Here is a 144,179-nt window from a genome sequence, read left to right on the forward strand (position 1 = left end):
TTTTCAGTTTTGCAAAGAATTCTGGGTTATAAAACCTGGTGAGAGCCCCACAAGTCACCCAATTCTGCATTCCCCTAGGTGTCTACTTTACATAAATCTATTGGTTTGCTAGGTTTTCCTAGGTGCCATCTGAGCTAGAGGCCAAAATAAACAGCTATACACTTTGGAAAAAACAGCTCAGTTTTCTTTGGAAAAATGTGATGTGACCATGTTTTGTTTTGGGGCATTTTCTATTGCGGGCACTAGGTTCCTCTCAGATTGCAGCACTTTCTATCACCCATATGTGAGGAAAAATTTTTTTTGCCACATTTTGAGGTTTGCAAAGGATTCTGGGTAACAGAACCCGGTGAGAGCCCTACAAGTTACCCCATCCTCTATTCCCCTAGGTATCTAATTTTGAAAAATTCACAGGTTTGGTAGGTTTTCTTAGATGCTGGCTGAGCTAGCGGCCAAAATTCACAGCTAGGCACTTTCCAAAAAACACAGCAGATTTCAAAGTAAAAATGTGATGTGTCCATGTTGCATTTCTTGTTGCAGGCATTAAGCCTGCGCACCCAAGTGAGGTACCATTTTTATCTGGAGACTTGGGGGAACACAGAATAGCAGAACAAGTGTTATTGCCCCTTGTCTTTCTCTACATTTTTTCCTTCCAAATGTAAGACAGTGTGTAAAAAAGACATCTATTTGAGAAATGCCATGTAATTCAGATGCTAGTATGGGGACCCCGGAATTCAGAGATGTGCAAATAACCACTGCTTCTCAACACCTTATCTTCAGCCAATTTTGGAAATATGAAGGTTTCCTTGATACCTATTTTTCACTTTTTATATTTCACCAAATGAATTGCTGTATACCCGGTATACAATGAAAACCCATTGCAAGGTGCATCTGCTTTATTAGCTTTGCGTACCTAGGGTTCATGATGAAACTACAAGCCCTATATATCCTCACAACCAGAACAGTCCAGTTGACATAACGGTATCTTGCTTTAAAAAATCTGCCATAGCTGGACACAATTATAGAAGAAAACGTGGAGAGAAATGGCTCTTTTCTACCTCAATTTCAGTATTATCTTTATTTTAGCTGTTACTTTCTGTAGGAAAACCTTGACGGATCTACACATACAACCTCTTGCTGAATTCATAATTTTGTCTACTTTTTAGAAATGTTTAGCTATCTGGGATCCAGCATTGGTTTCACACCCATTTCTGTCACTAACTGGGAGGAAGGTAAAAACACACAAAATAGTAAAAATGGGGCATGTCCCAGTAAAGTGCCAAAATTGTGTTGAAAATGTGGTTTTCTGATTCAAGTCTGCCTGTTCCTGAAAGCTGGGATGCTGGTGATTTTAGCACCACAAACCATTTCTTGATGCCATTTTCAGGGACAAAAGACACAGGCTTTCTTCTGCAGTCCTTTTTCCCATTTAAAAAAAAAACAAATTAATTCTTAACTATATTTTTGCTAATTTCTTGTTCTTCTCCAGAGGAACCCATGAAGTCAGGGTGCTTCTAGAATCCGTAGGATGTTGGAAAGGAAGGATGCAAATTTGGCGTAGGTAGCTTATGTGGACAAAATGTTCTGAGGGCTTAAGCTTGAACTGCTCCAAATAGCCAAAACAAGGCCTGCCACCTGAGGGGGGAAAGGCCTGGCAGTAAAAGGGTTAATATATTGCCATACTCCACATCTGCTGCCTGTCTCATATTTTGTATCAACTCAGTGTACTGAAAATGTAACCATATGTTAACATTTCCAATAGTTCCTTATTACGTTTTAGTTTGTTCATGCAGATGTTTCTTAAAAACTGGTTGACGTTTGACAGGAGTCAACTGCAGAAGGTCCCAAAAATTATGAAGTGCTTAGGACCAAACAGAACATCATAGTCAGTTCTGAAGAACTCTTGCATCCTCAGATGAATATTAGCTAGCACTAGATTAGATACTGTTGGACCTGGCTTTTTGACAGGGACATCCCCAAACTTTTTGCCTCCTTCCTCCTATTTTTTCTGACCTGTTGTTGTTGGCTTTTGACCTCTGGGCACTTTACCACTGCTAACCAGTGCTAAAGTGCATATGCTCTCTGGGTAAATTGTACTACTGATTGGTTTATCCATGATTGACTATTTAATTTACTTGTAAGTCCCTGGTAGAGTGCACTACATGTGCCTAGGGCAGGTAGATTAAATGCTACTAGTGGGCCTGCAGCACTGGTTGTGCCACCCACCTCAGTAGCCCCTTAACCCTGTCTCAGGCCTGCCATTGCAAGGCCTGTGTGTGCAGTTTCACTGCCACTTCGACTTGGCATTTAAAAGTACTTGCCAAGCCTAGAACTCCCCTTTTACTACATATAAGTCATCCCTAATGTGTGCCCTAGGTAACCCCTAGAGCAGGGTGCTGTGTAGGTAAAAGGCAGGACATGTACCTGTGTAGTTATATGTCCTGGTATTGTGAAACTCCTAAATTCGTTCTTACACTACTGTGAGGCCTGCTCCTTTCATAGGCTAACATTGGGGCTGCCCTCATACACTGTTGAAGTGGCAGCTGCTGATCTGAAAGGAGCAGGAAGGTCATATTTAGTATGGCCAGAATGGTAATACAAAATCCTGCTGACTGGTGAAGTCGGATCTAATATTACTATTCTAGAAATGCCACTTTTAGAAAGTGAGCATTTCTTTGCACTAAAAACTTGTTGTGCCCTTCAATCCACGTCTGGCTAGGTTTAGTTGACAGCTCCTTGTGCATTCACTCAGACACACCCCAAACACAGGGTACTCAGCCTCACTTGCATACATCTGCATTTTGAATAGGTCTTCCTGGGCTGGGAGGGTGGAGGGCCTGCCCTCACACAAAGGACTGCCACACCCCCTACTGGGACTCTGGCAGACAGGATTGAGCTGAAAGGGAACTTGGTGCATTTCTTAGAGACTCTTTGAAGTCACCCCCACTTCAAAGGCACAACTTAGTATAAAACAGGGCCTCTGCCCTACCTCATCAGACACTTGCTGGAGAAGAAACCTGAACCAGAAACTACATCCTGCCAAGAAGAACTGCCTGGCTGCTCAAAGGACTCACCTGTCTGCTTTTCTACAAAGGACTGCTGCCTTGCTGTTGGCCTGCTGTCTTGCTGAACTCTTGTCTGGCTGTAAAAGTGCTCTCCAAGGGCTTGGATAGAGCTTGCCTCCTGTTCCCTGAAGTCTCAGGACCAAAAAGACTTCACTCTTCCTCTTGGACGCTCCGTGCGCCAAACTTTTCGACGCACAGCTTATTCCGCGGCAAGAAAAACGCCGCACACCGACGCTGATCAACGCGACGCCTTCGGGACGACCGAAACTTTGACGCACGGCCTCGCAAGGACAACGCCGCCCGACTCCGCAGGAGAAATCGACGCGACGCCTGCCGTGAGATCAAAACTTTGACGCGCGGCCTCGCAAGGACAACGCCGCCCGACTCCGCAGGAGAAATCGACGCGACGCCTGCCGTGAGATCAAAACTTTGACGCACGGCCTCGCAAGGACAACGCCGCCCGACTCCGCAGGAGAAATCGACGCGACGCCTGCCGTGAGATCGAAACTTCGACGCGCAGCCCCGCAGAACGACGCGCAGCCGGAAAACAAGCAGGAAAATCCACGCACAGACCCGGGACATCTGGTAATCCCCGCGACCCACAGAAAGAGACTGTCCGCGCGCCGGAAAACGACGCCCAACTTCCCAGCGTGGAAAATAACGACGCAAGTCCGTGTGTGCTGGGGAGAAATCGACGCACACACCCTTTTTCCACGCACCTCTTCCTTTGTGGCCCTCTGAGGAGATTTTCCACCAGAAACCAGGTACTTTGTGTTTGAAAGAGACTCTGTTTACTTTCTAAAGACTTAAGACACTTTATATCACTTTTCAGTGATATCTTTAGAAATTCATATTGCAACTTTGATCGTTTTGACCTGAAGATACCCAGATAAATATTATATATTTTTCTAAATACTGTGTGGTGTATTTTTGTGGTGTTATGCTATGGTGTTGTATGATTTATTGCACAAATGCTTTACACATTGCCTTCTAAGTTAAGCCCGACTGCTCGTGCCAAGCTACCGGAGGGTGAGCACAGGCTGATTTTGGATTGTGTGTGACTTACCCTGACTAGAGTGAGGGTTCTTGCTTGGACAGAGGGCAACCTAACTGCCAACCAAAAACCCCATTTCTAACATTGGTGATCAGCGGTGAGGATAGGACTTGTGTTTGTGCAGTGACATACAGTAGCTAAGTATTTCACTACCTACCCACAGTTGAAGGTCAACTTGATTTTTCATCTTTTTTGGCTCTTGGTTCTCTGATGTCCTCCTGGATATACTATTGATATTTTGGACTTTGGATTTTGGTTTTTGCTGACAAGATCTTATCAAAATGGGATTGTGTACCTACTCATTCTTTGTTCGTACTGACCACCTCACTAAGGCTGACCTAAGGAAGCTTTGCAGACAATGGGGCTTTCCTGTAGCAAGGAGATCTACTAAAGCGGAGATGCTCCATCACTACATAGTCTGGGGGGAGGAAAGATGGGCAGAGAGAGAGGCAGCAAGAAACCAAATGACTAAGTACCTCTCAGATGAGGAGGAGGACTACTCAGATGAGGAGGAAGACTACTCAGAGTTGGACAGTGACCCAGAAATAGATGAATGGCTCCGAAGTCAAAGGCGACAGGAGCAACAATTAGGGGAGTATCTTGCAGAGGTTGAGGCAAAAAGACTCTTAGCCCTGGAAGAAGAAAAGATTGCAGCTCAAGAGCTGAGCTGTAAAGAGTTGAAACTGGAGGCCGGAAGGGCTGAGTCCAGTTCAGATGGTGGCAGCAAAAATCTTGCATCTAGTACTGCTGAAGAAGGGCACAAGCCCAGAGATGTGGTGCCCAACTTGAAGAAGGGAGTTGACACACCCCAGGCAGTTCAAGGGTATGAGGTAGTTCCCGTTATGCACAGGGTCCCTGAGAAGGATTGGGGAACTGGCACAGGGAGTCATATTCCTACTGGGGGGAGGGACACTTTACTGACTCTAGCAGAGAGTGACAGAGAAAAGGGTTCCCCCCTGGTGGACGTCCTGGATATAGAGTGTAGAGACATCCCAGAAGAGTTTGGGTTGAGTGTCAGGGACAGACAGATACTGTCTCACCAGTCTCAGGAGGGTGAAGTAGAGTGCTTTTCCAAGGTTGAGTTACTGGGTGGTTGGGTGAAGGGTACTGTGGTTAATACATGTGAAGGGCAGAGTGATGTAATTGCTGGAGAGCATATGTCTGGTCCTTATTTTCCAGAGCTACGCCAACACCAGGTGGAGTGTGAGTTCTCTGACCCCAGGGAACTTACAATGGAGGCAGACTTCTGAGTGAGTACCAGAGAGTCTGAAGAGGCATTTGGGGGTGCTCCTGAAGGGAGTGGTCTAGGTGGTTCCCAACCGAGTGTGGTGGGAGAGGATTGTAGTGTCCCAGGTAGGTCCCAGGTCCTAGAGGGTTCCCTGAGGGAACACCAGGAGGGAAGCCTAGCCTGTACCGTAGGGCCACCTTTTGAGGGAAGCCCCGCAGTGTCAGAAGAACTTGGGGGGGTGACTGTAGCCAGCATCCCAACAGTTCTGGTGTCTGGCAGTACCCCTCCTAGTGAGGGGGTGCAGAAGTCCAGACATAGGGTTGAGAGGGGGTTGCAGACCCCAGTGGAGGACCTTGAGAGTCAGGGGACAGCTCTGAGAGCAGAGCCCCCCAGGAATGACCCAGGTGAAACCGTTTCTGGTTTGGGGGAAACCCAGACTCTGCGGGATGGGCAGAGGTCGGGAGACCTGCGCCAACCAGACTCTTGTGTGGCCCTTGGGGACGGTGTGTCCCTTGTGGGGGGTGAGAGTGCCCCCCAGGAAGTCCTGGCATGCCAGGCAAAGATTCAACCTCAGGGTGGTGACTCTGGGTTGGATACCCAGGTTCAGAGGTTAAACTCTGACCTGGTGGGAGGTAGATGTGCCTCCCAAGAAGTCCTGCTGTGCCAGGCAATTGTCCAACCTCAGGGTGTTGACTCTGGGTTGGATGACCAGGTTCAGAGGTTAAACTCTGACCTGGTGGGGGGTAGGTGTGCCCCCCAGAAAGTCCTGGTGTACCAGGCAGTGGTCCAACCTCAGAGTGCTGACTCTGGGTTGGATAACCGGGTTCAGAGGTTAAACTCTGACCTGGTGGGGGGTAGGTGTGCCCCCCAGAAAGTCCTGGCGTGCCAGGCAATTGTTCAACCTCAGAGTGCTGACTCTGGGTTGGATAACCGGGTTCAGAGGTTAAACTCTGACCTGGTGGGGGGTAGGTGTGCCCCCCAGAAAGTCCTGGCGTGCAAGGCAATTGCCCAACCTCAGGGTGGTGACCCTGGGTTGGGGAACCAGGCTCAGAGGTTAAACTCTGACCTGGTGGGAGGTAGGTGTGCCTCCCAGAAAGTCCTGGTGCGCCAGGCAATTGTTCAACTTCAGGGTGGTGACTCTGAGTTGAATGGCCCAGTTCAGAGGTTAAACTCTGACCTGGTGGAGGGTCAGTGTGCCCTCCAGGAAGTCCTGGCGTGCCAGGCAATTGTTCAACTTCAGGGTGGTGACTCTGAGTTGAATGGCCAAGTTCAGAGGTTAAACTCTGACCTGGTGGAGGGTCAGTGTGCCCTCCAGGAAGTCCTGGCGTGCCAGGCAATTGTTCAACTTCAGGGTGGTGACTCTGAGTTGAATGGTCAGGTGCAGAGGTTAAACTCTGACCTGGTGGAGGGTCAGTGTGCCCTCCAGGAAGTCCTGGCGTGCCAGGCAATTGTTCAACTTCAGGGTGGTGACTCTGAGTTGAATGGTCAGGTGCAGAGGTTAAACTCTGACCTGGTGGGGGGTAGGTGTGCCTCCCAGGAAGTCCTGGTTTGCCAGGCAGTGATCCAGTCTGAGGGTACAGACCCTGGGCTGGAAGACCAGGTTCAGGGTGTCCCCCCGGACCTGGAGGGAGGGGCTACTGATAACAGTGCCCCTACCATGTTGTCTTCTGAGGAGGCCACTCCTAGTTGGAGGGTGCTGGACCCCAGAAGGGAGGGCAGGGGGAGGGAAGCCTCACCCCGGGCCCTAGTCCAACCTGAAGGTACAGGCCCCAGGTTGGAGGGCCAGTTGCAGGTTAACAGCCCTGCACTGGTGGAGGAATGGTACAGGGTGACTTCTGTAAGCACCCTGACCATGTTGGACTCTGGGGGTACCGCTCCAGGAGGGTGGGTACAAAGCCCCAGAGGGGAGGACCAGGTTCAGGCTTTCATCCCTGACCTGGTGGAAGGGAGAGTGGTTAAAGGGTGCCCAGCACCTGGGGCTACCGCCCCCCACTCTCCACAGCCACAGTGGTTGGAGAGCTTTGAGAGGCCTGGGGCCTGGCTCTCATCCCTGGCAGCTGTTAGTAATCACTGTGGCTTGCTGTCCGGGTGGACAGAGTTATCCCTGGGGAGGGGACAAGTGTCACACCCCAGGGGTAGAGTGGGCAACACCACTGTGTTGGTCATGGTGGTACTATCCTGCTCCTGGGATACATCTGTGAGCAAAGTAAGGTTAGGTGCTGCACAGATGGGATCCGCAGGTAAGGAGAAATGTTCCCCATGGGTTGGCTTAGTGGGCCCTGAGAGTATGGACAGAGTGATCCAATTGGAGTCAGGAAGGCGAAGAACTGGAGCATGCCCCTGCTGTTGTGGGCCTGGGTCCTTGTTCTGTCGCCTCAAACAGGGAAGTACATCAGGATAGTGATTGTTCTCCCCTGGCTTTAGGGTGGTAGGGGGTCATGTTGGACCTGGCTTTTTGACAGGGACATCCCCAAACTTTTTGCCTCCTTCCTCCTATTTTTTCTGACCTGTTGTTGTTGGCTTTTGACCTCTGGGCACTTTACCACTGCTAACCAGTGCTAAAGTGCATATGCTCTCTGGGTAAATTGTACTACTGATTGGTTTATCCATGATTGACTATTTAATTTACTTGTAAGTCCCTGGTAGAGTGCACTACATGTGCCTAGGGCAGATAGATTAAATGCTACTAGTGGGCCTGCAGCACTGGTTGTGCCACCCACCTCAGTAGCCCCTTAACCCTGTCTCAGGCCTGCCATTGCAAGGCCTGTGTGTGCAGTTTCACTGCCACTTCGACTTGGCATTTAAAAGTACTTGCCAAGCCTAGAACTCCCCTTTTACTACATATAAGTCATCCCTAATGTGTGCCCTAGGTAACCCCTAGAGCAGGGTGCTGTGTAGGTAAAAGGCAGGACATGTACCTGTGTAGTTATATGTCCTGGTAGTGTGAAACTCCTAAATTCGTTGTTACACTACTGTGAGGCCTGCTCCTTTCATAGGCTAACATTGGGGCTGCCCTCATACACTGTTGAAGTGGCAGCTGCTGATCTGAAAGGAGCAGGAAGGTCATATTTAGTATGGCCAGAATGGTAATACAAAATCCTGCTGACTGGTGAAGTCGGATCTAATATTACTATTCTAGAAATGCCACTTTTAGAAAGTGAGCATTTCTTTGCACTAAAAACTTGTTGTGCCCTTCAATCCACGTCTGGCTAGGTTTAGTTGACAGCTCCTTGTGCATTCACTCAGACACACCCCAAACACAGGGTACTCAGCCTCACTTGCATACATCTGCATTTTGAATGGGTCTTCCTGGGCTGGGAGGGTGGAGGGCCTGCCCTCACACAAAGGACTGCCACACCCCCTACTGGGACTCTGGCAGACAGGATTGAGCTGAAAGGGAACTTGGTGCATTTCTTAGAGACTCTTTGAATTCACCCCCACTTCAAAGGCACAACTTAGTATAAAACAGGGCCTCTGCCCTACCTCATCAGACACTTGCTGGAGAAGAAACCTGAACCAGAAACTACATCCTGCCAAGAAGAACTGCCTGGCTGCTCAAAGGACTCACCTGTCTGCTTTTCTACAAAGGACTGCTGCCTTGCTGTTGGCCTGCTGCCTTGCTGAACTCTTGTCTGGCTGTAAAAGTGCTCTCCAAGGGCTTGGATAGAGCTTGCCTCCTGTTCCCTGAAGTCTCAGGACCAAAAAGACTTCACTCTTCCTCTTGGACGCTCCGTGCGCCGAACTTTTCGACGCACAGCTTGTTCCGCGGCAAGAAAAACGCCGCACACCGACGCTGATCAACGCGACGCCTTCGGGACGACCGAAACTTTGACGCACGGCCTCGCAAGGACAACGCCGCCCGACTCCGCAGGAGAAATCGACGCGACGCCTGCCGTGAGATCAAAACTTTGACGCACGGCCTCGCAAGGACAACGCCGCCCGACTCCGGAGGAGAAATCGACGCGACGCCTGCCGTGAGATCAAAACTTTGACGCACGGCCTCGCAAGGACAACGCCGCCCGACTCCGCAGGAGAAATCGACGCAACGCCTGCCGTGAGATCGAAACTTCGACGCGCAGCCCCGCAGAACGACGCGCAGCCGGAAAACAAGCAGGAAAATCCACGCACAGACCCGGGACATCTGGTAATCCCCGCGACCCACAGAAAGAGACTGTCCGCGCGCCGGAAAACGACGCCCAACTTCCCCGCGTGGAAAATAACGACGCAAGTCCGTGTGTGCTGGGGAGAAATCGACGCACACACCCTTTTTCCACGCACCTCTTCCTTTGTGGCCCTCTGAGGAGATTTTCCACCAGAAACCAGGTACTTTGTGTTTGAAAGAGACTCTGTTTACTTTCTAAAGACTTAAGACACTTTATATCACTTTTCAGTGATATCTTTAGAAATTCATATTGCAACTTTGATCGTTTTGACCTGAAGATACCCAGATAAATATTATATATTTTTCTAAATACTGTGTGGTGTATTTTTGTGGTGTTATGCTATGGTGTTGTATGATTTATTGCACAAATGCTTTACACATTGCCTTCTAAGTTAAGCCCGACTGCTCGTGCCAAGCTACCGGAGGGTGAGCACAGGCTGATTTTGGATTGTGTGTGACTTACCCTGACTAGAGTGAGGGTTCTTGCTTGGACAGAGGGCAACCTAACTGCCAACCAAAAACCCCATTTCTAACAGATACCAACCTAACTTTTTCAGAACTCTGAATAGTTCCTGACAGCATTACCAGATAACTTCAGGTACTGTAGTTTGTTGTCATGTTCCATAGGCAACATAAGTAGTTTGTGCAACGTGATTCCTTTAATGCTGTGCGTAGCTAGACCAGTAAGAGCAGTTACAATGCATGATAGATCACAACTAGTTTTCCTGTAAACAAACGTAGTCAGCAATTTTTTCACCTGTACCTGTCTGACGACGAACATATCGAAATGTAGGGTTTAATGTTATAAAAATACATTCAAATTTATCATGTAGGAGTCCATGCTCTGCAGTTGTTTTTCAGCTGTTTTTCATTTAGTTGAGAGAGCCAACTTTCTACATCAATGTTCTGACTCCTCGTTTGACCCATAGCATTTTCCACTTCATTTATAGCTATGGATGCCTCATTTTCAATTCTCGGCTGGCCAAGGGGACCTTAACTATTAGGCCCTGGGCCCTGGCTATCTTGTGAAATGCTGTTTGCAACTTCTATATCAATTGTTTCTTCTGGTTGGATTTCATCTTTCCAAATGTTTAAAAGGCATTCGCTGTGCAATTTTAAGGAATTGCAAAAATAGCAATTCCTTCAACTTGGGACCCCATTTAGAGAATCACAAATTGCGATTCTCTAAATAGGAAATCGCAAATAGGGAATCCCTATTTGCAATTTCCAAAGTACATGTATCAAGCATTTCCTAAATGCGAATTGGGCATTTGGGAAATGCAATTACCACCAAATCCAATTTGGTGGTAAGCATGTGCAATTTTTAAAAAATGCATCATAAATCCATTTAAAAAAATGACATGTAGCGCACAAATGTCCCTAGGGCATGTGTGTGCCTCACATGTCCCCAAATATTTTTTTGGGTTGCATCAGAGGGGGCCCTTAGGCCCCCAGCACCCTGGGGTTTGCATTACCTAATTAGCAAATTCCTAACTGGATTTCCCAAATTGGGAAAATGCAATAACATTCACACATATGAGCCTGTAGGCCCATAGGGATGAATGGAGTCCACTTCTCTAATTGTGATTCAGTAATAGCGATTGCGAGTTTAAGAAATCGCTATTACCGAATTGCAAATTTCATACATCCCATTTTGCTTTCTTAAATAGCAATTTTTTTTAATTCGCTATTTAAGAAATGCAAACCGGGAGCTTGATCCATCTCGCCCTTGGTTTTGAATGTCTCACTAAACAACCATTACAGCCAGTCACCCCCAACTTTCCGTGATCAATAGTTTCATCTATTTTATATTGCTGCAGTACTTCATGCAAACAAAGGTTTTCCAGATAGGATCTCTGAATAGGGTAATAAGTGTCCATTGTATTCATTTTAAGGAGCTCAGTGCTTTCTGGATCAAACTGAGAAATATATTGAATTTCAGGAAATGGTTTCAACACACATTTTCATGTTGATGACAGGCCTAAACTAGCCCAAAATATTGATTTGGATTTAAGAACTGAGTGTGCCATGAGCTTCATGAGATCCAATTTCCTTGTGTGAGGGCAACTTTAAACTGAATCTGTAAAGTGTTTTACTTAAAGACTTCTCTGCAGCTATCTTTTTCCATATACCCTTCATTTCTGTCTTTTCTGCCTTTTTTATATATGAAGTGACATAATGAGCTATAGCAATAGAATTGTCAGCAACAAACAGAATATCCATGTTGGCATTCCACATGGACATGTAATCACTCATTTTGAAGACTCAATTAATTTACGGTTCTATGCATTTTTAGGTGATTTCCATGTAACAGTGTGCCTTACCACAGACATACAACTGTTTACTGATCCTTTGGAGGTTACAGGCCTAGGGAATCCAAAATGACCCTTAGTGTAGTATTTACTTTTTGCTTTGTATCTCTATTGATAATGTTTGCCATATTTATGGAACTGGAATCACAAGACCTGTTGCTTAAGAGTTCTGCACAGGGACACTTCTCGACTGTCACAAGTTAGATAGTCCTCAATGAATGACAACACTGAGGTGGTCATTATGTGTTTGGTGGTCCCCGGACTACCAAGCCGGCTGTGGTGGTCACACCGCCACAAGGCCGGCAGAATAGACTGCCATATCATGACCATGGTGGTGATCCGAACAGAACACAGCCAATACACCGCCAGTACCGCCAGTGTGGACGGACCACACGGCCAGCGGTAGGCATATCCAGGCTGGCGGAGTCCATGTTTCTGCCAAGCATATTACAAGGTAGCACACTGCCAGGATTTCTGGGGTGGTCTCACCGCCAGGAAAAGCCTTGCGGAAATGAACAATATAAAAGGAGACACTCACCTTCAGGAACACAGACATGTCTGCAGACACCATAGAACCCGAACTTGAAGTCTTCCCACTGCTCCTGATGGCCACACAACTCCAGAACCAGCAGGAAGACAGCACCCATAAGTACTCCCGCCTGGCACACATTGGAGGGAAAGGCATTAGTACACATTTACCCAGCACGGCTAGCGACTGCTGCACACACATGCAAAAAGACACCTGTACCAACACAAAAAGACGCCTACATACACACACACACACCATGGCTAACATGCACGTGCCATACACACACCACATCGCACACATGCTGCTGTCAAACACATTCATACACAACACTACTGAGTTGCACAACAACAACACCATCGCAATCACACAAACACATTGGCAGAGAGGCACAAAACACATCTCCACAGGACAACAGATACTGGCATCAAGGAATAACAACAGCACACAGCCAATCCAAACCAAAACACTGTCAAACAACGTGTCAGAGCACACGCCACGTCCACCCAACATACAAAACAGATCACAGATGCATCACTACACACACGGATGCACACACCACTACCACACAATGCCACACAACACCACGCAACACATCACAACAAGACCATAGCACTAGTCACCTACACAACTCATGCAGCTACAGAAACACATTACTTTCACAGAACACACACATCAGATAACACAAATACAACACATACATGTGAAGGAAAGGCAGGACAAGTATGTAACCTTCAACACCAATGGTACCATTGTTCAGATGTATTGTAATAAATCATTTTTAAAAAGTCCAGCTATATACAACATAGGCCTACTGGCCAGCCTAAAAATCTAGTGTGCCCCAGGCACACAGGGCAAAGTATCTGGCCCCAGCTTGACTCCCGACTGCAAAGTGGCCTCCAGATGGCAGGGGCATCAATGGAACAGGCAGGAACCTCAGGGGTGAGGGGTCAGAGGTGCGGGCTTTGGTTTTGGGGGGGCTTTGGCTTGGGTTCAGGCTTGGGGAGAGTTTGGGTTTAGCCTTAGCATTTGGGGGAGGGCCCTTCACCTTGGATTTCAGAGGGATGGCCTTCTGTCAGGTGGGGGTTGAAGTTTTAGCAGGGGAAGGGCTATGGATGGTATCGGGGGCATGAGAGGACTGGGAAGTGGAAGTAGTGGGTTTGGGGAGGGTAGCAGGGTGCTTGGGGGAACCGCGGGCTGGGGCAGTGGGAGGGAACAGGGAAACCTCATAAAGTCATGTGTGTGCTGGATGTCTGTTGGGTGGGTGAGTGCAGGCGTTTAGGTGTCTTGGGAGGAAGAGGGAAGGAGATGCAGGGATATGCCAGGGTGGATGTGTGAGTGTCTGTTTTGGTGGTTCCTGAAGGTAAGGTGGATGTGCTGCATGTAGGGTTGTTCGTAGTCATGGTGAGTGCGCATGTGGTGTACGGAGTGGATGTATGCGAGTCTGCTATTGTGGTGACAGTGGGTATGAGGGGACTTGTGGCTGGATCTGGGAATATTTTTGTTGTAATAGCAGGTTTGAGTGGTGTAGTGTCTGGTAGGAAGGAGGTGGTAGGGGAGTCTGTGTAGGGAGTAGTTGTTGTTGTGTCTGCATGTGTGTCGTCTGTGTGCATGGCAGTGGTGGGTCCTGTGGTGCTTGTGTTTGTCCTAGCGAACCGTGTCTGTTAAGGTGGATGAATGGTGGTCTGACTGTGTGCTCTGGATGGGTGTTGGAGAGGTGTGTGGAATTGGGCACAACTAGATGGAGGGGGGACGGAAGATGAAGGGGCACCGGCTGCCGTCAACAATGAGGCTAGAGTCTGAAAGGATCTCTGCAGGGCAGTCAGGGCACTGTGAATGTCTTCCGGGTAGGCATTGCTCTGCTGTATCTGTGATGCCAGTCTCTGGATGGCATTCACAATGGTAGACTGTCCCATAGAGATGGACCTCAGGAAGTCAATAGCCTCCTCATTGAGGGCAGCAGGGCTGACTGGGGCAGGAGCAGAGGTGGCTACAGCAAAGGAGATGCCCACCCTCCTGGGTGAGTGGGCATGGGCAAGTGGGAGGGGAGCTACAGGGAGGGTGGTGCTGGGATAGGCGTGGTGGACAAGGATGGTGCTGGGCTCATCCCAAATGGGTCTGCCACTAACAGGGAGCATCTATCGGAGGAGGAATCTGAAAAGGATGTTGTAGTTCCGGTCTACTCATGGCACTCCCCTCACCCTCTGTCCCACTGGTACCCTCAGATCTGCTGGTATCAGCCTCCTGGGTCCTGTGGGCGGCAGCTTCCCCACTGTCCGGTGCCCTTTTTCCCCTGCCTGATGATGTTGATGCACACAAAGACAGAGGAGGAGAGGGAGGGTGGGAAAGAAAGAAAGTATAGAATGGGTCAGAACTTACCCATCCTTACCACAGAGCAACAACTTATCATTCTGCTGGTATGCCATGGCAGGGCATGCCTTTACATTGACGTGCATAACTGTGGGACATCTTTTGGAAACCAAAGCTATGCAGAAAAAACCTACTAATGTGGGAACATTGGCACACATTGACTTCATGACAGGTATAACAATGCACATTTGCATTGCAATTACCATATTTCCATGGTCTATTAACTTGACATATCCTGTACTATCTAAACCAACATTATCATGCATGGGAAGGTAGCATGCCCACAAATCCATATACAATGTGGTCAGTAACTACTTGGTGTTCTGCAGCCATCTACACATTCAGGTAAAGGCAACTGATTGAGAACTCAGAAATTACCTCTGTGATTGTGGCAGAGTACTACTGATGGCAATGGCTTAACCCCTCAGGTATACTGATGCTGATGGAAAGGGCAGGTCCCTCAAAATATGTGAAGGGTGTCTAGACAAACCCACACACAGAATCAGTCCCCTCATAAGTCACTGTCTGCATGGTATTGGCACCCATACCCTATGCAATTCCTGCCAGGGTGGCTGATATCCATAGTACATGTGCATCTATAAAGAGAGCCACACTATATCTCACCACTAGTAGGCTACTCAAACCCATACAAGCCAAACATTAGTGAGGTGTGAGTGTGTACTTACTCCCCTTATGGCTGCTGTACTGCCCTCAAGCACCCATCCACATCAGGGTAGGTCACTGCCAAAAAGCGGGCCATTAGGGTGGTCAGAGTCTGACGGGTACCCCTCCCTCATTGGGAGGACATCCCCAGCTAGCCCTGGGGTCTTACGGACTCAGCGTCTCAGGTCCTCCCACCGCTTTCTGCAGGGGTGATCCGTCGTCTATGGACCCCTGTGGTCCACACTTGCTTAGCGATGGCACGCCAAATCCCCTTCTTCTGATGGGTGCTGACCTGCATGGATGTCACAGACAGAAGGAGAAAATCATGTAGAGTGGCATCGCAGCAACAGCAGTGAACTTCACACATCAGACACATCTCATGCCTACACACAAAAGCACAAACTCCATTGCCACCTGCATGCTTCCACTCCGTGTGCATTGTCATAATGCCTTTCAGCCTCACACACACAACTATCAGACAGGACCGTATAATTGGACTCACCTGCTGCTCTGGTGCCCCATACAATGGTCCATACAGGGGTAGGACCCTGTCCACTAGCTTCTCCAACTCCTCCTGGCTGAAGGCAAGGGGCCTACCTACTACAGGACATGGCATTTTGGCTCCCAGAGACAGTACACAGCAGCTTACGGAGTGGAGAACTTCCTTGCACAAGTATCAGGATTCACGTGACTTATGCAACAGAAAATGGCAGTCACGGCCACCTATTACATGACCGTCTCCGCCGGTAGTGATCTTCATAGGTCCCAGTCTCCCATAGGCAACAATGTTATTCAATGAGGAGTTGCACGGCGGTTGCCACCGTCTACCGTCATGATGACTAACACCGGTGGAATGAGGTCACTTCCATCTGTCCTGTGTATGCAGGACAGGCGGCTTCCATTTTAGATGTCATCTGTGTATTGTAGGTGAATTATAGGTCCATCCTGGATGATATGTAGTGACAATTGCATAGATTGACTATGTCCACACATCAAAGCTTAGTTCACACATGTGATATTAATGAGCAGTGTAGTTAGATGGACTGATGACAATAAAAGGACATATGCAGTCACTTGCTGCATCATAGATGGAGTAACCATAGTTGTATGGATTTCACAGTCAATGTTCAGTATTGTGTTGAAGGATGTACTGTGTGCTTTGCTCCAACACCTGGACAGCTACATCAGGTTCCCCCAGTGTGGGAATTTACCCACTGTTAAAGCTGACTTCTATGATATGGGACATGCCCCTCATGTGATAGGGACCATAGATGGCTCCCACTTTGCTTTTATCCCTCCTAGAGTTAATGAACAATTGTACAGGAACAGGAAAAACATTTACTCCATACATGTCCAAGTGGTGTGTCTCCCTGACCAGTATATCTCCCAAGTGACAGCCAGGTTTCCTGGATATGTGCATTACTCCTACATTCTATTCTGAGGAACAGCCATGTCACACACATTATGGCTCAGTTGGTATGTGGCTAGTGGAAGGGGCCTGCTGGTGGGTGGATGACGGACGCAGTATGGTTGTTAGTTCTTTGAGCATGCCTGCAGGGCCTCCTGATGGTATTCCCCCTGCAGTCTCTGGTTCTCATACAAGTTGGAGAGTATCTGGCCAATCTTGTCCTGGGATTGCTGGTATGCTCCTAGGACTTGGGAGATGGCCTCCTGGACAGTTGTTCCCCTTGGGTGCCCCATCCATTAGCCCACAGGTGCCCTCCCACTGCCCCTGGCCCCCTGTGTCTGTGCCCGTGGCATGGTGTGCCCACTCCCACTTACACCAGGACCTTCATCATCTTGGGGGTGAGGGGTAGACTCTGGTCCCTGCACTATGGGGCACAATGCTGATTGAGCAGTCCTTAGGACACAGGATTGGGGATGAGGGGTTGGCTGTGCTGTTGTTGAACAGGGATGGGAAGCTCAGATGTCGGCACTGTGAGGCTGGTGGTGGTGGACTGACCAGTTGTCCCATATGGGGCAGGTAAGTCCTCAATGTTCAGACATCCAGAGTAGTAGTCCTCATTCGGTCCTTCATCCTGGAGTGGGCTGTCTGTCTCTTGCATCCTCTGCAGGGTGGCAGTGGCAGGGTTTCCTGTGGAGGGAGTGAGTTACATTGTGGAAGTATACTTGTTCATATCATTGTCTGATGCATACGGTGGCTTGACTTGCTTCCCATTGATGGCAGTGACAGATGCAGCACTGCAGACATTGTTTGAGGGTGAAGGATTGTGACATTGGTTCCATGTTCCATTGAGGGTTCTGGATAGTGGATAACACTGCTGTCATTGCCTTGTTGTGGTACGCAGTCGAAGCATCCAGTTGGTGTAGCTGGTGCGATGGTTTTACATGCAGGTGTTCCACTGTGAAGTGGGAATAACAGCTTTTCATGTGAAGTGAGTAATGCATTGTGGGAGTTGTAGTGCTTGCCGTTGTAAGTGCTATCCATGCGTTAGGGACGGACTGTGTGGGGATAGTGGCAGTGGGTTGGTGTGGCATGGGGGAGGAGCATTAGGTTATTGTGGGAGTAAGTGTAAGATGGGGAGAATTGGGATGTGTTAGGGTGGTGAGGACACATGCTGTACAGGAGTCGTTGGTGCCAGGGGAGTGTTTGTGACTCACCAGAATCCAGTCCTCTGGTTATTCCAGTCAGGCACTCCGGATGCAGGATGGCCAAGTCCTTCTCCCCTCATGATGTTATCTCTTGGGGAGGAGGTGGGGGCCCATCACCGGTTTTGTTCATGTCATGGTGGTAGTGATGTGTTTGAGGGGGTGTTGTGTGCAATGGTGGAATGTTTGGTGCATGATGTGGTGTGTGGGATGCTTAGTATTGTGTGCTGGTGTGTTGTGGTGTTTGGGTGCAGTTGTGAATTGTGTATAGTGTTTATGGTGCAGTTGTATGGTGTGTGCTGAGTGTGAAGTGCATATATGCTTATGTTGTAACAGTGCTAATTTGTCAGTTTGTGGGTCCTTGCTGTGTCTATCTGTGGTTGTAGTTGCAAAGGGTTGTGGGTTGTGTGGGGGTGTGTTTTGTAGTGGTGTATGTGGGTGTGTCTAATGTGTGTATGTGTCTCAGGTGTGGGGTATTCATACAGTCCAATGTGGTGTGGTGTTCAGGCTGAGCTGTGTTTTTGACCACAGCAGTTCACACTGCCATTGGTTTACCGCCGTACAATGACTGCTGTGCTCATTTGTGGTGTGTGATATGGAGGGTGGAATGTTGTTGATGTGGCAGTGCTGGTGGTGGGGCAGCTCTCGGTCACCCTGGCAGTCTCAGTTTTGTGACTGTTTTGGGGCGATCTTCAGTATGTGGCTGGTAATATCAGGATACTGCCAACAGTGGTGGTATTTTGGCAGCCGCCACCACGGTGGTCTTCCAAAAAGATTGCCAAACTCGTAATGAGGGCCTGAGTTATCAGTATCTACACCACACTTTGGTGCATCTTTCACCCACAATAACATCAGTATATGTGGGCACTTTTAGCTTGCTATTTATTTTTCCAGGAAAAGTTCACAATCTCACCCAGCTGAGGATTAATTTTGTTACAGATAAAATGGAACACGGCTCAAAATCTGTGCTTTTAGTATCTACAAACATTCACAGGATCAATGGAACACAATCTAGCTGGAGACTTAAAATCTGTCTCTGCAATGTATGCATTACCTTACCTGAGAAAGTTGGCAAAATCATCCCAAACATACTCTGTACAGCTCAAAGTAACAAACATGGTAGGTGCACAACATACACTTTAAATCACCATGGCAACAAAACGATATTCATTGATACCACTGTGGCAAGCCCTGATGTTCATCAAATTACTTTCTAGTACCTCACCTTTACCATGTATTTTTTCTACAATATCGCGTGCAGTGATGTCATTAAACCAGGTCACTGTTCTCATAACAAGGCCAATAGCATAAAACAGCATTTAAAAAGATCATTGTCAAACAAGAGGTGGAAAATGTGTGGTATGTTTTGCCTCAAGCACGAGCTTCAGAGTATAATCTATCTACTGATGTGGGAATCTGTATTGGACATTTACCTTTATGACCACCTTCTCCTGTAGGAAACAAAATGGAAAACACTGTGGTTCTAAACACTTTTCCCACACACTTACCGGCTCTTCTTTTGCTTGCTTCAGTTGATACAATCTTTAAAATATCAGTCATTCATGTTCATATATTTCTTCTTCTGCTTTAATTAAATTTCTCAAGCTGAGCAGAAAGAACTGAGGTGGGATTGCCTCTTCTAAGACAGGTGACCTATTCTTCTACATCTTTGTAAGGTTAAGGTATTGCAAATCTCTCAGTCTCCTGTTTTTTCACAAATGTCATGTTTTTACCTGTGGTTTGTGGTGAGTTTATAAGCAACAAACACACACTTTGGAATTTCTGCAGTTGCCTTTTCATTTGTACAATTTTCTAAAATTTTAGACCCATATTTATACTTTTTTTAGCTCCGTATTTGCGTCATTTTTTGACGCAAAAGCGGTGCCAACTTACAAAATACAATTGTATTTTGTAAGTTTGCGCTGCTTTTATGTCAGAAAGTGGCGCAAATGCGGCGCTAAAAAAGTATAACTATGGGCCTTCGTCTCCACAACTATCTCATTGTCCTTATATTCCTTTCAAGTCCAAAATATGTAATCTGCATATTTTCTATATCAGAATTGACTTCAGAATGACTACCTCTTAGTAACACATCATTAAGTTTTCGAAACTGGAGAGCTGGCCATTTTACAGATATTAACCTTCTAACTGGTTTATACATTTTAGTGTGATCCACAGACAGCATCCGTATGTGATGGAAAATACTGACATAAATCTGTTGAGATAAGCAAGGCAATGAATTTCCATGAGGGTTTATCAGCCTTCTATCTCAACAAGGATCAGTGATTTGTAGGAGTTACATTTTTGTTCCACAGTTCCTCTTCTTATTCTCCATTTGTGCTGAATTTGTGTCCTTTTTTCATGCAAATTCGCTGCAAAACTAACTCCATATTTACATTTTGATGTTAGACCCATCTAACGTCAAAATATTGGAGTTTGCACCAGTTTTTAGATGTGTGAACCTACCTTGCATCAAAGAGATGCAAGGTATGGGTTCCAATCTAAAAGTTGGTGGTATCCCCATATTTATACCCGTGTGCTAAAATGACACATGGGTGGGAGGGGGCTAAATAATGGTGCAAAGCCTTCTTTGCATCATTATTTAACGTCTGGGTCAGACCAGGCATTAGGGGAAACCCGGGGAGCTATTTCCATGGTTGAACACCATGGAATGGGTCCACAGGTGCCCTCCTCAAGGCCCAAGAACACCCTCACTCACACCAGAGGGACACCGGAGGCTGGGGGATCCCATCCCAGGTACGTAGAGTAAGTATTAATAAGTATTTTTTCTTTAAATCAAAGGGTCATGGAGACCCAACTTGGTGCCCCCTGAATGGCACAGGGTGCAATGGCCATGCCCAGTGACACTGTTCCCCTTTGCTGGTTATTGGGGTGGTGGGTATGACTCCTGTTTTTTCTAAGACAGTAGTCATGTGGTATGGATGGCTTTGCATCAGCAAATTATGCTAGGCTGGTGAGAGGCATTTTTGTTGCCTCTAACCAGCCTAACCTCGTTTTGGTGCAAAACCCACTTCTCCCATACCGCCACCCCCACCCGACTAACGTCATTTTTTTTAGACTTGCGGAATTCCATAAATTTGGCGCTCAGCTGGCACTCTGAAATGAGGCTATACTTTTTGACGCAAAACGGAGTATGCACAGTTTTGCATCAAAAAGTATAAATATGGGCCTAAGTTCATGAATACATTCTTGTCTTATGTTGCATACATTTCTACACTTCCACTCAAAAATTTGTTTTTGAGGACGTTGACCTAATTCTGCATTAGTTAGCACTTTCTCTAAGTTCGTAGACACTATTTTTTTCAAACAGGGTATCTTCATTGGTTTCATATGCACAACTATCTCTGCTCTGTCAATTGCAAACACTAATTTATGTTCCTGTAAATAACTCTAAAAAAATGCCTCATTCCTGGAACTGTATTTTTGCTGTCCCTGAAAAATACTGCAACAAGTTTGTTTTATTAACTTTAACCTTTTGCAGGCATTTTTTAAGTGACCTAACCAGTTAAATGTTCTCATTCTCTTCAAAATAGGAATTCTATTCACATGGCTTGTAAAGCACATGGCTGCCTGCAACGAGCTTCCCAGCACTATCAGTCCCAGCTGGAGTGAAGATATTTAGGAATATTTAGGGAAAGAGGAAGGTTTTCAATTGCTTCCTGAAGCCCATTAGGTTGTCATCTAGCATCAGGCTAGTAGGTAATAAGTTTTTGAGTTTTAGTGCAAGATATATGGAAGAACAACCTCTAACTTTAGCTCTCTTGATTCTGGAGACAATGAGAAGACCAAGATTGTTTTATCTGAGAAATCTGTTTGTCTGATAGTGGGGTAACCAACTGATAAAGGATATGTGGGCCCACTTTACATTTTGCCCGATGCATGATACATAGGCCCATATTTATGAGCCCCTTGTGCCACCTAGCTTAAATTTTTTTACACTAATGTGGCATTAGGTTAGCAAAACCGCTGCGTCATATTTACAAAGTGGTAAAATGCACGCCACATTATGCCTCCAGTTGCATGCAAATGGGGCATTCGGGCGGTAGGAGGCCCTGAAAAAGGGTGCAGTGAAAACTGTAAGATTCCACTGCACCATTTTTTGCGTTATGTCTGACTCCTGCCTAAGGCAGGTGTTAAAATGACGCTTTCCTCGTTTTCAATATGCATCCCTTTCACTTCGCAGGATTAGCATTACATTTTTTTTGCGCTAATCCTGCAAAGCGCCCAACTACTGTCAAAATGTCTGATGCTAGTTTCCTAGCATGCGCCATGGTGTGCCTTATCATATATACGGCGCACACATGGTGGTATTAGGGGGTGCATTGGGGCACATGAAAAGTGCTGCTTTTCATAAATATGGTCCAAAGTGCCTTGAATTGTATTCTACAATGGATTGCCAGCAGTGAAGAGTTTTGAGTGCTGCACGTGCATATTTCATTTTCAGAATACCCAGCAGTATTCAGGCCATAGCATTCTGGATCATCTGGAGTTCTTTAATGACAAGCATTGAACAGCCAAGGTAAAGTGAGTTGCCATAGTCAAGGCGGGATAAAATTAATCCTTGAATCACTTTCCTTTGGGTCTCCATACGGAGCCATTTCAGTATCCTCCTTAAACTTTTAAGGAGGCTGAAGCAGCTAGCAGCCACCTTCTTTACATGGGATGTCCTTGAAACATGTTTAGCTAGGGTAACCCTCAAACTCTTATATTATAATGGCTTTCTCTTAATAAATAGCTTTTTCTTTATTACAAACACCTTGTCTACTAGTGACACAACAAACCTTTTTTAGGTTTTACAATGCTTTACTGCTTTTCACTGTCTTAATGCTTTTCATAATATTAGACACTATTTATCTAAGGAAGGAAGTCTGAAAAGCTTTTTGAACTTCTTCTTTTTAAATCTGGTTGTTCTCTTTCTTTTCTGGAATTATATTTGTTCAAAAAGCAATAGAATTTTTACTTACATGTTGACAAATCTTCATTAATACTACACCTGCCGAAGAATGGTTACATGATGCTGTTTATTTAATTTTATAAAAGTCTATGGGCCTTATTTATGAAAAGTTTGGGCCGCCTTTGCATCATTTTTTGACTCAAAAGCAGTACAAATGTACGAAATATATCATGAAAAGTTAGCTCCGCCTTTGCGTAATTTTTTGACACAAAATCAGTGCAAACAACAAATATATATACGTTTTGTAAGTTTGCACTGCTTTTGCATCAAAAAATTGTGCAACGGGGGAACAAACTTTTCATAAATCAGGCCCTAAGTTCTCTTACTTAATTACAATATTTTTTACCACATTTTTCTTCCTGTGGCTGTGCTTCACGTTTGGAGACTTAATTGTAGTAGCGTTGTTTCTTCTTCTTTCTCCCCTCCTTTATTGGCATCTCAAATTGACTGCAAGCCCTACAAAGAAAATAAAAGACATAGGCCCTCATTACAACATCGGTGGTAAAAGCCGCTTACTGCCATGCAGAAGACCGCTAACACACCGCCGCGGCAGCGGAATTTCGCCACGGTCATTATGACCCACTGCTCGGAATCTGCCAAAATTCAGACACCCACACAAGTCCGCCACATCAAAGGTCAGTGATAAACTGGCGAAAACAAAACCTCCACCATCACGCCAACAGAAATACGCCCACACTATCATGACACACGAATCCACGCGGCGGTCTTTCAACCGCAGTATTCCATTGGCGGTACACACCGATGCGCTCAAAATACACACACATTTACAAAGCACTACCACATTGGACAATTCAAAATACACACACCTGATACACATACACACACCACTCCCACACACCCATTACAATATAAAACACACACCCACATCACCCACAAACCCCTACGACAAAATTACTGAGAGAAGGCCAGAGAGAGACAGTACAAACAACTACCAAGCATCCACAGGCACACAAAACCATGACCCACATAACTTCTAAGCACCTCACACAACACACCACTAAATATCACCCCACTTATCACTACACACACCACCCCACACATAACCCACACCACCCCATGGCACGGCAAAGACACCCCAGGTTCTCTGAGGAGGAGCTCAGGGTCATGGTGGAGGAAATCACCCGGGTAGAGCCACAGCTATTCGGATCACAGGTGCAGCACACCTCCATAGCTAGGAAGATGGAGCTATGGCAAAGAATAGTGGACAGGGCCAACGCAGTGGGACAGCACCCAAGAAATAGGGATGACATCAGGAAGAGGTGGAACGACCTATGGGGGAAGGTGCATTCCGTGGTCTCAAGACACCACCTTGCGGTTCAGCGGACTGGCCGTGGACCCCCACCTCCTCCCCCACAACTAACAACATGGGAGGAGCAGGTCTTGGCGATTCTGCATCCTGAGGGCCTCGCAGGAGTAGATGGAGGAATGGACTCTGGTAAGTCAAATCTTAACTATTACATCCCCCACCCTACTTGCATGCTATCACATACCCCCACCCTCACCCCCATCACTCCAACTCCTCACGAATGTCCCAACATCCCAAACCACACATCCTAACACCAAGCCCTGCATGCAACAACAAAGCATGGACACCCATCACCAAAGCATGGCCACTGCACATACACATACACCCCCCTAAACCACCATCACACAAGGACCCACACAGGAATGCAAGCACTGGGGTACATGGCCACCCACCCATTGCACACCATGCCACACACAGATGTAATAAACATCCTTTTATACCCCTGCAAGACCCCTACTCAACGTCACCGGACAGGAGGGTCCACACATGTCCACACCACCAACAGAAGAGGCCCACAGTGATGACAGCAGCTCTGTCCAACTGGATCTAGATGACCAGCCCGGCCCATCGGGGACCTCTGGACAGTCGGTTCCCCTCACACAGTCACAGGCCACCACAGAGCTTCCCCCCTCTGGAAACACCAGCCCAGCGGGCCCATACCTCTGTCCCCAGGACACGTCAATCAGCAGTGTGCCCACCACTACAAGGAACCCAGGCTAACCCACCACCACAACAACAACAGGGACCTGGGGGCAGAGGGCACACGGTCCAGGGGACGGAGGCCCAGGAACACAGGGGAACTGGGAGGGCTGCTGTGCGACAGGGGGAGGACAGGCCAAGGGAACCCACTCTCCACAAGGCCCTCTCCAACATCATGGGAGCCTACCACCATTCCCAGAAGACCATGGCAGCAGTACTGCCCAAGTTTCAGGAGACACAGCGCCTGCAGGAGGAACAGTATTTGGGCTTCAGGGAGGAACTCAGATTCATCAATTCCACCCTGGGCATGATCGTAGGGGTGCTGATGGAAGTCCTCAACACCAGGAGGGACACTGTGGCACAACAAGGGGCCCCTGACACTGGCCTGGATGATGAACTGCCCACCACCTCTGCCGGCGCTAGTGGACAGAAGGCACCGCCACAGGACCACCACTCCAGCACCCCACCCCCTGCAGAGGGTGAACCACCCCACAAATGGACCCTGAGATCCAGGACTAAGACAGAGAACAATGCCAACACCCCCGCCAAGAAATGAGACCACCCGGAATGTCATCCTTCTGTCCCACTTTATAACCCTGTCCATCCTCAAACTGCCCCAGCTCCACTTCCTATGCCTATTTGGGCAATGCACCTGTGAGACTAATAGACTGGACTCCGCCATTGACATTTCTCCACCATCACCTCTCACCATTTTACAACCCCCTCCACTATTGAGCACTTAAATCCCTTGAAGCACAAAACAATCTGGAGTCAGTCTGTGATTTCGAAATAGTGTATTAGCAATTACAGTGTCAAAATGCTCTTTCAAATGTAATATCAACATACCTATGTCACACAACTCTAGTCCATGAGGAAACAAAGCAGATGTCACACAGTGGGACCCACATCTGTGAAATCGTAAGGGAAAGTGACAACTCAGTGACCATACACTGGGTGAAAACGACAGACAGTTGAGAGGTAGTAGTGTTAAAGTACATGTAGTAAGCAGGTTTGTATTCTTACCTGTGTCTCACTGGAAATATTGCAGGATCACCGAATTCCTGTTGTCGATGTCCTCTTCTTCTGCTTCCTCGTCTCCACTGTCCACAGGTTCCACAGTTGCAACAACACCGCCATCTGGACCATCCTCCTGCAGAAAAGGCACCTGTCGTCGCAAAGCTAAGTTGTGAAGCACACAGCAGGCCACGATGATCTGGCACACCTTCTTTGGTGAGTAGAATAGGGATACACTTGTCATATGGAGGCACCTGAACCTGGCCTTCAGGAGGCCGAAGGTCCGCTCTATAATCCGCCGAGTTCGCCCATGGTCCTCATTCTAGCGTTCCTCTGCCCTTGTCCTGGGATTCCTAACTGGGGTCAGTAGCCATGACAGGTTGGGGTAACCAGAGTCACCTGCAAATGGCGAGGGACAGCTGTTAGACACACACTAACCTGTAGGGATCTCCCCAGACCCAGACAACCATTCCCACTGACTATGGGTCCCAGCAGCCAATGACGATGTACGCCGGCGGTAACGGTACGCACCGCCGTGGACCTGACCACCATTTTCTATCTGTTCAATCACTCGATACCTGATCTTCGACAGGAGAGGACCTACACTGAAAGTGCTGCTGTGACCTCGGTCTGGAAGAGACAATGGCTCGTGCGTCTGGGGAAAGGGCCCCTGTCTTCACATCGGAGGAGTTGGAGAAACTTGTGGATGGGGTCCTCCCCCAGTACACGCTACTCTACTGTCCTCCAGACAAACAGGTAAGTACACTGGGAGCATGCTGTATTGGCTATGCCTGTGTGAAGTGGGGTGGATGAAAGATGGGGGGGGAGATTGAGATGTGCATGAAACAATGGTGAGTACATGTGCCACATGGCAAGGGTAGGGATGGGGGCCAATGACTGTGATGGTGCTGTTGGTAATAACTTTTATTTTCCCCCTGTACAATTCATGTAGGTTAGCGCCCACCAGAAAAAGGATATTTGGCATGCCATCACCAAGGACGTCCGCACCCCGGGGGTCTACCACAGACGGAGCACCCACTGCCGTAAGAGATGGGAGGACATTCGCTGCTGGAGCAAGAAGACGGTGGAGGCCCAGCTGGGGATGGCCTCCCAATGTGGGAGGGGTACCCGTCACACCATGACCCTCCTGAAGTTCAGGATCCTGGCGGTGGCGTACCCGGAGTTGGATGGGTGCTTGAGGGCATCACAGCAGCCACAAGGGGGTGAATACACTCTCATTCTGCTGATTTTGCGCACAGTGGAGGTGTCTGGGTGGGGGAGGTGGGCTGTGGGTTTCCCTAGGCCAGGGCGAGTGTGCTAGTTAGGTCCCCTTGTTCTGGCAGACTCTATGGCACCCCACTCCACCTGTGTACAGTGCCAAGTACACCTAGTCAGGCTCCGTTATCATCCATGTGTGCAGATGTCTGCCATAGCCTTGTAGGCCATGTCCCAGGGATTGAACAGTGGAGCCCAAGTGCACGGCGTAGTGCAGGGGGCTTCTGTGACTGTCGTGTTCGCCAACAGTAGCAGTAATGCATGCACTCAACATATCTTTCTTCTGTTGTCCCCCCCTTTTTGTGGTCTCCCTGTTCTTGTGTGCATTAGCATCATCGGGCAGAGGAGCAGTGGCACCGGAGCAGGAGGGAGCTGCATCCCACATGGCCCTGGAGGGCGAGACAACAGACTCGGAGTTCACCAGTGGGACGGAGGGCAAGGGGAGCTCCACGGTGGGGACAGGAGCTGAGACCAGTGATACGGACTTATCCTCTGATGGGAGCTCCCTCCTCTGTGCCCCCGCATCTACAGGTACAGCCGCCACCCCTCCTACCAGCACTGCCCTCCCAGCAGCCCCTCAGCCTTTGCCCCATGCCTGCTCACCCGGGAGGGTGGGCATCACCTTCGCCCCAGGCACCTCAGTCCCTGCCCCAGTCACCCCTGCTGCCCTCAGTGAGGAGGCCATTGACCTCCTCAGGTCCCTCACTGTTGGGCAGTCTACCGTTTTGAATGCCATCCAGGGTGTAGAAAGGCAGTTGCAACAAACAAATGGATTCCTGGAGGGCATTCATTCTGGTCAGGCGGCCCTTCAGCGAGCTTTTCAGACTCTGGCCTCAGCACTGATGGCAGCTATTGTCCATGTCTCTAGCCTCCGCCCTCCAACTTCCTCCACCCAGACCCAATCACCTCTACCTCAGCCTATCCCAAGCACACCTTCAGCCCAGCATGCACACACATCAACACACAAGGGTAGCTCTGGCAAACATAAGCACCACACATCCCACAGGCACTCATGCAAGCATCACACACATGCAGACACACCATCATCCACTGCCTCCACTGTGTCCCCCTCCTCCTCGTCTCCCTCCTCCCTCCCCGTCTCGTCTCCACTCACACCTGCATGCACTACATCTACAGCCACTACGTCCATCACCAGCACACACACCACCACACCCCGCTCAGGTGCAGTCACCACCCCCACTACCATTCACACGTCCCCTGTGTCCTCTCCCAGTGTGTCTGTGACGCCACCTCCCAAGATACACAAACGCAGGCACACATCCAGCCAACAGCCATCCACCTCACGACAGCCTCCAGCGTATGCACCTTCACCCAAAGTCACCAAACGAACACCTCCTACAACCACAACCTCTTCCTCCACTCCCAAACCACCTCCAGCTACCCGTCCCAGTGCTCCCAAGAAACTTTTCTTGTCCAACCTTGACCTTTTTCCCTCACCTCCCTCACCCTGTCAGTCTCCTAGGGCCCAACTCTCCAGGTCCCAACCTAGCACCTCAGCCACAACATCTCCGGGACCAGTGGTGCCTGTAGTCACCGGAATCTGGAGTGCACCTTGCAGCAGGGCAGCCAGTGTGGCACGGAGACCCAGCACGGACAGTCCCCCACCTGTGAAGCATCAAAAGTTGGCCAGTGCCCGGCAGGAGAGGGGGAAGACTCCAGCCACCAAAGCAGCTCCCAGGGGTACAGGTGGGAGTGTGGAGTCAGCAGCGACACCTTCCAAGGTGGGGAAGGGCCACAAGAAAGTCAGCAAGTCTGGGAAGACCAGCACGGCGGAGAAGACTGCCATCATCCCCGCTGCCCAGGAGACCACCGCCATCATCCCCGCTGCCCAAGAGGCCACCGCCACCAACAGCCCTGCTGCCCAGGAGGCCACCGCCAGCAACAGCCCTGCTGCCCAGAAAGCCACCGCCAGCACCAGCCCAGCTGCCAGGAGGCGACCGCCAGCACCAGCCCTGCTGCCCAGGAGGCCACCGCCAGCAACAGCCCTGCTGCCCAGGAGGCCACACCAGCAACAGCCCTGCTGCCCAGGAGGCCACCGCCAGCACCAGCCCATCTGCCCAGGAGGCCACCGCCAGCACCAGCCCTGCTGCCCAGGAGGCCACCGCCAGCACCAGCCCTGCTGCCCAGGAGGCCACCGCCAGCACCAGCCCAGCTGCCCAGGAGGCCAGCACCAGCCCTGCTGCCCAGGAGGCCACCGCCAGCAACAGCCCAGCTGCCCAGGAGGCCACCGCCAGCACCAGCCCTGCTGCCCAGGAGGCCACCGCCAGCATCAGCCCAGCTGCCCAGGAGGCCACCGCCAGCACCAGCTCTGCTGCCCAGGAGGCCATGGCCAGCACCAGCCCTGCTGCCCAGGAGGCCACCGCCAGCACCAGACCAGCTGCCCAGGAGGCCACCGCCAGCACCAGCCCTGCTGCCCAGGAGGCCACCGCCAGCACCAGCCCAGCTGCCCAGGACAGGACCGCCAGCACCAGCCCCGCTGGGCCAGACAAGACTGCCAGCACCAGCCCCGCTGGGCCAGATAGGACCGCCAGCACCAGCCCCACTGGGCCAGACAGGACCGCCAGTAGCTGAGTCACTGCCAAGGACCCCACTGCACAAGCACCGGTGAACAGGACACCGCCGGCACAAGCACCGCTGAACAGGACACCACTGCCACAAGCACCGATGAAAAGGACACTGCTGCGACAAGCACCGCTGAACAGGACACCGCCACCACAAGCACCACTGAACAGGACACTGCTGCCACAAGCACCGCTGCCAAGGACACCGCCGCAACAAGCACCGCTGCCAAGGACACCACCGCCACAAGCACCGCTGAACAGGACACCGCCGGCACAAGCACCGCTGAACAGGACACCACTGCCACAAGCACCGATGAAAAGGACACCGCCACCACAAGCAGCGCTGAACAGGACACTGCCGCCACAAGCACCACTGAACAGGACACCGCCGCTACAAGCACCGCTGCCAAGGACACCACCGCAACAAGCACCGCTGAACAGGACACCGCCGCAACAAGCACTACTGCCAAGGACACCGCCACCACAAGCACCGCTGCCAAGGACACCGCCGCCACAAGCACCGCTGAACAGGACACTGCCGCCACAAGCACCGCTGAACAGGACACTGCCGCCACAAGCACCACTGCCAAGGACACTGTGGCCACAAGCACCACTGCCAAGGACACTGCTGCAACAAGCACCGCTGGCCCATGAGCGCCAAGGGCACTGATGCTACTGAGTCCGTCACGAGCAGGATGAAGCACTCTGGACACAAGACCCCCTCCAGAACCAGTGGAGAGATACATCCACTACCTCTGTCCTTGGCAGGATGAAGCACTCTGGGCACAAGGCCCCCTCCAGAACCAGTGGAGAGATGCATTCACTACCTCTGTCCTTGGCAGGATGAAGCACTCTGGGCACAAGCCCCCTCCAGAACCAGTGGAGAGATGCATCCACTTCCTCTGTCCTTGGCAGGATGAAGCACTCTGGGCACAAGGCCCCCTCCAGAACGAGTGGAGAAAGGAATCCACCTGAGAGACCGTGGCTTTGCACTCCCCAGGATGAAGCACTGGGCAACCCACCCACTGTAGAGACTTGAGAGACTGTGGCATTGCACTCCCCAGGATAAAGCAGTGGGCAACCCACCCACTGTAGAGACTTGAGAGACTGTGGCTTTGCACTCCCCAGGATAATGCAGTGGGCAACCCACCCACTATAGAGACTTGAGAGACTATGGCTTTGCACTCCCCAGGATAAAGCAGTGGGCAACCCACCCACTGGAGAGACTTGAGAGACTGTGGCTTTGCACTCCCCAGCATAAAGCAGTGGGCGGCAACCCACCCACTGGAGAGACTTGAGAGACTGTGGCTTTGCACTCCCCAGGATAATGCAGTGGGCAACCCACCCACTGGAGAGACTTGAGAGACTGTGGCTTTGCACTCCCTAAGATGGAACAGTGGGCAACCCACACATTGTAGAGACTTGAGAGACTGTGGCTTTGCATTCCCCAGGATAAAGCAGTGGGCAACCCACCCACTGTAGAGACTTGAGAGACTGAGGCTTTGCACTCCCTAGGATTGAACAGTGGGAATGTGGCCCCCTCATGGATTTGGCATCGTGCACTCAACCGGCTGAGGTGCCACCCCTTTCCCTTCCCCCTGAGGTGCCTGTTTTATTGCTATCTGATGCCCCTGCAGTGTTCTCTCTGTCATGTTCGGGGCTTGAGTGTGGGCCTCGCCCATGCCGTGTGGGCCCAGTGTTCCACGGACTTCAATGGAGCACTACCTGGACTACTATTCTTGGTGTATATATTTGTTTATAGTGTATATATATTTTTGCGTCGTGGATTTTAATAGATTACAATGGTTACACTCATTTGCTTTTGTCTTTGCATTTTTTCCGTGGGGCTTGGGGGGTGTAACTGTAATGTATCATGCTGTATTAGTGTGTGTGTTGTAGTGGATGAGGGTGGGGGTGGGGGTGTTGCGTGTGTGTGTCCCTGTTTTTTCCCTCCTCCCTTCCCTGTGTCGTAGGTGCAGTACTCACCGTTGTCTTCGCCACCGGCGTTTGTGCTCCTGGTAGAGGAGCAAGAAGATGAGGGCTGGCAGGATCTGGAGCTCGGGTTCCATGGTGTCCGGATTCCTCGTGGGGTGTGTAAAGGTGAGTGTTTTCCCTTCTAAGTCCTGTTTCTGCTGTGTTTTTGTTCGCAGTGAATCCGCCCCGGAAAAGGTGGCGGATTGGTAGGTTGTGATACTGTGGGCGGTACATTGTCCTCCGCCTGCCTGTTGGCGGTGACCGCCAAGCTGTTTGTTTGTACCCCCGTGGCGGTCGGAGTGTTAAAGTGTCTGGCTTTGTAGGCGGTTTCCGCCACTGTCGTAATTGCAATTTTTTTACCGCCGGCCTGTTAGTGATCTTACCGCTTTAACACCGACCGCCAGGGTTGTAATGACCCCCATGTTGTTTTTAATTTATAAATAATCACAACAATGAATGGTCTACTTTCAAGAGAACACCCCTTTCATTGACATCCTTAAACAGCCTCAAACATTTCTGCAAAATAACCTAAATAACCACTGCACTTGTATTAACACATTTTGAAGCAGTTCAGATTCTGTATGTTCAAGTTTGAGGAGCTTCTTTTCTTATAAGGATATACAGGTTAAATATATTTTTTAAAGATAGCGAAACCTCTCAATTGACCCATCTCTTCACTGTGAAGACTTGGTGAAAAGGGGTTGACTGAGAAAGTCATCTCTCTCTAAAGATGGTTTGTCTGAAAGAATAGTTTGTTTAGTTCAGAAGAGTAATGCCATCCTCTGTAATAATTCCTCTGAGTTGAATAGATAGTCTCTGTAGAAACATTGACAGAATAAGTAGGCCATGTTCTAGTGTATTTCAGCATGCTACACATCCTGCAGTGATCTCATCACATACTACCCTACAGCAGCAGCCTCTGTAAGCGACAACTCAACAGAGAGATAATGCTTTGTGTAGAAGACCTAATAACTCCTATGTAACATGGCTTTATAAAGAAGAGATTCTCTACTAATTTCTCTGACCATAGTAAAGGATGCATTTAAAAGGCCACAGACAAACATTAGCCACTGTGCTACTACATTTTATCAGAGGGGAGAAAGGGGATAGTACAATTTATGTAAATATTGAGTTTTGTAATACAATTCTATCCAGAGGGATTGGCTAACTTCAATCAGAAAATTGTCTCTCTACTGATAGGTCTGTAGAGATTGAACATTGGGTATAAAAAGGTTTCATGAATAATCCAGCCCTGTACAAAATCATCTCCAATGAGCAAACAATATGTATGAAAGCGTTCACAGGCAGCAAGATCTATATTAATACCTCTGAACCGAGTAAAGGCTTAGTGTACAAGTTTTTAGACACACACTAGGCCCTCTCCTATCAGATTTAAACAGGGTACAGTTTGGTTGTGGGTATGTTTCCTGAAAGAGCTACTCCGTCTTATACAAGTTCATACAAACTGAAAGGTTCAATTTTATAACAGCAGAGCATCTCTCCTGATACCCTGCTGCAGGTTAAGTGGTGGGTGTGAAGGGCGTCAGTAATGAAGCCATCTATCTCAACAGATTTTTTTTCAGGGTGTTTGGTTCAGTTCACAAACATCTTTCTGTCTACTGATAGTTATGAAGAGGATAACGGATGTACATTGAAGGATATATGCAAATACGTTGTATTATCACAGTTTAACAGGGCACAGATTATGTATGGTTCAGTTTGAGGAAAGAGATGCTCCTTATCTTATAAGTGTAAATAGGCTAAATGCTTCTTTTTTATGACAACATAGCCTCTCTGTTGAGATATCTCTTTGTGGCGAAGGATGGGTGTGAAAGACTTTAATGAGAAACTCATCCTTCTCTAAAGATGCTTTGTCTGAGTGAATACGGTGTTTACTTCAATACAGTAAGACCACCATTTGTAATGATTCTTCTGCACACAATAGACAGTCTCTGCTGAAACAAAGGCAGCATAAGTAGGCCCTGTGCTAGTATATTTCAGCATGCTATATATTCTGCATGTTAAGGTTTGATCAAACAGTGATCCTTTCTAGCACTAGCCTATAACAGAAGTCTTCCTAAGTGGCAGCTCAACAGAGAGGTAATGCTCCGTGTAGAGGACCATAGAAAACTAGTACCTCCTGTGTTACATGCTTTTATAACAAACAAGCTCTCTAGAAATAGCTCTGAACACAGTAAAGGGTATGTTTAAAAGGCCTCAGACAAACACTAGCCCCTATGCTACTGCATTTTATCAGAGGGGAGAGGGAGGATAGTAAAGATATATGTAAAGGTTGAGGTTTTCAAAATAATTCTATGCAGAATGAGTGTCTCACTTATAGCAGAAGATTTCCTCTATCCAAATAGGTCTGTAGAGATTAACGGTTGGATATAGAAACCTTTAATTAGTAATGCAGCTCTTTAAAAGAGATCTGATCTGAGAAAACAGTATGTATGAAAGGGTTTGCAGACAGCAAGCTCTCTACTGATAAATCTGAACAGAGCTAAGGGTTATTGTAAAAGGTTTTAGACAAACACTAGGCCGTCTCCTACCAGATTTAAACAGGGCACAGTTTTCCACAGACACCTCTCCAAAGGGGAAAAAGAATGAATAGTAGTGTTTGGGGAGGGATTGGCTTCACAGCTGAGACCTCTCTGTTCCATGACGGGTGTGACAAGGTACTGGTCTTTCTAACAAAGGGCATCAGAAACGCTCGCCTCTCTACTCACAGCTCTCCCCAGAGTGACAGCTCTATAAGTAGGATGTGGGGGTGAAATGGCCTCTATGCTGAGATCTCTGTCCTGGATGATAGATGTGCATATTTGAATATGGCAAGAGACTGACCTATAACTGAAACATTTCCTCATGGAGACAGGTAAGCATATTACAATATAGTGAGGGAGTTCTTTCTCCTCTGAGATCGCTCCTCAAAGTGACAACCGTGCATAGGAGATTGTGAGGGGGTATAAATATTAGGCATGGTAAATGAGAGATGTCTCTAATGCTACCTTTCCCAGGAGAAAAGGTGTGCACAGTAGGATGTAAAAAAACAGTGCCTTTAACTCCTCTCATAAGTCCCTCTAATAGGTTTATCTAGAAAAATTGGCCTCACCACTGAGAACTTTCCACGGTATGACAGGAGTGCATTGTAGGGCGTGAAGAAAAACTCGGGGCCATATTTATACTCTGTTTGCACCGGATTTGCATCATTTGTTTTACACAAATCCAGCGCAAATTTAACTCCATTTCTATAGTTTGATGCTAGACATGTCTAGCGTCAAAAATATGAGTTAACGTCAGTTCAAGGATGTGTGAAACCACCTTGCATTTATGAGATACAAGGTAGGCGTTCCCGTCCAAAAAATGACTCAAACACCCTAGTGCCATATTTATCCAACAGGGCAAAAATGATGCACGGGTGGGAGGCGGACCCAAAAAATGATACTAACCCCGATTTCCGTCAAATTTTAATGCATGGGTCAGGGAAGGCATTACAATGAGGCAAACACACCACTCCTTAAGGAAAACAGATGCAAGCAACATTAAGGACCAACAGGACAACATGGAGGTGCTACTGATGCAGCTTGCAAGACAAAGCTGAGCACAGGACCAACGGTGGCAGCCACCATCATCTCAACGTGGCCCACAAAGGCAATGCAGAAGGCAGGAGAGACTTTTCAGAAACTGGACAACCCTCCATGGCCTCAGGGAACAGGACATCATTTGGAGGTATTTACTCAAATGGCAAGCCATACAGCAGCTGCTTCGCCATATTGAGCCACAACTAACAGCTAGCCTGCAGACACCCCACAACATACCACCAGTGACCAAGCTGCTAGCTGTCCTGGATATTTTAGCAAGTGTCTCCTTCCAGACAAAGGTGCCCTGGTTGCTGGGGTTTCACAGCCCTCATTCTCAGCTTTCCTGCTGAAGGTGTTAGATGCCATAATCTCCCTCACACCCCGCCACATAAGCTTCCTTAAGACCCAGCAGAAGCAGTAGGTGGTAAAAATGGGGTTTTATCAAATCCATGGCTTCCCGCATATGCTTGGTGCAATTGACTGCACCCATGTCTGGATCGGCCCACCTGCAGCAACAAACCACCTATTCAGGAACAGAAAGCACACTTATTCTATCAATGTGCAGGCCATAGTTGACCATCAGGGATTGTTCACAAACATCTTGGCCAAGTATCCTTGTAGTGTTCATGACTCATTCATATTCTGGCACAGCAGGATCAATCAGCACTTTCAGGATGGACAATATGTCAATGGCCTTCTTGTCGGTAAGTCAAAAAACTTAGCAATATACACACAGCTCAACAACCCTGTAGGATACACAAGACATACACCACTACATTGACACGTGGACAGGGTGACACCGAGATGTGTCACTGGTAGTTATGATGTACACCCTGACACAATTGGATACACACCTCTGGACAAAAGACGGCTGCCACAAACATTATCTGCCACTCTGGAGCACCAAGGGACCAATGTTAAAGCCCACAGTGGCAATGACATGTCATGCACTGTAAGTACAACTTGGAAGATGAACTATTTACAATTACATTGGCCCACATAATCAATTGGCCACCCTCCAAAGCAGTATGTAGTGTGGGAGGGATGTACAATGTGTGTTGCAGCAGGTCCAAAATCATGAGACACATAGCATGATGATGCTGACTCACATGTAGGTGACAGGGAAATACTGAGGAAGTCCCAACATTATACACCACTTCTGGGACACTGTTTGCAGTTTGCAATAAGGAAGTGCACCATGCTATGAACACATATTGATGTGCCACTAATGCAAGCTGCACACTGCTGCACACACTGAAATGTCCGTCAAAGTAGTATATGTACCGGGAGATGGCCCTTCCAGCACAAATACATCCACCTCCACAAGGCAGTTAGCCAGGTTCTCTGGAGCAAGTTTGGTAGTGTAGGTACATGGTTACACATGAGCTACTGGCAGAGGGAACAACAAAGGTTTGCCTAGAAACAAGTCACACACGGGACACTTGTGCATTGTCAGTACTGAATAGCTCAGTGCTGGCAACTTAAGGAGATGTGTTGTGCACTGTCACCTACCCAATTCAAAGGGGCTCAGTGTTACATTTAATCTGCAATGACACATGTCTAAATCGATGGGATGTCCAGGCCATGTAGTGAAACCATGTACCCACCACATCTGAACCCATTTTATGTGTGGATGTATCATGTCAACCTCCAGTGAAAGCACACTGATACATATGGGACAGTACACAACACATAGTACATACATACTGACAAACAGTTAGGAAACTAAATCATAGATCCTAGGTCCATGAGCCAAACACAAGTTGTCATGTAAAACAACCCAGTGCTGAGAAGACCTCACAGAAGCACCGGAAATCACACCATACCACAAACATAAATGAGTCACAGACAATACAAGATATCAACTGCCATGCTACATGACATTCCTGTTGCAAGCACTAACAAAATACTCACTCCTATTATCTTTTGCAGCAGATCAGGGTTATGGGATTCAGCCATGGATCATGACCCCATTCCCCAGCCCAAGCACAGCAGCAGAGCGTGCCTATAATGAGGCACATTATAGGACACACACCATTGTGTAAAGGAATTTTGGCATCCTGAAGTGCAGATTCAGGTGCCTGGACATCACAGAAAGCAGCTTCCTATATGCCCCACACATTGTGTGTAAAAGTATACTGACCTGTGCTATCCTGCACAACATTTGTGAGAGGATGATCACCCCATTGTATGAGCCAGAGCAAGAACTTCCTGAGGAGGAGGAGGAGAAGTAAAATGGTGGCAGGGAAAATGAGGGAGAAGACAGCTGCAGGAATGTGCCACAGACAGCAAAGCATTCTCCATCACATGTACCTTAGGAATGTGAGTATTACCTCAGGCAGCATGTTACAAATACAAATCTGACTAATTCTGATGTAATAACACATGTGATGTGTGTGATTGTACAGCAACCACCACACACATAGCCAACATACTCATCTCTTGAATGTCACAAATGAAGGACACAATCAATGGACCACAACATATGAGTCACATCCACGTTGCCAACATGGTCAACTGTAGCACATGACACACAACTATGACATCTCCAATCATAAGGTAAATAAGGGCTGCCTAAATGAGGCAGTGGCTGTGAAATATCAGAAGTACAGGAATGTATGAACAGACCCCTGACATTACTAAGTGCAACACTTGCAATGTCTGCAAGGAGCTTGTATGACAAGGTGGGCATCATTTGTGACAATGGACAGCATGGTTTTTCCCAGGTATGACAAGTAATGTTCTCAACACTTGCCCTGCGCAGTCCATCCCTGGAAATCAGTCCTGCCACAGAGCACAATCCTGACACAGGGTACACATGTCCACAAACTTGGACTGGACATTTCTGTGGAATGCACATCTGAAAATATGTGAACACATGCAGCTAGGGCAGCAGGTCCACCACAGCAACACAAGTAGCATAGCTAATTGTAATGAGTCAAACGGACGTGTACAAAACATTTTATGGGTGGAATTTAGGCACAGTATGTACCAAACATGTACACATGTCAGACATTTGTGCAGTACACACACAAGTCACCATGAACTCATAACTAACAATTAGTGACATATGAGTGATAACATATCCTGCATGGCACTCATTAACCACCCTCAATGATACCTGAGTTGTGTTTGTTGTCTGAAATGTAATGTCCACTAAGTCAAACGACTACACACATCACATGAGTCAACACATTTCACAAACACATACCATGACTGTTGTAGATCACTGACTGCCATCAAATGTAGATACACATTTGGCACACATTCATACATATGCATGCCGTTCCATCAGAAACACACACATCATTGTTACAGACTATTCACACCCAAATCACAAAGTTGCATGCTCTACCACATGTGGCCATACACTATATTACACACTGCAGCCCATACCATCCTATTTTCATGTTGATACAGGGTGCATTTATGTTAAAAATATTAAAATCACGCAATCACAGATAGAGTCAAAAATCTTTACGCTAATGCATCGAAAACACCCGCAAATGCAACCCACAGATCCATGGGCCCTTAGTGTGAATTCCACCCGCGCACCACACTCATGCGGATATCCAGTGAAATACAAGTCTACATGTAATGCGTCGTATGTTGCTGCACATGTAGGTAATGCATCAAAAATAGTCACGCAAACATCTTATGCGTCAAAGAAATACAGGCATGACGTAAAACATGTCGCAAGGGGACAGGAAGTGATGTAATAGGAAATCATGGTACAGTGGGTGTACTTTCACTTTCACTTTACAGTCTGTGCATTTGTTGACTGTGTGGCTGTGTCTCAGTGTTGCTGGTGTGTTGTATGCGAATATTGTATCTTGTGGTTTCTCTCTTGTTGTGTCTGTCTTAAAATCTGTTTGTTACTTGTAACAGTGTATGTGATTTTTTGTAGTTTTGTATATTTCATATTATATTTGCACTGTCAGGTGTCTGTCTGGGTGTTAGATTAGTTGGGTTTGTTGGGATTCTTAAGTTTGGCAGTAAGTTTCCTTTATTTTCATGTATTTTTTAAAAATATTTATTGTTTGAAATTGTGGTTGAGGGACATGTCAGGAAGGGCGAGACTGACACGGGTGGGGAGGAGGAGCTTGGGGGCTTTGTGTGGTTGGCAAGCCACTTCCTACCCATGATGTTTGAGATGAGTGGCAGGGTGATACCGCGGTATCACACAGAGGCAAGGCAGCTGCAGTGGGGCAAGGTGCTCTACCACCTGAAGAGGGTGTACCATACCAGCTAGAATGACCACCAGCTAAAACATTGCTGGGCTGACCAGGATCTGCAGGACCACCTGGGTGTGGTGATCAGTGGCCCTGTTGGTGAGTATCACGTTGACATATGTGTACAGTAGGATGATCCTGAGTGACAGTAGCAGATGTGCTGGCATGCTGCTTGCAATGTTTGTGGCCAGGTTAAACACAATCAGAATGAAGTGTTAGTGTCCCAGTACTGAGATGGAGTCCACATGTCTATACATGTTAACAATGCAGGTCAGAGGTTTGTTGAGTCATGTACAACTATCACTTAGAGCCAAATGTACTAAGATCTTTTTTATTGTCGCAAAGGGCCCAATTTTCTGAATTGGGCCATTTGCAATGAGAAAAAGGTTTTTTTCAATGCACAAACCCAATTTTGCCATTTGGTAATCACATTACCGAATCTCTAAAAGGGTTTGCAAGTCGCATTTAGGAAGGGGCTTTCCCTTCCTAATTGCGAGTCGCAGTCCAATGTATGATTGTTTTGTGACTATGAATGCCATCACAAAGCAATTTCAGTAAGCATCAGTTTCAAGCTGGTGCTAACCCATTCGCAAAAGGGAAGGGGTCCCCAGGAGACCCATTCCCTTTGTGAATGCATGCAAAAACATTTGTTCAGAGCAGGCCTGCTCTGATAAAATGAAAAGATAAGTTATAATATTTGTTTTTGAAATGCATTCCATTTTCCTTTAATGAAAACAGGCTACATTTAAAAAAAAAATACTGCTTCATTTAAAAGCAGTCACAGACATGGTGGTCTGCTGACTCCAGCAGGCCACCATCCCGGTGAGTGCTGCCATTCCCAATGGGTTTGTAAATTGAGACCTACCTCAGGAATGTTCATGAGGTAAAGTCATTTGCTACCGCATTGTGAATTGCAAACAGTGTCATTGACAGTGTTGGACATCAGGTTTTGTGAATTGCAAATTGCGAGTCACTAAGTCTCTCCATTTGCGACTCACAAAACCTGACCTTCATCCACGTGGCCCTTAGTCACACATTTCAGGTGCCATGGCAACACCTGTGCCCATGCATTCTGTCAATGATGATCAGGCAAGACACCAGCAGTATACCATATTTCACTGGATCCTGACAGCAAAGTTGGCAATCCATGTTTAGCGTTACATTGTCATCATTACACACACATGATCCCTGGCATTATATTGGCAAAGGGGGCATACCCGCCTTAGGGGAACTTGCAAAGGGGCATTTGTTACCAACATACAACTGTGCCACATCAGTCATGGACCACTGAACACAGGATAATTGCAGACAGATAATTGAGCCCCAAGGACATTACACAGTTACTCAGTGTGCCTTGATGCACAAGCCACAATACCTGAGTCACTTGTATGCAGTGCACCAGGGAAGTGCCATGGATCTTTTACACAAATACAGATCATTCCATGGAGTACCATCTTAAATGGATTAGCCACATATGGTTGTTGTAGGGTTTAGCACCACATGAATGTTAGGCCCAGTGCATATGTGCAGATGTGTGTCTCTCAATCACTGGAGTGTCAGTGTCAATGTGAGTTTGTAGTGGTATGTCTGTTGTACTGTCTTCATGCAGGATCACTAGCTCACTCATGTAAAATGTTCACACTGTGATATGTTGTCCACTCGTATGTACAGTGATATGACATTGAGCATATATTTCCAGCCATGTCTTACAGGTGGACCTGGACCCTACACCATTAGAGAAGTGGCAAGATTTCAGGACCCAGATGTATCCAGTAAGTGTAAAAATGTATGTCCTGTGTAATGATTGCTGCTGTTGTGTGAGTGACTCTTGTGTGTTGCACTCAATGCTAGATATGATGAGCTGGCACGTGATCAGATAACAAAGTAGGATGGATGGTGACATTGTGTCCCGTGCAAGGGTTACCCATTCAAAAGCAGAGAGTCATATCTCGGGAATCTTGTGCTGTGCAATAGGCAGCAACGTGTGAAAAAGGTGATTAGTAGCCACATGTAGGCCCACATGTGACTTGGAAGTGCACTAGTGCCAGTATACTGGCACTGGGTCATACCGTCATTCTCACAACACAGTGATGCACCAGTTTTCCACACAAATTGGTGCATCCCTGTACTGTAATGAACATGTAGGACTGGGTGGGCAACTGTCCCCCAGCATGTAGCCCCATAGGTGGTACTCCATTTACGTGACAATTATGTGGTATGTAATAGGCGTACATGCAGGTCAAGGCCAGACGTGCTGGCATCAATATAGGTCTTTTGTGAATTGTGTTGGCAGACCAGGTTTCGATAGGCGTTCACACCTGGACACATGAATGGAGATGTGAATGACCTATGGATACCTTATTCCTAGGTGGCAGCTCTCATCACATGTGTTCCACTCCCTAAACCCATGTATAAGTGGACATGCTTTCGGGGTTGAGCTCGACAGTTGTGCTGATGCCCATCCCCCTGAGGCACCAGGGTAGGGGAACAACATATATGTAGGTAGATGTGATGGTCACATGTAGATGACAGTCTTCTCATTCAAGCATGCATGTGTCCCAATCAACACTGACCCCTTATGATTAGCAACAGCATACCATACTCGCAATGACATCTACTAGTTGCTGGTGTTGTGTGTCTTAAAGTTGACACAGATGATGAAGATTAGTGGGCCTAGCCCATGTGAAGTAGTTGCTGCCTTTGCATTGTGACACATTGCACTAAATCTACTCACAGATTAGTTTATTTGGTACCAACTCTTGCTGTGCATTGCTTTGGTGTCAATGACATGATGGGTAGGCAGCGTTGCCGTTACATTCATCAGTGACATTATATTATCTGGACTGTGATTCGGAGTGCATGTGCAAATCGAGGCAGAGTGTTAGTGTATCATCTGTACATACATCACACATTGATGACACTGATGGTTGACTGTCTCAGTTTTACAGCTGTCAGCATGGATGTTGCAGAACTCGGGCGTTCGAGAAGAGGGCAGTGCGCTATTGTCACATATTGGATGTGAAGTCCGGGTACCACAAGATGACACGATGCTACCGAAAAGAGCGAGCCACTAGGGAATCGTGTGCATTCAGCCAAGGGGGACCCACATTGGCCACATAGAGTGGACCAAGCACCACAACTACACAGGGAACCACAGCCGCCACCGTCACATCTGCCCCACCTGCAGCACCATCAACATCGGCACCACGCCTGCTGCAATGGACATGTCAGCAATAAAGGAGCTCTAGAGGGACAACAAACAGGTCCTGAAAAAGCTGGACAGCCTAAAGAAGGAGCTAGACTGCAATACAAAGAGACTGAAGGCCATCAAGAGGACACTCAAGAGGGCCAACCTCTAAACTGATGCTTCCCTTCACCCCTAGTTCAGACCCCTCCCTCCACATTCCTTATCATGTTTTGCAGTGGGTTTAAGGGGGTTAGTGATAGGTTAGAGTTGGGTAGTTGTTCAGATAGAATATGTAGGTTTGGGGTGTGGGTTTTCATATTATCACATGTTAGTTTGTGGGTGGTTGGGTGGGGGTTAATGTTGGGGCATTTGTGTTTAAAGAAATAAAAATTGACAAGTATGATAAAATAAAAAAATATATATATATTTGTTTAGGATTAGATAGCATGTCTATGTTGTCCTGCATGTGTCTTGTGATATAAGGGGGATAGGTGGCCAATGTTTAGAGCGTGTTGTTAAATGTGTTAAGTGAGCTTAGCATAGGTTAGTTAGGGATAGTTGTGGGTAATGTATAGGTAGGATAGATTAGGTTAGGATAGGTGTTTAACATAGTTTTCAGTTCAGTTTTCTACAATATATAATAAAACCTCGGGTACTCCCTTACTTCATGTGTCACATGCTTTGGGCACAGGGTCTTTGTATGAGTATACAGTGCAAATTGTTTGTTGGCCAGCCTGCCTGCATCCAGATCCCTCTCTTGACATGTGCATTCCCACTTCCAACTGAGCTGCCACATTGGCAGCTACAACAAATCTACTTCTCAATGCATCTGCTATCCAATGTACCCACCACTCAAGGTGACTATGGTTCCCATGTATTGGACAGGTAGGTGTGGTTTTTAAGCTGTTATTGTTTGGGTCCTGTGTCAGAATGTTGGGTACTGTGAGACATCTGCCTGCAGCCTGAAGTTCATGTCAACGCTGCTAAACTGAGCAGGGCCAGATTCAGATGAGGTCAAGTATAACTATTTCACACCAATGTGCTTCACTGGTACTCACAGCTGATGTTATTGCCAGAGCACTCTTACACAACCATTCCTGCTGTAGGTAGTGGGTGAGGCATTCAGTGTTAAACAAATGTCACATACACAGTGACTTGCTTGTAGGGGATGTGGCCAGCACTGATGTTCATCATGTAGGTACCTGTGCGTAGCTATCTGCCCACAATATTTCGGCTCTCTTGTACTGATACTCTGTGACTATAGACATGTTACACGCATCACAAATCTACAGCAAAGTAGATGTGTCACATTACACAGAGACAAAGTAGTTGTGTAGCTGTTGTTTATTTCAAAGTGTTATAGTGCAATATTTACATTGTTCAGGTCTGTGACCCCATTAGTGAAAATCATTCTATTGTGACACAACACAAGTGCAGGGTTGAGGGACATGACATTGGACACCAAATTCCCGGCAGCTGCCATCTGTAAAACTACATATGGCATCACTACAGCAAGGAGGAGCTGCTGATTATTGAGTATGGCAGCAACATCCCTGTGTTAGCACAGTTTTGTGTCTAAAAGAATAAATATGGCCCTAGGTTTTTTACTGACACCTCTCCCCAGGGCACTACTTGTGTTATAGTAGGGTATCATGAGGCCTATTCATAGACTTGTTGTAATTAAGCCTCATTTCTTAGTACTCTAGTAATTATGATGTTGCTCCTCTGCACTGTCGTACATTGTAAATTAGGTGTACTTTTTTGTCCTTCCAGCAATCGGTCCCAGGCTCCTATAGATTTGACATAGTACCTTTTTCACTGAATCAAGCTAATGTTATATATTAGGTCCTGTAGTGTTTAGCTTTAGAGCAGAGGATTCTAGCAGAGCTGACCTGTCTGTCGAACATATACCCTACAGGGCATGCAGCCTGTGAAAACTGGGTTTACACTTCACTAAGAGAACCACTTGACTACGCAAGCAGAGATATAGGGTTCACTGCTCCCAGAGATTACAAATAATAATATACTTCCTGCACATACCATAAATTGATAGGCTTATGCTGATAGATTAGCATTAAGGTAGTACTACTTGTCTTATATAGTTTTCTAACTGTAATTCTGATTTTTATAATTATTGCCAGTATTGTAATAACGTCTAATTTGCTTCATAATAGACTACATTAGTTTCAATAAATATATTTTGTACTTTCATGGTGTCTTTTTATGCTGTTGCTATGGATACGAGTGACTGAGATAATGTATGAAAAGGACTGACCTGTTTCATCACAGTTCTCTGAGAGGGGACTAGCGTACTGTGCTTTCAGGGTTGCCTCAATTATTTGCCACTCAGTGAGGTTAGTAGTACAAGTAAGGCACCGTGAGCTAGCCAGGTATTTTGGTATGACAGTTCTGACATTCTGTTGTTTAATGGCGCAGTTCTGCAAAAGCAGATGAACTGGCCTCTCCACTTAGACCTTGCATCAAGTGTGTAAAGTAGGGTGGAGGGAGAGACTGCCTCTTAACTCACACCTTTTCCCAGGCTGAGCAGTATGCATAATAGGGTCTGGAAGGTACTCACCTCACATATGTGACCTCTCTGTTGCAGAGCAAGTGTGAGAGGTACTGGTCTCTCCACTGAGACCTCTCCCAGGGCGATAACCATGTTTATTAGGGTGTGGTAAGAGACTTGCCATTCCACAGATCTCTTCTTGAGACGTCTTTGTATGTGGACAAGCATGTGTAATGGGGTGGACACACAGCAGGACATCTCTTCTGAAACTACTCTCCAGAGTCACAATCATATATAGTAATGTTCAAAAGAACTGCCCTCACCAGTATCAGATCTCTAAAAGCTGACAGCAGTACATAGTAGAATATAGAGATGTACTGGCCTTTGTGCCAAAGGGCTGATCTCTCTACTGAGCCCTTACTCTTGCCTAGTATGTCAGCATAGTAGGGTAATCAAATAATTATTGACTCCATTAGCAACTCCCTGTGGCATAAAGAATGTGCACTGAAATTCTGTAGTAATATTCAAATCTAAAATAACTAGCAAGCTAAAAACTAGTAACTTTAAACATGTTTTATTACAATAAAATAATTTAACAACATGATAAAACTACAATAATGATATTAACAATCGACATCAACAATTATAAAACAAACAATACAACCAACTTCACTGTCTTCTAATGTCTTCTTCTGGCTCTAATGAGCAGGTACCAGAAGTTGTAGGATTCCAGATGGTTCAACTTGTAAAAAAATCTTTTCTTTGACCCAGTTTTAAACAAGAGCAGGCTGAAAAGGTATCTGATAAGTTTGTAAGATGAAAAGTTCAAAATAAAGAGTTCAGAAGACAAAAAGTACATCATGACGACTAATGCTATGTAGAAACACTTAAGATCTACGCATCCACATATATTTGCAGTACTCATATAGCTCACCCTTCTGAAGTAGACAACAGTTCAGAATCTTCTACATCTTTTTCAACTGTAAAAACAGTACTAGCCAGTCAGGTAGCTGCTAATACAACCTTTTAAAAAAAGGATTTATTGTTCTCCTTCAGTACTATGAGTAAGGTTAGACTTTTAGTCAAAGTTCAGACTTTTTGTCTAAGTTAGACTTCGGCCTAAGTTTACCTTTGTGGATCAGGCCTCATGTTTTTTACACAGCTTGGAATTCCTGCTGATATCTACCTACTCTACAATGTGCAATTCTAAAAAGCAGTACTGAGAAACTTACAGCTCTACAAACAGCATTTTACTCAGTAAAAATGGTGAATAACTGGTTTATAAATAGCAGGGCAATTAATGACACTTTTCAACAAAGTTTTAATCTATATTTTTACTAACCTGTTCATGGAGCTCTTTCTTTATTTAGCTCCAGACACCAGCCTCATTCAGTTACAAATCAAATTACCTCTACTGAACTAAAGTCAAAGAGAGTTCTTTCTCCTCAAAACCAACAAGCACAATCTCATCTAATACTGGGTGTGCATTCAATCAGATCACAGCATTTCTTCAACCATGTAATGCAAGTGTTAACTATGTAACTATTGGTTGACCTCAATATCACATTGCTCTTTTTTTCTCCTTCTCCCCATCTGACCTCACAAGACTCTTTTGGCATTGTAAAACATCTCATGGCAGGCATTTTGCTGGTGAGTATTGCTGCTGGTATAAATGGTAGACTCTGATAAGCACCAGCTCCAGTAAGACTTCTTCCTACAGTAACACATGTGCCCACCAGTGTAATCAGAGAACAGCTACTCCATCCTAATTATCACAATCCTGTGAGAGCCTTGCCAGATCGTAACATTTTCTTCAAAAAGAAATAGCATTCTATTCCTCACTCTACTTATGTCTTACACATCTTCTCTCAATAATAAGATGCACAATGTTCATTTCTCCGAGTAGAGTGTATTGACAGCTCATCTACACGTTTTTACCTTAGAAACCTCCTAACAAAATCTGGTGGGACAGGATGCCTACCTGCTGCCCTCTTGCATAGCATTTTTCTGCAACACCTGCAATTTTTCACAGTAAACATTATTGGTGACCATTTCATTTTTAATCCTCCAACAGCCAATAACAGAGCTTGTGGGACTCACTGGAGTCTTCAGGAAGAGCATGAAGGCTCACAGGAAAAATGGGCCTCTCAACCAATCACTAGACATCAGTTTTGAATTTACACTCTTGCAGGGCTCTTGTGAGACCCAATTGTTCAGATATATAGTTATATTTCAACCTTAGGGACATATTTATAGTGCCATAGCACCACCTTGCGCCACATTAATGTAATTGTTTTTGACGTTAATGTGGCCTAATAAGGTGGAAATCCCTGCGCCTTATTTACAGGGAGGCACAATGCATACATTGTGCCACCCTGTAACCCTTTGTGCTACATTATACCTGCGCCAGGCATAATGTATGCAAAGGGGGTGTTCCCCTGTTAGGGGAGCCAGAAAACTGGTGTAAGAAAATCTATAAGATTTCCTTCCTCCATTTTCTACTGAACTTTTAACCCCTGCTCAAGAGCAGGCGTTAAAAGCGCCCTTCCATTCTTTAGAATGGGGCCCTATGTGCAGGAGTAGCGCCAATATTTTGGCGGTACTCCTGCAGAGTACATCAATAGTGTCATAAATAATGATGCTATCGTCCCCTACCCTGCACCTTGGTGCTGTGCACTTTAAATATGGCTCACAAATGGTGGCATTAGAGGGGTGCTAAGGGGAGCAGGGAAAGTGGCACTGCACTCGGTGCAGCGCCACTTTCCATAAATCTGCCCCTAAATTTCTGAAAAACTACTGAACACGTTTACACCAAATCACAAAAAGCGCACTCTGCGGACCAATATCTATCTTCTTGCCAAATTTGGTGTAATTCTGTTCAGCAGTTTTTGCTGTAGCCCTGCCTAAAGACGTCTATGGGCACTGCATGGGGATTTTGCATTTTGAGATCCCCTTTTTTCTCAGCACCAGCTTAAGAAATCACCCCAAAACGTTTCTTGCACAAACTAGTCAAACAGTAACACCTTTTTGTAAAGTTTTGTGGAGATTTGTCAAATGAGGCCAAAGATAGTAGCACCACAAAAAACACTTTTCGATAGAGAGCGTTGACTTAACAATGACTACCTTGTCACTATCACCTCTAGGTAAAATAAATAAAAAAAAAAAAAAATATATATATATTTATATATATATATATATATATACACTTTTTACAACGGCTTCCAAAGCATCAGTCCTGCCTGAAGGATGCCACGTTACAGCATCTAAATAATCACTTCCTTCCTTAAATTCCAGCAAAAATAGGCACTTAGGGCCTGATGTATGAAAAGTTAGCACCACCTTTGCATCATTTTTTGACGCAGAAGTGGCGCAAACTTTCAAAATATAATTATATTTTGTACGTTTGTGCCACTTTCGCATCAAAAAATGATGCAAAGGTGGCGCTAACTTTTCATAAATCATGCCCTCAGTGTGTGCTTTAAATAGAAAAGATTTTATTTACTACTTCAGCAAGAACGCGTTTCGGCACAAAGTGGCACTGGGAACCAAGCACACCATTGTAGTGCTTGACTCTCATAGGGTAGCGTTGCAGAGCAGTCCAAGGCTTACTCAAGGGAGGTTGTGTGGGCTAGTAATCTCCGTTCACGAGCACACAAGCATGACAATCAATAAATGATTGTCCAGTCTATGCTTTTTCTTTTGATAAAGTAAAAGTACATTTATTACACACACACTACTGCTAATGCAACAATTTACAATATACACAAATTGATAGAATTACTCTCGGAAGACATTGCGTAATCCCTCATGTCTTCCTCGAGAAGAAATATAATCCAACAACTCATATGGCAAAACAATCTCTGGTATGCCAATGCAAAGTTTTACTGTAATTTAGAGTGAGAATACCAAAGTCTGACAAATAGATACCTTTACTGCGCGAGGAAGTGGTTATCAGGCTCATTAAAAAGAAACAAATGAAAACAGATTAAATACTTTAAAAAGTGAAGATTACTTTTTGGTTACCCTGGATTAACCTGGTGTAATGCCACCCTACACCCCTAGAGAATACAGTCACACAAATAAAGAACAAAAGTTGCAAGATTCTGGTGCTATACATTTGGTTGTAACCCATGGGGGGTTATATTCCCTTTGTCCCACCCAACCTATGGTGGGAACTCAAACATTGCATTGGAGGGCTGCTGCGCTGTTCCTGCAGCTACCCCAGGCATTGGGCCCTTGGTTGGTGGTGACCTCAACTTCCTGGGGCCACCACGACCTGAGCACACATCTGAGAATAACATTGGGCCTTGCACGGCCTTGTGGGACATATACATAAGTGATGAGCAGCTTTCCCGCTCTGCCGTTTTGTGTACGTTTTTTTCTTCTGGTGGCCTTGCCCCGTGTTTCTGAGTGTCCTGGGTTGAGGGCAGCACGGGGAGCCCACCTCAGCTGTCCTCATGGTTGCGGGGTCCCATCCACCATCTGGACACCCCAACATCCTGCCTCCTTTGTGGAGGTCAGTGCCGGGAGCTGCCCGGCTGCCCTCATGGTTGGGTGGGTGTCTGGTCCCACCTGGACACCCCTGTCTGGTGAGTGATGCTGGGGAGCAGCTCAGGAACCCCACACCCAGCTGCTCCCACCAACTCTGTGCAAAGCATACACCTCCAGGTGCTGCCGCAGGACGCTGCTTTTCCTTTGGTGTCTACCCGTTCCTGCGTGCTGCTGGGCAGCAGGAGGGGCCGTATGGGGGGAGTGAGACCGCACTCCCCCCTCCTCTCCTGCTGCTTTGGGGACCCAGGATGGGGTCCCAGGCTCCTCTCACCACTCCGGGGAGCGTGACAGTGATCCCCATCTTTGACCTCCTCGTGGGGCCCCAGGATGGGGTCCGGAACCTCTCTGCCAATATTCATGTGGGGGCTTGACAGCATCCCCCAACTTTATCTTCTGGTGAGGCTCAAAAACGAGGGCCAGGGCCCCAACACCACCCCTTTTGCAGGGAACGGGTGGTTATAAGGGGTTGGTTTCAGGGCCTTGCAACAGGTCAAACCCCACAGCCAACCAATGCCATGCATAACCAAAGGCCATGCACAGCTTGGGTAGTTAGAGTGTTGGCTGCAGGCCCTGCTGCCAACCCCCACCATGCACATCCAAAGGCCATGCTTGGCGGTGGTTGAATTAATTTATAGTAATTTAAATCACTTTGTGTTAAAAAAAAAACATAGAAATTCACTGAAAAAAATGAAGGTTTAAGGATTGGTATAGTTATGAAATACAATTAAAAAAAACATAGAAAGTCACTTTAAAAATCCAAAGGTTACAGGGACATTATAGCTGGGCTCAAATTTTAAAGGTACAGAGCATGGAAATTCAGCAGATATAGTTACAGTTATTAAAAGGAAATATAACCCATGCCCCAAGGTAACTATATCTCACGCCCTCGCCATGCACTTCTAATTACCCCACAAATTATGGCACTCATGACATCTTCGATAGCATCATTGATAATATCAATGTCATATTTGCAGTAAACTTTTAACAAAAGAGCTGTTCGTGTTGATATAGGTATATATAACCTTGTGGCGGTCGCCAGTAGGTAGTTATAGCTAGGACCTAGGTTACATAGAAAGATCATTTTTTGTTTTGGTAATAACTTTGAAGCCGCTTGTTAAATCTTCAGGAAATTTTTAAAACGAATATGAGAGTCAGCTCAACTGCTGCCTTGAAAGGTTTCAATGTGATCCAACAAGAAGGGGCTGAGAAAAAGGGGAGTCATAAAACACATTTTCCCCATGCCCCCCACAGTCCCAGGGGCCACCACCTGCCCTGGTCTCAAATAAAATAATGAATGGGGTCCACTCAGGTCTGGCTCCTGCTCTTTCCCAAGTTGCCCCCCCGGACATAACTGATTTGTCTGATTTGTCTGGAGTCTTGACAGCTCCCGCCAACTCAGAGCAAATACTCCTGTACCAGCGGATGAGAGCTGTCAAATTGCTCTTGCTCACTGGAAGTGAAGGATTCATCTCTTTCCCTGCCTGCAGAATTGCTCTTGAGCTGCATGTGTAGCTGCTTACTATGTGCAATAGCAATACCAGCTCCTGCAGAAGGCAGAAAGCCAGCTGGGACCCGGGGACTTAGAGGCTCCCCCAGCTTTCCCATTGCACACTGGGTCACATGGCTAGACCGCAGGGCTGAAATCAACCTGGAGAGGGAGGCCCATGCCCCCCTCCTCCATTTGTTTACGGCCAGGTCCCAGGGGATGGGGTCCCTGAGGCTGAAATTGGCATGAGGGGCAGTGTAACCCTCCTCCCCTATTGAATGAAGGGTGGACCCTGGGGGTTGGGATCCCCGAGGTCAAGATAGGCCCAGGGAGGGTAATAGTGTGGTCCCCCTTCTCTATGAAGTGTGTTTATTTGGCAATTTCATACTGAAAAATGATCTGAAATCCTTTGTGAAGGTGAGTGGGTACTTTCTTATCCTCTCCTAGTGAGAATAGAGTCCATGGTTGTCCCTTTAAATTTGTATAACTATGCAAAAGTGCAAATCACCTGGAGGCTACACCTGCTTGGCCCTGCACCATCCACCTTAGTATTATTAAAAGTTCCAAGTTCCTCTGAGGGCGTTTGCCACCGATTTTGGTGTAGGTAAGTTGGTGTGTGTGTGTGTGTGTGTGTATATATATATATATATAAAACAACTCACTCCAACTCTGAAACGTTTGTTGCACAAACTACTCAAAAAGGAAAAACTTTCTGAAAAGTTTCCTGGACATTTGTCAAACATGGCCAAAGTTATTAGCACCACAAAAACACGTGTGGCGGTCACCACTAGGTAGTTATAGTTAGGACCTAGCTTCTATATAGAAAAAACATTTTTTTTACTTTCCTATATCTTAGGCGCCGGTTGACGAATCTTCACAAAATTGTCCAAACAAATACGAAACTCACTGGAAAGTTTTGGGGTGATCTGTCAAGTGAGGGCCCAGAAAAAGCAGGGGTCCCAAAATGTGTTTTCTCCATGTTAAATTCCATATGGATTTTGCAGAGGAATAGAGGCTGAACCACTAAAAGGATTTACACCAAATTTGGTGAAAAGCTAGCTCTTGGTCAAGAAAGTGAACTTTTTGTGATTTGGTGTAAATGCATTCAGTGGTTTTCTAGTTATTAAGTGAAAAACAAATCTGTAGGGATGCTGATTCATTGAGACTCCTGCATGGAGTGTTGAGGTTCTACGCACCAGTAGCAGTACTGTGATTGGCTGGCAGCAGTCTGTGCAGAAAGGTGCAGCTACCATTTTATGAACCAGGGCACAGTCCCAGCGGATGAAAGTAGAGGCTAAAAATGTTAGAGGATATCAGGGTAGAAGTACGCTGAACCCATGGGGGCATTTAGTGGTTGTCTGAGAGACTCCCTATTGGTTGAAAAAGCTGAAAACACTTTTCCTTCATTGTGAGTGGAGTCACAACTTCACCTCAATGCTCAGCATGGCCCACCCATGAAAGGTTGCAACAAAGTTACAAACTCTATAGAGAAATAGCTAATATATATACATATTCACAGACACACACTCACACACTAATGCACGTACTCACAGAGACTCTCACAGACACTTTTACACCCACTCACAGACCCACTCAGACACTCATATACCCACTCACAGACCCACTCACACACCTATGCACCCACTCACAGACCTACTCACATACCTACTCAGAGTGCCAACCAAACACTCCCAGACCCACTTACACACTCACACACCCACTCACATAGACACTCTCATACAAACTCTCATGCCCAGAGACACCCTCTCACACCTTCTCTCACACCTGGACACTCTCACACCCACTCTCTTAATTGGTCTGGCAAAAGGAGCACTTAACTGTTAGCTTAATTTAATGCAGTCCTGCAGCATATATTATAGATGTTTCAACTCTTAATTATGGAGGATACTGACCATTACTACAAAGCTAAATTGGTGAATAGAAATCACCTGGTTCAATGATTATACATGATAAAGGGTAAAAGGCTATTGTTTAAATCAAAGACCACTATTTTTAAATGATGGGCTTCCTCTGTTGTGGAGAATAAGTCTTCTGTTGGGAAGCATGGACCGAAGATTTCCATCAATGCCCATTGGTTAGATCAAATGTGATCAGGAACATAGCAATGCTCAACTATTTCACAACCTAAATGCTATTAGGAATGGGGGGAATTAAACTTGGTACAAGGCTAAGGACCCTGACAGTTCATGCATAAACAAATATTGGCCATGCCCTGTATGTATTTAGACACCAAAGAACGTACCCATGAATTCCAAAAACACTCAGTCACTGTAAGGTTTAGAATTCTGGATACCTCTATCCTGATGCAGTTTTGATCCTTCGTGATATACTGCAAGCCTTTGCTTTTTACAGGATGAGTTCCCAATTCATTGACATAAGTGCACAATGGTTTCAAGCCTGAATTAATGAGAATAGATGCTGCTTTAATACATCCAATCATTCCTGTTGCATGTGCATTGAAACAGAGACACAATTTATTCCTCTGAATGAGCAGTCTTGCTTTGGTCCTTCTAGAAGCTGTGGAAGTGATCATTATCCTCAGTGAAACCAGAGGCATGTATGAGAGTGGTTGCATTCACAATAGGGTTACGTTTTCATAAGTCAATTATCGACGCCACACTTTTAGGTTCACAGGAGTTATGCAGACACCCGTCTTCATTAATATTTAAATATATTGCTATGGAATCAAAAGGTAGACAATACATAATACTGACAATGCTATTACTTCAATGTTGGAAGAGTTCAAACAATAGTTATAAACATAGATTTATAATCTACAACTAGTCACAGGTCAGAACACTTCAAAAGGGATGGTCACAAATCTCACACAAGAAGTGAACTACTTTTTAATGTGTTTGTATTCCTAATTATGCTAAGCACTTGAACTCAAACTGAACAAGCAAATAACAGTGACAATTGACAATTAACTTTAACAGAAACCTGCAAAGCAAAAGGCAGTGCCTCCGAAGTTGTGAACTTGAGTTACTGTGATCATGAAGAAAAGGGTACTTCCTGCTTGGTAGTGCTGTTCTCTTAAATGGCATATCTTACAACATGGGGGCGCGGAATGTCCTTACTAATACAGACCTGGGTGATGAAAGATGCCAGAGTGGAGCTTGACCCACAGCAACAGAATAAAGTGCATTCTCACTTTTGATCACACTCTTCTCTATACGTACTGCTTGCATGCCAATCAAGTTCTTGACCACAACCAAAGTAGCAGGGTAGTACAAAAAAGTAATTAGGAAAATATGGTGTAGTGTGGGAAAGTGGTCACATGGCAAGACCACTCTTTTAATCTTATTTGTAGAGTTAGTTGTCTTGGACCACTCTCCTCTCATTAGTGAAGACTGAACATTGTTTCAGGGTGTCATGTCTTTGTTTCCAAACTCCTTGAGAGGGCTGGTGCCTTCCATGCAAGTAAGATCAGCAGTGTCATTGCCTGCCAGCAGAGCAGTCTCATACCTAGTGTAATGATATTTGTGTTTTGACCACTGACTCCACGTTGCACTTAGCCTCGCAGCACACCATCACATTAGTAACCACCAACATCATTTTCCTATTGACTTTATTATAGCATTAGCCACCGCCACGTTAAAAGCTGCAAGTATTTTTCCACGTTATACAATGTGCTCATGTTTTTATTCTGCGTGTTCTTTCCCACCAAGGCCTTAGGCTAGGACGTCAGGGAACGGTTTTGTTTTGATAGAGGGTACCTTGGCATTTTGGCCAATTCCCGATGTGTACTTTTCAAAGCTGACCCAAAGTAACAAGCATTTTTTAAATAATAAATGTGTACAATAGGAGAGGGTTTCTACAATTCTCCTCTTTTGTTTGTTCAAAGTATAAAAGGCTGAGACCAGATAGACCAGGAAGTGACTCAGATCTCAGACATGCTCAGGTCGCTGAGGTGTGTTATCCTTCCCGTGAGGATAATTGATCTCTCTCTCCATGATCGATTCTGGGATATGGCGATCTGATGCTGATTAGGAGGGAGATGAAGCAGATTTGCCCTTGCCTCATGGTGATGCATTTTTTAATATTGATACATACAATTGCTGTATATTGCAGTGGAGAATCATTTGTACATGTTTTCATTTCATTGCTGTGACCATTTTTTAATGTTTACTTTCAGAATGCTAATCTCCTTTACAAAACTTGCAAAGTGAATTAACAAATGTATTCTTTAGACTAAGAAGCGCATTCCAGAGATTTTTGTCAGTGCATGAGTGTTTCAGCTTGGTCATTAGTGAAGCAAAACACCTAACCATTGAGAAAAGGGCTGAGAGTCACCTTATTCTTCTGAGAACATGAACAATCATAGCAGTTTATATGTAGGTCTGTGAGGTAGGTAGGTATGACCCCTTCCTTATATTTTCAAGTTTACACAGTTGAGTGCCGGCTATTGTGCATCAGAGTCTCTGCACTCATAAATGTAGCAAATGTAGACAATCTGACATGAGCAATGTTTTGCTGTTGCCATAGGTTATTGAAAAAGGGTTCTTCCTCCCTCTTCTCAGAATATAAGTTAATGCTCACTTCTTATGTACAAATCAGCTACAAAATCTCCCAGTGGCCTGCTCATCCAGGATATCATTTGCATTTCGTTTGAGTGCTCTGGAACACAATGAACAGGAAAGAAAACATGAGGCTTGTTGTTCCTGGCCCTTTTTGCAGGATCATCCCCAAACTTTTTGCCTTCCTCCTCCTATTTAGCTGACCTCTTTTTGTTGGCTCTAGGACCCTGAGCACTTTATCATTGCTGATCAATGCTAAAGTGCATGTGCTCTCCCTTCTAAACTTTGTGTGATCGGCTTACACCTGATTGACTTATTTAATTTACTTGTAAATCCCTTGTACAGTGGTTTCCCTTATACCCAGGGCCTGTAAAGCAAATACAACTAGTGGGCCTGTAGTACAGCTTGAGCTACCCACTGTAGTAGCCTTACAACCTGTCTCAGGCCAGCCACTGCAGGGTCTGCATGCACAGTTTACTGCCACGTGGACCTGGCATCTAAATTTACTTGCCAGGCCTGTAACTCCCCTTTTACTGCATATACATCACCCCTAAGGTAGGCCCTAAGTAACCCTGTGGGCAGGGTGCTGTATAGGTAATAGGTAGGTCATGTGCCTTGTTGCGTGGCCTGTCTTAGTAGAAACAAACAGCTTTTTTGGTTTCTCACTGCTGTAAGTGCTGCTTCTTTCATGGGATTGCATTTTGAATGCCTTTTCATATGGCTAAGTGGTATTCTGTGATCTACAAGGGGTAGCATGGGCATGTTTGGTATGGTTGGAATGGTAGTGAGAAATGCTGCTTACTGGCATAGGTGGATTTGTTATTATCATTGTGGAAATTACACTTTTAGAAAGTGGGCATTTCTCTGTGCTTATAACTCTAGTGCTTTTGCAGCCTGACACCAATCCATGTCTGGGGCAGAGTGACAGCTCCACTTGGTGCATACTTTCCAGACAGCCATCATGCAGGAGAAGCTGGGTGTGTCAGAAGAGGCATCTGCATTCTGATAATCTTCCTGGGCTGGGAAGACAGATGGTCGATCTCACCCTACATGTAAATAGGCTGTGTCGTGCCCTCACACAATGGACTGAGTACCCCTACGGATGTCTGGAGCTAGGGCTGAGGCTGTAAGGGGGTGTTGTACATGTCTAAGGATCATTTGAAGTGCCCCCTTAGACCAAAGAAGTTTGGAATTTAAGTACATGGGGTTGTTCCCTATGTTTTGACAGTAGCGGAAGACACTGAGGCCCTCATTCTGACCCTGGCGGTCGGCGGAGAGACGGCGGTCGGACCGCGAACAGACCGGCGGTATTAAAAATGGCATTCTGACCGCGGCGGTCCCCGCCGCGACCGACCGCTACTTCTCCACTCCGACCGCCGCGGCGGTCATGACCGCGGGGCTGGAGTTTGCGCACTCCGGCCCGGCGGTCGTCCCAAGACCGCCAAGGGTATTATGACCCTGCCTACCGCCGCGGTTTCTTGCGGGCGGGAACCGCCGTGCAAACCATGGCGGTAAGCACTATCGGGGCCAGGGAATTCCTTCCCTGGCACTGATAGGGGTCTCCCCCACCCCCCACTACCCACCCGAGTCCTCCCCCCACACCCTCCACCCCCCTGCCACCCCCCAGAGGTGGTACGAACCCCCTCCCCACCCCCACCCCGACATGCACATACATGTACCCCGACATGCACACACCCCCAACATGCACATATACACACCCCCTACACACACATACACAACGGGGACACATACCCGCACACATACATGCCGACATGCGCACCTGCCGAACAGCACACATTACCCATAGACACAGCAGCACCCCCCGCCCGCATACACGCACTCACACACCCCCTCTACACACTCACACGCACACCCCCATGCACGCCCACATCACACAACACCCCCCCACCCCCTCCCCTCACGGACGATCAACTTACCTTGTGCGTTGGTCCTCCGGGAGGCGACGGGAGCCATAGGGACGTGACCGCCAACAGAAGACCGCCAACAGAAGACCGCCACACAGAAATGTGGGTCGTAATTCTGTGGGCGGTGTTCTGCTGGCGTGGCGGTGGAGGTTGACCAGTCTCCACTTTCCCGCCGACCGCCAGTGTGGCTGCTGGCGGTTTTCCGGCGGAACGCTCCCAGCGGTCAGAATGCGCACAGCGGCACACCGCCGCGGTCGGCCGCCTTCACCGCGGCGGTAACTCAGCGGTCTTGCGAAAAGACCGCCAAGGTCAGAATGAGGGCCTGAATGGACTGGTCACTAGATGGTGCTTGAGGGACTCACCAGGTACCGCCTTGAGACTGCCCTGCTGTTGGACTGACCTGTGACCTGCTAAGCCACTAGAGGGACTGCCAATGCTTTTTTCTGGACCCCTGTGCTGGCTGGCTTGCGTAGGCCCTGCAGTGTTCAGACCCCACAGCTGTCTCCAGGGGCTGGATTGTGTGCCCACCACATTTCTGCTGCTTGGCGCTGTGTCTGTCTGCTGGGCACGATTGGAGTGCCCTCTTGCCCATGTTGAGCATGTGGAGAGCGCTCTATGGGAAACACTGCATGAAGAAGGGCTTTATTCCCTAATTAAAGTACATGAATTGCTTATTCAAGGCGCAAAAATGTGTCCCTGTGTTACTGTGTGTCCCTCTCCCTGATGCAGGAAAGGTTGTAAGGAGCCCTTCTGTTCTGAGTGCAGACAAATGCGCTCCTTACAGTGCCCTTGGGGGGAAAGCAGGCCCCTCCTATTGAGGACTGAGCGCCGCGGGACGAGTCACAAGACAAAGACGACCGGCTCACCCGGAGATCCTGTGCGCCATGGGGAGCAGAGATCCCTACCTGGCTGCAGTGCGGGTGAAGAGCCTTCTCGGCCTAAGAGGACTGTAAGGCCTGATTGTGGGTTGGGCAGGTTGCCAAGGCAGGAGGCTTATCCTGCCAGGCTTTATTGTTGTGTTGGAGACACATGGTCTCCAAGGATGAGGAAGATGGAGCCAGCAGGTGTCACCTTTTCCAACCCCTCACAGCGCCACATTCCTGAGGGTGGTAGCCCTGGGTACGATCTGTACGCGGGGAAGCCCAAGGAGTGTTTCTTTTGCCAGTTTGTGTCAAATCAGCCCCCGTTAGAGGAGCGGGATTGCTACTCGAGGTACTGAGAAAGAGTGCCTCAGTGGTTCACAGAAGCTCCTATGCTGAGGGAGAATGTTTTCGCCATTAGAGTGCACACTCTAAAGGAAGTGCCAGTGCATGACAACCTTCATGTGGAAGGTGTTGTTTGTTACCTTGGCAGCTCACTGCATTACTGGTCCCTCGTTATTTCTACTTTCTGTCCTATGATCTAATAGATACAATATGATGTACCAGGTTGGGGATGACGTGCATACTGTCAGGATCGGTCTGTGACATAGTGGGAAGGTGTGCCTAGGATTTATGCCATATGGGAATGTTTAATTCTATGTGCATTTACTATGGTGACAATTATGACCTGACAAACAATTGTTTTGCAGAATACTAGTAGTCTGTGTGATGATCTGACAGCTGCTTGTGTAGCAAGTAGTTTTTGGTCTATTAATGTTTTGTGCAATACAGTTTAGTTTTATACAACTTTTTGTGGAGTTTTCCTTGTGGTGTATTTATTGGGTCACTAGTGTTTTGTGCAAACGCTTTACACATTGTCCCTGGGTTAAGCCTGACTGCTCATGCCAAGCTACCAAGGGGGTGAGCAGGGGTTACTTTGGGTTTGTAACTCTTTGCCCTGACTAAAGTGGTGGCCCCTGCCTGTCTGAGGCACCTGCCCTATACGAGTGGCAACCCCATTTCTAACAGGACTGTCCTTGTCGTCTGTGGGCAGCATTGACTGGCTATTTTGCAACTGTCAATCTTAAAAATAAATGTTCACAAATACCTGATTCATTGATAGTGATCGTGCAGCATTCACTTTCTCCCCACATTATGATGTTAAAAAAGTATACTTTTAAGGATCTTCAATGCTTTAAGCACTTTAAACAAACAAATATGATAGGGTCTCCCTCTGCAAAACCATATGGATTTAATTGACATGGGGATAACAGCAGCAACATCACTCCAAACTTCATAACTGCTGCCACCAGCCACAGCACGTGCAGAGGAGGTCAATGGGTCATATCTCCTTGATACTGCAGGCTGAGTTGACTGAGTTGACCAATGGGGCATTCCCATATCAGGGCAACTCAAAGTTTATTGTCTGAAAAACCATTAAGACTGTTTCCAAAAACCAAAAATATGTGATGCAGTAGCTGTTCAAGATGTCGGGTCTTTGTACATATGCCATTTCAGATTCCATGAGAAGGCAAGAGCAGAGACGTTGTCATTTATCTTCAGTTTGGAGGCCACTTTGACTCCCAAAACTGTCCTAGTAGGGGCAGAGGAAAGTCTAAGAACTTCAGCATTACCTGAGTTGAGTTTCAGACAGTTTTCTCCATCCTGTCTCCTACTGAGATGAGGCACTCCCTGATGTCAAGTTTATTTCAAGACTTACGTTGAAAATTCAAATCAACTTGCTGCCATAATTTCAAGTGTAAAGCTGGATGCCAAATCTGAAGATAAATAAGAGAGTCGCTGTACATGCACATTATTGATACTGTTTACAAATTACAAATGACTTATTAATTGGCAAAGTGCCTAACCATGTTTGGAAAGGAAATATGTTGCAATTAACAACAACAAAAGTGATGGGTAAATTTTAATTGCCTGGAAACTGGCAGAGAACAACATGATTGATTTTTTTGCATTATGGGTTGCGCTCCAAATTGAGCAAGCGGGGTGATAAGACTGATCTAGTGGCAGTGCTTGATATATAGAAAAGTGTGGGTGCATTTACAATATATATCAAACACAAGGACCGAACAAAAAACACAGCATGGAACCAACGGGGGTCAGTTTCTGTCAGATTTCTTACAAAGATCTACCATCCCACTAGCACCTGATCCCATATAGGGATAGCAGTCTATCAATAAATGCAATATCAGCCCCAAAAATAGATTGCCAAAATGCTGTACTATTTTATCAACGCCATGACGTTATGAGCTGAAAATCAGTGCAGATGGCGCACAGTGCCTAAAGTGCTCTGTGCAAGAAACATATTTACATATGTACATCACAATAACAAAAGGGGCCTCATTTACAAGAAAATTGGCAGCACTGCGCTGTGTTACTTCAGAAACACTGGAATGGACTGTATTTATGAAAATACAACGCACCTCTGTGTTTTCCCTAGCACTGGTAATAAAATTAGCTGCCTAATGCCAAAGCAGACACCCTTGCACGGTAGTGTAAGGGTGCCTGCAATGAAACAAATTATTGTTTATGTGCAGGAAGGTGTTCGTTCCTGCACATAAAACTCAATAATGGAGATTTGTTACTTCTATGTGTGCTGTAGAATGTAAATAGTCAATATTTAATGATTGCTTATGTGCAGGAAGGGACACCTTCCAGCACATAAACAATCACTGATGGTGTTTTGTTCTTTCTGCACATAGAACAAGCAAAAATGAGGAGAAATAAATGTATTTCTCCTTGTTGTGGCATGCTAACGCCATCCCTGGGGTGATGTTAGTTTTTGGTGCTGCCTAAGGTTTATGACATCATAAATCTGGGGCAGCATCAAAATGCAATGGGTGTTGCAATGGAACGCCCTCTGCAACACCCATTGCATGCCCCTTTCACGCTAAGGGTTGTGTGCAATGGGCCGTATTTACAAGGCGGCGTTAAGCCACAAAAAGTGGCTTAATGCCACCTTGTAAATATTGCACAGGTTATTGCGCCACCAGAGGTTCGCTAAAAGTGATGTTCCGGTGGCGCAAAGACCAGATAAATGATACCCGAGGTATCCACATATAGTCCACAACTTCAGCATAAAGCTCTCATTATCTTGAATAATGTGGGAAGTTTAGCCCCATGAAAGTTTTGATGTTTGACCCAAATGGAACTAAACCGTGGGTTTCATCAGGACAGCGCCATCTGACTAATGTCCTATACATTAAATTAAAAATAGCACCCTTAGTACAGTATTACACTATCAATCATGTGAATGCTCCTCAAGCTTTGATTGGAAGCAACTCCATAGTAACCAGAGCAACACCATAGACTAATCTAGGTCTTTGTCTTTTAGCCAAACTAAAACAAAAACACAGTTGGCCGGAATGAATGCACTGAATAGTGTATCCAGTATGTTGTATTTGTGTGGCACCTAACAAGTATGATGGTGAGTGGAGGGCCGAAGAGTAAAAAGCTGTCCCTTAGCCAAAGTCGTGGCTTACACAAGCATAAGGTATTTTAAAAATAATACAAGTGCAAATCGAGGTTAAGGAAGAAATGTCACTGGAGGTGAACCACAGGAATTTAAAAGTTAGAGCCTGTACCACTGATACGGCTCTACGAACCGTTAGCACTATAGTGAGTGAGTGAGTGAGCGAGCGAGTGAATTAGGGAGCGAGTGAGGTGTATGGTGCATTATATCCTCAAAGCCCGTTATATGTGAAAGTTCGATCGGTCACTCAAGGTAAGAAAAGACACAGCCCATTGTTAGACAGCAGACATTATAGACGAGGTAACCCATGAAAACATTACTACAATCAAACATTGTTATTATTCAATGTTAGTAAGAAGTAGGATTATTTTGAAATGATGTGACTTGAAATTCTGTAAGTAGCATTTTACCAAACGAGAGTTTTCCTACACAATAGCTAGAGACAGTTGATATATGAAACATATGTCCAAATACAATTGAACATACTCAGAACTGTATTTGTACAACTGTCCTCAATTTTAGAAGTATTGGCATAATCTGGAGGTAACAGAGAGTAATAATAATAAAATCACATTTTCCTCTTATCTCCACATTCAGGTTCTGACCAAACCTTTTGCACATACCAGCTTTTAGCAAGTGCTAACCGTTCATGGCATTTCTGTTCAATAATCTGGTATCAGCTCTTCATCTGCATCCACAGTTGTGATAAAATGATTGGGAATTTCAAAACCACACATTTTTGCAACACCGGCATCACTCTAGATGTGGGAGCCTGTTGCTCACTAGCATAGAATTTAAGACTTGAGGCGCCACAAATGTGCATTTAGTCTAAACATCAGTAGAGTACAGTATAGGAAATGACATGGAACATGATTCAAGATATGAAAACAGCCACCGCGACACGAAATAAATACCACACGCTTAAACATGGTTGGCCTTATTACGCCTATAATAAATATGTAGTGATGTTTAAGGAAATCTCACTGGGACACATTATATTATTAATAAGACTCACTGGCCTTTCCTTGAACTTTGGGGTAGGTCTCTATGGAAATAATGCACAACACTGGGTCATAATTGAATCGTGAGTCGTAGAAAAACACAGAGAATAATAAGGGTTGATCACAACAAGACCCCCGAATGGGAACACTTTTGCCTTTAGCGTATAAGAAATAAATATCGTTAAAATTAACCTTATTATTATTTAATCATAGGCATTTATAAAAGCCGAGTCCAAAAAGAGGAAAATACTACATTGGACTTCCCCAGGCACGGGAATGTATTGATCTATGCATCACAAGCAGAACAGATGGACAAAGAAAGTGCAATCCATAATGCGAAAAATCAATGTCGTTGTTCTCTGCCAGTTTCCAGGCAATTAATATTTATCCTCCTCTTCTGTTGTTGCTAATTGCAGCATATTTCCTTTCCCAAACATGGTTTGGTGCTTTTCCTGTTAATAAGTCATCGGTAATTTGTGAACAATATCACTAATGTGCATTTACTGTTTGACGCATCCGCTAGTACAAGAGCCTTCCAATATTACCAGTGAAACACTTATTTATTATCTGTGTTAAATTCTTAATTAGCAGTGTTCGGCATTTCTCCTAGTCAAGGGTAAAAGTTAGTCAGTCCCTTTAAGAGAGAGGATGGAGGGAGATGATGTGGCGTAATGGCCAGCGCTTCCCTCTTTGGAGCTGGGAAAACAGGCTCGACTCGCAAGGTGGGCTCACCATCCTGTGATTCTAGGCATATCACTACATGTACCTGCCCAAAATGAATGTGTCCATGTGTAATGTAACTGATGCTCATGTAAAGCACTCATACATTCTGGTCGAGTTTGGGCTTTATAAAACTGCAAAACAAAAATGATAATGTGGCAGGAAAGTGATAGTCATCTCATGGAAGGGTATCTCCTACACCAAATCTGATAATTTGGGACCTCTTCAGAAAGGTAAATGAATACATGAGTACCTGTACATTTAATATTAGATTTTGTTGTAATTTACCTGCTTTTGACTATTCACCATTCAAGAATGTAATGTTACTGCAAAGTGTAGGTTTACATGCCTCCAACCTTGAATATCAAGGGAAGGAGATTACTTTACTATTAGTAACTTTTCACACTTAGCCGGAGGTACCTCCCACTGGGGTGGAGATCTCACTATGATAAAGTATAGGGAATTTTAAAAAGTTAATGGAACCTTAAACAAATAGTAGAAACATTTCTATATTACATACTAATATAAATTAATTTACACATTAATTTTAAATGTCGATTAAAAATAAAAAATTGCTACAGCACTATTAACATAATTTTGTAGAAACTATGTACTTAGTTAATTATATTAAATTACAATTTTTTAAAGACACAATATCCACCTAAAGCATAATGTTTATATTCATGTATTATGCAGTAACGATTTCCAAAGCTTTTGTAAATAATTACTGTGAATGAATTGAATTATTTCTCAAAAAATATAGGTACATTTATTTAAATATATTTTTAAATGAAGATAAGATTATTAAAACAGATCGCTGATGCAAGATCTTAAACAAACAATTTTGTGTTACATAAATATTGTGTCAAAAATATAGTTCACAAACCTATAGTGTCCCTAACCTTACAACGGTCAGTATAAAAATGTTTTAAAAAAATGTAGAGTTTCACACTAATATTGTTAAAAAACATACAAAATATAATTTCTTAATGTATAAAAAGTAACAAATCTTAAGTATTTTAACTTATAACATTAAAATATTGTTAATTTAATAAATCTCACTAAAGTTTAATACCATATATAACTGTCTACTTATATAAAACACATACAAATATGTCTGTGTGCTATATACATATATAACGTAGCACAATTATAAAAAACATATTTTCCAATAGATACCTTTTTTGCATAATTCTTCAAATTGACTACCATAATAAGCATATATATATATATGTGTGTGTTTGTGTGTGTGTGTGTATTTGTATATTACCTAGCCAGTAGGTACTTATAGTAAGAACCTAGTTTCTATATAAAAAGTGTTTTTTACTTGCCTATATCTTTGGTGCCACTTGACGAATCTTCACAAAACTTTCCAAAAGAATGTGCCAGTCCCGTCAGCTGCTGCCTGAAAAGTTTTGGGCTGATTCCTCAAGGGGGGGAAGGGGCAAGAACAAAGGGGGTTCCTAAAATATGTTTTCCCCATTGATTTTTCAATAGGGATTTTGAACAGCGATAGTGCAAAAACTACTGGACGGGATTACACTACATTTGGCAGGAAGGTAGGTACTGGTCCAGAAAGAGTGCTTTTTTTGTTTTGGTGTAATTCCGTTCAGTCGTCGTTTTTGAGAGATAAAGGGGAAAAAAATGAGTATATATAGGGATGCAAAGGATTCGCGACCCCTAACAATCTCGTGCTGAGATGTGGTTGGCTAACAACACTCCAATAAAAGAAGCTGTTGAAGTTTTGTCAGCCATCTTGGGACTCAGCTTCAGCTGAGTCCCAAAATATATATATATTTTTTTTAAGGGGCCAGTGTACGAACACCCTGACCCCTTAGCTCTGGGGATGGGGTCCCAAATAGAACTCCCCAGGGCTAAAAAGCACATTCTCCCCTGCTTCGTTAGTTTAATGCTCCGGGTGGGCCAAATCATGGGGGCCTTTTATAGAAAATATGCCACCTCCCTAGGACTTTAATATAACATGTGGGGCACTGTCTGGCCCCCTCCTACTGCCCCTGGGACCAGCACCCCCCAGGGCAACACTGTATTTGGAGCAGGGGGGCCACATGCCCCCCTACTACTCCAGGAACTACCACCCCTGGGCACATTTTTAAAAAAAATGAAGGGGGTCCCTTTGGGAGCCCCTCCCTAGGAACCATCACCCCTGGGGCCAAAATAATTTATTTGTGGGGGCCACGTGGCCCCCCCTTTACGGGGACCACAACCCCTGTGCTACACTGGATTCTGAGGGGATGCACAGCACCCCCACTGCCCTGGGGACCACTGCCCCCGGGGCAAACAGAAAATAATTGAAAGACCTCCGTTAGCCCTGGGGACCACCACAACCCAGGGCTATCTTCACAATAGAGAGGGGCCCGCGGCTCCCCTCATGGAGTCTCTTATGGTCCAGGGCTGGCTCCTGCTATGTCCCGGGGTGCCCATTGAATTCCGGTGCGTAGGCTTGAATCCTTTTCGGGTTGCGAGGTCTTTTTACGCCCAGGATCGATGTGTGGAAATCCTGGGCATGTGGGATGAAGTCACAGCTGTTGCGTCAATCTGGTGGGCATTGTGGCAGAGTTTCTGTCCCACAGCTGGTGCTGCCTTGAGTCCTCTTGTAGGAAGTCAGGCTGCGTCATTCCAGCTTGGCGATGCGTTGAGCCAGTGGGCTGTCCGTCAAAGTTCCGGTTGCAACACTGGCGCTGCATCGATCTCCACTCGGGGAGCCAGGCTGCGTCGTTCTGGTTTGGTGATGCACTGATTTTCTCACCGCTCCGCAGACTGTGCATCAATTCCGGCAGGCTGTGTGTGTTTTTTGCCACACAAGGAGTTTCTTTGCAGAGATTAAGGGGGTCATTCCGACCCTGGTGGTAAAAACCGCCAGGGTCGGGGTCCGCGGGAGCACCGCCAACAGGCTGGCGGTGCTCCTTTGGGCATTCTGACCGCGGCGGTACAGCCGCGGTCAGAAACTGAAAGTCGGCGGTGTACCGCCGACGTTCCGTTGCCCATGGGAATCCTCCATGCAGCTGCGCCGCCATGGGGATTCCGACCCCCATACCGCCATCCTGTTACTGGCGGTTTCGGCCGCCAGGAACAGGATGGCGGTATGGGGTGTCGTGGGGCCCCCGTAAGAGGGCCCCACTTTGAATTTCAGTGTCTGCTTAGCAGACACTGAAATTCGCGACGGGTGCTACTGCACCCGTCGCACACCTTCCACTCCGCCGGCTCCATTCGGAGCCGGCTTCATCATGGAAGGGTGTTTCCCACTGGGCTGGCGGGCGGCCTTTTGGCGGTCGCCCGCCAGCCTAGTGGGAAACCCAGAATGACCGCCGCAGTCTTTTGACCGCGGTACGGTCTTCTGGCGGTTCCCGCTTGGCGGGCGGCGGGGAATGACCCCCTAAGTCTTTTTGGCCCTGAGACTTCAGGAACAGGAGGCAAGCTCAATCTAAGCCCTTGGAGAGCACTCCTCAGCAGGAGAGCACTCCTCAGCAGATGCCAGCAAGGCAGCAGGGCAACAGCAAGGCAGCAGCCCTTTTCAGAAAAACAGTCAAGGTGAGTCCTTTGGAGAGCCAGGCAGCTTCTCTTGGCAGAGTGCAGGTTCTGGTGCAGAGTGTCTTTCCCAAGAAGTCTCTGAGTTAGTAGGGCCAGGAACCCAGTTGATATACCCAAAAGTGCCTTTGAAGTATGGGAGACTTCAAAGAGTGGTTTTCAAGTGCACAAGGTCTCCTTTCAGTACAACCCTGTCTGCCAGGATCCCAGTAGGGGGGTTGGCAGTCCATTGTGTGAGGGCAGGTCACTGTCCTTTGAAATGTGTCAGGCCCTCCACCCTTCCAGCCCAGGAACCCATTCAACATGTAGATGTGTGCCGGTGTGTCCTGTGTTTGTGGTTGTCTGGATGAAATGCACAAGGGAGCTGTCAACTAGCCGAGTCCAGACGTGGATTGGAGACAGGCTGTAAGGCACAGAAGGATTTAAGTGCAGAGAAATGCTCACTATCTAAAAGTAGCATTTCTAAAATAGTAATATAAAATCCAACCTCACCAGTCAGCAGGATTTTGTATTACTGTTCGTGCCATACTAAATATGATCTGTTTACCTCTTTCTAAGAATCTACCACTCAAACAGATTATGAGGGTAGCCTTAATGTTAGCCTATGAAAGGAGCAGGCCTCACAGCAGTAGAAACCGGATTTAGGAGTCTTCCACTACCAGGACATATAAAACACACAGATATGTGCCCTGCCTCTTACCCACACAGCAGATTGCCCTATGGGTTACCTAGGGCCTACCTTAGGGGTGACGTATATGTAGAAAAACGGGGGGTGTAAGGCTTGGCAAGTACTTTTTCAAATGCCAAATCGAAATGGCAGTGAAGCTACACACACAGGCCTTGCAATGGCAGGCCGGAGTCATGGTTAAGGATCTACTTATGTGGGTTGCACAATCAGTGCAGCAGGCCCACTAGTAGCATTTAATCTGCAGGCCCTGGGCACATGTAGTGCACTTTACTAAGGACTATTAATTTTAAGTAAATTAAATAAGCCAGTTGGTTATGAGCCAATGTCACCATGTTTTAAGGGAGAGTGCATATGAACTTTAGCACTAGTTAGCAGTAGTAAAATGCGCAGAGTTCTAAAACCAGCAAAAACAGTGTCAAAAAGTGGAGGGAGGCAGGCAAAAAGTTGAGGATAACCACCCTAAGACTGTCAGGTCTAACAGCCCACAAATACTATTTCCCCTCAAATGGCACACACATCACCCAGAGCCCTGCATGTACACTACCCCCCAGTCATACCCCCCACCCAAATGACATACTACCAGCATACACACATCTCCATTCAACCTTGTCACATGCATCGTCCACATGGTGTACTCACCTGTTGGTCTGGAGGACCATACAGCTGTTCATACAGCGGTAGGACCGCATCCACCAGGCACTCCATCTCCTCTGAAGTGAAGGCAGGGGCCCTTTTCTCTGTCACATGGGCCATGACAGGTACCAGACTCAGGTCACAGCTGCACACACAGTGGAGGTGTTGTCCAGTGGCAAGTCAGGAATCAAGTGAGGCTATAGTCAGAAAATGCAGGTCACGTCTGTGGCAGTGTAGACCGTCACTGCCACCGGTGATCCTCATTGGACACCGTACTCCATAGAGCCACATGTAAGCCAATGAGGAATAGCACGGCTGTGCAAGACCGCCTTCCGCCATGATGCCCAATTCCAGCGGAGTTACATAACTTCCACCTGTCCCTATTTACAGGACAGGCTGTTGCCATTTTATGGTACAGGTCGACATTCTTAAATTGATAACTGCGTCATTCCTGTCAATTGTACATACATTGCCATTTGTCCAGTAACATACATGGTCAATGTACACTGAAGTGGTGGGTCCATTGTTCAGTTTGTCACTCCCTTCTCAATCTTGTGTCCCTTAGGTACCTACCACTGCAGAGGAATAGGAGGAGGAGGCAAGCCTCCATGTACAGACCCCTTGTGGACTTGGTTACACTGGAAGACAGGCACATAATACTAACCTATAGACTGGACAGGGCCCCAATCACAGGGCTGTGTGCTCACTTGGAGCCTGATGTGACATCTGATATCCATCATCCCACTGGGATCTCCCCTCTTGTGCAGATCCTATCACTGCTACATTTCCTTGCAACTGGCTTTTTCCAAGTGACATTGTGCTTGGCTGCAGGAATGTCACAGCCAATATTCTCAATAGTGCTGGCAAGGGTTTTGGCTGCCCTGCTCAAACACATGTTCAGCTACATCGCTTTCCCCCAAGTGGATGATTTGGCCAATGTGAAGGCTGTTTTTTTATGCAAAGGGACATATTACAAATGTAATTGGGGCCATTGATGGAACACATATAGCATTTGTCCCCTCCCTCCCCCCGGCACAATGAACAGGTATTCAGGAATAGGAAGAGTTTCCACTCACTCAATGTGCAAACGGTGTGCCTGGCTGACCAGTACATCTCCCATGGCACTGCCAAGTATCCGAGGTCGGTGCATGGCACCTTAATTTTGAGGAATAGCAGCATCCCACATGTGATGGCAGGAGTTGTCCCCCATGCCATTGTGCAAGGCTAATGTTTGTCCCTCACTTCTTACAGATGACTCTGGCTACTCAAACCTATTGTGGGTCTTGACCTCTGTAAGGAATACCAGGACAGGGGCTGAGAATAGGTGTAATGATGCTCATAGGTGAACTAGGAGAAAAATTGAGAGGACCTTCGGCATCCTGATGGCCAGATTCAGATGCCTTCATCTGACAGGTGGATCCCTCTGCTGCTCCCCTGAGAAGCTCTGCCAGATAGTAGTTGAATGCTGAATGTTGTACTACCTGGCCATCAGATGACGTGCGTCCTAGCTGAAGGAGAAGGAGGATGGAAACGCTCCTGTGGCAGCAGTGGACCTTGAGGACAGTGAGGATGAGGAGGAAGAGGATGAGGATGTGGACAACAGGACATCAGTCATACAGCAGTTCTTCCAATGACACACAGGTAAGACAGTGAAACTGACCATTCCTCTGATTATTTATCTTTTCTGTGTGGCTGTAGCATGATGGCAGTCACTTCCTCAGCATCCCTCAGCATCCTAACTGACTGTCACATATGCCTTCCCATTTTGCAAATGTTGGTGTGGTTACAGCTGTGTACTAATGTGATGACTACAGACAGCTACAGGCCATGTCGTTTATGGAATCACAAAGTTCTGGACAATTGCACAAGATGAAACTGTTAAATTATTGCACAATATTGTCACATAAAGCACTATCACTCATGTGGTGTTCAAGGGGGTGTTTATTAAAGTGAAAAATATAGGAGGACTGATGCAATGGATGGTAGAGGAAAGGCCAAGGTGTTGGTCCAGTCTGTTTATAGCACAGGTCCAGTGTCCAAGGAGCCATATGAAGGGGAGCAATGGCAGTTCAAAGTGGACAAGGTGACAAAGTTGAACACAAGGGGGACATCCAGGAGAGTCTCAATTCCTGGCGGTGGTCTTGGTCTTGGTAAGTGTCACTGGTGTCTGTCTGGGTCACAGGGAACATTTGCAGGGTGGTTCACCTTCTGTAGGGGGGGGGGCTGGTGGCCAGTGGGTCCAGTGGCAAGATCACCTGTCTACTAGATGCAGCTGATGTGGAGGGCTGTTCAATTGAATGGCTAGTGAAGGGGCCTGCTGCGTAGTCCCTCATGATATTGGCCATATCACCCAGCACCGCTGCTGTGGTGGTTTTGAGGGCCTGCAATTCCTTCCTGATCTCCTGTTGGTGTTCCTCCTGCAGCCGCTGGTTCTCTTGCATGGTGTTTAACATCTGACCCATCTTGTCCTGGGATTGTTGGTAAGCCATCAGGACATTAGTGAGTGCCTCCAGGACTATCGGTTCCTTGGGCCTGTCCTCCCCCGGAGCACAGCTGTCCTCCCAGTGTCCCTGCCCCCCTGTGCCTGTGTCCCCTGAACAGTGTGCTCACTGCCACTGACCCCAGGACCCTGATTGTCTTGGCTGCGAGGTGTGTACTGGGGTCCCTGTACAGGGGGCACACTGCTGATTGACGTGTCCTGAGGACAGAGGTGTGGGATTGTTGGGAGGATGCTGTGGTGTTGGATACTGATGGGGAGGCTCTGTTGTGGTGTGGGTGTGGGCTGGAGTATCCGACTGACCAGTGGTCCCTGAGCGGCCAGAGAGTTCATCCAGATGTCCAGAGTTACTGTCACCTCTGAGGGCATCTTCTGGCAGGGACTGGGTAGCCGTAGCACTTCCTCCCCATTGGAATTGTCTGGGGCACCTGTTGGGATGTAAGTAGTGTATTATGCTCCATCTGTGACATATTAAACATCCATAGCTTACCCTATATCCTTGCTGTTGCCCTGCCACCTTTGGTTGTGTGTGGTAATGCATTGTGGGATTGTTAGTTTGTTTTTCATGCTGTGCATGCATTGGTGGTGGGTGTACATACAGGGCTGGGAGGGATGTTCATGCAATTGGTATGGTATTTGGGGCTTGGCATGAAGGTTAGTATTTTGTGGTAGTGCAATGTGGGGGGAATTGAGCGGAGTGATGAGTGTCAGGGTGAGGGGTGGTGGTGGCATGCAGGGATATGGGGGGGATAGGTAGTAAATATTGACTCACCAGCGTCCAGTCCTCCGGCAACTCCAGCGGGTCCTGCAGGATGCAGTATTGCCAAGACATGCTCCTCTCATGCTGTCAGTTGTGGGGGAGGAGGTGGGGTCCACCGCCAGTCCTCTGGATGGCAAGCTGGTGCCTTGCTGCCATGGAATGTACCTTCCCCCGTAGGTCATTCCACCTCTTCCTGATGCCGTCCCTTGTTCTTGGACGCTGACCCACGGAGTTCACTCGGTCCACGATTCTCCACCATAGCTCCATCTTCCTTGCAATGGAGATTTGCTGTACCTGTGCTCCAAACAGCTGTGGCTTTACCCTGACTATTTCCTCCACCATTACCCGCAATTCCTCATCAGTGAAATGGGGGTGCCTTTGTGGGGATATGGGTGTTGTGTGTATTGTGCAGTGAGTGTTGAGTAATGTGGTGGGGTGTGGGGTGTGTGACTGATGAATGGGTGTTTGTGGTGTGTGTGTAGTTGTGTCTTTGATTTGTCTGGCTATCTCTTGGCTATTTTTCGTGTTGGTAAAGGGTTGTGGGTAATGTGGGTGTGTGTTTTATGGTGCTGTGGGTGGGTAGCTGTGGTGTGTGTATCAGTGTCAGGTGTGTGATTTTAGTTTTGGCCAATGTTGTTTTGTTTTGTAATTGGGTGGCCATTCTGACCACTCCGGTGTGTACCATCAATGGTTTACTGCAGTTGAATGTCCGCTATGGTGATTTGTGGGTCATAATGTGGAGGGCATTGTTTTGTTAGCTTGACGGTATTGGTGTTCGTACCAACAGTTTAACACTTACTTTTGGTGTGGCGGAAATGTGTTCGTGGCAGTATTCTGTCAGTTTAGCGTATGTGTTGTGTTCCTCCGTGACGGTATGTTGGTGGCCGTCACCATGGCAGTAAGCAGGATTTACCGCCAATATCATAATGATGGCCTAAGTAATTTTTGTAAAGTTTTTAAAGGTGAATGGATGCACACATCTAGCACAGAAACATTTTTTAATGAAGAGAGTTTCTTGCAAGAAAACTCATTAGTGTATGCAGTTGACTCAAGTGGCCATAAGTATGAAGTGAAGGATGGCAGTCCCATAGTAAAAGAACAGATAGTTTCTATGAATGTAGAAGAAGTGATAGCTGAAGAAGTACAAGGTAGGCGTACGCAAGCTTTTGTGTACAAATGGAAGTATAGCAATATTTGTACTGTCTATCAGGAATCAATTGATAAATTGAAACATTTTCTAAGAGAATTTTCAAAGAGGAGTCTGAAACAGATAATTAAGATGCTTCAAGAATTAGATCCATGCAAAGTTAGAAAACATACAAACGTACAAGGTCATTCATTGGCTTGTCTTTCAAAGAAAGTATGCAAAAGCACTTTTCACCACTTTAGAATGTTCGCTGTGGATCATTAAAAAATGTGCAATCTAGTTAGGGGCCCTTTTTTTGTAAAAAGCCCAGCTTTATGTTTAAGAGTTTTGAATACAGCATTTTACATTGCAGTGTGGCAGAAGTTGAGAAAGTTTCAGAAGATATTCAGTTCCATTTCTTTAAGCCTGAAGCAGATACTAGACAAAATGAGGGGGGAGTGTTGAGAGGTGTTGGAGAAGTGGATGGACAGATAAGTACTAAACATTTTACCCAGGAGATACAAAAATTCAATACAGTGTGTTCTGAGAAACCTGAGTATGTATGCATCTGTTGTTGCCGTACTCATTACAAAAACCAAACTCATAATGCAGTTTTATTTTCTAAAACTGAAGAAAACAGCAATGATGAGTGAAAGGAATTTGGTGCATATCTATTTGTTAAAGAACTGCCACCAATGAACTACGGAAAGGACTTAAAGGAAGAATTGTTTATTTACCTCTAAATTTAAAAATGTTTAAAAACATGTTGATACTGTAGGTAATGAAAAAGATACGGATGAACCACTCATAATCCTAGCGAATGGAGTACCTCTAAAATGTTTTTAAAAAATTGGCAAGAATTACTGGATGTGAATAAATTAAAAAAGCTACAATATACTTGAAAGAAAATAATGTTTTTTTATAAACATATGGATATTACTGGAGAAGTAACTTTTATTGATGATAAAGCACTGCACTTGAATGGACAAATACAAAAAGTAGACAAGGAGAGATCAGAATAAATATATGAGCACTATAGTATTCATCGTCTATATTCAAAAGAAGTTATTAGGGATTCTATTAATCTGTTTCAAATGAAGCAAGTTAGAGGAGCTCCAATGAGTGTGTGAGAAAAAGGTTTAGAGGCTTGCTGCTTTTCACAACTGTTTCCCACAGGAGTTCTATTCCCTACATATTCCATCTGTTATTTTAAAGTGACTTCTGAGGACTCTCTTATGCTGTGAACCACATTCTTAAGACAGGAGTCAATCTGCAAAATCTTTCTGCATGGGAGTTTGTTAATAGAAAACAAGGTAAGGATAAAATCTAGAGTACAACCAAATTATTTGATGTCATGTCTACGTGGGACTCACAAATACTGGTAATGTTTACTTGGAGAATATAGATGTGTGCTCCACAACTTAGGCCCACTTATTTGGTTTGTGACGCTTAATTCCTCAGAGTATGCATAGGATGATTTGCTACTATTTCTAAGAGAAGCAAACTCTAATATTAAGGATATACAATTGATGACAGTAGGAGAATTTTGCTCTTCGGATCCTGCAAATGTATGTGTTTTATATGGAATAAAACAAATCCTCCTCTTGGAGAAGTCACAGATTTGTTTGGGAGAAAAGAATTTCAGGCAAGAGGAACTCCTCATGTACACATTCTCTTATGTATAAAGGATGCTTCAAATGTTGGAACTGATACCGATGAGTGTGTACTGTCTTTCATACAACAGTAACTTACATGCATCATCCCAGATGAGCATAAAAACAAAACAGTGTGACAGCAAGTTGTAAGCTTCTGAACACATAGATTTCAGAGGTATTGCTGCAAACAGTAAAGAGCTAAAGGAAAATTTTATGCAAGGGATCGGTTTGGATTTTCAAGGTCTATCATTTCAAAAGGAAGAGTGAACAGTTCTTTATCTGCAGTGCGGTATGCATTGACAAGGAAATTACAAAAAATAAATCTGATCTAAAAATATCAAAAGCCTCCATATATATTAATGGTTATGGTCCTGTCATCCTAAAATTATGGAATGCAAACATGGACATACAATTTGTTGCTGACAATTACATAGCTGTTGCTCGCTATGTCACTTCATACATCACCAAATCATTAAAACCAGTGATAAAGGAAACATGGGAGGAGATTTCTGCAGAAAAATCCCTATGGAAGAAATTATGGGGGTGATTCTAAGTCTGGCGGGCGGCGGAGGCCGCCCGCCAGACTTCCCCCTCCAAAATACCGCTCCGCGGTCCAAAGACCGCTGAGGGTATTTTGGGTTTTGCACTGTTCTGGTGGGCGACCGCCAAAAGGCCGCCCGCCAGCCCAGTGCAAAACACCCTTCCCACGACGACGCCGGCTCAGAATTGAGCCGGCGGAGTGGGAAGGTGCGACGGGTGCAGTTGCACCCGTCGCGAATTTCAGTGTCTGCAAAGCAGACACTGAAATTCTTTTTGGGGCCCTCTTACGGGGGCCCCTGCAGTGCCCATGCCATTGGCATGGGCACTGCAGGGGCCCCAGGGGCCTCGCGACACCCCATACCGCCATCCTGTTCCTGGCGGGAGAACCGCCAGGAACAGGATGGCGGTATGGGGTGTCAGAATCCTCCATGGCGGCGCAGCTTGCTGCGCCGCCATGGAGGATTCATTTGGGCAGCGGAAAACCGGCGGGAGACCGCCGGTTTTCCACTTCTGACCGCGGCCGAACCGCCACAGTCAGAATGCCCAGCGGGGCACCGCCAGCCTGTTGGCGGTGCCCCCGTCATTTTAGCCCTGGCGGTCTTGGACCGCCAGGGTTAGAATGACCCCCTATATTGTTTCAGCTTGAAAATGCTGTCAAACAGAGAGATAAGCTCTTATGAGCGCTGCAATAGGTTGAGTCCAGCAAGTTTATTCTCAAAGTCTAGAGGAATTGTTTGGGTTAGTCTCGGCCTTGCCAACATGCTAAACGGAGCCATCAAATTTTATCCAGAAATTCTGTACGTAGCAGAGTTTGACCCGGAGAATACAGCTATTGTGAAAAAAAATATGCTGGATATTTACTATCCAAGAAGGACTCCACACCAAGAAAATATTTGTCTTTCAGAAATTCTGCAGCATTATAGGTACAAAATTAAGGTTTCAGAAAACATTGATGGAGGAAAATATGGTGTAGCAGGATACAATGGTTGCTTGGTTTGGCATGCAAGAGGTAAATCAATAAACCATAGAAAACGTACTTGCCAAACTACTGGAAAAAAATATCTACTTTGTACTTCTCCAGCTATTCAAACCTTGGCGCTCTGAAATAGAGTTACTTGGACAACACAACTCCTATGAACACTCTTTTAATGCTGTAAAGGACAACATTCAGGGCCATATTTATACTTTTTGACGCACAACTGCGCCAACACAGTTGTGCGTCAAAAATTTTAACGCCATTCCAAAGCGCCATGCGGGCGCCTTATTTATGGAATGACGTTAGCCGGCGCAGCTGACTGGTGTGCGTAAAAAAAAATTACCCACACCAGGCAGCGCCGGTGTAGGGTAAAATGGAGCTTGGGCGTCAAAAAATGGGGCATGTCAGGTCTGAGGCAAAATATTGGCCTCAACCCGATTTGCGCCATTTTGTTTGACTCCCATCCCCCATTGAAATGACTCCTGTCTTAGCACAGACAGGAGTCATGCCCCCTTGCCCAATGGCCATGCCCAGGGAACTTATGTCCCCTGGGCATGGTCATTGGGCATAGTGGCATGTAGGGGGGCACAAATCAGGCCCCCCTATGCCACAAAAAAAATAAAAATAATAATACTTACCTGAACTTACCTTAAGTTCCCTGGGATGGGTCCCTCCATCCTTGGGCATCCTCCAGGGGTGGGCAAGGGTGGCAGGGGGTGTCCCTGGGGGCAAGGGAGGGCACCTCTGGGCTCCTTCTGAGCCCACAGGTCCCTTAACGCCTGCCCTGACCAGGCGTTAAAAAATGACTCAAATGCGTCAGGACGTCATTTTTTTTTACCCGCCCACTCCCATGCGTCATTTTTGCACGGGAGTTTAAATAAGGCGCACATGCCTTGGAGTCATTTTTTAGACGGGAACGCCTACCTTGCATATCATTAACGCAAGGTAGGTGGCCACGCAAAAAAATGACGCAAACTCCAAGATCTTTGGCGCTAGACGGGTCTAACGCCAAAGTATAAATATGGAGTTAGCTTTGCGTCGGATTTGCGTAAAATAAAACGACGCAATTCCGGCGCAAACAGAGTATAAATATGCCCCTCAGTGTCTAATATTTCCAAATTATCTAAGAATGTTGAATGAAGAAACTGAGCATGAAGAGACAGTTGCTACTGAGATAACAAAGGACAGCCAATAATTGAAAATCAAGCTTCCATGCTGATGAAGTGAAGACAACACTGCAACAAGAAAGCAAAGGAAAAATTTACTTACAGCAGTTCATAAAACAACTCAATGAAGAGCAGAAAGAAATATAAATGGAGGTTAAAGAAAAAATAGAACATGCATTCCTCCATGAAAGGAATTAAAGTAAATGTTCAAGTTTCAAGCCAATTCTTTTGTCTGTAAGTAGACAAGCTGGGACTGCAAAATGTATTTTAATACATGTTCCCACCACTTATCTGCATAAGACTACAGATTCTATTTTATCATGTACAGTGACAGCCCCAATTGGATTAGCTTCACACAATATCAAAGGAATTGACTTAGACTGGCTATGTATGCTGCCTGTTGATCACAATATTAAATGGAAGAATCAAACGTTGTCTGGAAAAGCTTGTCATGAAGTTTTCAGAGTTTTGAAGAAATTGAAACTTTTATTCATCAATGAGGTGAGCATGATCTCAAACTTAAGGCTCACCTTTGTACATTTAAGAATGCAAGGGATGTTGAAGACAGAGTATGATGTCCTTTTTGGTGCAAAACATGTAATTCTTTTTGGTGATTTGTTACAACTTACCCCAGTGAAAGGACAGCCTGTATTCAAGTCACTCACAAGAAGAAACTCGTAATTCTTTAGGAAGTGTTGGAAATGTCAACATTTTGTTGAATTTCCACTTCAAATAACTAATTAGAAATATGCTTCAAACATCAACTTATAAAGAATATATTTCCTTCAAAAACATCTACAGCACACTTAGGGGCTCATTATGAACCAGGCACTTCAGACCACTGGCATGGCGGGCTGAACCGCCATATTATGTACACAGGGAGGGCCGTGTGCGTGGCCCTCCACCACTGCCAGGCTAACGCCGCCAGGCAGACTGACGATAGCGGATAATGATCTCTGTTGGCTGGAAGGAGGGGTGCTCTGGGGCCCCCTGGGGGCCCATGCACTTGGCATGGGCAGTGCAGGGGCCCCCGTGCAGTGCCCCATCGCGCAGGTCACTGTCTGATTTACAGGCAGTGATCTGCACGACTGGTGCTGAGGCATTGACGACGGCTCCATGTGGAGCCGTCGGCAATGTCCCGGCCCTGCATTCTGCTGGGCGGGCGGGCAGAAACACTGTTTTCACCCGCCGGCCCAGCAGAATGTCTCAAGGGGGCTGGCGGTCTATCAAAAGACTGCCAGCATGAACACGGCGGGGTTTCACGCCGTGTTCATAATGAGCCCCTTAATGTTTGAATTCATTCTGTGTTTAATGCCTACTGTTATAGAATGTACCTCTTTCAATGAACAATTACTATAATTTGGGAAAGAACAAATATTAAAACAAATATCAATTGATAAAATTGAACACCAAGGAGTGTCAATACTGTTAAGTGAAAAACTGCAATAAAAACCCAACTCTTTGGAAAAGTCTGTTTCCAAAACTGCAGCATTAGATAAGTGTCTTTAAGAACTGTAGGGTGATTTTGCTACATAATTAAAATGTTGAAAAATGATTAGTTAATGGAGCCATGGAAAAAAATTATAGGTTTTATTTTGTATCATAACAAAATGAGGTTTAATATCTAGCAATTCAATTTGATTATCATGAAGATGTAAAACAGATGGAAAGGTCTGTTGCATGTTTCTTAGTTGTAAAAGACTTTTTTTTTCGGAGAAAACATTTTCAAATAGCTATAGCATATGCTACAACAGTACATTCTTCTCAAGGTTTAAGTGTTGATACAGCATTTATTAATATTGGCAGCACTGTGTTCAAAGAAGATATGTCATATGTAGCATTGTCTCATGTTATAACTTTGTCTGGTTTGTATCTGATAGAGTTTGATAAGGCTAAAACAAACCCTGAGTCTACGTGTGCACTGAATTAGAAACCTTTGAGAAGCCTGTATGCTACACATCTAGGGCAGTACCCCGTTTACATAAAAGCCTGCAGTGTTACCAAAATGAAAAATTTCAAAGGATCAGATTGATGTTCCTGAGAAAAAGAAAAAGAAATAAGTAAGAAGCATTGGAGAAAAAGAATATTAAAACTGATGCTGAAATTTTAGGTTCTCAGTTCTCAGATATCTCTGGAGTCAACTAATATGCCAATGTAGTTCTTAATGCACTATTCTGTTTATGTACCCTGGTTTAAGAAGTTCAACAGAAAAAAGAAAAAAGATTATGCTCTGCATTCTTGAGCTTCCTAGATTGCTTGTGCAGTGTTGGAACTGAAAATATACCCTCCATCTTGTATTAGAGATCCTGCAGATTTGTATACTAGATCAGTACACTTCGCTCAAAACAGTCAAGAAGATGCAAAATAATTTTTCCCATAGGTATTTTAGAAGAAGGGATGCTATCTATTGAAGAACTATCTGTACTAAGGCATTCATGGCAGCATAAATGTGAAAATTGTTCATTTTTTTCAAAAAACAGAAATAGACTCAGAGATATTTATCTAACTACCTGTACCAGACTGTAAACTGTCAGTTTTGATAAATTTGATATGCACCGCCGCGGACGTCACCGCCGCGGACGCGACTGCCATTTACTATGTGTTCAATCACTCGATACCTGATCTTCGACAGGAGGAGACCTATACTGCAAGTGCTGCTGTGACCTCGGTCTGGAAGAGACAATGGCTGCTGCGTCTGGGGATAGGGCCCCTGCCTTCACTGCTCAGGAGTTGGAGAAGCTAGTCGACGGGGTCCTCCCCCAGTACATGGTACTCAACGGTCCTCCAGACCAACAGGTAAGTAGACAGGGAGCACGTTGTATGGGCTATGCTGGGTGGAGAGGGCTGGATGTCAGTAGCAAGAGGGCAGAGTTAAGCGACCATGAAGGACTGTGAATGCATGTGCCACATGGCAAGGGTAGGGATGGGGGCCACTCACTTCGACGGTGCACTTGTTAATGACTTCTCTTCTTCCCCTGTACATGTCATGTAGGTCAGCGCCCACCAGAAGAAGGACATTTGACATGCCATCGCCAAGGACGTCCGGACCCTGGGGGTCCACTAGAGACGGGGCACCCACTGCCGTAAAAGATGGGAGGACATTCGCCGCTGGAGCAAGAAGACGGCGGAGGCTCAGCTGGGGATGGCCTCCCAACGTGGGAGGGGTGCCCGTCGCACCATGACCCCCCTGATGTTCCGGATCCTGGTGGTGGCCTACCCTGAGTTGGATGGGCGCTTGAGGGCATCACAGCAGACACAAGGGGGTGAGTACAACATCATTCTGCGGAATTTGCGCACAGTGGAGGGGTCTGGGTGGGGGAGGAGGGCTGTGGGTTCCCCTAGGCCAGGGCGAGTTAGGTAGGCTAGGCCCCTCCGTAATGCCTGCCATGTGGCACTCCACCCCACCTCTGTAGAGTGCCAAGTACAGGTATACATGCCCCTGTGTCATCTATGTGTGCAGAAGTCCACTATAGCCATGTAGGCCAGATCCCAGGAATTGCATCTCTAGAGGCCAAGAGCACAGCGTAGTGCAGGGGGCTGCTGTGTCTGTATTGTCCGCCAACGGTAGCGGTAAGCCATGCAGTCAACCTGTCTTTCTTCTGTCGTCCCCCCCCCCTTTTTGTGCTCTCCCTGTTCTTTTGTGCATCAGCATCGTCAGGCGGAGGTACAGTGGCACTGGAGCATGAGGGAGCTGCATCCCACATGGCCATGGAGGGCCACACCACAGACTCTGAATACACCAGTGGGACGGAGGGCGAGGGAAGCTTCACGACGGTCACCGGATCACCAAACAGTGACACGGACTCGTCCGCCGATGGGAGCTCCCTTGTGGTGGCGGCACCATCTGTGCCCCCCACTTCTACAGGTACAGCCACCACCCCCCCTACCAGCACCGCCCTCCCAGCCACCCCTCAGCCTTCGCTCCGTGCCCGCTCACCCAGGAGGATGGGCATCACCTTCGCCCCAGGCACCTCAGGCCCTGCCCCAGTCACCCCTGCTGCCCTCAGTGAGGAGGCCATTGACCTCCTCAGGTCACTCACTGTTGGGCAGTCTACCATTGTGAATGCCATCCAGGGTGTAGAAAGGGAGTTGCAACACGGTAATGCATTCCTGGAGGGCATTCATTCTGGTCAGGCTGCCCTTCATCGAACCCTGCAATCTCTGGCCTCAGCACTGATGGCAGCCATTGTCCCTGTGTCTAGCCTCCCCCCTCCAACTTCCTCCACCCAAACCCAATCCCCTGTACCCCAGCCTATCCCAAGCACACCATGAGACAAGCATGCACACACCCCAACACACAAAAGTAGCTCAGGCAAACATAAGCACCACACATCCCACAGGCACTCACACAAACATCACCCACATACAGACACAGCAACATCCACTGCCTCCACTGTGTCCCCCTCCTCGTCGTCTCCCTCCTCCCTCCCACTCTCGTCTACACTCTCACCTGCATGCACTACATCTACAGGCACTAGGACTCGCACCAGAACACCCAGCACCACACCCCGCTCACATGCACTCACCACCCCCACTACCATTTACACGTCCCCTGTGTCCACTCCCAGTGTGTCTGTGACGCCCCCTCCCAAAGTACACAAACGCGGGCACCCACACACCCAACATCCATCCACCTCACGACAGCCTCCAGTACCTGCACCTGCACCCAAATCACCTAAAGTGACACCTCCTACAACCACCTCCTCTTCCTCCACTCCCAGACCCCCTCCAGCTACCCATCCCAAGGTTCGTCAGAAACTCTTCCTCCGCGACATTGACCTCTTTCCCCCCACCCCCACCCCTCCAATTCATAGGTCCCGTAGTAGCACCTCAGCCAAAAAAAGTCCGGTACCAGTGGTGCGTGTTAAAGGTGTGTGGAGTGCACCGGCCACCAGGGCAGCCAGTGTGACACGGAGCCAAAGCACTGCCAGTCCACCCCCTGTAAAGCACCTTAAGTTGGAAAGTGGCCGACGGGAGAGGGTGAAGACTCCTGGCGGAAAAACAGCTCACAAGGGTCCCGGGGGGAGTGCTGAGTCTGCTGTGACTCCTCCCAAGGTGTTGAAGGGGCTGAAGAATTCTCCAAAGTCTGGGAAGAGCAGCACGGCGGAGAAGGACGCCATCCTCCCCGCCGGCCGGGACGCTACCGCCAGAGTTAGTGCCCTGGAGGGCACCAGAATCCTCACAGGTCAGGAGACCACCGCCGGAGTCAGTGCCCTGGAGGGCACCAGTATCATCACAGGTCAGGAGACCACAGCCGGAGCCAGTGCCCTGGAGGGCACCAGTATCGTCACAGGTCAGGAGACCACCGCCGGAGTCAGTGACGTGGAGGGCCCCAGCAGCCACAGCCCCACTGAGCACTGAGGGACTGTAATGCCACACAACGCTGCACAGGTCAGAGACAGCAAAGGCAAGCACCGCTGAACAGGCCAAAGACCGACATGGCAAAGCACCGCTGAACAGGGCAAAGCACCGCCATGGCAAACCACCGCTGAACAGGGCAAAGCACCGCCATGGCAAAGCACCGCTGAACAGGCCAAAGACCGACATGGTGAAGACCGATGAACAGGGTAAAGCACCGCCATGTCAATGCACCCCTGAACAGGGCAAAGCACCGCCACGGCAAAGCACCGCTGAACAGGCCAAAGACCGACATGGTGAAGACCGCTGAACAGGGCAAGGCACCACCAAATCAAGCATCGTTAGCCCATGTGCAGCTGGGACAGTGACGGAACAGGGTCCGTCACGGGGAGCGTGATGCACTCCGGGCACCAGTCCCCCTCCAGAACCAGTGGAGACCTGCATCCCCTCTGTCTGTCCTTCACAGGATGAAGCACTCTGGGCACCAGTCCCCCTCCAGAACCAGTGGAGACTGTTATCCACTTGAGAGACTGTGGCTTTGCACTCCCCAGGATGGTACAGTGGGCAACCCACCCACTGTAGAGACTTGAGAGACTGTGGCTTTGCACTCCCCAGGATGGTACAGTGGGCAAGCCACCCACTGTAGAGACTTGAGAGACTGTGGCTTTGCACTCCCCAGGATGGTACAGTGGGCAAGCCACCCACTGTAGAGACTTGAGAGACTGTGGCTTTGCACTCCCCAGGATACATCAATGGGCATGGAGCCCCGTCATGGATCTGGCGTGGTGCTGTAATCCAGCTGAGGTGTCCCCCCTTCCCTTCCCCTGAGGTGCCTGTTGTATTTATATCTGATGCCCCTGCAGTGTTCTCTCCGTTTGTGGACAGGTATCTAGTGTGGGCCTCGCCCATGCATTTTGGGCCCAGTGGTCCACGGACATTGAAATGTGCATACCTGCACTACTAATCGTGATGTATATATTTGGAAAGTGTATATCTATCTGTATATAGTAGGTTACTGTATTTTGATACATTACAATGTTTGAACTGATTTTGTTTTGTCTTTGCATTCTTCCGGGGGGATTGGGGGTTGTTACTGTGCTGTTTGGAACTGCATTGGTGTGTGTGTTGTAGTGTGCGAGGGTCGGTTGGGGGTGGGGGTGTTGCGTGTGTGTCCCCCTGACTTTTGCCTCCCCCCTGCCCTATGTCGTAGGTGCAGTACTCACCGTTGTCTTCGGCGCCTACTTTGCTGGTGATCGTACAGGAGCAGGAAGACAAGCGCAGGGAGTATTTGTAGTTCGGGCTCCATGGTAGCCTCCTTCCATCGTGGAGTGTGTTCAGGTGAGTGTTTTCGCATTGCAAAAGCTGTTTCCGCCGTGTTTTTATCCACGGTGAATCCGCCCCGGAAAAGGTGGCGGATTGGCGGGTTGTGATACTGTGGGCGGTACTTTGTCTTCCGCCTGTCTGTTGGCGGTGACCGCCGCGCTGCTTGTGTGTACCGCCGTGGCGGTTATAGTGTTAAAGTGGCTGTCTATGTTGGCAGTTTCCGCCACGGTCATAATTCCCTTTTTTGGTCCGCCAGCCTGTTTGTGGTATTACCGCAGCTTTAACACCGTCCGCCAGGGTTGTAATGACCGCCATAGTTAGTTATATTTATTCTGATACATCAACACAGTAATATGAATATAGCTATGGATACAAATAAAAATACACTAGCACACTCAGGAAACATTGATTCATATAATAATATTACTAGACAAACACTAATGGATACACTAACAAACACAGACAAACACTGCTGCATACACTAACAAACCCAAACACACACTGATACATACACTGACACACCCAGGGACACACTAATGCTTAAATTGATACACCCAGGGACACACTAATGCTTACATTGATACATGCAGGTATACTAATGTCAACACTCACTCACTCAGACAGACACTGGTTCATACACTGACATACCCAGGCAAACAGTAATACACACATTAACACACCCTGGCACACCTTGACATGTATGCTGACATACCCAGACAGACACTGATACATATACTGACATACCCAAGCAAACACTGATGCTTATACGAACATATCCATGTACACACTCATCCATGCACTCTTACACTGAAGCACACATTGATGTATAGACTAACACACCCAGCCACACACTAATGCATACACTGACACACCCAGGTACACACTGATATATGCCATTATATAACCAGAGATACAGTGCTCTATACACTAACACATGCAGGGACATACTAGTGCAGACACTAACAAACCCACATAGACACTGATGCATACACTCACACCCAGACAAACACTGATGCATATACTAGCATACCAAGGCACACAGTGATGCATACACTAACACACAGGCACACACTGATATGTACCCTCTTATACCTAGGGATACACTGCTCCATACACTGATACATGCAGACACATACTAAAACAGATACTAACACACCCACATGGACATTGGTACATACAACTGATACACGCATGGAAACACTGATGCATAGAGTGACATACCCAGGCAATCCATAATGCATACACCAACACACCCAGGCACACCCTGACATGTACGCTGACATACCCAGACAGACACTGATGCATACACTGACAAACCCAGGCAAACACTGATGAATAAACTAAGATATTCATGTGCACACTCATTCATACACTCATGCATCCAAGCCCACACTTACATGCAGACTAACACAACCAGATAGACATTAATGCATTTACTAATTCATCCAGGAGACACTGACTCATATACTAACACACCCTGACACACCCTGAGGCATACACTAACACACCCAGGTACAAAATGATATATAATCTGACATACCCAGAGACACACTAATCAATACACCGATACATAAAGGCACATACCAATAAAGACACTGTCACACCCTGATAGACACTGATGCATACCCTGACACACACAGACCATAACGGATGCAAACATTGACATTCCCAGGCAAACTGTGATGCATACACTAACACACCCTGGTACACCCTGACATGTATGCTGACATGCCGAGACAGACATTGGATACATACACTGGCATACCCAGGCAAACAATGTTGCATACACTAACATAGCCAGGTACACATTCATCCATGCACTCATACATCGAAGCACACAATGACATATAGACTAACACACCCAGGTAGACACTAATGCATACACTAACATATACAGGCAAACACTGACAGATACTGTAAGACACCCAGGCACACACTGATGCATACATTGACACACCCAGGTACACGCTGATTTATACCCTCATATACCCAGAGTGCTCTTTACACTTATACATGCAGGCACATACTAATGCAGACACTAACCCACTCACATTGACAATGATGAATACACTGATACACCCATAAAAACACTGATGCATATACTGACAGTGATGCATAGATTAACACACACAGGCACACACTGTTATATACCATCACATAACTAGGGATACACTGCTCTATAGACTGTTACATGCAGACACATACTAATGCAGACACTAACACACCCATATAGACACTGGTACATACACTGACATACCCAGACAAACACTGATGCATATACTGACATACCCAGGCAACAGTGATGCATGTACTAACACTCCCAGGCACACCCTTACATCTATGCTGACATACCCAGACACACAATCATATATACTCTGACATACCTAAGCAAAGACTGATGCATAAACTAAGATAGCCAGGTACACACTCCTCCATACACTCATGCCTCCAAGCACACACTTATGTATAGACTAACACACCCTAGCAGGCACTAATGCATTAACTAATACATCCAGAAAACACTGACACAAACACTAACAGACCCAGACACACCCTGATGCAGACACTAACACACCCAGGCACAAACTGATATATAATCTGAGATTCCCAGGAACACACTGCTTCCTACACTGATACATGCAGGCACACACTAATACAGACACTTGTAAACCAAGATACACACTTAAGCATACACTGACACACCCAGACCGATGCTGATGCATATACTTACATAGCCAGGCACACACTTATCCAACACACATGAACGTACAGACTAACATACCCAGGCAGACACTAATGCACACACTGACATATCCAGGCATACACTGGTATATAGCTTGACACACCCAGAGACTCATTCATGTATACACTGATACACGCAAGCACACACTTTTATATGCATTCAATACATTAAACCACCAAGGCACACACTGATATATTCCCTGACATGTCCAAGGATACGCTGCTCTATACACTGATACATGCAGGCACATACTAATGCAGATACTGACACTCTCAGATAGACACTGATGGATACACTGACACACCCAGACAAACACAGATGCATACATTGTGGTATCCAGGCAAACAGTGATGCATACACTAACATACCCTGGAATACCCTGACATGTAATCTGACATACCCAGCCAGAAACTGAGATATACACTGATGTACCCAGGCAAACACTGATGCATACACTAACATATCCAGGTACACACTCATCCGTACACTCATACATCCAAGCACACCCTGATGTATAGATTAACACACCCAGGCAGATACTAATGCAATAACTAACACACCCAGGCAGTCACTCATACTCTCAGTTACACACCCAGGCACACACTGATGCATATACTAACACACCCAAGTACACACTAATACATACACACTAATGCATACACTGACACACCTAGCCACACAATGATGCATACAGTAACAGACCCAGGCACACACTGATGCTCACAAACACACTCCCAAGCACCCTGTTATGCATACAATAACACACCCAAGCACATACTGATGCATACACTTACACACGTAGGTACACACTAATGCATACACTCACACATCTAGGGACACACTTATGCAGACAGTGATACACTGGGCACACACTAATGCTCATTCTACTGATCCAGCCACACATACACTAACATACACACTGATACACACACTTGTACACCAACACAGACACTAACACATACTGGACTATATCCACTCAAGAATAAAAAGCACAGACACAGCTCTTTGTAGTAAATATAGAGGTTCTAAAAAGAACCTGTTTTTTAAAACGTCTTCTGTTTTTTTATTTGTTTGGTTTCATTTTTTTTTTAAATTGAAAAAAAGACTTAAAAAAATAAAGACTGTAAACAACAGAACTCTATGCAAAACTGCTGCATATTCAAAAAACTATTTTTTGAACAGTAAAATTTTAACAATTAACAGTGGTGGCTCTTAACTTTGTCGAGCACAGTCATTTTTTTGTCATTTTTTTCATGACAACTTGCTGGCACTTGCTGCAGTGCACAGCCATGTCCTTCAGCTCTCTGCATGTTGCTGAAAAAGAGATGTTCATACAGGTGCAGCAGCAGAAGAAGAGGATGGTCCTGGTGCAGGAGTATCACTAGTTCTCTCCAGATGTGATGGAGGTATGTATGCTCATGGTAACTTTCTAATTTGTTTCCACATAGTGGAAGTATCATAGCTGTACTTTTTCTCAGTGCCCATAGACAGCTGTTTTCCATATAGAGTGAAATCTACAAACCGTGTGCAGGCTTTCTTTTCCAAAGTGGGGATAGTGAACCATCACCACACATCACTTTCATTCCTGGCAGCTGCATCCTGATATTCCTTCTTTTCTTACATTCCTGTAGAGCTCACATGTAGGAAAGTGCTCTTTTTTGCCTTGGTCAGCCCTAAGACTCTTGGCTGTGCCCTGGGTACTGCTTACCAGTCCCAGGGCCAGTGCTCTGTGTAAAGTGGATATGCAAATTAGGCCAATTAAAATGGCTATCTTAACCTACCTATAAGTCCCTATTATATGGTAGGGCATGCAGATTTAGGGACCCCAGCATAGGTAATGCACCCATAGGTACACTGCTGAGGTGCCCAGTGTCATTTTAAAAGCAGACTTGCCTTGCTGACTGCTTTTAAACTAAAGTTACATGCAAATTCGACTTCGGAATTAAAAGTTCTTCCAAAGTCTTAAACTTCCTTATTTGTACATATAAGTCACCACTAATGTGTGCCCTATGTGCACCTAGGGTTGGGTGCCATGTTACTATAAGCAGGGACCTTATAAAAATTATTTTATAAGCCCTGGTGAGGTAAAATAGCCAAGTTTGTTTTTCTCCTCACTGTATTAAATGGCCTCTATAGGCTAGAATGGGGAGACTTTATTTTAAATAGTAAAGTCCTCTTAAGTGTCAGGTACCTTGAGTTTGGTATCAAATTAACTGTTATGATAAATCCCACAACTTACAATTGTTGGATCTAATATAACTAGTTCAGGTAAAGAGTTTTAAACTCTACCTGAAAAGTTGCCAACTTCAGCTCTGTAGTGCCCTTCTTTGATCATCCAGCCTGTGGCAGCCTTGCCTGGCTGCCTTGATGAGGTGTGAAGTGGCTTGGGCTGAACACAAAGGATGTGCCTGAGGGTGGAGATCTGCCTCAGCAAATAGGGAAGCAGGAAGGGGGAGAGCTGCCAAACTGGTCTTCAAAGGCAGGAAAGGACATTTGGAGCAATGCAGCATCTCCCTCACATCCTGCAACCCCAGACAATTAGGTGCCCTCTTGATTAGATTAGGAGAGTGGTGTGATTAGGATTTTTAGCCACACCAGTGGGTGGGCTCAGCCAAAGCTAACCTCCAAAAGTCATTTTCAGCCACTGTGAATTTTTGAAGAATGTTGCTCCCTGGATTGATTTTTGCCACACTTTCCAGGAAGTGTTCATCCCAGGGGGAAGGACCCTGCATCTAATTGGAGAACCAGGACTCCCCTGTTTTTCCCCAAGAGCAAGGATATAACTGGCAGAGGTACCCCCACACCTTTGCCTGACTTCAACTGGTTCGAGGAGGGACTCCTTGTTTGCTAACCAGAGTCCCCTGTCTCAGATCCTGAAGAAACTGACCAGCTGACCACTGTCCGGTGGCCAAATTGGAGTTTGAGCCAGGTGCATTCTGGGAGTTGTAGTCTGCACCATCAAGGAGCAACTCAGAGCTTCTGGAACCTTGGGGTGAGTTGTGGACTCCTAAAAGACCTTAAAAGACCTTCTGGAAGAAGATCCAGAAGCTTGGAGAAGATTGGAGAACTTTTTGGAAAATGCTCCATAGATGGACCGACCAGCCGCGGCAACTCTAGCCGGCTTGCCTCAACCGTGACCCAACCTGACTTGTAGGTTTGTCCCACTGAAGAAAATCTCCGAAAAAGTGAAAAGTTGACTGGGATCTCCAGAGCAGTGTATTCAAAGGGGCCTCCAGGTACGTCGGATCAAGATTCAGGTTCGGCCCAGACGAAGGATTTTCATCTTGAAAAAATTGTCGCTTTCAAGTCCGAACATAAACATCTTCACAGAGGGTTCCCACAACACCTATCCGAGGAAGGGGTCCAGGAAGGTCAGATCAGACTGGTGACTTTGTCCCACTGAAGAAAATTTTCAAGAAAATGACTATGTCCGCAAATAAACTTTTGACAGAGGCCTCCCGCTTGCTGTAGCCGAACAGGGTTCCATCGCGGTCGGCCTTAAACTTTGACTTTCCCCGGTCAAGGTGGCGACCAGATGACCAGAATGGCACTATTCATTTCTATGTGCTAAAAAACACTAATTCTTTCTAAAATCATATCTCAAGTTCCCCATATGGATTTTGAAACTGTTTCCTGTGTGTTATTTAATTACTGTTTTGTGATACTTGAATGCTTTATACTTTGTCTCCTACGTTAAGCCTTGTTGCTTGTTGCCAAGCTACCAAGGGTTGAGCTGGGGTAAATTTATTGAGACCTAACGGAACCTAATGGGGGTTAGCTGCCTATTGCTAAGTGTAGGTACTTACCTGTTCTTACCGTTAATCCATTTTCCAACATCGCAGTGTCTCAATCTTCTACCATGTTTATTCCCAAGTGAGAAAATGCAGCCTTCTTCACCAAGAAGGCTCTTTTGTGTGTGGTTTATTTCAAAAGTTGGGTGTGATCCTTATGAGCTAGATTCTTTTTTTGACAGTCCCTGGATCTTCGTGCTTTGCAACAAATCTGCAGATTCTCCATATCCTCAAAATATCTTATTTCTACAGAAATGAATACCACAATCATTTAACAGTTCAGGAAAATATCTATTAATATTGTACAATTCATTATTTATAAATTAAATCACTAAATATGCATATCTGAATCCCAATTAACACATGATCGGAGCAAAAACCATACTCACACAACAATTTGCGGATCCGTGGAAAATCCACGAATCCAAATTTTATATATTCCACACTTTCTTCCTTCAATACGGAAGGATAGCACTCCACGGGCCTTGAACATAAGGTGTAAAGAAATCACCTTATGTTCAATGCCCGTGTAGTGCCGGCCTTCCGTATTGTAGGAAAAAAGTGTGGAATATTAGACACGGTGCCGCGCATCAGATGACTTGCACCTTTGGCGTTACTGTGCAGGAAGGATACGCCGTCTCGAAGTGTTCTCATATATATATATACACAGGCGGCAGGAGCCCTTTAAATCTCGGCGGTAGCAGCCTCAGCTGCTGATAGGGCGGGAGGCCCTTTAAACTTCACTTGGCGTGCCCGCAGGGCCCGTCCTTCGCCCGTCATCGACAGGAAGAGGCTGGGCTGGGCCACCCCTCTTTAATATCTGGTCACAAACATATTAATGCTGTAATTTAATTACACCTGTATCGTGCAGCATACCTGTGTGCCCTTGTGGTCCTCGGGGGGTGCTGTCCCTTTTGTTCCCTCTGCTGACCTCCACGTCTCCCCCCCGCCGTCGCCCGACATTGCGACCGCTGTGTGGGAGGAGCGTTGACGGACCAGGACGGGACTACTTTAACCAGGTCCCCTAGCACCACGGAAGCAGAACAAGCGGATCTCACACGCCCGAAGGTGATATCAAACTGATCCTGCCCCTGGCTGAGCGGGGTCGGGCAAAGGACAGGCCGTTGTGAGTCCGTTAGGGAGCCGTTAGGGGGCCAGAAGGGGTCGGGTTGAGCAAGTTCACTAAGCAGTTAATTGTAATTGTTTTTATTGAATCTGATAACGTTTTAGTAAGCTGTATACCTGGGCTCCATTTAAATTGATTCATTGTGTCTTCTGGGTGTTATACACTTGCTGTTCTGTGTTATTGCTGATATATGTAGAGGCCCTATACTTTGTAAACAATATAAAAGTTCTGTGTAGTGCAGGGCCATAAAACTAGACAGTCTAGTATTTATCAAAAACTAGTAGTGGTCGTCATATTCGTGAGGGCGGTGTAGAATGGCTAAGAATATTTCCACCCTGGATAATTACCTGGTTAAAATGGTGAGCAAGATAAACACTGATAGAAGGAAGTCCTTAGGGAAGGAGTCCACCCCAGAAATGTTTTCTCCTGTAAACAATGGTAGCGGTTCTGTTATGATGGACCCCCTTAATATTGAAGCTCTCCCTTTGGAAAACCCAGCCGCTTTACCCTTCGTTTTAGAGCCACCAAATCAAGTCCCATTGGAGCCCCTGAGTGAGCCTGCATTGTCTCACTCTCCCCCTAAGAGAGCTGTTAGAAAATGCAGAAAAATGCTATCCAAGCGGGATAACACTCATTTCAAACCAACAATAGAACCAATGATAGAATATGGTCATAGAAGTAATGTAGCTGAAAATGGGATTACAATTAACAAGGACGATGTGAATGGTGTTCTCTTGGGCCACATCGCTAAGCTATTTGAGGAAAAACTAGTCCATATGACTAAACCTCTTATGGAAAAGATTGAATTACTATCTACGGAGGTATCTAGGTTGGGTGGTCTTTTAGACAAAATGTATATGGGACAAACTATGAAACAGTCTGAGCTATCCGTCCAATCCGGCAACCCTGAACAATTGGTTGAAGCACAGAGGCCACGTTTACCTGAATCTAGGGAGCCACCAAGTATGGTGGATAGTACCCCTCATATGAAAGCAGCTGCATCTAATATTGTGAGGAACACTACTCCTGTGAACAGACCAAATTTTATTAACCTTCCACCTGATTGTGAACCCTATGTCATAGTCCTTTCGAACATTCCTCCCTTAGACCCAACAGCAGTGAACTTCCGTGAGGAATCACATGATTCTCTCAAACGGAAATCAGTTGCCTGGTTAAACAAAAATTGTGGTTTCCCCCCACACCTATCCGATCAAATACTGTCGACTAGGCGGATACCATGGATCGGAAACGCAAGGAAAAAATGTAAGGGAGACTGTGTAATTGTTAATTTTAGGCACCCTCAACATGTTGTGACTGTCCTTCTTAGAGCAGCCTCCTTGGATATAAAGGAATCTGACGTGGGTGTGCATCCTCTGGGTTATTTTTATCGACACTTAGCCAGTACATCAGAACCTTCTAAAAAACACAGACCCTTGACTATTAGAAGAAACACTAGCTCTTATACCCCAACTGGAAATAGCTTTTCGGTACTGAGCACTTTGGACGAAAACGATTGACTCCCACGAGCAGGGGATCCCATCACAGAAACGTTAGTATATACCCAGACGTGGGAACAAAAACAGAGTATAGAAGATCTTGAACCGGAACTCATAGTACCCTCGAGTCCCAGAAATACAAGGACAGTTAAATTGGTAAGCAACGTTAAATCCCCTTATTCTATTTTAAGTAAGACAACTAGTTCGGGTGTACCGGATAAGTGCCTCTCAGTGACCATGGAGGGTAAAGACACTAGTAAAGACACTAGTAAAAACTACAACCAAGATAAAGAGCCAAACCCCTTAGTTGAGCTGGAGGATGTTACAGAAAAAGACAACCTACTTATAGTATTAGATCCTCCCTGTGTAAAAGGAAAATCAAGTATTAGACTGATATCATGGAATATAGCTGGCTTAGCAAGGAACCTTGAGGATGTGGTATGGTGTTCCTATATTGAGAACTACGACATCATACTCCTACAAGAAACCTGGATGGTAGAAACCCCCCATAGGCTGGGGTATAAAACCTATTGTTCCCATGCTATTCCATCAACTAGAGGGAGAGCCTCAGGGGGACTGGTCATCTGGGTTAAAGTGACCCTAGAAATAGATGTCACCCCGCTACCCATCCCCTCCCCGGACCTACTAGGCCTTAAAATCAAAACAAGAGGGAAAGAAACTATACATCTAATAAATATATATAACAGACCGTTCCCTTCTAACAAGGAATCAGAGGTAGTAGAACTCTTGGACTCCGTTCTAGACTCATTAGGAGATAATGCAAAGGTGTTAGTTGGTGGAGATTTTAATTGTAAATATGAGCCTATCCCGGGGTTGGAAAAATTATTCGACGATCAAGATGCTGCTAATGACATCCTGCCCTTAAAATCTGTAAGTGCAGCTAAAGGCACAAAAGCTGCCTTACAGATTTTACAGTTGACTGTGGCGCATGACCTAAGGGCCTGTAATGGTCGATTTCGTTCAGACAGACCAGCAGCCCCAACCTATTTTAAGGGAAATTCCAGATCCCATATAGATTTTGTAATGGCTACCCGGAATATATGGGACCAAATAACCGACTTTAAGATAGACCATAGGACGGAGAGTGATCATTTTCCCCTCCTACTATGGCTGGATTCTCAATCATTCATTATTAAATCCAAAGAAGAGACCCTATTAAATACCACGGTCGCGGAACTAGAGGTAACTAATAACAGGCGTGCCCTAAGATGGCCCTATATCTTGGGAACCGAAACAACGCTGATAAATATATACAATGTATTTACTGAAACGGTAGGAGGCCTTCAGACAGCATTAGTGGGAACACAAGGTGTGCTTGACATACATCTTAAGCTGGTAGACGCATTAACCCCACTATTGAGCAAAATCTATAAAAAAGATGGTAATAGGAAACGGGATGATCTTGAGTCAGCGAACCCATGGAATAATAAAGACTGTCGTATAGCAAAATCAAGACTAATCCAGGCAGTAAAATCCAGGAACAGCTTGGATATAAAAAACAATAGACTAGCCCACAAAAAAACGTTGGCCCAAGCTAAAAAAACATGGGATGAAAATTTCTGGGAGGATCTCTTGAATGCAGCTAAGCTACGGGACCAGAGTATGTTCTGGAATCTAATCGCTAATGGAAATAAGCAGGGCAGATCAACAAAGGATATTTTCCTAGATGAAAATACTTGGTGCGACCACTTCACTAAGCTCTATGCTAACAAACAGGAGAATTTGCCCTTCGAGGACCATGAGACAAATTCAGAGATAAGTGTTGCTCCACTAACCTTTAGTTTAGAAGAAACTAATAAGGTTTTATTAGCTGTGAAATTGGGCAAAGCCCCAGGCCCTGATAAAATCCCCGGAGATCTTCTAAAATATGATGTGGATGTGTGGGGGCCTTACAGAAATTACTTGAGTAATTCCATTGTGGCAGGCACACCAATCCCCGATTCCTGGAAAGGGGCAGAAATTATGACAATTTTTAAAAAAGGTGATCGCTACGATCCAAGTAATTACCGCCCAATAAGTTTAATAGACTCATTTCAAAAGATATATGCCAGACATATTTTAAACAGGCTTTTAGATTGGATTGAAGAGACTAAAATATTAACCAAATATCAGGCTGGCTTTAGAATAAAAGTAAGTACGGTTGACCAGGTGTTTAGGTTCATGTGCATCTGTTGGAAGTATATAACCATAAGGAAGGGTAGCCTCTATGTGGCATTCATGGATCTAAGGGCCGCCTTTGACCTTGTTCCTCGCAATTTGTTGTGGTCTACATTAAGAAACATGGCGGTCCCTGGGGAACTACTTAAAGAACTTATCAAGCTTCACACAGGGAACTATGCAAAAATTAGGTGGGGAAAAGAAGGTGAGACCTCAAGGGCCATACCTGTAGACCGTGGTGTGCGCCAAGGCTGCATGTTAGCTCCTACACTCTTCTCACTATATGTTAATGATATTCCAATCTATTTAAGGGATTGTGTACATGACTCACCGAAGCTAAGTGGCGAGCCGGTTACGGCATTACTATTTGCCGATGACACCATCCTCATTTCTCAAACTCCGAGAGGTTTACAGAATTTGGTGGATTCTTTCCAGAAGTATTGCGTGGCGAAGGGGCTAGAAATAAATCCTACCAAAACAAAGTATATGTCAATAAACTCCAAGAAATCCCTCAGGAATAATCTGTCCTTGGATAACCAAAAACTGGAACAGGTAGGGAGTTTCAATTATCTGGGGATGACGCTGGATAGTAACCTGTCCTGGAAAGGGCAGATGGATAAAAGCATTCTAGCCCTTAAACAAAACTCAATGCCTATTTTAAAAATACACGGAGCCAGTTACTCTAAAGCAATCTCACCAGCACTGGAAGTATATAAAGCAAAGGCCCAATCGACCGCCCTTTATGGTGCTGAACTCTGGGGCTTCCATTGCAATAACAACTTTGGAAAAACGGAAAACCATTTTGTACGAAGGCTACTTAAAATACCGACAAGAACCCCCCTAGTCCCTGTTTTCCTTGATATTAATCTTAAAAGAGCAGACTATCAAGCATTATTAAGACCATTGCTGTATTGGGTCAGGCTATGGGTAACCCCGGAGTCGAGTGATTACAAGAACGGATTGTCTGAACTAACTCAGATAGATGGACATATGAATACCCCTTGGTTAAAATATGTATCTAAGTGGTACGAGAGATTAGGTTTATCACACCTATGGGAAGCTCCACAGAATATGACAACATGTACCAGGAAAAATGTAAAGGACACTTTTTGGTCTTATGTCAACGGAGAGCTACTGCATAGTTCATCGATTGGTACTCTGACTTTGAATTTTTTAAACATAAAAGATACACCTAAATTCGAACAATTTTTGGATGAGGTCGGCCCTCCTCTGGCAAAAACACTTTATTTACAGTTTAGGTACGGGGTCTTACAGATTAATGCTTACACATGCAATTGGGGAGGGGTAAAAGGTTGTGAACTCTGCACTCTCTGTACCTTAGGGGCTAAAGAAGACGTTGTTCATTTACTCTTCTTTTGCCCAGTATACAAGAAACCAAGGGATCGGTGGATCAAACCCGTTTGTAAATATGTGGGGGTCAGATCCTATAAAGAAGCAGTGCGCATATTTCAGTCCAATACTTCACAATTAGTGGTGTTTGGCACAAGCAGATTCCTATATAATGTGTACCTTATCAGGAATCGACTTGGTCACAAATTGTAACGCTTTGTCAGGTGGCCCGCTCATCCCCCTCCTTGCAAAGGTATATGATGCACTGTTTTATCGACAAGTTAATTAATTTTTTTTTTCTTTTAGTTCTGGCTTTTAATTATTTTATAAATTGTTATTTATATTTTTATACGCCTAATGATACTGCTTAATCATGGGGACATCCATATACTTCTTGCCAACTGTATGTATTGTATCTTATATTTTATTGTATAATGTATTTATGTATGTCGTATTTATTTCCTGTCTTGACTTTTATGGCAATATTTGCCGAAATAAAGTAACGAACGATATATATATATATATATAAAAGATGCCAAAATATTATCAATTTAATTCCAAAACATTACATAAGCTACCAAACCAATAAAATAAAAAAAATATAAATAACAAAAACATTTTACAAAAAATATTATAAAAAAGTAAACCGATATAAAAATATAAAGAAATGCTATTAAATTAAAATGATAAACAAATAGTAATAATAAATATATTCAACCAATAGGAGCAAATGTATTGGATTCTGCGAATAAAAAACATATTATTCCCACTCCACTTTATGCAATCGTAGAGAGGAGGACTTCGAGAGATAAGATTTACTATCCCCACTCCAGTTTGTGCAACATTAGGGAAAGCATTAGCTTTAGAGGGGTTCAATTTACTATTCTCACTCCAGTCTGTGTAAAATTAGGGAAAACCTTGGGCTTCATTGGAAGTAATATTTACTATGACATAATATTTCCACTTGAGTCTGTGCACCAGTAGAGAAAGTGTTTGACTTCGGAGTGGTTAAATTTTCTATTCACACTCAAGTCTAAGAAACAGTAGGTAAAATACTTCACTTTAAACATATCACATATTTATTTAAATAAACCTATTAATTTAGAAAAATCTATAGAACTATTGATATAACTTAACCATTAAAAGTACATTACATTTTTTTTTAAAAACAACAAAAATTACAAAATTCATAAACAATGTATTAATTCAGTTATGCATTAAAAATGGTTATTTAGTTAACACTTAGTTAACTTGCCACCCTATCACCTACAAGTCTAGCAACCCACATGTAAAATATAACTAAAATACATAAATACAACACAATTTATATAATTGATAATCACTAAATAACCAATAAGCAGTTTTGAATTCATTAATAATTAATTATTCCATATTACATTTCCACACAACAACCCTACAAACCCAGCAGGACACACCTAAATTATAACTAAAATAGAAAATTATTCACAATTTACACAATTAATAATCAATTAAATATTTAATCATGTGTTAATAATGACTATGGGCCTGATAACGAATTTGGAGGTCGGACCACCAGACCTCCATGTTGGTGGTCCTGAAAGACCGCCATGCCAGCCATCTTCCAGACCACCCTATTAGGAATAATACAGGCAGGACTGCTGTTCACCAAACAAAAATGGCAGATAGCCAGGGCACGTCAGCCTGGATTTAGGTGTCTGACCTCTAGCATCATCAGCACTGTGGCCAACCACTGAGCTCATTACAACAACATAGTCCCAGTAGTGGTTCCCTCTTGGCGGGCCGTGCCACGGCTGGTCGCAGTCAGCAAATTAACAGGCAAGTACACATTGGATGGATTTGAAAACAACACAGCTTACACGCATTGTCCAAGTGGACACACCTGCAAGGGACACCACTTCACAGACTACAATCCTTTGCATTTCCACTGCAAGACATAAAAGCCTAAGCCCCTAATTTTCTGTAGACTTCATAGATTAGGCACCCCTTTTTTCACCATTCCATAGAACACCCTGCAAACACTTTTGTCCATTCACACCCTATTGCAAGTCCCCTGTTAAGTAAATCCCCTGTCCCACCATACCAGGTTAAAAACTACTGTTTTTCTAAAGATGAGTTAAGAGTCATGGTGGATGAAACCATAGGAGTAGAGCCACAATTGTTTGGAACACAAGTGTAGCATACTTCTCTCAGTAGAAAAATGGAAATGTGGGACAGGATCTTGGACAGAGTGAATGCTACACAAAGGAGGACATTAGGAAGAAGTGGAATGACCTTAGGGGCAAGATCAATTCCCTGGTCTCCAGGCCCCAGCTGCAGGCGAAGAAAACTGATGAGGGCCCTCCCAGTGCCCCATTACAACTCATTCCCTGTGAGGAGACAGTCTTGGCCATCCTGAGGGCTTCACAGGCTTTAGAGGAATACTTGGGGGAGTGGAGTCCGGTAAGTCACAACACAAAAAATGTCACCAGAATGCAATGTCATACATACTCACAGCTCACCTTTACCCACTGTCTTGGTCATGCACCCCACCAACATTCTATACCCAGAGTATCTGAATTCAAACACTGTCAATGTGTATTGCTGAACCCATCACAGCTACCAAGGCCTATCACATTCCATATGTCCAAATGGCAGTAAGGGGGTCATTCTGACCTCGGCGGTCATGGACCGCTGGGGCCAGGGTTGGAGGGAGCACCGCCAATTGGCTGGCGGTGCTCCACAGGGTATTCTGATTGCGGCGGTTCAGCCGCGGCCAGAAAGGGAAAACCGGCGGTCTCCCGCCGGTTTTCCGCTGCCCTGGGAATCCCCCATGGCGGCGCAGCTTGCTGCGCCGCCATGGGGGATTCTGACACCCCATACCGCCATCCTGTTCCTGGCGGTTCGCCCGCCAGGAACAGGATGCCGGTATGGGGTGTCGTGGGGCCCCTGGGGGCCCCTGAAGTGCCCATGCCAATGGCATGGGCACTGCAGGGGCCCCCGTAAGAGGGCTCCACTTTGTATTTCAGTGTCTGCCTTGCAGACACTGAAATACGCGACGGGTGCCACTGCACCCGTCGCACCTTCCCACTCCGCCGGCTCAATTCTGAGCCGGCGTCCATGTGGGAAGGATGATTTGCACTGGGCTGGCGGGCGGCCTTTTGGCGGTCGCCCGCCAGCCCAGTGTAAATCCCAAAATACCCTCAGCGGTCTTTCGACCGCGGAGCGGTATTTTGGAGGGGGGAACTCTGGCGGGCGGCCTCTGCCGCCCGCCAGGGTGAGAATCACCCCCTAAGTCTTTCAATTTGAAAATATCATCCGAGGACCCAAGGTACATCTCAACATGTAAATGTATGCCCAAATCTAAGTGCAGTCTGCATACAGATATGTAATACCCAAAATATGTATAGTGTGTGTAGTAGAGAGAGTGACCTGACTGCAACTTCCAGTAGGCTCTGTTTCTGTTACTCCAACCACAAGACCTGTGTTCACTTGCCCAAATACCCCAGTTTGTTAACTCTCAAATGAAGTTCACCCACCTGGGAGGATTCCATTTGTCAAATGTTAGGAAGTAAAGGGACTGCCCATTATACACTTGTCCATATACTCCTGATTGTTAACTCTCAAATGAAGTGTACTAATCTGGGGGGGGTAATATGTGTTTAGTGTGTTTAATACAGGGATTGACTTGACTGCAACTCCTAGCAGGCCTTGTGTCTGTACCTCCAAACACTAACATAGTGGTCACTTGTCCAAATACACTTGTTTGTCAAATTCCAAATGAGGTATACTCAGCTGGGAGTGATCAAACACAAATAATGCATAAATCAGAGATGTGTCTGTCTACCTAGTTCAATCTTGACTTGCTAACCCAAGGTGAAATTATTGAGGACAGGAATTACACCTTACCCAGTGTGTACAACAATTATTCCTAAGGGCTCAAGCTGCATCACCAGATTGGTATTGGCAGCAGACACATCAACACATCACTGAGCACAGGATGACTCCAGTCACATACACAGCAAAGTCCTTTGTCTGCCTGCATCCCACTCAACTAGGCCATCAAATGGTCAAATCTATATCTTAAATGGCCACTGAGTTAGCTGAACGGTTAGCATGATGTCATTTTCAGGCCATCCTCCCAAGTGCAACTGATCTGCACATCTCAGCAGCTGCTTGCGTCAAATTTGGGTTGGCATGCTTCACACGTTATGTCAAATCACCCAACACCATGGTTACTTGCCATAATTACATTAACTACAACTTAACTTTGTACAAAGTCTTTGCTTAGCGTAACTTGAAACTGTTGGAGGTAGATGTCACAATACAATCAGTAATAATGTACATTTTTCATCAAAAGGTTGAGGTGCCGCTGGGCACACAGAGGCCACGGAACAGACTGCTACTACCCCCGGATGATGAAGCCCTCAGTGAAGATGTCACTCCTGGACTCGTGGACATGGAGGACTGTTCAGGTTCATCTGAGCAACCTGGTTGGACAGCAACAGTGAGTCTCACTGTGCCCACAATATCACTTCCCAGCCCTGTTGCATCAACATCACAGGCAAAAATGTGTCCCCCCAACATGAATCCCTAGCAAAGTGTCTATCATCTCGAGCCCCTTAGTCCTGGATCATGAGGTGCAGCACAACACTTCAGACTATGAGGGTCCAGGAACAAATTGGAGGGGACACCCTGTGGCAAGGACAGAGGTCCATGGAGTTAAGGTGCATGTGATGGATGCTGTGAGCTAGCGGGGTGAGGCCACTGGGGCTGCTCTTGGCCAAGACACCATCAGCCACATCTTGGGGGCCTATCAGAAGTCCCAAGATGTAATAGGACAGGTGTGGACTGAACTCCGGGAAATCAAGCAGCTACAGAGGGTCATGCATAGGGACATGCGGAAACAGATAGAGGCCTGAAATGCCAACATGCCTTGCCTTACAGGAGTGTTGAGGGACATGCATACCACCCTGCGAAAGGCTTTTCAACACGAGTCTACCTCTTTCTTTGGCCAATCAACAGCAGGCCCAGCAACATCGGTGTCAGCCACTAGAAGGGAGGCCAGGGGAAAACCAAGGCCAAGACACCCCTGCCTCTATAGCAGCAGATCTCCCCTATGCAAGCGAGAATGTCCATCAAAGAATTCAGGAGGTGCGGATGGCAAAACACGGACTTCTGCCAACAATAACTCTCTTCCTTAATGACCTCCTTTGTGTGTTACACATTCACTCTTGACTAATACTGAACCACCTACCATTTCCAATGGGAGGAGTACTGGGGACTCCCAATGGTTTGGCATCAACAGCAATATTTTCTGTTAGACATAGCTGCACAATACAATCACCTTTCACTCATTCTTTGTCTTCTGAGTTTGATTTCATATTTAGCCATGTAGATATGTCAGACCATGTAAAACATACAATGATCATCCAAGCTGCTTGTTCAAGACGGATATGCTACACGTACAGTGTTCTGCTCAGGATTCAAACTTTCCCACACAAAACACATACATACAAGTGTCTGCTCGAACTAAGTATTTTATTACAGTGTTCAGCGCATAGGGTGTCAATCTGTCAGGACTATTGAAAATCAAAAATGATTGATTCATACTGAGTAAATGGACATGTTGACAGGTTCAGACCTCCAGACCATGGAAAGAAGTGATTTGGCAGACATTGTCCTGTAGAATAGGCAAACAATGCTGTGGTTGGTGTCAGCAGCTTGTGCCTTATCACATACCACGCCACAGTAAGTCAACATCATATAATCCAAGATACAGACAGATGGCAACAAAACAGTCCCTAATCACATATCCATCATAATCCGATCTCATTCATCTGGTGGTTTGACACAAACATTTGTCATTGTTATGCCACAGTCACTGTGGCCTCCAATGATGAAACACGTCTACAGCTACACACAGTCAGACAAAAAGAGTGCTTAGCCAATGTGAAGATAAAATGACTTGGTCGTAAACTAGCCCTACATATTTAATGCCCACATGATGACACACATGATGCATCAGGCACACCACAGCACACAAAACAAGTCCAATGGGCAACTTCTGCGCAAACACTGTGCAAGCTGTTTTGGCACAGATCTCCTACACCCAAGCTCTGGGACCTACATTACCTGGATCAATCCATGGCTACTTCGTATGTAAGACCTGCATCACATACCTGCCAATGTCAAAACTCTGAAATGCCCACATGAAGATGTCATGGTGAAGGTACCTGTACAATGAACAAAAAAGGAGTTTAGGTTTGAAGCCATACATACGACACAAGTCACAAAGAAAGCATATGGATTACAAAGTACATTGCAAGGAAACTGAAGCAAAAAGCGATCTCATCAATCAGCCTTTAACTGATTATTGCAGAGCATTAGCTTCCTAGCTGTATCCAAAACAGTCAACTCAAAACATTCTCACATGTACAGTTCACCTTACAGGTACAGTCATGACATCACAAGACATATTTACACTCATGAGAAGTAGCTGTGGATGATATCTTCTCATAAGTCAGCTCCTTCCTCTTCACCACTGTTATTCTCAGTTGGCATTTCAGGTTTCTGACTCAGTGGCACTGCAGTCTCCCCCTCCTCTGGGATTTGTGGGATACTCCTCAGCAGGGCAATGTTGTGGAGCATGCAGCATGCATCTGACACACTTCCCTGGGTGAGTAGAGGATGGTTTCACCAGTCCTGTCCAGACACCTAAATCTGTCCTTCAGGATCCCAAAAGCCCACTCTACTGACTGCCATCTTCTGATATGGCCCTCATTGAAGTGGACTTCCCCTGGCGTAGTTGGATTCCTCAGGGGCGTCAACAACCAAGGACAGTTTGGATTTGTTGATTTTCCTGTTAAGGAATGGGACATAAGTGAAACAATGAGCACCTCACTTCATGAGTGTAGCACCAGACATTGCTCACATGCAATCAGGACACATGTGACTTACCAACCAGCCAGGCCCTCTTTAAGTGCAGTTGTGACATCAGCTGTGGTATTGTGCTGTTCCACCTTATGAAGGAATCCTGTGCTGATCCCAGATAATAGGCACAAATATGTGAGACACCCGCCAAACAGACAACTTGCACATTGATAGTAGTTCTTTCTGTTGCAATAGACTTATTCAGTGGCCTATGATGGCACCAAGCCAACATGTGTGCCATCAATGGCCCCCACCACATGTGAGGGGGGCAAAACAATAAAAGTCAACCTTCACATTGGTTAAATCACCCTGCCGGGACAACCTGATATAGCTGTCAATGTGTTTCATCTTTGCTGAGAGGAAATCCTTCAACTGCAGACTGAAACATAGGTTGGGATATACCAGCAGATAGGGACAAGGTATGTTGGAAGGACACTGTGGCCAGGAAGTGCAATACTGACATCACTTGTGCAACGGGTGGTATGCAGGTTGGCTCTTACTGATGGCATAAGTCCTTACCAGGCAGTATAGATGAATAATATGCCATTTCACCAAAGCCTGAAGGTCTGGCAGGGGACGGTAGATAGGAGGTTTTCGCATCTTCCTTCTCCCAGGGCACCTATGTGTGACAAGACATGATTTGTAACATTAGTCAGTATGTCCACAGCAATAGATATGATGCATGCCAAAAATACTATGTAACAAAGCATTTCTGACTAGATAGACCAGTATCACAGTACACATCCCATCTGGGGATTCCAAAAGGGCCACATGTGACCCCAATGGTTGTCAACACATGTGTCCATAATGTGGATTTGGATGAAACTCAACTATCTGCTACACAATTGCCCTTTGAAATTTTCTGACCACAATAAAGACCGTTGGTGGCGGTGGACAGGGCACCGCAGTCAAATGCCATCTGTGCCCTGCAACACACCACACTGGTAGTTGTGCAAAAGGAACTACCTGACAAGAAAGAATAAGGATGTTTGTGATGCTGCAACACACATATTGTAGGTGTGACACTGCTTACAAAGGTAAATACAGTATTTCAGCCCACCAAAATGGCAGATGCCTGAGCTACTCTGCTAGAAATTAGGAACCGTCTGTGACCACCGGCAGACGATGTCTGGGTGGTACGTGGTTTTAAGCATGGCAGATCCAGACATAGGCTAATGTTGCTGCCTGTTGAAATCACGGTCGGTGTCCATGGGCAGTGATGACAGCATACATGTTGGACGTGACCCTCAAGTGCAAATTCACTCACTTGACTCCTGACACTGCTGCAAGCAACACCATCACTACTTGAGCTGGTGTGTGCCACCTCTGGGAGAAATCATGCCATGTCAAGCAGGTGATGGGTCCCATGCCTTCTCTCCATAGGAGCTGAGAGATGTGTTAAGGAGGTCCTTACCATGTGTGGACAGCTATATTGCTCATCAGAGAAGCAGGTCAGCACCTCATGGGCACAATTAACTCTGTTCGACACCATTCTTTCCCCCTCACGGACTACAATGTGCCCCTGTGTGCCAGTTAGACTTCTTGTGTGCCTGTTGTTGCAGTCTGAGTGACATCAATGGGATGTACATTGTGTAGGTATTGGTGGCCAGTACTATATGTTGTGTTCATTGACATTGTGTTGTGTAATGTTTTTATGGTCCTAGATCCTCTTTCGGTTGGATGCACTTAACTAGCAAGGAGACTTTACTGCCATCCAATGAAATCTCTTTCTTACTGATGGTTGCAAATGCTGGACAACATGCATATGCATGATACCATAAGCTATGTATGCATTTTGACTGAGTCATTTGATGATCTTGTAAGCAATGTGTATAGTACCACAAATCATTCAACCCACATCTGGCCTTGCAAAACCGTGGTCTGGAAGGCAAATCATGGCTCCCTCTGCCCTTCAGGTTGCCAAACAAACCAATTGCTCAATTGCTGATGGCCACATGATGTACTGTCATGCATGGAAGTGATGGAAATGTGAATGTCATGTAGGCTCAGCCTGTATAAGCCAGGGCCTGTCACATGTATCTCCCAGTACGGAACCTAGTCCAGGCTGTGAGAGAGTGCCTCTGTCTGTATACTCCTTGTACACTAGCAGACCCTGTCATGTGGACAGTATGTTGCTCTAGTGGCAAAAGATGTCCTGAATGCCTCAGTCCATTAACAATATTAAGGATGGTTACTGAGGTACATCCCTGAAGTGGCCCATGTCTGCATTTTGCATCATTGTCATTGTGTGTCTTTGACTCATGACAGGTCCTTTAGTCCCACAGCTCTGTTGTCACCTTCACATAAGTCATAATTGTATAGTACAAGCTTATTGCATAAATGACAGTCTCACAGTGCAGACAGCGTGTAACTTACTGGGAGGTCATGACATGTGAGTCAGTAGCTTGGTCACATAGCAGAAATTGTACAATGCATGCCTTTGTATGTTGGATGCCATCTCCGTAATAGACACATATGTCCGTAGGAGTGTACTTTGGTTCAGGTACATACCACAGAACCTCCCACTGAAGTGGAATCAGTCTGAATTTGGTAGACTACAGGGCCACACTTGCACAGGGAAGACACTTTCTGTACCAACCATGCCAGCTCTGTCACTGTCATTCAAGTGTGAGGGTGAGGTCTGTACTATGGATGTTGCCTGTATGGACTCTATGAGGTGAGACAATCTCAGAGAGTGTGAATGTGTTGATCCATTCAGGCTTAAGGAGTTTACCCTTCGGGAGCCACATATGTATGTATAGTTTCATTGTGGTCACATCAAAGTACATGTTGCTGGAGCATGGGCTACCTGATGTGAGTACACTTACTTAGTCATTGTAAGCCATGAGCAGGGTAGAGGGTCCGTCTTCAGATGGATACAAATGTTTATAGACATGTCCCTGTACTTATTGGCTTTTGCTCTTTATACGTGTGGTGTGTTGACAAATAGTACATTCTTAGCTTGGTGTTTCAACATGTGTGTGACACAACCATTTGTGCCAAAATTTGTGATTGTAATCTCTTGATTTGTCTCTTGCATCCATACAGGTAACACCCATCAGATGGAGGAGATACTGAGAGCGATCGCCCAGAAGCTGTGGACCAGCTGGTCGGGCGCCCACTGTTGCAAGAGGTGCGAGGGCCTAGGACGCTGAGCCCAAAGGATCGCGGAGATCTAGATGGGGCTATCCCCCCAGTATGGGCAGGGTGCACGTCAGACCATGACTCACCTAACGTCCCGTATGCTGATGGTGGTGTACCCAGACCTTAATGGGCATTTGAGGGGAGCACAGCAGCCACAAGGTGGTGAGTACAGAACATATTACTGCCTGTCACATTGCCAAGTTAATGTGATAAGTTCTGACATCTCTCCCTGACGATAAGGTATAAGTCATGTGTGACACAGTAGATGAGTGACTGTGTAAATATGTCATGTGGTGCATACTGATCTGTCATGGCTATTGGCCCAGGTTCCTAGGACACAACTGGGTACAATCCACAAAAAATTAGCTCTCTAGGGACAACACATTGCTGTGTACATTGATTAATCAAGTAATGTTTGTTGTTGTCGTGAGTGTAAATTCTACACTACAGACCACTATTCCTCAGTATTACAGGCCAAAGGAAAGGAATTGATGGATCACTGTCCTCCGCCATGTGTCTGGTCAACTAAGTATGTTGGCATCCGCCACCGAGAGGCTACTTGTCTTCAGCGTGTGACAAGTGTTGGTGCCTTACCACTGACTGTAATGTAAAGACGGCCATCATACATCATTTGACAGTGCATACATTGTTTTTTGGGTCACCTACAGATCAATACTTTCCCTTGGTAAGTGGGAAATGTCCTTTAACATGATTTGTGTGCCTTGACTGTTGCCAATATTCCTTGTGCCTGCATGTTAGCATAGGTCCCTTTCTCTTTTGACAAAATGTCTACACTTATGTTTCATGCATGTTCTAACTATGTTCATGGGATGATTCGTGTATTCCCTCACTTATATGTGTATGCCAACCTGTGTTTATAATAGGACCTTAGCAATTGGGGTACATATCATGTGGTGCCCCAGACAGGAATGTCACCATTGATTGTTGGCTGACACAATACCCTCACCTGTCATTGCATGTCATTTGGCATGTACAACTGCAGAGGCAATAAGGGACATGACATGAATAGATTATTTAGCCACAATGTGCATTTCCATGCCATTGATGTGACATCATGTGGAAAAGTGCACTACACATGCTGACTGTTGGCACGCATCATCAAGTGACTTGCAGTTATGTTGGAATTATCTGTGTTTGGGTACACCCAATCATCCACAGACATCTGGGTTTGTAGGCCCAAAATGGAGATAGAGATGTAGGCTCCCATTGGGCAACATGTTGAGGACCTTCTTGCAAATCTCTGTGCCTCTGCAACATACAAAGGACTTATGGCATCTTCTGATGCAACCAGAGTATGTCATTGTAAGGGGTGTCAGACATTAGTGGTGATTTCCTTAGGGCTTGCTGATTCATTGTGTTGTGGATTTTAGGGACTAATCTCCATGAAATTTAGCACCTTTTGTCCAAGGTGTCCATTTCCATGCCAAAAGTGTAGCATATCTGAGCAACATTAGTACTACCTCCATGACTTTATTGGGACAAATTTCACATAGTGAATTGTGAATTGTTGATGTGTTTCCAGTGTGACATGAGTATTTCCATGTCACGTTCTCCAGGCTACTATACTGCTGTCAGCAGCATGTCAGGATTTTGGAGCATCATTTCTCATTGCTGTGCTATTTTGTATGTGACAAATAGATGTCTACATGGCTTTGTGCGGGATCTGTGGGTCTAAAGTTGGCATTGGGCTGCTATTGTATGACAACAGGTAACTAAGGTATGCTCCATGAGGCAAGGCATTGAAGATGGATTGGTCTCCTACTTGCACAACGGTTACTGTGATTGCACAACTTCAGCCATGCAAATGTAGTTGTCTAAGATCCAGATTTTTATGTGGGCAACTGTTGACAGTTCAATTGGCTTGCATGAAAATGTGACAGAACAACTAGGTCCTCAACAACTATAGTCTAAACCACTACTGCTAAACAAATAAAACGTCTCTACAACAATTGCCTGAACAACTAATATATATATTCTAAACAACTAATAAACCATAAAAACCAAAAAGAAAACCTTACCTTAAAATTAGTTGTTCAAGCAATTGTTATTCAGACACAATTGTTATTTAGACAGTAGTTGTTCAGTATTTAGTTGTAGAGACTTTTTAGTTGTTTAGCAGTAGTGCTTCAGGCAAGTAGTGGTTTAGACTTAGTTGTTCAGTTTGTTTCCCGGCTTGAATGCATATGGTGTGGTACTTGTAGGAGCCACTTTGATGTAGTTTGTTGCTTGGGCCTACATAACATCATGGTGATGTTTTCAGATCACAGTTGTTGTTCAAGTGTGTTCAGAACTATGTTGTGACCCTCTTCCCCTTTGTATTTGCACCATCATCCCAAGCAGGTGAAGGAGACAGGGCACAACCAAATCAGAAAGGACCTGTCCCCGGTAACTCTGGTTAAGACACCACTGACACGGAAGGACCCAGTGGCCCGGAGAGTGAGGAGAGTGGACAAGGAGACAGGATGAACATCTTCATCACCAGATTCTACCTCCATTGGCCACTCCCTACTGGTGGGCGACCCATTGCGACCTACTCCTGTACCATCTTTGTCTGCCCCCCCCAGTTCCATCACCACCTTCCCTGTTGCTCCCCACCCAGTTGGCTGTGCCAACTCACCCTCTCCCCAACAGGTTGGGAGTCTCCTTTACCACAGACACCTCTGCCCAAGCCCCTGTTACCCCTGCTGCCCTTTGCGAGGAGACTATTGATCTCCTGAGGAGCATCTCTTTGGGTCAGACTGCAATTGTGAATGCCATCAAGGGGTTGGCCAGCCAACTTCAGCAGTCCAATGCATTCATAGTGCCATGTCTGGTCTACAGAGATCTTTTTAGGCTCTGGCTTCCTCACAGCAGCCAGTCACCCCTCTGCATCCCTGTGCCAACTCCCTCTTCTCAATCCAACGTTTCCTTTCCCCTGCATATCCCAAGCACATAGACACATCTGCATGCACCCACCTCAACATACAAAAGCAGCACACATCCACGCAAACTCAATATGCACCAACACAACATTAGCCACCACTTCACCAGACACACCTACCACCCTCATCTACCCACACACCACATCCAGCATAACCACAGATACCAACACAACAGCCAGTGACACATCCACCACATCCACCCTACACCCAGACACCAGCACAACACAGACACATCCACCAAATCCACTATGCCTGCAGACACAGCACAGTGCACACAGACACATCCACCACATCCAGAATACATACCCAGAGACACCACCCTAACAGAAACACAGACATCCAACATATCCAGAAAACTTACAGACACCACCCCAACAGTCACACAAACAGCAACCACATCCAGCATACCCACTGACACCACCACGGCAGGCATATACTCATCCACCACACCCACAGGCACCACTCCAACAGACACACACACACACCACTCCATCACACAGGCCCTCTACCTCCCACCCCCCAGAAACCCAAATGCCCACCCTCACACATGCAACAGTCAACACCTAAACAAAAGCATGCCTCACACAAGTACACACCCAAGACATTTACACCCACACACTAGACAATCACTCCCTCAACCTCCAAATTCCCAACCTCTTTTGCAAACCATCCCCATGCTCTCAAGGAGAGTTTTCTTTTCAACCTTTCCCTTGCTACCTCCAAACCTCCTCCCAAACACAAGAGGCCCCTACCCACACCCCAAACCATACATTCCATATCCAAGTCCTCCTTTGTCACACCTGCCGCCCTTGCAAGAACCCCTCCCCTAAAAATAAGCCCACCTCTCCAAAGAAGCAGCCTCACTCCCAGACACAAACCCAAACCCAGCCATCCCAAATTGAACTGCCCCCCCCCCAGTGATGATCCCTGAGCTGCCTGCAAGACCACTTGATGCCCTTTCCTGTGGAGTTTCCCTGGCAGTAATAGTAGTCAAGTGTGGGCACAGTACTCTGCAGAAACGTTCAAATGGACTGGCATGTGGCCTTTGCTCTTATGCAGTTTCAGTTAATAAACACAAATTGTTGTTTTTTTTAGTATACATTTGTCCTGTAATTCTTTTTCTACCTTTATGTTGTTTCTGAGTGTGGGAAAACGGGGCTAATAGCAGAAGACCCCTAACTTTTAGCTTCCCTTTTTCACTTATACCGGTGTTTTTCCATCTCTGAAGGTGCCTTGGACACAGCCAAACAGTCCCAGGGCCTATGCTCTGATTAAATTTGATATGCAAAGTAGGCTAATTATAATTGGCTGTACCAACCTAGCTTTATGTCCCTAGTATATGGTAGGGAATGTAGGTTTAGGGACCCCAGCATACGTAGTACACCAATAGGTGCACTGCTGTGGAGCCCAGTGTCATTTTAGAGTCATGCCAGCCTTGCTGGCTGCTTTTAAGTTACAGTTAACCTCAAATTGGACATTGGAATTAAAAGTATTTCAAAAGTACTAAGCTACCTTATGTTTACATATTAGTCACCCCTGAGGTATTTTCTAAGTTCCCCCAGGGTTGGGTGCAGTATAACTATAAGCAGGGACTTTAGAAAAGATGTTTCATAAGCCATGGTGAGGGAACAATTGCTGTACTGTATTTGTTTTCCTATTGTAGTGAAGAGACTTTTGTTTTTAAAAAGTAGTGTTATTTTCCATAGGAAACAGCGACATATGGCATGTTTAGCATCAAAGTAAAAGTTATAATAAATCCAACAACTTTCCACTGTTGAATTTAATATAAATTGTACCTAGAAAGAGTTTGCTAAAAGTGACTAACTTTAGTCCTGTAGTGCCCTTCTCTGTTTGGTCAGCCTCAGGCAGCCTGAGCCAGGATGCCTTGATGAGGTGTAAAGTGGCCTGGGCTGAAACAAATGAAGCATCTGGTGGAAGGAGATCTGCTTCAGCAGATGGTAGAACAGGATGGGGGAGAGCAGCCAACCTGTTCTTCAAAGAAGGGTAGGATATTTGGGACAGCAACTGTACCTCCCCCATTTTCTGCAGACCCAGAAAACCAGGTGCCCCCTGACTAGATTAAGGAAGGGATGTGTTTAGGGAAATTAAGCCACACCAGTGGGTGGGCTCAGCCAGATCTAAACTCTAAGGCGCATATTTATACTTGGGTTGTGCCATTTTAGTATCAACTATTTTGATGCTAAAACAGCGCTGACTTAACTCCATATTTATATATTGACGCTAGACCAGTCTAGCATAAAAACATTGTAGTTAGCATCATGTTGTAGATGTGGCAAACTACCTTGTGCTAATTAGATGCAAGGTAGGTGTTCCTGACCACAACATGATGCTAACTCCTTAGGCTACATCTATCCTCGAGTGCAGAAATGATGGTCACGGAGGATGCACACCCAAATAATAGTGCTAAGCCAGCTTAGCGCCCTTATTTAATGCCTGGGTCAGACCAGGCGTTAGGGTACCTGTGAACCCATTTCCATGGCCAAACACCATGGAATGGGCCCTAAGATGCCCACCCCAAACCTCAGTAAGACCCCTATCCACACCAGAGGGACACCACAAGATGGGGGTCTGGTGTCCTGACATGGGGCTCCCTGCCTGGCACTGGGTATTATGGCCTTGCCCAGGGGACACTAGTCCCCTGTGATGGCCAGTGGGTTGGTGGGTATGACTCCTGTCTATACTTAGACAGGAGTCATATTTGGGTGCTAGTGCGTCAGGAAATGATGCTAGGGTGGTTAGCGGCATATTTATCTGACCCACTAGCGCATTTTCCCTTCCAAACCCCCACCCCCGGCTAGCGTCTTCTTTTTTTTTTTTACATTAGCCATTTCTTAGCACCAGTATCTGCCAATCCATAGATATGGCACATGGTAGCCACAACGGAATGGTGCTAGCAAGCACTAAGAAATTTGACACCAAACTGCGTTAGCGCAGCTTTTTGTCAAAATTATAAATAGGCCCCAAAGATTGAATATTTTGGAGGAATGTTGCTCCCTGGGAATGATTTTTGCCACACTTCCCAATAAATGGGCACTCATGAGGGTGGTGGCCTGCACGTGATTGAGCAGAGGCCACCCTGCTTTCCACCCTAGGAGCAAGGATAAAATTGGCAGAGCTGCACCCCCACCTCAGATCCCTCTGTGGAACAAGACAAGAAGAAGAAGGTCTGCCCTGCTGGACCCCTGGCCTGCACCTGTACACAGCACTCAGAAGGACTGCAACAGCTGCACACTTGGGATTCACCAAGAAAAGGACTTTGCCTGTCTTCTACTGCTTCAAGAAGGGACTCCCTGTGTACTAAAATAGAACATAGCTGACCAATATCCCCTGCATCAAGCCCTGAAGAAACTGACCAGTGGCCAGTGGTCATTTTTGGATTTGAACCAGGTGCATTTTGGGAGTTGGAGTCCTAACCCCCGAGGAGCAATTCAGAGCTTCTGGAAGCTTGGGATAAGTTGTGGACACTTAACGAACCTTACAAGAACTTCTGGAAAAAGAGCCAGAAATTTGGATAAACTTTTTAAAAAGGCTTCATAAGTGGACTGGCCTGACGTCGTGAGTCAAGCGGGCTTAAGACAACCGGAACCCAGCCTGACTTGCAGATTCTTCTAGTTGAAAATGTTCGGAGCCCAGACATCCAGGAATTCACAGGGGGCTGATGTAAAGGCAATCCGATGACATCGAATTGAAACTGGCTTGCTGTGGAGGGCCATCCGACATCAGAGAGAAAAAGCACCAAAAAGGTTTCCAAGTCCGAACTTAAAGAGTTGAATGAGGCTTCTCACGCAGTGGGTCAGAGAAGGGCTCCAGGGAGGTCAGCTTCAATTTCAACTGGGTCCATGACGAACATTTTCGTCATAAACAATCATCTAAGTCCGAATGTACAATTCTTGACCGAGGCCTCCTGTGATGCGTATCTGAAGAGGGCTCTGGGGAGGTCGGGTTCAACAGGTGACTTCATCCCAGTCCAGAAATTCTTCAAGAAATAGATTAAGGCCAAGATTTATTGTGGCCTAGCACCATTCAATTGCCACATTAGCGTAATTTTTTAGACGTAATGTGGCATTGGAAGGGTGAAAACATTGCACCAAATTTACAAAGTGGCGCAATGCTTGCATTGCGCCACCTTGTAACCCGTTGCGCCACATTTTGCCTGTGCTAGGCATAATATATGCACGGAGGGGAGTTCCGGTGCTAGGGGACTGTAAAAATAGGGTAAAAGAATTGATGAAATGCCTTTGCACCATTTGTATCTGAATTTTTTAACGCCTGCTAAGAGAAGGCATTAAAAAGAGGCTCCCATTTGTTACAATGGGCCTCTGGGTGCTTTGCATAGTTTTTAACGTTAATCCTGCAAAGCACCGGAATAGAGTAAAAAATTATGATGCTAGTCCCCCTGACTACTGACATTGTGTGCCATATCAAATACAGCACACACATGGGTGGCGTTCAGTGGATGCTAAGGGGCGCAAGAAAAGTCCCCTAAGTCTGAAGGTAAAACTTTAAACAAGACCTCCTGCTCACTGTAGCTGAGCAGGGCTCCATCATGGTTGGCCTCAAATTTTGACTGTTCCCTGGTCGAGTGCGACCAGATGTCCATATTTGCGCCTTTGATTTTGATGCACTAGAAAACATGCATTTGCTAGAAATTCATATCTCTGGATCTCCTTTATTGGACTTTTGTTGTTTTAGTGCCATTTTAATTATCAAAATATAATTTATTTTTATAAATTGATGTTGGATTTTTATTGCATGTTGTGTTTTACGTATTTACTGTTTTGTGATTATTAAATGCTTTACACACCTGTCTCCTATGAAAAGCCTAACTGCTTGTTGCCAAGCTACCAAGGGTTGAGATGGGATTAATTTATTGAGACCTTGACTGGACATAGTGGGGGATTGTGCCTATTGCTAAGTGTAGGTACTTACCTACCCTTACCAATAATCTACTTTCCAACACTGAGTAACTTATGTTGTACGCCTACTGTTCCAGCCTGCTTGCTGATCCATTTGCTTTTGTTTACTGTTGGACTTTTGCTTATGCAGGGTCATCCCCAGTCTTTTTTTTGCCTCCTGCCTCCTATTTTTTTCGGACCTGTTGCTGTTGGCTTTTCAACTCTGAGCACTTTACCACTGCTAACCAGTGCTAAAGTGCATATGCTCTCCTGTTTAAATTGTATGTAAGTGGTTTATCCATGATTGGCATATTTGAATTACTAGTAAGTCCCTAGTAAGGTGCACTAGAGGTGCCAGGGGTTGTAAATCAAATGCTACTAGTGGGCCTGCAGCACTGGTTGTGCCACCCACATAAGTAGCTCTGTAATCATGTCTCAGACCTGCCACTGCAGTGTCTGTATGTGTATTTTTACACTGTAAATTCGACTTGGCAAGTGTACCCACTTGCCAGGCCTAAACCTTCCCCTTCCTTACATGTAAGGCACCCCTAAGGTAGGCCCTAGGTAGCCCCAAGGGCAGGGTGCAGTGTATGGATGAGGTAGGACATATAGTAATGTGGTTTATATGTCCTGACAGTGAAAATACTGCCAATTTCGTTTTCACTGTTGCAAGGTCTGTCTCTCTCTCATAGGATAATATGGGGGCTACCTTTAAATATGATTAAAGTGTAGATTCCCCTAGAGAGTAGATGGACATGTGGAGTTTGGGATCCCTGAACTCACAATTTAAAAATACATCTTTTAGTAAAGTTGATTTTAAGATTGTGCGTGTGGAAATGCCACTTTTAGAAAGTGAGCAGTTTCTTGCTTAAACCATTCTGTGACTCTGCCTTGTTTGTGGATTCCCTGTCTGGGTCAGTTTGACAGCTGGGTTGTTTTTCACCTCACACCAGACAGTGACACAAAGGGAGCTGGGGTGTGATCTGCATTTCCTGATTAGCCATCTCTGCTAGGAGGGAGGGGTGGAGTGGTCACTCTCATCTGAAAGGACTGTGCCTGCCTCTGACAATGCTGTCTCCAGCCCCCTGGTGTGTGTCTGAGGCCTTGCCTGGGCAAGGCAGGATTTCACAAGAAGGTGTGAGTCCCCTTTGAAGAAAGGTGACTTCAAAGACTAAAATGGGTATAAGAAGGGCACCCAAACTTACAAACTTGAGAAACACTTCTGGAACCAAGAGGAACCTCTGCCTGGAGAAGAGCTGATAGCTGAGGAAAAAGTGCTGCCCTGCCTGTGACTGTGCTTTGTGGAGCTTTCCTGCAGTGCTGCTTCTGCCAGAGTAAGAGGGCAAAGACTGGACTTTGTGTGCCTTCCATCTTGAAGAAGAAATCTCCAAGGGCTTGATGTAGAGCTTGCCTCCTGTTGTTGAAGTCTCAGGGATAGCAAAGACTTCTTCCTGCCAGCACCTGGAGTCTCTGGAGAGACCCCTACTCTGCTCTGTGGTGCCCTTCCAGTTCCTGGGACCCTGAAAGGAGAGGCTGGCAGCCTAAGGACAAAAATACACGCACCGAGCGCCGTGCGGAGAAAAGATCGCCGCGAATCCGATCGCAGCTGAGAAAACGACGCGACGCCGGTTCCGCAGCTGAGAAACGACGCCGCAGGAAACGCGACCGAAAAACCGACGCCCGGAGCAGGAGAAACGACGCGCAGCATCGCTGACGGAGGCTGAGAGATCGCACCCTGCGCCGCGGGACTTTCGGATCGTCGTGTGGCTGGCTTTTTCAACACGCACCGCCGTGCCGAGTTGTTTTCGACGCACACAGCCGTGCAGGGTTACTTTCGACGCACACCGCCCGTGCGGGGTTATTTTTGACGCAAACCAGGTACATTTTCACGCTAGCAGCGCTAGTGTGGTGTTACAACTACCTAAAGACTCTTTTTATTTTAAACCTTTAAAAAAATCATAACTTGACTTGTGTATGTTGGATTTTTGTCGTTTTGGTCTTGTTTTGTCTAGATAAATATTTCCTATTTTTCTAAACTGGTGTTGTGTCATTTTGTAGTGTTTTCATTGAGTTACTGTGTGTGTTGGTACAAATACTTTACACCTAGCACTCTGAGGGTAAGCCTACTGCTCTGCCAAGCTACCAAGGGGGTAAGCAGGGGTTAGCTGAGGGTGATTCTCTTTTATCCTAACTAGAGTGAGGGTCCTTGCTTGAACAGGGGGTAACCGGACTGTCAACCAAAGACCCCATTTCTAACATTGGTGGCAGCGGTGGGATTGGACTTGTATTTGTACTTGACATACAGTGATTAAGTGTACACTACTGTTTTGATCTCAGACCACTACGTGACCACATACTACTTGTTTGGTGATCTTTTGATTTTTCTCTTAAGGACTCTTTTTATTCTACTTCCATGATTTTGCTGATCCCTTGACTGATTCTTTTTACTTCATTGGGAAATTATTTTTTTTTGCCTTTGGAACTTTGCACTTGTGACCATCATGTCTCAATCTGGAGATGCAACAGCTGGAGCTGTGTTTGAAATGGAGAAACTGAAGGAGTACCCAGTTGCTCAATTGAAACAGTTCCTTAAAGATCTTGACTGTCCCACTGAGAGCTCCACCAGGGAGGGGGAGCTGCAACAGGCACAGAGGGCTTGGGTGACAATCAAGAAGGCTGGAGGGCACACAGAGGAGGAGAATATGGGTGGGGAAGTGCAGAGGATACACAGTGGTGTAGTGGAGGAACCTGTTACGCCTGGGGGGAGGGTCCCCAGGAGGGATGGCAGGGTGGCACCCGAGGGTCTGACTCCTGAAGAGTTACAGGACAGACAGGCAGAGAGGGAGTACCAATGGGAGTTGAAAAAGCTCAGTTGGGAGTTGGAAGAAAGGAGGGAGAACTTAGAGATTAAAAAAATGATTTATGCTTACGAGCTTAAATTGAAAGAGCTGGAAGTCATGAGGGCTGAGTCCAGCTGGAATGGTGGCAGCAACAATTGTATATCCAGTGATACTGCAGAAGTGCACATGCCCAGAGAGGTGGTGCCCTACTTGAAGGAGGGAGTTAACACACGCCAGGAGGTTCAGGGGTATGAGGTAGCTCCAGTGATGCACAGGGTCCCTGAGGTGGATTGGGGAACTGGCATGGGGAGTCATATTCCTACTGGTGGGAGGGACACTCTACTGACTCTAGTTGAGAGTGACAGGGAGAGGGGTTCCCCCCAGGTAGAAGTCCTGGTTATGGAGTGTGAAGACATCCCAGAAGAGTGTGGGTTGAGTGTCAGGGACAGTCAGGTACTGTCTCACCAGTCTCAGGAGGGTGATGTGGGGTGCTTTGTCAAAGCAGAGTCACTGGATGGTTGGGTGAAGGGTACTTTGGTTAATTCATGTGAGGGGCTGAGTGATGTAATTGCTGGAGAGCATATGTCTAGTCCTTATTTTCCAGAGCTATGCCAACACCAGGTGGAGTGTGAGTTCTCTGACCCCAGGGAGCTTACAATGGAGGCAGACCTCTTGGTGAGTACCAGAGAGTCTGAAGAGGCATTTGGGGGTGCTCCTGAGAGGAGTGGTCTAGGTATTTCCCAACCAGGTGAGGTAGGGAAGGATTGTAGTGTCCCAGGTAGGTCCCAGTGTAGTGGGATGGGTGAGGGACCCCATGTCCAGTCTCTGAGGAGAGGGAATGGGGATGGGCTGAGGTCCAAGGTGCCCGAGATCCGGTCCCAGGTCCTGGAGGGTTCCATGAGGGAACACCAGGAGGGGAGCCTAGCCTGTACCATAGGGCCATCTGTTGAGGGAGACCCCACAGTGTCAGGAGAACTTGGGGGGGCGGCTGTAGCCAGCGTCCCACCAGTTCTGGTGTCTGGCAGTACCACTCCTAGTGAGCGGGTGCAGAAGTCCAGACAGAGGGTTGAGAGGGGGTTGCGGACCCCAGTGGAGAACCTGGAGGGTCAGGGGTCAGCTCTGAGAGCAGAGCCCCCCATGAATGACCTTGGTGAGACCATTTCTGGGCTGGGGGGAATCCAGACTCTGTCAGATGGGCAGAGGTCAGGAGACCTGCACCAGCCAGACTCTTGTGTGGCCCTTCGGGACAGTGTGTCCCTTGAGGGGGGTAAGTGTGCCCCCCTGGAAGTCCTGGTGTGCCAGGCAATGGTTCAACCGCAGGGTGGTGACTCTGGGTTGAATAATCAGGTTCAGGGGGTAAACTCTGACCTGATGGGGGGTAAGTGTGCTCCCAAGGAAGTCCTGGTGTGCCAGGCAGTGGTTCAACTGCAGGGTGGTGACCCTGGGTTGGATGACCAGGTTCAGAGGGTAAACTCTGACCTGGTGGGGGGTAGGTATGTCCCCCAGGAAGTCCTGGGTTGCCAGGCAGTGGTCCAGTCTGTGGGTACAGACCCTGGACTGGAGGATCAGGTGCAGGGGGTAAGCCCTGACCTGAAGGGGTGGGCGGTTTGCCCAATCACCCCCCCTGGTGTGATTTCAAGGGGTACTCTCCCTGAGGGGGGGGGTGCAGAACCCTGAGAGTAGGGACAGGGGAGAAAGAGCCTCACCCCTGGCCCTGGTCCAACCTGAAGGTACAGACCCCAGGTTGGCGGACCAGTTGCAGGTTAACAGCCCTGCACTGGTGGAAGAATTGTGCAGGACTGCTTCTACAAGCACCCTGACAGTTTTTGACTCTGGGGGTGCCGCTTCGGCAGGGAGGGTACAGAGCCCCAGAGGGGAGGACCAGGGTCAGGTTGTCATCCCTGACCTGGTGGAAGAGAGAGTGGTCAAAGGGTGCCAGGCACCTGGGGCTACCGCCCCCCACTCTCCGCAGTCACAGTGGTTGGAGAGGCCTAAGATCGGGCTCTCATCCCTGACAGTTGTCCGGGGCCACCGTGACTTGCTGTCCTGGTGGACAGAGTTGCCCCTGGGGAGGGGACGAGAGTCACACCCCGGGGGTGGAGTGGGCAACACCACTGTGTTGGCCCTGGTGGTACTATCTGCCCATTGCAATTCATCTGTGAGCAAAGTAAAGTTAGGTGCTGCGCAGATGGTGTCTGTAGATGTGGAGAAGGGTTCCCCATGGGTTAGCTTAGTGGGCCCTGAGAGTATGGACAGAGGGATCCAACTGGAGTCAGGAAGGCGTAGAACTGGAACATGCCCCTGCTGTTGTGGGCCTGGGTCCCTGTTCTATCGCCCCAATCAGGGAAGTACATCAAGGTATTGATTGTTCTCCCCTGGCTTTAGGCTGGTAGGGGGTCGTGTTGGACTTTTGCTTATGCAGGGTCATCCCCAGTCTTTTTTTTGCCTCCTGCCTCCTATTTTTTTCGGACCTGTTGCTGTTGGCTTTTCAACTCTGAGCACTTTACCACTGCTAACCAGTGCTAAAGTGCATATGCTCTCCTGTTTAAATTGTATGTAAGTGGTTTATCCATGATTGGCATATTTGAATTACTAGTAAGTCCCTAGTAAGGTGCACTAGAGGTGCCAGGGCCTGTAAATCAAATGCTACTAGTGGGCCTGCAGCACTGGTTGTGCCACCCACATAAGTAGCTCTGTAATCATGTCTCAGACCTGCCACTGCAGTGTCTGTATGTGTATTTTTACACTGTAAATTCGACTTGGCAAGTGTACCCACTTGCCAGGCCTAAACCTTCCCCTTCCTTACATGTAAGGCACCCCTAAGGTAGGCCCTAGGTAGCCCCAAGGGCAGGGTGCAGTGTATGGATGAGGTAGGACATATAGTAATGTGGTTTATATGTCCTGACAGTGAAAATACTGCCAATTTCGTTTTCACTGTTGCAAGGTCTGTCTCTCTCTCATAGGATAATATGGGGGCTACCTTTAAATATGATTAAAGTGTAGATTCCCCTAGAGAGTAGATGGACATGTGGAGTTTGGGATCCCTGAACTCACAATTTAAAAATACATCTTTTAGTAAAGTTGATTTTAAGATTGTGCGTGTGGAAATGCCACTTTTAGAAAGTGAGCAGTTTCTTGCTTAAACCATTCTGTGACTCTGCCTTGTTTGTGGATTCCCTGTCTGGGTCAGTTTGACAGCTGGGTTGTTTTTCACCTCACACCAGACAGTGACACAAAGGGAGCTGGGGTGTGATCTGCATTTCCTGATTAGCCATCTCTGCTAGGAGGGAGGGGTGGAGTGGTCACTCTCATCTGAAAGGACTGTGCCTGCCTCTGACAATGCTGTCTCCAGCCCCCTGGTGTGTGTCTGAGGCCTTGCCTGGGCAAGGCAGGATTTCACAAGAAGGTGTGAGTCCCCTTTGAAGAAAGGTGACTTCAAAGACTAAAATGGGTATAAGAAGGGCACCCAAACTTACAAACTTGAGAAACACTTCTGGAACCAAGAGGAACCTCTGCCTGGAGAAGAGCTGATAGCTGAGGAAAAAGTGCTGCCCTGCCTGTGACTGTGCTTTGTGGAGCTTTCCTGCAGTGCTGCTTCTGCCAGAGTAAGAGGGCAAAGACTGGACTTTGTGTGCCTTCCATCTTGAAGAAGAAATCTCCAAGGGCTTGATGTAGAGCTTGCCTCCTGTTGTTGAAGTCTCAGGGATAGCAAAGACTTCTTCCTGCCAGCACCTGGAGTCTCTGGAGAGACCCCTACTCTGCTCTGTGGTGCCCTTCCAGTTCCTGGGACCCTGAAAGGAGAGGCTGGCAGCCTAAGGACAAAAATACACGCACCGAGCGCCGTGCGGAGAAAAGATCGACGCAAATCCGATCGCGGCTGAGAAAACGACGCGACGCCGGTTCCGCAGCTGAGAAACGACGCCGCAGGAAACGCGACCGAAAAACCGACGCCCGGAGCAGGAGAAACGACGCGCAGCATCGCTGACGGAGGCTGAGAGATCGCACCCTGCGCCGCGGGACTTTCGGATCGTCGTGTGGCTGGCTTTTTCAACACGCACCGCCGTGCCGAGTTGTTTTCGACGCACACAGCCGTGCAGGGTTACTTTCGACGCACACCGCCCGTGCGGGGTTATTTTTTACGCAAACCAGGTACATTTTCACGCTAGCAGCGCTAGTGTGGTGTTACAACTACCTAAAGACTCTTTTTATTTTAAACCTTTAAAAAAATCATAACTTGACTTGTGTATGTTGGATTTTTGTCGTTTTGGTCTTGTTTTGTCTAGATAAATATTTCCTATTTTTCTAAACTGGTGTTGTGTCATTTTGTAGTGTTTTCATTGAGTTACTGTGTGTGTTGGTACAAATACTTTACACCTAGCACTCTGAGGTTAAGCCTACTGCTCTGCCAAGCTACCAAGGGGGTAAGCAGGGGTTAGCTGAGGGTGATTCTCTTTTATCCTAACTAGAGTGAGGGTCCTTGCTTGAACAGGGGGTAACCGGACTGTCAACCAAAGACCCCATTTCTAACATTGGTGGCAGCGGTGGGATTGGACTTGTATTTGTACTTGACATACAGTGATTAAGTGTACACTACTGTTTTGATCTCAGACCACTACGTGACCACATACTACTTGTTTGGTGATCTTTTGATTTTTCTCTTAAGGACTCTTTTTATTCTACTTCCATGATTTTGCTGATCCCTTGACTGATTCTTTTTACTTCATTGGGAAATTATTTTTTTTTGCCTTTGGAACTTTGCACTTGTGACCATCATGTCTCAATCTGGAGATGCAACAGCTGGAGCTGTGTTTGAAATGGAGAAACTGAAGGAGTACCCAGTTGCTCAATTGAAACAGTTCCTTAAAGATCTTGACTGTCCCACTGAGAGCTCCACCAGGGAGGGGGAGCTGCAACAGGCACAGAGGGCTTGGGTGACAATCAAGAAGGCTGGAGGGCACACAGAGGAGGAGAATATGGGTGGGGAAGTGCAGAGGATACACAGTGGTGTAGTGGAGGAACCTGTTACGCCTGGGGGGAGGGTCCCCAGGAGGGATGGCAGGGTGGCACCCGAGGGTCTGACTCCTGAAGAGTTACAGGACAGACAGGCAGAGAGGGAGTACCAATGGGAGTTGAAAAAGCTCAGTTGGGAGTTGGAAGAAAGGAGGGAGAACTTAGAGATTAAAAAAATGATTTATGCTTACGAGCTTAAATTGAAAGAGCTGGAAGTCATGAGGGCTGAGTCCAGCTGGAATGGTGGCAGCAACAATTGTATATCCAGTGATACTGCAGAAGTGCACATGCCCAGAGAGGTGGTGCCCTACTTGAAGGAGGGAGTTAACACACGCCAGGAGGTTCAGGGGTATGAGGTAGCTCCAGTGATGCACAGGGTCCCTGAGGTGGATTGGGGAACTGGCATGGGGAGTCATATTCCTACTGGTGGGAGGGACACTCTACTGACTCTAGTTGAGAGTGACAGGGAGAGGGGTTCCCCCCAGGTAGAAGTCCTGGTTATGGAGTGTGAAGACATCCCAGAAGAGTGTGGGTTGAGTGTCAGGGACAGTCAGGTACTGTCTCACCAGTCTCAGGAGGGTGATGTGGGGTGCTTTGTCAAAGCAGAGTCACTGGATGGTTGGGTGAAGGGTACTTTGGTTAATTCATGTGAGGGGCTGAGTGATGTAATTGCTGGAGAGCATATGTCTAGTCCTTATTTTCCAGAGCTATGCCAACACCAGGTGGAGTGTGAGTTCTCTGACCCCAGGGAGCTTACAATGGAGGCAGACCTCTTGGTGAGTACCAGAGAGTCTGAAGAGGCATTTGGGGGTGCTCCTGAGAGGAGTGGTCTAGGTATTTCCCAACCAGGTGAGGTAGGGAAGGATTGTAGTGTCCCAGGTAGGTCCCAGTGTAGTGGGATGGGTGAGGGACCCCATGTCCAGTCTCTGAGGAGAGGGAATGGGGATGGGCTGAGGTCCAAGGTGCCCGAGATCCGGTCCCAGGTCCTGGAGGGTTCCATGAGGGAACACCAGGAGGGGAGCCTAGCCTGTACCATAGGGCCATCTGTTGAGGGAGACCCCACAGTGTCAGGAGAACTTGGGGGGGCGGCTGTAGCCAGCGTCCCACCAGTTCTGGTGTCTGGCAGTACCACTCCTAGTGAGCGGGTGCAGAAGTCCAGACAGAGGGTTGAGAGGGGGTTGCGGACCCCAGTGGAGGACCTGGAGGGTCAGGGGTCAGCTCTGAGAGCAGAGCCCCCCATGAATGACCTTGGTGAGACCATTTCTGGGCTGGGGGGAATCCAGACTCTGTCAGATGGGCAGAGGTCAGGAGACCTGCACCAGCCAGACTCTTGTGTGGCCCTTCGGGACAGTGTGTCCCTTGAGGGGGGTAAGTGTGCCCCCCTGGAAGTCCTGGTGTGCCAGGCAATGGTTCAACCGCAGGGTGGTGACTCTGGGTTGAATAATCAGGTTCAGGGGGTAAACTCTGACCTGATGGGGGGTAAGTGTGCTCCCAAGGAAGTCCTGGTGTGCCAGGCAGTGGTTCAACCGCAGGGTGGTGACCCTGGGTTGGATGACCAGGTTCAGAGGGTAAACTCTGACCTGGTGGGGGGTAGGTATGTCCCCCAGGAAGTCCTGGGTTGCCAGGCAGTGGTCCAGTCTGTGGGTACAGACCCTGGACTGGAGGATCAGGTGCAGGGGGTAAGCCCTGACCTGAAGGGGTGGGCGGTTTGCCCAATCACCCCCCCTGGTGTGATTTCAAGGGGTACTCTCCCTGAGGGGGGGGTGCAGAACCCTGAGAGTAGGGACAGGGGAGAAAGAGCCTCACCCCTGGCCCTGGTCCAACCTGAAGGTACAGACCCCAGGTTGGCGGACCAGTTGCAGGTTAACAGCCCTGCACTGGTGGAAGAATTGTGCAGGACTGCTTCTACAAGCACCCTGACAGTTTTTGACTCTGGGGGTGCCGCTTCGGCAGGGAGGGTACAGAGCCCCAGAGGGGAGGACCAGGGTCAGGTTGTCATCCCTGACCTGGTGGAAGAGAGAGTGGTCAAAGGGTGCCAGGCACCTGGGGCTACCGCCCCCCACTCTCCGCAGTCACAGTGGTTGTAGAGGCCTAAGATCGGGCTCTCATCCCTGACAGTTGTCCGGGGCCACCGTGACTTGCTGTCCTGGTGGACAGAGTTGCCCCTGGGGAGGGGACGAGAGTCACACCCCGGGGGTGGAGTGGGCAACACCACTGTGTTGGCCCTGGTGGTACTATCTGCCCATTGCAATTCATCTGTGAGCAAAGTAAAGTTAGGTGCTGCGCAGATGGTGTCTGTAGATGTGGAGAAGGGTTCCCCATGGGTTAGCTTAGTGGGCCCTGAGAGTATGGACAGAGGGATCCAACTGGAGTCAGGAAGGCGTAGAACTGGAACATGCCCCTGCTGTTGTGGGCCTGGGTCCCTGTTCTATCGCCCCAATCAGGGAAGTACATCAAGGAATTGATTGTTCTCCCCTGGCTTTAGGCTGGTAGGGGGTCGTGTTGGACTTTTGCTTATGCAGGGTCATCCCCAGTCTTTTTTTTGCCTCCTGCCTCCTATTTTTTTCGGACCTGTTGCTGTTGGCTTTTCAACTCTGAGCACTTTACCACTGCTAACCAGTGCTAAAGTGCATATGCTCTCCTGTTTAAATTGTATGTAAGTGGTTTATCCATGATTGGCATATTTGAATTACTAGTAAGTCCCTAGTAAGGTGCACTAGAGGTGCCAGGGCCTGTAAATCAAATGCTACTAGTGGGCCTGCAGCACTGGTTGTGCCACCCACATAAGTAGCTCTGTAATCATGTCTCAGACCTGCCACTGCAGTGTCTGTATGTGTATTTTTACACTGTAAATTCGACTTGGCAAGTGTACCCACTTGCCAGGCCTAAACCTTCCCCTTCCTTACATGTAAGGCACCCCTAAGGTAGGCCCTAGGTAGCCCCAAGGGCAGGGTGCAGTGTATGGATGAGGTAGGACATATAGTAATGTGGTTTATATGTCCTGACAGTGAAAATACTGCCAATTTCGTTTTCACTGTTGCAAGGTCTGTCTCTCTCTCATAGGATAATATGGGGGCTACCTTTAAATATGATTAAAGTGTAGATTCCCCTAGAGAGTAGATGGACATGTGGAGTTTGGGATCCCTGAACTCACAATTTAAAAATACATCTTTTAGTAAAGTTGATTTTAAGATTGTGCGTGTGGAAATGCCACTTTTAGAAAGTGAGCAGTTTCTTGCTTAAACCATTCTGTGACTCTGCCTTGTTTGTGGATTCCCTGTCTGGGTCAGTTTGACAGCTGGGTTGTTTTTCACCTCACACCAGACAGTGACACAAAGGGAGCTGGGGTGTGATCTGCATTTCCTGATTAGCCATCTCTGCTAGGAGGGAGGGGTGGAGTGGTCACTCTCATCTGAAAGGACTGTGCCTGCCTCTGACAATGCTGTCTCCAGCCCCCTGGTGTGTGTCTGAGGCCTTGCCTGGGCAAGGCAGGATTTCACAAGAAGGTGTGAGTCCCCTTTGAAGAAAGGTGACTTCAAAGACTAAAATGGGTATAAGAAGGGCACCCAAACTTACAAACTCGAGAAACACTTCTGGAACCAAGAGGAACCTCTGCCTGGAGAAGAGCTGATAGCTGAGGAAAAAGTGCTGCCCTGCCTGTGACTGTGCTTTGTGGAGCTTTCCTGCAGTGCTGCTTCTGCCAGAGTAAGAGGGCAAAGACTGGACTTTGTGTGCCTTCCATCTTGAAGAAGAAATCTCCAAGGGCTTGATGTAGAGCTTGCCTCCTGTTGTTGAAGTCTCAGGGATAGCAAAGACTTCTTCCTGCCAGCACCTGGAGTCTCTGGAGAGACCCCTACTCTGCTCTGTGGTGCCCTTCCAGTTCCTGGGACCCTGAAAGGAGAGGCTGGCAGCCTAAGGACAAAAATACACGCACCGAGCGCCGTGCGGAGAAAAGATCGACGCGAATCCGATCGCGGCTGAGAAAACGACGCGACGCCGGTTCCGCAGCTGAGAAACGACGCCGCAGGAAACGCGACCGAAAAACCGACGCCCGGAGCAGGAGAAACGACGCGCAGCATCGCTGACGGAGGCTGAGAGATCGCACCCTGCGCCGCGGGACTTTCGGATCGTCGTGTGGCTGGCTTTTTCAACACGCACCGCCGTGCCGAGTTGTTTTCGACGCACACAGCCGTGCAGGGTTACTTTCGACGCACACCGCCCGTGCGGGTTATTTTTGACGCAAACCAGGTACATTTTCACGCTAGCAGCGCTAGTGTGGTGTTACAACTACCTAAAGACTCTTTTTATTTTAAACCTTTAAAAAAATCATAACTTGACTTGTGTATGTTGGATTTTTGTCGTTTTGGTCTTGTTTTGTCTAGATAAATATTTCCTATTTTTCTAAACTGGTGTTGTGTCATTTTGTAGTGTTTTCATTGAGTTACTGTGTGTGTTGGTACAAATACTTTACACCTAGCACTCTGAGGTTAAGCCTACTGCTCTGCCAAGCTACCAAGGGGGTAAGCAGGGGTTAGCTGAGGGTGATTCTCTTTTATCCTAACTAGAGTGAGGGTCCTTGCTTGAACAGGGGGTAACCGGACTGTCAACCAAAGACCCCATTTCTAACATTTACAATATCTGACTTTGTGGGCAGTGCTGGTGTCACTCAAGACAAAGGTAGATGTTGACTGTATGGATATGTAGGTGTTACTCCAAATGGGATGTCATTGCATTGCTTTATGTTTGGTATGCTAATTATTCCATCTAGTGTGGTCCAATGTCAGCATGTATGGTGTTAGAACTTGTCTCCCTGATATGGATTGTAGATTTGTCTCATGTGTGGCAGCTTGAGCAGACATGGAGGGTGTTCAATTGTGCTAGTGTCCTCTGAATTTGAAGGAGCATGTGCCCATTTTTCTGTGTGCAACTTGCATCTACTTCATCTAGATGTATTTTTTTTCTTTTTTTTTGTCCTCATAAAAGCCAATTCTTCCAGATGAGGGTCATCAACTTGTCCCCCCTCACAAAGGGGGAGGCACCCATATCCTCACCTCTCCCGGTCTTATCCACACCTATACGCTTATAAATCAACGTATGATGTTGACCAGGCCAACCAAATACATAACCAGATATATAAGGTTGGCCGGCTAGGAGGAGGGAAAATAATCATTGAACCAGAGAAAGGAAAGAATCACACTGTTGAACATTTTCCCAAATTCTCAGCAATCATTCCTTTTTTCGGGGGGGCCAAGGGCATCCAAATGGCAATAATAGTTAACCGATGTCAACCATTCAGATACAGAAGGAGGAGAAGAGGAGATCCATCGAAAACAAATTTGTCTCCTAGCTAATAAATTTAAAAAAAAATCCCTCTGAGGTTTAAGCAATTTAAGCCCTTCAGGAGCTACCTCAAAGATCACTAATGTAGGAGTTACCTCTATATCAGGGTTTATCATGTACTTAAGGATAGCTCCTATATTAGACCAAAATCCTCCAAGTATGCTACAATTCCAAAACTTATGTATATCATTCGCTTTAAACTCCCAGCAACGTGGTCAGCTTTTAACTGACTTCCGCAGACCTGATAGCCTCTGAGGAGACCAATAGGCCCTGTATAAAGTAAACAAATGATTTTAGTGGGGCTGGCCTAACAAGAGACCAAAGCATGGAACAATATGTTTCCCATATCTTAGCCAAATCCAAGGAAGGAAGGACTTCGCCCCATCTCCTCTCCACTAAAAAAAGGCTTGAGTCAGAGGCTTCCCTTAATGCCTGATACCAAACCGCAATTTCCTTGGGAACTGAGACCTGAATTAATTTCTCCTCCCAGGCATTCTTCACAACCCCCTGATCATTAAGATTTGCTACCCAACTAGCCAGATGCAAATATTTAAACTTCAAAGCCCTATATTCGGTTATTTCCTCCCAGACCACCATGCTTGAATCCTCCAGAATCTGTCCCCAACAATCCACCCCTCTTAACAAAAGTGATAACTTATCCAGCAAACATTCTGGGGTGCCGGTGGAATCCCTCACCGGGGCAAAATAACTATAGTACTTAATTCCTAATCTTGTCTAACCCGCCACCACACCCTGGCAGCGTCCCTGAGGATCTTCAGCTGGATCTTTTTAAAATATTTAGGGTGGCCAAACTTATATGAAAAGTACCTGCCAGTTTCTGACAGCTCCTGAGTTATTCCAGACCAAAAGACCATATATTCCGATCTATCACGTAGCAAAATCCGCACATTCTTCAGATGAAAGGCTAAATAATATTTGTAGAAGTCTGGGGCTGCAATACCACCTTTTCCCTTTGTCCTGCATAGTTTCTGCCAGGCAATCCTGACTCCTTTGGAAGCCCACACAAATGAAGTTAAATCTCCCTACAATTTTTTAAACCAGCTTTTCATAAATTCCAAAGGGATTGCATTAAACAAAAAGGTAAACTTTGGGAGGATAATCATTTTAAGAATATTCACCCTCCCAAGTAAAGATAATGGGAGGCCCGCCCATATTCTAAGCAATCTACGAGTCTCTGTATACACCAAATCAAAATTTGTCTTAGCTGTTTCATGGAGGTTTGCAGTAACTTGTATCCCTAAATATCTAATTTGTTGTTTAACCAAGGGACTATTATACATGGTATTCCAGCACATGATTTCTGTTTTATCCGAGTTTACCAAATAACCTGACACTTTGCCATATTTAAACATTGTACAATTCTAGGAAAAACCTGCGTCAGTTCGCCAGTATAAATCATCAAGTCATCTGCATATAAAGCAACCTTTTTCGTCCAGCCATGACAATGAAATGGGGGATCTGACTGTCAGCCCCAATTTTCGCAGCTAACGGTTCAATATACAAATCAAAAAGAAGAGGGGACAGTGGACAGCCCTGATGTGTTCCTCTTCCAATTTTAAATTTCAAAGACACTTTGGGGGTCATTATGACCCTGGCGGAAGGCGGCGAACCAGCTTTGTGGAATTATGACCATGGCGGTTACCGCCATGGTCATCCGCTGATTCTCTGTTCCGCCCGCCAGGGCTGAGATGACCGCTGGGCTGGAGACCTGGGTCTCCAGCCCGGTGGCCGTCACTAGACCGCCGGCGGTATTTGGACCCGGCTTACCGCCGTGGATTTCCAGCGGTTTGAACCACCATGAAATCCATGGCGGTAAGCACTATCAGTGCCAGGGAATTCCTTCCCTGGCACTGATAGGGGTCTCGGCCACCCCCAACCCCCACCCCGACTCCCTCCCCTACACCCCCCACCACCCCTGCCACCCCCCAAAGGTGGCAGGGCCCCCTCCCCACCCCGACCCCCAACATCACATCACCCATACCCACACGACACGCACGCAGGCACCACCTACACACTTACACGCACACACGGCGACATACATGCCTACATCCACACACACAGTCAGACACGCACACCCACATTCAAACATACAGGCACACATCCATACAGACATACCCACAGACATACAAGCACTCATTCCCATACACACAACACCCCTGCAAGCATACACGCACTCACACACCTCCTCTACATACACACACACCCCCATGCACCCACACAACACACAACACCCCCCCACCCCCCTCCCCTCACGGACGATCGACTTACCTGGTCCTACGATCCTCCGGGAGGGGACGGGAGCCATGGGGGCAGCTCCGCCGACACCACACCGCCAACAGAACACCGCCACGGCGAATCACAGGGCGTGATTCGCTTGGCAGTGTTCTGTTGGTATGGCGGTGGATCAACCTCCACTTCCCTGCCTCCCGCCAGTATGGCTGTTGCCGGCTCTCCGTCCGTAAAAGGACGGACAGCTGCCAACGGTCATAATAGGCCGAGTGGCAAACCGCCACCGCTGGCGGTCTTCCGCACGGCGGTCCCTCGGCAGTCTTCAAAAAAGACCGCCGAGGTCAAAATGACCCCTTCTGTCATTAACCAAAATACTAGCGACCGGGGCTCTGTAGATAGCCTGGACCGCACTGATGAATCTTGAGCCCCAGTTACACTTTTTTGTAACATTCAATAAAAAATACCAATTGACCCTATCAAATGCTTTAGCAGCATCGTAGGTTAGAACCGCCAGTGGGACTCTGCTTGTACCGGCCAAATCTACTGCGCCTAACAGGTCGTGAGTCAACTCATGCAATTGTCGCCCCCTGATAAAGCCTTTTTGATCTTCATGAATCAACTTCCTAATTGACCCTTGGAGTCTCTTAGACAGAACGTTTATAGTCTGAGTTCAACAAGGAAATTGGTCTATATGAACTACACAATGCCAGATCCTTCCCGGGCTTTAAGGGAAGACTTATCACTGCGTCATTCCATGAAGTGGGCATGTCTACCCCTTCCTGTAAAAGAAGATTGAACAACTCTACCAAAATGGGGACGACCTCATCACAAAGTACACAGTATAGCTCATTAGGGAGCCCATCAGCACCCGAGGCATTCCCTTTTGTCAAGACTTGAATTGCTGTCCTGACCTCCCCAGTATCTATTCTCCTAGTCAACTGTAGCCGTTCAACATCCATTAACTGAGGGAGATGAACCCCCTTTAGGTAACCCTTCACCAATGCTTCAGAGCAGAGCAGGTCTTCAGTGTAGAGGTCCTGAAAGAAAGCATCGAAAGCCTCTTCTATTGAGGCAGCATCTGCACATGATGTTCCGGTTAGCTCTGATTTAATAGACGTAATATAGTTTTTAGAGGGATCCGTCTTAGTTTTCCAGGCTAGAAGTTTACCTCAACCTTCCCCATATTCATAATGGGCGTACCGGCTGCTATCCCAACTCCTTCTGCTTTTCCCCTCCAGAAACAAAGATAGGTCTATTTTAGCAGAATCTAATAGGGCATTCAATGTATCTAACTGATTTCTCTCGCCTGTGTGATTAAAAAAAACTTCCTGCAAGGATGCCACCCGAGATTCAAGTTGCTCTAACTGATTCTTTTCTTCTCTCTATTTGAAAGTAGCTAGACCCACCAACCTCCCTCTAATAAATGCTTTACATGCATCCCACAAAATCTGCAAAGTAGTGGAACCATAATTAAATTCAAAAAATTATTTTGTGTCCTTCCTCAATCCCTCAACAATTGCCTTGTCCAAAAAAAGGGTTCGAATAACTGTCCATCTGTAGGGTAAAGGTTGAATTTTAAGAAAAATATGCATTCTTACTGCTGCATGATCCGACAAATGAAACGGGCATGATCAACAAACCTCACCAAATCCCTTGAGTTGTCATGAACAAGGAAAAAATCTATCCTAGATCGGTGGCCATACTTTTTTATTATTGAACGTAAACCTAGGGCCCTCCCTTCCTTTCTGATGCCAAATTTCAACCAAGCTCAAATCTAACATCGCTTGTTTTATCCACATACGAGTTTTAGGAAGATTGACCATCAACCTTGATGTTGACTTATCCAACCGAGGGTCTAATAAAATATTGAAATCCCCGCTCATAATAATTGGGTACTTTACCTCCAGCAAATGGTTATACAGTTCTTGGAAGGGAGCAGGATCATCCACATTAGGCCCGTAACATCTTACTACCGTAAACCACATACCTTTCAGCTCTACCTCAATAATCAGCCACCTACCCTTAGAATCTCTTATAACCTTTGCCACTCTTGCCTTCAAAGATTTCTTTATAACAAATTGCCACACCTTTCACTGTATAAAGTTGATTTGTGCTTGCACTCAAGCCCTCCCAACCCAAGCGTTTAATACATTCCTTCCACTCGCTTTGTGTTAGGTGTGTCTCTTGTAAAATAATCACTTCAGCGTCTGCCCCTTTCAAAAAAAATTCTCCTCCTCCCTTTCACCCTTAGACCATTAACATTCCATGGAACAAACTTCAAACAGGCACCCTCCTTATTAGCCATTATCCTAAAGAGAAAACCAAGACCAGGATACGGATAAACCCAAACCCATAACTGCCCCTTCCACGGTATTCTTGAGGACCTTCACATATTTAATATTTGCCCAATCTACCCCTACCCCCTGGATAGTGAAAAAAACCCACCAATCAAACATAAACACACCCTCCACACATCCCCCTATGGGAACCCTCCCTGCACCTTTAATGGGGTGAATATTACAACCCATATGAGCTCAGTATGGTTCCGGTCAACTAATATCCAGAAAAATCACACAGTTATGGTGGCTTTTTCATCTTCTCGATCAAAGACTGAACCTCAGCAGGATCCCTAATATTGTACATTGTGTTATTCCACACAATTTTTAGGAATGCCGGAAATCTCTTTTGCACTGTGGCACCGAAGAATCTGAGTTCTTGCATGAATTTTCCCAGCTCCCACTGCCTGTCTCGAGTCACTTTGGAGACATCTGACCGTATCCGAAAGGACAATTCTCCCATAGTAAAGCTTCCTACCTTGAGAGACTCAGACAGAATCTTCTCCTTAATGGAGTATGCACCAAAATGAATAAGAATCTTCCTAGGGACCTTTCTATCAGGCTTCCTTCTGTAGGGGTCTCGAACTCTCTGTATATCTTCCTCCAAGTTTGTATGCGCCAATGACGGAAAAAACCTCCAAAACAAACTTATTACTTAGTCCCTGATATCCCCGCCCTCCACACCTTCAGGAACATTCAACAATCTAATATTCTTTCTCCGCAAATTATTCTCCAACGATTCCAGCTTTTCTTGAAACACCTTTTCTTTACGTACCAATTGCGCAATACCCTGAGAGTTAGCTGGTCCGCAACCACAGTCTCAATCCTGCTGATTCTCTCGGTTAACATATTCAATTTGGTTTCTAGGGCTACGCAGGACTCTCTAATTTTCTCTTGATTATGCTCAGAGAGCTTGAACTTTCCCCTGATCTCATTTGTTAATGATACCAGGAGGTTCTGAACCACCACATCCTGTGATTGTGAGGCTGACTCTGTCTCTGGTACTATAGCTGACCGAGGGGTAGGTGCATCTGCAAATTTGACTGAAGCGGCCACTATTTCACTGCCGTTTCCGTTTCTTCCCACCTCTGGCAGGGGGGCGAGGGTAAGGGTTTGGGAGGGCAGCATGTCTGAACCTCCCGAAAGATTTCTCAAAAAGGGTGCTAAAGGGGAGGTTGTCCTATCACCCTCTAATAACTTGGCTTGCACACGGGTAGCCTTACTTAGAATAGGGTGAAAGCCTGGTTTGATATTTTGCCTTTTCCGGAGTTTGATTTCTGGCTGCCCTTTTACTGAATTGTTCCCTTTTTTATCATTCACCGTCAGCTTTCCGTGGCCTTTCCTACTGCCCCCCGACCCCCTTGTGGGGGACCACAGGACGACCTTAAAGAAGCCTCCTCACCCTCACCCTTATTGTGGTGCTGCTGAAGTAATGCCGGTGGAGGGCTTCTAAGAGTTGCCCGAGCCCTCCGCTTAACCGGCGTCATGCACACACAGCTCTTACCGTGAAAAAAATTAAGTAGCAGAATGAAGCCAAGTAAAGTCAGAATGGAGTTGTTGAAAAGCAAATGCACGTTTGTATGACCTTCTTCAGATATCCTCTGTTCTTTAAACACCTCATAGTTGCCTCTTTATGCTTTTATTTTTTCCTCAAACAGGACTGAGGAAAAGGAAATGCCCTCCTCCTTTCTGCCTCCAGTATAGAGTCGCCAGAAGAAAAAATCCGATAATCTGCTCACACAAACTGCCAAACGAACTGGCAGCGTCTCCTGCAGCCTTCAGTAACTTCTGCGTTTCAGGACCGTGCTCTGCGGTTCTAAGCTCTGTCTGCTCCCTGCTTCTGTCTCCCTTCGGTGCTAGCTGCGAGGGTGTGAGGGGAAAAAAGGAATGAGCACGGCCCGGCACCTCCACACTGCCGCCACCCTTGCGCGCTGACCGGGACCAGGTGAGCTCGCGGCTGTGGACTTCACGCGGCCACCATGTTCCCCCTTCAAAGCTCTAAACTGCACTTTTTCTTCATCTAGGTGTATGGCCTGTGCTGTAGAAGTTGTATGTCGTCACTTACACTTCCACATTATGCAGATGGGCATAACACTTGGCTCTAGTATTATTTTCCCTGAGATATCTGAAGGGCCAGTTCCTGTGCAAATGTTGTTTTAGGGTTATGTGCAAAGTGTAATGTGCACTAGAGCAGCATCCTTCCAAGAGTGCTCCTGATGCCTGATTCCTATTGTTCAGGTATTGTTTGCAATGTGAGCTTTGGATGTTTGTTTTACAAACTATTGTGTATCCCACTGTCTTTCCATTGTAATTCAATAAGGATGATGTGTGGATCCATTGCAGGACTGTTTCATGGGAGGGGAGTTTTTTCCATGATACATCGATACATATGTGTGTTGAACCTGACGACAGTCCATGGCAAGTGTGCAATGTAAAGGTGTCAGTTGTGTTGGTAGACGTGATGTTGTTGAGTTGTTCCTGTTGTGTGACACTATGTTGTGTACTCTTCACTGTCCCTCTGCCTAAGATGTGTACCTGTGTGCTTTTGTGTAGTGTGGTGGTGCACTATAAGTGACCTGCCCAAAGGATGTGTTTAACCCCTTCACTGCCAGTCCTTTTCTCCTCCTATGCCAATCCTTTTTTGGCTATTTGGGGCAGTTCGCCCTTCGGCCCTCATAACGATTTGTTCACATAAGCTACCCACACCAAATTTGCATACATTTTTTTCCAACATCCTAGGGTTTCTGTAGGTACCCAGAGTTTGTGGGTTCCCCTGGAGGACACCAAGAAATTAGCCAAAATACAGGGAAAATGTAGTTTTTAAAAAATAAAAAGGGGCTGCAGAAGAAGGCTTGTGTTTTTTTTCCTCAAAATGGCATCAACAAAGAGTTTGCAGTGCTAAAATCACCATCTTCCCAGCTTTCAAGACAGGCAGACTTGAATCAGAAAACCTACACATTTTCCATCATAATTTTGGCATTTTACTGGGACATAACCCATTTTAACTCATTTTTGTGCTTTCAGGCTCCTTCCAGTTAGTGACAGAAATTGGGGGGAATTCAATGCCGGATCCCAGACAGCTAAACATTTCTGAAAAGTAGACAAAATTATTAAATTAGCAAGGGGCAATTTGTGTAGATCCTACAAGGTTTTCCTACAGAAAATAACAGCTGAAATAAAAAAATATTGAAACTGAGGTGAAAAAACAGTCATTTCTCTCCATGTTTTACTCTGTAACTTTTTCCTGCCATGTCAGATTTTCAAAAGCAATATACTGTTATGTCTTCTAGACTCTTATGGTTGCGGATAAATATAGGGTACTCAGAGCCAATAAATGAGGTGCACCCTGCAATGGGTTTTCATTGTATATTGGGTATACACCAATTCATTTGGTGAAATATAAAAAATTCAAAACAAGTATCAAGGAAACCTTTGTATTTCCAAAATGGGCACAAGCTAAGGTATTGAGAAGCAGTGGATATTTGCACATCTCTGAATTCCGAGGTCCCCATACTGGCATGTGAATTAAAGGGAATTTCGCAAATATACGTCTTTTTTACACACTGTCTTACATTTGGAAGGAAAACATGTAGAGAAAGACAAGGGGCAATAACACTTGTTCTGCTATTCTGTGTTTCCCCAGGTCTCCCAATAAAAATGGTACCTCACTTTTGTAGGCCTAATGCCCGTGACAGGAAACGCAACATGGACACATCATATATTTTGCATTGAAATCTTTTGTGTTTTTTGGAAACTGTCTAGCTGGATTTTGGCCTGTAGCTCAGCCAGCAACAAGGGAAACCTACCAAACCTGTGCACTTTTAAAAACTAGGCACCTAGGGGAATCCAGGATGGGGTGACTTGTGGGGTTCTCACCAGGATATGTTATCAGAATCCTTTGCAAACCTCAAAATCTGGCAAAAAACACATTTTCCTCACATTTCTGTGATGAAAGTTCTGGAATCTGAGAGGAGCCACAAATTTCCTTCCACCCAGCATTCCCACAAGTCTCTCGATAAAAGTGGTACCCCACTTGTGTGGGTAGGCCTAGTGCCCATGACAGGAAATGCCCCAAAACATAACATGAACACATCACTTTTTCTGAAAGAAAACTGACCTGTTTTTTGCAAACTGCCTAACTGTGGATTTTGGCCTCTAGCTCAGCCGGGATATAGGAAGCCCTAGCAAACCTGGACATTTCTGAAAACTAGACAGCTAGGGAAATTCAGAAAGGAGTGACTTGTGGGGTTCTCACCAGGTTCTAGTACCCAGAATCCTTTGCAAACCTCAAAATCTGATAAAAAAAACTATTTTTCCTCACATTGAGGAGATGGAAAGTTATGGAATCTGTGGGGAGCCACAAACTTCCTTCTACCCAGTGTTTCCCCAGTTCTCCTTATAAAAACAGTACCTCACCTGTGTGGGTAAGCCCACAGCCCGCGACAGGAAATGCCCCAAAACACAACATGGACACATCATATTTTCCTAATGAAAACTGACCTGTTTTTTGCAAAGTGCCTAGCTGTGGATTTTGGCCTCTAGCTCAGCCGGCACCTAGGAAAAGCTAGCAAACCTGGACATTTCTGAAAACTAGACAGCTAGCGGACTTCAGAATGGGGTGACTTGTGGGGCTCTCACCAGGTTCTGCTACCAGAAGCATTTGCAAACCTCAAAATTTGGCAAAAAAAATACTTTTTCATTACATTCCAGTGATAGAAAGTTCTGCAATCTAAGGGGAGCCACAAAAGTCCTTCTAGCCAGCATTCCCCCAGGTCTCCCAATAAAATTAGTACTTCACTTGTGTGGGTGGCCTAGGTGACTGCAACAGGAAAAGGTCAAAAACGTATAGAGATTGTGGGGATTGCACAGCGAGTTGATAAGCACAATTGTTTGTTTTATGCATCATTAGGCTGACTCTGCTTTGGGGACCCACAGATGCGAGGTATCATTTTACTTAGGAGACTGAGGGGAATGCTGGATGGTAGGAAATTTGTGCTGCCGCACTGATCCTACAAAGACAAGTGAGGAAAATATGCCTTTTTAAGCACATTCTGAGGTTGGTAGAGGAGTCTGGGTAAGAAACTGTTGGGGGATCCACCCAAGCCACACCTCCCTGGACTAGTCTGGGTGTCTAGCTTTCAAAAATGTCTGGGATTGGTAGGACCCAGGACCAAAAACGCATGTGACCCCTCCAGAAAAACAGGTAGTGTTGTAATATATCATTTTTATGTGTCCACATCCTTCTGTGATGCTCCAAACACTAAGGGGGTCATTCCGACCCCGGCGGTCATGGACCGCCGGGGCCGGGGATGCGGGAGCACCGCCAACAGGCTGGCGGTGCCCCGCAGGGCATTCTGACCGCAGCGGTTTGGCCGCGGTCAGACCAGGAAAACCGGCGGTCTCCCGCCGGTTTTCCGCTGCCCTGGGAATCCCCCATGGCGGCGCAGCTTGCTGCGCCGCGATGGGGGATTCCGACCCCCTCACCGCCATCCTGTTCCTGGCGGTTCCGACCGCCAGGAACAGGATGGCGGTGAGGGGTGTCGTGGGGCCCCTGGGGGCCCCTGCAGTGCCCATGCCAATGGCATGGGCACTGCAGGGGCCCCCGTAAGAGGGCCCCACTTTGAATTCCAGTGTCTGCTCAGCAGACACTGGAATTCGCGACGGGTGCAACTATACCCGTCGCACCTTCCCACTCCGCCGGCTCCATTCGGAGCCGGCTTCCTCGTGGGAAGGGGTTTCCCGCTGGGATGACGGGCGGCCTTCTGGCGGTCGGCCGCCAGCCCAGCGGAAAAGCCGGAATGGCCTCCGCGGTCTTTCGACCGCGGAGCGGCCATATGGCGGTTCCCTCCAGGCGGGCGGCTCCCGCCGCCCGCCGGGGTCTGAATGACCCTCTAAATGTGTGAAAAGAAATGCACTTAGGTTATGTTAAGAAGACCCCTCACCCACCAACACAGTTGGTGGCATGCTCCATCATCGGGGTCCCAACTGAGACACCTAGCATGTCACAGGTGTGCTCCCATGCCTGATTAAAGCAGATCAGGTTTTGTCATTTTTACCACCCAGTCATTTTTACCAAACATCCTGGTTGGATTTGGCACTAGGGTGAGTGATGGTTCAGCAGATCAAATTTTATTAACAAGAGATTTAACAAAAATTAAATTCACTGTTGATAACTAAAAGGCCGAAAAAATGAACCAATGACTCACAGCTCGTGAGCTGTAAAGCCGTGATAAGGCACCAACCGCTTTACAGTCCATTCACACACCTTTCATACATGACATGCACAAGACCATTCACGCTGCCAGCCGCAGGCCCAGCACATTACGACACTTGCATCAATGAACAGCGCCATTAAAGGGACCATCAATTTCATACGCCCACATGCCTGATACAACAATCACACCAGTTGATGGGATTGTGAAGTCTGGCATTTGGTTGGCAGTATGTTGCAGTGGCCAACAGCAAGTCACTATTTACACTGCCAGCCAAGCGCCACTCCACACACTACATCAATTTTTTTTAAACAACATAGAAACCACTAACTAATTAGAAATAAGCACAAAACTACAAACAGTAAATTAATGGAAACCATGAAACTGAACATTTGAAAACATAAAACAGGCAGTTTACACTCACAGTATTTCCCAATAATTCTTTTGAGTGTGGTAACTCCTGAAACAGCCACCCACAGACATGCCGGCTTTGAAGAACAATCTGGGCAGTACATACGAGTCTCCCTCCGGATACCTCTTCAAGCACAGACTCTACATTTCTTAGTGGGAAAGTTTTTGTGGGCCGGGGGAGGAATGTGCTCAGCAAAGTGGCGATCTTTCAATCTAGCCACATCCTCCACCACTGCTTCTCTAAGAACTCTTGCACGTCCCACTAAAATAAGGCTCTCTATCACTGACTCCTGAAATTTCACAAATGTCATCTTTGTCTGTGGAGAACTATCCTTGAACACAATAAAAGCATTAAAAGTTGCCAAGTGGAACAGGTGAATCGCTAACTTTTTATACCAAACGTGAGACTTTCGAATAGCAGTATAAGGTTCCAACCTCTGCTCAACTCTATCCCATGTGCTTATTATAATCTAAAATGCACATAGGTTTGCACACTTCAGCAACCTGGCCACAAACAGGCACAGGGGAAGTGCTCTCATCGTGGATGATACTTAGCATGCAGACATCCGGCCAGTCTGTAAATTTCAGATCTAGCAGCTCATCATTCCGCAAGGCACTGCACTGTCCCCTCTCAAGTTTTTTACAGACAAGCTACCTTGGATTGCCTTTCCGGTTACAACGGATTGTGCCACAAGCAATAGTGTCCACTATAAACAATTCCTTGAACAACTGCACTCCAGTGTAGAAATTATCTATGTACAAATGGTGACCTTTATTAAACAGTCATCTATCAAGTTCCCACAGAATTTTCTCACTAACTCCAAAAGTGTGCGGGCAACCAGGGCGGTCAATACTGAAATCCCTTCCAGTGTAGACCTGGAAAATATACACATATCCTATACTACTTTCAGACAGCATGTACAATTTAATTCTGCTAGGAATGTACTGCCTAAAAACCAAACAACCCTTGAACAGGACCAAAGACTCATCCACAGCAATTTCTTTGCCTGGAACATAGACCTCTGAAAACGATCTACATAATGATCAAGGACAGATCTAATCTTGAAAAGATGGACAGAATCAGGGTGATCTCTTAGCAAGGCTAAAGCAAAATGCAGCATCCTAAGGAGAAGCAAATACCGATTACGACACATGGTTGCAGTAAATATAGCCGTTGCCATCAAGGGACTAGTAGATCAATAACAAGCCAGTGACGGCTTCTTTATCAATCCCATCAAAAAAGCCAAACCCAAAAACGTTTTCATCTCCATTCACTGGGTAGCTCTAGAGTGTGGCCTATGTCTGGCAGCGCTGTCCCTCAAATACTGCTCCGCATACAAATTAATCTGCTCAACAATCTCTTCCAAAAACAAATTGTCCATAAACAACTGAAATAAATTGACAGGCAAAACATTTTCCATATTGATTCTACACCCCAGGAGACCAGTAAAGGCAGGCAACTCTGGCTTCTCCATGTTTGGGGCAACCCAGAGTTTAGATCTTCCAATGAGAAACCTTTCAACCCCAGGCTGCTGCACTATTGGCATATCAGTGTCCTCCTCTAAAACAGGCTCTTCATCTGCACTGAGAGTTGCTTTCTCATCAGAAGATTCCTCTTGGACACTTCCTCCTCTGCCTCAGATGCAGTGTCAACCTCATAATCATGTCAGACAATGACTAAAAAAGCATACCAACAACCTGCTGAGCTGTTATCCTGCGGCTAACTATGATCCTTCCTACGAAAAGAAACTGGACGAATGCACCGCCAACAACTAGCACTGTGTATGATAGTAATAAACAAAGTGTGGCTTTATCACAAAGAGTTATGTACTGAAAAAATGCTACCACTCACTTGCCTGAAAAACCTACTCACCAGCAACTACTCTGCACAGACACAGCAATCACCAATGTTATCTCACTAAAAAGAAAAAAAAGAAAAGATAATTATAAATAAGACCACACAAATATCATTGTGCACAAATCTAAGGACAATTTCACACACAATCCTATTGCGATCAGGCAGCAGGAATGCTCAAAGAGACATCAAGGGAAAGGAAAACCCTTTCCTTTCCCCCCATGCCTCTTTGTGTGCAACCCCCCCCGCCAGAGGAGAAAGATACCTGTTTCTCTGAAGACACGCTGGAAGCAAATGGCTTCCAGCGTGACCAGCACCCTCTAACGATTGCACGCTGAAGTCATTAGAGGGGGGTTGGGGGTGGGGAACGAGAAGGGCTTCCCCTTTCATCCTTGCCCTGGGACGGGCAAGCTAATGCTCCCTCCGAGCTCCAGTGCCGGAGCATAATGGTTACATCCTCGGCACAGGAGCACTGTGCCGCAGGACATAACCATTACGTCCGTGGCACAGAAGCTGTTAATGGCTGTGAATGTGTCCTTTGTGAATGACTCCGACTGTGGACACAATGACACATGTACTTGGTGACTATAGCATGGGCCCCAGATCATGTGTACAACAGCACGACAATCTGTTGTTAAGGTTAATGCCACAGGTAGGCCTGTGTACTTATGATCAGGTGGGTCCACAGCAGTGTGGATTTTCATCAGCAGCAGTGGCTAGATGTGTGGGATGGGCTCTATGGCGGCACAGGATGTGTAACACTGCCTGCAGGTGAGTTGCTTCCTTTATACTCTCCTTTTCTGCCTGCTGGGACGGGGTGGTTGTACCACCACTGTCATGTTGGGGGTGTGCAACATCATAATGTGTCTGGCAGAAACACTTTCTCAGTCGGCCTGTTTGTCCTGCCTCATCACCACAGAAGTCTGCGTGGCCTGGCAGTGCTGGCCCAACTGCAGCGGTCTTTGCTCCATAGTCCCACCAGGATTGCTAAGCCAATGGTGGTCAGACAGCCACAGCCACCAAGCCAATTCACAGACTGCCAAAGTAATAATTAGGCCCTATGTTTTTCAGTTAATTAACTTCCCACCTTGTGCCCCTACAAACCTAGCAACCCACAACTAAACTCTACCTAAAAAAAATCAGTACTACATAATGTACATAATTAATATTCAATTCAATAAATAATACATTCATAATTAATAGTTAATCAAATATTATTACATTACCTTTTTACCCTACACCTCTACAAATCCAGCAGCCAGCAACCATAAATAAACTAAAATATATGATTATAACACCATTCACATTAATTAATTAATTATTAACTACTTAACTTACCACCCTATCCTCCTACAAACCCAACAACACTATAAACTACTATTAGCAATTAAATCAAAAATTGTAAATGACTTAAAATTACAAAATATACTTAAAAAATAATTGTATTTATATAAACAATACTCACTCATACAAATAACATATGAACTAAAAGAAATTAAAGTAATGAAAAAATTGAATTCTTTACAGCTATATTATTGGAAACTATATTGTAGCATAAAATACCATTCATATTTACATATTATATACATATATATGTATATGTATGTGTATGTTTGTGTGTGTGGGTGTGATATATGTATATATCTGTGTATATAACCTGCTGTTTGCCAAATCTCCATGAATCTTTCCTAAAAATGTGCTTTGTTTATGCAGTTTGTACATGGAATTTTGGGGGTTATCCGTCAAGTGGGGGCCGACAAAAAGAGAGGTCGACAAAATGTGAAATCCCCCAAGTATTTTCCATAGACTTATTTCAGAAATGCTACTGCAAAAACGGTAGAACTAAGTTTGGCACAAGGTTAGATCTTGGGCTGAAAATTGTGCTTTTTGTGATTTATTCTGAATCTGTAGTTTTAAGGTTAAAAAATATTTGTATGTTTGAACGGTTGGGTTGAAGGACTCTTGCAAGACTCTCATTCTAATTGGGCCAGGGAGCTTTTTTTCTCCTTTGGCGATCTCAATCCAATGATGGGCTGCCAGCTATGTGTGAAAAATGTTGCCACAACTGATTACAGGACTTGAGGACTTAGGGGGTTATTCCAACTTTGGAGGAAGTGGTAATCCGTCCCAAAAGTGACGGTAAAGTGACGGATATACCACCAGCCGTATTACGAGTCCATTATATCCTATGGAACTCGTAATACGGCTGGTGGTGAATCCGTCACATTTGGGACGGATTACCACCTCCTCCAAAGTTGGAATAACCCCCTTAGTCCCCTGTCCTGAAGGTATAAAAAAACAATACTATAAGAGGCAGGGTAGGGATACCCTGCCCTTCTTGGAGCCATTGTGGGAACCAGGGGAACCCATGCTGCTGTTAAAATTAAAAACAAAATTTAAATGTTTGCAGTGATACCTCTGGACTTTCACTGGATCAAAGACATGAAAACAAAAACACAAGTGAGATCCCCCTCTACTGGCTGTATTTGACCCCAATGGCCCATCCCCTTGGGTCCAATTTATTTAATGAAGGGAGGGGGGCTATGGTCCACCTCCCCGAGCCATATTTAGCCCCAGGGACCCTATCCCCCAGTGCACAATTTATTAAATATGGGCAGGGGACCATGCACCCCCCACCCTGGTGGCCGAAAGCTGTGCTCAGCAGGTGGTTTGCCTTTACATATGGTAATAAAATATTACTTTATGGTTAAAAATCCCTAGAAATTCTCTGAAAAGAAAAGGTTAAAGCAAAGTTGTAGTTAGGTGAATATGTAGTGACAACATTAATGTTTTGAATTTTAAAAAAGCATAGAAATTCACCAGTTATAGTTAGCAGAGCTAACTATAACTCGCGCCCCATCATGCGTCACTCATGACATGTTCTATATAATAATTTATTACATCACTGATGACATCACCAAACTTCTTTTCTGCTCTATAAAATATTATGGAATTAGAGGCATGCATGTAAGCACAAATAACTCTGTAGCATCATTAATGTCATCACAGATACAACTCTCTTAGGTGAAGCAAGCATGTTTCATGTGCAACATTGACCCTAAATCAGATACTTCACAGGTAGCCTAGTTCACATTAACAATCAACCACGGATATTTGGGACACAGTGTTCATTATGCATAGAACTG

The sequence above is a fragment of the Pleurodeles waltl genome, chromosome 1_2 (genome assembly GCF_031143425.1).
Source record: "Pleurodeles waltl isolate 20211129_DDA chromosome 1_2, aPleWal1.hap1.20221129, whole genome shotgun sequence".
Classification (NCBI taxonomy): domain Eukaryota; kingdom Metazoa; phylum Chordata; class Amphibia; order Caudata; family Salamandridae; genus Pleurodeles; species Pleurodeles waltl.